Source organism: Mustelus asterias, chromosome 8, assembly GCF_964213995.1.
Source record: "Mustelus asterias chromosome 8, sMusAst1.hap1.1, whole genome shotgun sequence".
In the NCBI taxonomy this organism is placed as follows: domain Eukaryota; kingdom Metazoa; phylum Chordata; class Chondrichthyes; order Carcharhiniformes; family Triakidae; genus Mustelus; species Mustelus asterias.
In genome coordinates, this window is record NC_135808.1 from 34,203,918 (window position 1) to 34,346,209 (window position 142,292).

Sequence of the window (142,292 nt, forward strand, 5' to 3'; positions counted from 1 at the left end):
AAAGGCACTGCTTTGGGCGGCACGGTGACACCGTAGTTAGCACTGTTGCCTCACAGCACCAGGTACCCGGATTTGATTCCTGTCTTAGGTCACTGTCTATGTGGAATCTGCACGTTCTCCCCGTATCTGCATGGGTTTCCTCCGGGTGCTCCAGTTTCCTCCCAGAGTTTGAAAGATGTGCTAGTTAGGTGCATGCTAAGTTCTCCCCCAGTGTACCCAAACAGGTGCCAGATTGTGGCAACTCAGGGATTTTTACAGTAACTTCATTACAGTGTTAATGTAAGCTTACTTGTGATACTAATAAATAAACTTTAAACTTTAAGATCAATTTGGAGGTAAGAAAGAAAACATTAACAGCTTCTTTCTGTAGGTTATTGTTTAAGCATCCGAGTTGTTCCAAAGTAGATCAAGAATTTATTAAAATTACAACATGAGGAGGCTCCTTGATCTAATGGAGAACTGCAATGTGCCCAACGGCCTCCTTCCACCTGTCATAGAATCCCTACGGAACAGAAGGAAGCCACTTGACTCATTGAGCCTGCACCAACTCTCCTACAGGGCATCTTACCAAGTCCTATTCCCACACATTTACCCTGTTCATCTAACCTACACATTTTTGGACACTAAGTGGCAATTTAGGGGCAATTTAGAATGGCTAACCTACGCATCATGGGGCAAATTTAGCATGGCCAATCCACCTAACCTGCACATCTTTAAACAGTAGGAGAAAACCGGGGCACCTGGAGGAAACCCATGCAGACACAGGGAGAATGTGCAAACTCCACACAGACAGTACTTAAGGCTGGAATTGAACCCGGGTCCCTGGCGCTGTGAGGCAGCAGTGCTAACCACTGTGCCACCGTGCTGCCCTTATCATACCTCTCTTCATCTTCAATTGATTTTTCAAAATCTAGCTCTCCCTCCATTCTTTTGGTCACCACCCCTTGATCTTCCAGATTTCCCTCAGTGCCCAGTCCCCTGCACCCCCTGCCCACGCTTGATATGAATTCAATCAGAGCTTTTTCCTGCTTTCCCACTGTAATTTCAGCCAACGTTGGAAAATTTGCTCTGATGATCCAGTGGTGGAATGGGAACACTGGGGAAATTCACCCTCTGGAGAGAATTCATAGAACCTTGACATTACAGAAGGAGGCCATTCGGTCCATCGAATCTCCACCGACTTTCCAACAGAGCATCTCACTCAGTCCACGCCTCCCTTCCCCAGTCACTTAAGCCTACACATTTATCCCACTCATCCCCAACCTACACATCTTGAGACACCAAGGGACAATTTAACATGGTCAACCACTTAACCCGCACATCTTTGGAGTGTGGGAGGAAACTGGAGCACCCGGAAGAAGCCCACACAGACACGGGGAGAACATGCAGACTCCACACAGTCACCCAAGGCTGGAATTGAGCCTGGGTTCCTGGTGCTGTGAGGCAGCAGTGCTAATCACTGTGCCATCTTGCTGCTAGTTCACTGCATTATAGGTTCAGGAGCAGACTTGTGAGTTGCTGTTCCCAAAGGGATTAATGCTCCTGTTCTCTGAACCAATCCAATGCAATGGAGTGAAATGTGCTGACTGTCACAAATACAATCCACTCAGCAACTAGTGACACTTCTGTGCTCCATACCTCATTGGTCAATAATGGAGTTGGGGGAAGGAATTGTTATCGAGTAGATTGAATTTATTTTTCTGTCCACTCCGTTGATAATGTAGTTGGATCAGATCCAGGGACTTTCCAACTCTTACTTCCCTGTTTAAAAAGTCCCTGAGATACATTGCTAGTTGGTCAGGTAAAGCTGGTTTCACAAGTGGTACAGGAAATGTGCCTTTGTTAACCATTTGTAGCCCACTGCCTTTCTTCAGACAAACACCGTGGGAAGGGCTGGAATTTTAACCAAAGCCGGGATTGTGCCGTGTGAGGGAGTGAAAGCTGTAAAATTCAGAATCTCGACCCACCAACTTCCAGCTGTAACTGAGCCTGGAATATGGACACACATTCACTTTTTTCAAGGACATGGGTTTGCAATGTAAAAGTCAAATTGAGGCTGGAGGCTTCATTATTATTCTATCTTTTGAATTAACTGTGTAAGGCTAGAAGTCCCAGTCCAGACCTTTCACCAGCTTACTGGAAAAAGCATGTCTGCCTGGGCAAGCCCCACGATCAAACAACTCCTCTCACTGGCCTAATCAGCCCCTGAAGATCAATGATCATGTCCCCACCCAATCCACTGTCCCAAGGCCTCCATCCTCCACATTCCAGAGGCCTCAAATCTCGCATCTGAGGACTTTGACATCCCCTTCAAGCCTCCCTCCCACCACCCTCATCCTTACCCCCACCCCCGGGTGCAGTCCTCCTGAACTGTGCCTTGTCTGACTGGAAGCCAAACCTGTCAATCAGACTGCTACCAGACAAGGGACCAATTAGAGACTTCACATGGAGGATGTTGAATCATGTGACAGAATCTGACTTCTGTAATCCCCATGATTTACAAACCTCTCCCTTCCCCTCAACCCCTTTCTCCATGCTCCTGGTGGGTAAGTTAAAATCCAGGCCTTTGATTCCCTGTGATGTCCCAGCCTGATCTGTACCCTCAACTGTCTATAATGTAAAGATTGACCACTCATCTCCTAATCTATTCCTCCTTCAACCTGGTTTTGTAACTCAATAGATTATAAATCATTGCAGGCCACTGGTTCCCAGTGCTTCTGTCCATCCCAACAAGCCTGATGAGCAGGCTTCAAACTTGAATAAGATCACCACTGGAATATTTCAAATCCCAATTCCAAATCCTTAGTGTTCATGCCTTCAAACATTAACTGGCATGATATCTAGAGTTGCAGTGTCACAGAGGGAAGTGTGTGACATGGTGGTTCAGTTTGCAATTCTCTCACCTTTGAACTGGATAGTTGTTAGTTTTATCAGAAACACATAGCAAACTTTTGGGGAAAATGTGTTACCTGGGATGTGGTCTATCAGGGATCTGGAAATGAGACAGCTGCCTCTTGTTCCTACCCACTCCTTGTGCCTAACATTCAATCCACACCCTGAGGTTTCTAGACTAATACTGAGGAAGTGCAGCATCATTAGAGAGGACTCTTTTGATATTAAAGTGTGAGGTCTTGTGCCTTTCTAGGTGGGTATTACAGGGTCGCTATTCCATTGGAAGAAAAGCAGGGAAATTCCTTAATGTCTACACCCAACTCCTTCTCACAGCCACCAGCACCAAAAACAAGCATAGCAACTAACTCCAGGGTAGAACTCACTGCTGATGATAATCCATAGAATCCTCACAGTGCAGAAAGACACATTAAGCTCATTGAGTCTGCATCGACTCTGAGAAAGAGCACCTTACCCAGGCCCTCCCCTTTCCCTATCCCTGTAACCTATTGGTAGATGAATACTTTGGTCTGAGTTTTTCACCAAGTTTCTGTCTGGAAATGAGGTGAGATTGACTGATATCAAGACAGTATATGACTGAGTGTGGCATTAAGGAGCCCTAGTAAAGCTGAGGTTAATGGGAATCAGGGGGAAATCTCTCCCCTTTGTCATACACAAAGGCAGACACCATCATTATTTGTAACTATATAATCATCGCTGGGTAAAAATGCTGAAACTGCTGGCTGACACATTCACTGTCCCCTCTGACTTCAAACTTGCTGGTGGACAAACATTAAATCCAGCCCAAATTCTCTGTGAGATAAAGAGATAAGAAGGTAAGAGATTGAGGCTAAGGGAGACTCTGACCTTTGAACCACTCAGGGCTTTTGGGACAAATGTCAGAAAGTGCATAGTTCAGGTGGGCAGGTTACGTGTTTCTGCAAATGATCAGGAGGGTAACCCTTTGAAACGTTAACCCAGAACCATTATGTAAACATAACGGGAGCTTCCCACATCCTCTGTGAGCACCTCACCAACAACACCACTCCCACACATACCTGTCTCAAGATAGAATTATCCTAAAAGATAGAGTGAGGAACAGCAGCCTGGTGACAGCAGAGAGAGGAGGAACAAGAGAGATAATACTCTCAGGCATCCAGTGGGACCTGTTATAGGCCAATTGGTTCATCTTAAATTAAACACCCAAATATATACAACTCCTTCACAGTCTTTAACAACACTGCTTCCGAATTTCCAACAGTCACTTTACTCATCTTTACTTATTTACACTGAAGACAGAAATCACATTTTTACAAGTTCCCTGTATCAGTAACCTTTAAAAACCAGTCGGAGCGAAAGAGCATCGTGAATTTTGCTTTGTTTATGCATAATTTCTTTGCTGTTGAATGAGTTAATCCCTTTGCTGTTGAACAAGAATGATGTGCATCATACTACAGAAACCTGAGGCAGAATTCAGTTCCTTTAATATCCCAGTGGGCCTCTCAGTGATCATCCTGGGAAAGCAATGTTGTTGTGTTCCTTTGTCATTGTTCAGGTCAGATCCTACTGGGAATTTTATCGTCCCATCCACCACGGGAATCGGAGCGGGTGAGGGGCGGACCATGGAAAGGTCCATTGACCTCGGATGGGATTTTCCAGTTTCAGGGCCAGCAAGGCCTGAAAATCCCACCATGAATCTTGTCAGCTCTCCTGTTAACTGGGTGAAACACATGAGGATTCAGGCCCTTACTGAATCTCATCTCATATTACAGAGATCACCCATGATTACCTGAAATAATCAGTGCCACAAATATTGACTGTCGTCATCCATTTATGATCATAAACTGAGCAGTTGTGGACAGGTAACTGTGACTGAAGATCCTCATTACAGTAGGTGGCAGAGTTCCCAATTGTCTCTTTGATGAAATTCATTGTTCTGATAGACTTCCCCCCAGTAAGGTCCTTGTATGGCCTGTGCTGCCTCTGTATTTGGTGGGTGAGTGGAATATCAGATGAGATGCATCTTCCCTAAATGCTGCTTCATCCATCCTCCTTTTGGAACTCCCATGATAAGCAACAACCACTTGTATATATAATATATCACCTTTAACAAAGGGTTACAAGACACTTCATAGGATCATTATAAAAGAAAATATGACATTGCTCGAGCCACATAGGGAGATATTAAGGCAGGTGACCAAAAGATATGGGTTTTCAGAAGTGCATTCAAGGAGAAAATGAAGTGGAGAGGTTCAGGGAGGAAATTCCTGAGCTTATGGAAGAAGAGAAGAGGAAGGAGATCGGAAGAGCAACACCCAACTGATTGCCTGGGTGGGATACCTGATGAGAGACTGGGAGGGGCTGCTGTGGTTTCTGCTCATGAGGACCTATTGTTGAAGTGGTTCAATTGGTCCTCCACAGAATATGAAGAGAGGCATAGAGGGAAACTCTAGCCTCATCCAAGAAGGAGTCAAGCCTGAGCTGAGGGTAGGAGAGCAAGAAGGTCAAGGAGTGGCACAGTGGTTAGCATTGCTACTTCACAGCTCCAGTGACCCGGGTTCAATCTCGGCCTCGGGTAACTGTCTGTGTGGAGTTTGTATGTTCTCCCCGTGTCTGCGTGGGTTTCCTCCGGTTTCCTCACACACTCCGAAAGATGTGCAAGTTAGGTGGATCAGCCATGCTAAATTACCCCTTAGTGTCCCAAAATGTGTAGCGGATGGGCACGGGTAAGATACTCTTTTGGGAGTCGGTACAGACTCAATGGGCCGAATGACCTCCTTCTGCCCAGTAGGGATCTATGGTTTTGTGCTTCTATGGAGTACTTAAAGAGATTTGGGAGGGCGGAGTAGCTGAGAGAAAAGAAGGAAAATTTAATAGCAGCAGAGAAGGGTCTAAGGGAGAGGATAACAATAAAGTGGAAATGGAAGTGATAGGCTCAGGTCTGCAGCAACATGCTCACACAAATAAACACGGGGAAAACAAAAGTTACATAATCCTGGTTAAATAGTATTAATGGGGAATAGAGAGGAGAATAGGAGAGAGTCCAGAAATAAAGCCTTAAGTTTTGTAGTGTGTTAATGTTGATGTAGGTAGTCACCATGGAGCATTGATGAACAATTATACAAGTTTGATATGTTAGCTGAAAGAAATGCAGAAGCTGTTCGAGTATCAGAGGGTGCATTCTGGGAGTGTTCCTGTTGGAATGATGAACATATCAAAGTTATTTTTGAGTGCAAACCGTATTGCACTAAATGCAGCCCCAGGTTCCCTGCTGCTCTGTGGCTTCACTTGCTTTGAGCAAGTGATTTTTGCAGACCCTTTCAGTAAAGTAAAGAGATAAATTAAAACACAAACAAAATTATTCCCAGAGGGGAGAATTTCCATTGCTGCTGTAGAAATGCAGAAGTAGGATTCTGAGAATAATCATTTCAGGAAACTGCTTCCAGCTGCAGCAATAGCTGTTCAAACTCTCCACACTTCAGCTTCAGAAACCTTCACTTGCCCTGCCTCGCTGATCCTGACACTAAGTGTACCTAATTCCTCAGTGTAACGGCTGGAAGTTCAGAGGGCAGCGCCACTGGCTCTCATTGTAATTATGTTTAAATGTGCTGAAAGGGTCTGGCACTAAGAGAATGGATCATAGGAAGGATTGAACCATGTTTGAAAACTCAGGGTGAATTCAGGGGCAGTGTAAACAGCCTCTTACCCATTCTGCTGCACAGGCAGCTGAGTTGCTCCAATTTTAAGATCGGAAACACCAATAATGGCAGCGCCCAAGAACTTAACCTACAAGAGGCCGCTTGGTCTATTGAAGTATAAGTGCAATGGGCCGAGTGGCCTGATTCCACTTCTCCTCAACTTTGAAAGACTTTTCAAAATCTAACTGCTCCACCATTCTTTTGGTCACCTCGCTTTAGGACTAACTTTCTTTCAGTGCCCAGTTCCAGTCTCCACTCCCCCCCCCCGCAAACAATCTTGCAGTGGATTCATTCAAGATTCCTCCTCCACTACCAGAGATTTGGCTAGTATTGGTGAACACAGATGGCACCAATGATTCAATGAACAATGCTGTCTCTAATGGGATTCCCTGAACCAATCCAATGCAGTGGAGTGAAATGTGCTGACAGCACCAAACTATTCCAGACTGTCACAAATACAATCCAGTCAGCAACTAGTGACACTTCTCTGCTCCATATCTCATTGGTCAATAATGGAGCTGGGGGAGGAATTACTGTCAAACACATCATTGTTTTTTCTTCAATTTGTAAAATGGTTGAATCAGATCCAGGGATTTTCCAGCTCTCACTTCCTTTAATTGATTGAAACATTCCCTTTCAGTATAGTGTCTAATTTGGTAGTTGGTCAGGCAAAACAGGTTTTACAATTGTCGCAGGAAAGGTGTTTAATTGTGTATAGCCCAATGTCTTTCATCAGGAGAACTTGCCACCAGGCATGAGAGACTTGTTTCATAGAACATAGAACAGTACAGCACAGAACAGGCCCTTCGGCCCACGATGTTGTGCCGAGCTTTGTCTGAAACCCAGATCAAGCTATTTCCTCCCTATCATCCTGAAGTACTCCATGTGCCTATCCAATAGCTTCTTGAATGTTCCTAAAGTTTCTGACTCCACTATCCCTGCAGGCAGTCCATTCCACACCCCAACCACTCTCTGCGTAAAGAACCTACCTCGGACATCCTTCCTATATCTCCCACCATGAACCCTATAGTTATGCCCCCCAGTTACCGCTCCATTCACCCGAGGAAATAGTCTTTGAACGTTCACTCCATCCATCCCCCCCATCATCCCACAAACCTCCATCAAGTCTCCCCTCAACCTCCTCCGCTCCAAAGAGAAAAGCCCAAGCTCCCTCAACCTTTCCCCACAAGACCCACCCTCCAAACCAGGCAGCACCCCGGCAAATCTCCCCTGCACTCCCCCCAGCGTCCCCACATCCCTCCCGCAGTGAGGCGACCAGAACCGCACACAACACTCCAAATGTGGTCCCACCAAGGCCCTGCACAGCCGCAGCACAACCCCACGTTTCTGGCAATCCTCAATGCGATCTCTATTTTCTCAATATTGTAGAGTGAGCTCCCATTTCCCTGTCTATTCCCCCTTCACACTGTTCTTGTACCTTAATAGATTATATCATTCCCGGTTCTGGTGCCCTATGCTCCTGTCCATCCCAGTGAGTCTGGTGAGAAAGCTTCAAATATCCATCGAGTCTCCACCGGAATACTGTATTTCCAGTTGCCAAATCCCAATTCCAATGCCTTAATGTTAATTCCCTTAAACATTAACTCGCATGATATTTGTTTCTTGGAGTGAAGTGTGCAGCAGGGTGGTCACTTATCTCTCTCATCTTTGAATTGGATAGTTGTTAGTTTAATCAGAAAGCCAAACATAAAAAAAGAACAAAATTGGGCACTGTGATGTGGTGAGGGAAATATAAGCCATGCTAAAACTAACTGTGGGGTTTGGATTGAGATCCCTCCTTATTTCTCCTCACTGATTCGGCAAAATGTTCTGATATTTTTTCAAAGTGTCAGTTTCAGTGAGAAAACCAGAGAGAATTCTGTCAGCAGCATGAAAACTCACCGGATCTTGAGTCACTTTGAAAAAGAAATGTTTCACAAGTTCGATACCGTGCTCATGGTGGCCTGCCTTTGATTTGCTCGCCCCATTACAAATTAATCTCTGCAATCAGTGAGGCACTCTTTTTAAATGTCTACCCAGCACTCATTCTCAGTCCAATGAATCATAGAATCATAGAAACCCTACAGTGCAGAAGGAGGCCATTTGGCCCAATGAGTCTACACCGACCACAATCCCACCCAGGCCCTACCCCCATATCCCTACACATTTACCCACTAATCCCTCTAACCTACGCATCTCAGGACACTAAGGGGCAATTTTTAGCATGGCCAATCAACCTAACCCGCACATCTTTGGATGTCAATGGCTGCCAGGAAGACTGCACCATGTTTCGCAGAGCGAGCCCTCAGCAAATTTCTCAATAGGGTTGAGCGGAGGTCTGACAACCTCTACCCATGACTGGGAAGATATCCAGAAAGCATGGTCACAAACCCTGCCTGGGAGTCTGTGGCTGCGATAGTAGGTACCAGCTTGCTCCATAAGAGGAAGGGCTAGAGTGCTGAAAAAAGTTGAATGAGCTTCTTCGCACAGCCAGGGTAAATCTGCCTCCACATGTCTGCCGCAGCACCCCTTAACACATCCCTCACACCTCCACGGTGTTCTCACTCCCACCCATCTCACGGGGTCCCAACACTTGTCATGGTGCCATCCCCTCCCTATTAGCTCCAGCCCTCATCACATCCCCACTCCCACTCACCTCCCACGCATGCCAGACCTCAATATCATCTGTCCTGGCCTGGTCCCTGCCTACACTCTGTCTTATTGCAGGGCAAACTCGAACACAACCAGTGTGAGCGGGCACAGCCAGCCAGAGTGATGCCTAAGCTCAAGACCCTAACCTCGTTCTAGGAGAGAGCCCCTGAGCTAGTCAGCAAGGAGATGGACTGTGCAGAGGGCAAGGTGGGGGGCAGACAAAAGTAAGGACCCTCAACACATCCAGCCATGGCACAAGTCTCATGTGAGTTAAATATCTTCACTCAGTCTGCCCCTGTCCTTCACTAACATCATCTCACATCCTTTGCAGGTTAATCCATTGATTAGTCCAGACCATCCTCACACCCTCTGGAGACCACAGTCCTGAGCAACTCCAAGGGAGACATCTCAGAGATGAATATAAAGAGGGCACAGCTGTCACCCGCGCCCTCCACCAGCACAGATACTCACACCTCAGTGGGATTAACTGGTCGGCAGCCTTCTGTGTCACTCACTGGTGAGCACCTCACAGCTAACATCCACAGCAGGCAGATGCAGGGACGTCCCAGGGATCCAGCACTCAGAGGGATGCTGGAGCCCAGGACTCTGCTGTGCTCCTGGCCAATGATGTGCCCTTGGGTTTAGTCATCCCAGAGCTGCTGGAACTGCGAAGGCAGAATTGCGAGTATCAGGAAGGGATGACAGCATCCCTCCTTGGAGTGCAAGGTTGCCTAGAGGAGTCCCATCGCCTTATGTCCAAGGAGATGGTGCCATCACTCCCAGCGCAACAAGGTTGCGAGGTTGGTGCCCACAGTGGAGACCTTTTTGTTAATTTGTTCATGGGGTGTGGGCATCGCTGGCTGGGCCAGAATGTATTGCTCATCCCTGAAGGCAGTTAAGAGTCAACCACATTGCTGTGGCTCTGGAGTCACATGCAGCCCAGACCAGGTAAGGATGGCAAATTTCCTTCCCTAAAGAAAATCAGTGAACCAGATGGGTTTTTACAACAATCAACAATGGAGATTTTTTTAATTTCTAGATTTTGATTGAATTGAAATTTCACCAATTGCCATAGTGAGAATCGAACCCAGTTCCCCGGAACATTACCCTGCTACTGTGCAGAGGGACCTGGGGGTCCTTGTGCATGAATCACAAAAACTCAGTTTGCAGGTGCAGCAAACCAAATCAAGAAGGCAAATGGAATGTTGGCCTTTATCGCGAGAGGGATGGAGTATAAAAGCAGGGAGGTCATGCTGCAACTGTACAAGGTACTGGTGAGGCCGCACCTAGAGTACTCTGTACAATTTTGGTCCCCTTATTTAAGAAAGGATATATTAGCTTTGGAGGGGGTACAGAGAAGGTTCACCAGGTTGATTCCGGAGATGAGGGGGTTAGCTGATGAGGAGAGATTGAGTAGACTGGGCCTGTACTCATTGGAGTTTAGAAGATTGAGGGGAAGTCTTATAGAGACATATAAGATAATGAAGGGGCTAGACAGGGTAGAAGCAGCGAGGTTATTTCCACTTACAATGGAAACAAGAACTAGGGGGCATCGCCTCAAAATACGGGGGAGTCAATTTAGAACAGAGTTGAGGAGGAACTTCTTCTCCCAGAGGGTAGTGAATCTTTGGAATTCTCTGCCCAATGAAGCAGTAGAGGCTACCTTGTTAAATGTGTTTAAGTCACAGATAGATAGATTTTTAACCATTAAGGGAATTAAGGGTTATGGGGAGCGGGAGGGGAAGTGGAACTGAACCCACTATCAGATCAGCCATGATCTTATTGAATGGCGGAGCAGGCTTGAGGACTAGATGGCCTACTCCTGCTCCTATTTCTTATGTTCTTATGCCTCTGAATTACTAGTCCAGTGACAATACCAGTATGCCACCACCTCCCCTATTTGCTAGAAGGAAAGGAGTAAGGGGCAAGGAGGTAAGTGCCAGAAACCTAACGAAGAGCCAATTATTTGTTGAACGTCGAGAAATTAAGAGAAGTATCCAGGAAGTCTAAAGTTATAAAGGAATAGAGGAAACTGGAACAGGATACTGCTCATTAAAGTCCCAGACTTTGGCTAGTGGGAAGCCAAAGATATTCAGTGTGATAAGGTGTGATATTCTAAGGTGTGAAGTGATAGTTGAAGTAATTGTGGAAAAATTAGTGACTGGATCTCAGTTTCCATAAAAGATTTCAAGACAAAGGAATACTGAAATGAAAGTTGGAAAACCTAGAGGTGGATCTTTAATGAAAAGAGCTGAGAGAAAGAAGATTTTAAAGCATGTCTTTTTGAGAGGAGAGTTTGGAAATCCAGAGGATCAATTGAGTTGTATCTGCCACCACCTCGGTGAAGGACGTGCAATCCATGTTTCCACTCGTGAGCTCCATATCTGAGGGTGTGAGCTCCATGGTGCAGTGCTTCAACTGCATGGTGCAGGTACTGGTGAGAATCCACACGTGTCAGTGCTAGAGGATGGCGGGCTTCTGGATTTCAATCCAACTGCCCCTCTATTCAATGGAGGAGCCCAGGGGTCCCTGGGACCCCAAAGAGATGAGGATCATTTGGTGCAGAGCCTGGAATTCCATCCAGGACACCCTGGGGATGTCCAGCCCATCTGACACCATGCGCCCCACTCCCCCCAACTTCCTGTGAGAGAGACACCTCCAGCACTGCACACCAAGGAGGGCAGCACTGCAATGCCAATGCTGCCCCAAAGCAGGCCTAAACCCTCAAGGCCCAGACCCTCCAGGTAGGTAATCTCAGACAACAGGGTGTGGACGTCAGCAGGCTGCCTCAACCTGAGCTGTGGATTCTGGGGATACACCGAGACGTAGTGGGAGGGCGAGAAAGGCAAAGGAAAGATAATCAGTGAACAAGGGTGAACTTGGGCACCAGTAGAGATAGGTCACAAGTGTAATAATAATCAAATGTAATAAAAGTGAAGTTGATCACCCATAAAGTGCCTCCCCACTCTCATTTCATAGCGGCATGCTCTGATTGACAACCCTCTCACTACCATGCTGCTTCCTCTATCTGCCCTGAGAGGATTTCAGCTCAGTGGTTCTCCCACCGTGACCATGCAGCAATGCCACCCTGACCCTGGCACTGCCCCCCCTCCCCCCTCCAGGCCTCCCCACCTATCACCACCCAGGGGAGGCTCACGCACCCCCTCACCAACTGCCCCACCCCTCCCAGAGAAATACTGAGACCTCGCACCTCTGCCAGAATTATTTAATCATGAGTTGGCCATTAGGTGAAAATGTGTGTGAGTGTGTCCACTGTGTCAGTGGGTGGAGACACAAACACTGGCACCCCTGACTTTGAAGGAGGCAGATGTGTCATTTAGCCTCTCTGGGCCCCGAGATCACCCCATTCAATGGCAGATTGCGCTCTGCTCTCTGTCAGGCAGGAGTCAGACATTTTGCAGAGGGTAAGAGGGAGCATCGCTCTGACCTCACTGCAAGTCACCATCATTCTCTAGCAGTGTCCAATCATAGTGCTTCCACACGCTGAAAGGAGCAATAAACAAGATGACCTCCCACGGGCAGGACACCACTGAAAGGGTATCAAACTCCAGTGGGGATGGTGGGGGGGGGGGGGGGGGGGGAGGGGGCGATGGATTCTGCCACCCTGGTCCAGGCAGTCCCCAAAACAAGAGACAATAAGGGCGCCCCTAGCCCTGCACCCCATTCGGGCCCTGGCTGTCACCCAAGATACTTCCTCCTCCTCCTTTGAGGGGGTGCTCCTCTCCACTATCCTCAACTTCCTCCTCATCTGAGGAGATGTGACGCTCCTCCATGTCCTCCTCATCCAGCTGCTCTCCCTGTTGCAGTGCCAGGTTGTGCAGAGCACAGCGCACCACAATGAGGCAGGATACTCTCTGGGGGCTGTATTGAAGGGCACCCCCCAAACTGGTCCAGGCACCGGAACTGCACCTTCAGCAGGCCTATCGCCTGCTCAACCAGTGCACATGTAGATGTGTGAGCCCAGTTGTACCGAGTCTCAGCAGGTATTTGGGGCCTCCGCACTGGCGTCATCAGCCACCTCCTGAGTGGATAACCCTTGTTGCTAAGGAGCCATCCCTCCAGCCGCTGGTCTCCCTCAAATCCGGCTGGGATCTGTGAGCTGGCATGGCTGTTCCCCAGGAAACGATCACAGACCTGCATTATGCGCATGGCATGGCTGCAGACAATTTGCACATTGAGGGAGTGGAATCCATTGCTGTTGATATATGGCACCCCATGCCACCATGGGGAATGCAGAGCCACGTGGGTGCAGTCTAGAACACCCTGTACCTGGGGCAGGCCAACTATGTGGGCAAAGTCCATGGCCCTGGTGTTCTGGCTCACCTGATCCCTATCAAAGTTGCTGTACTGATGAGCTCTCGTATCCCCTCTGGTCTGGAATCTCTTACCATGGAAGATCTTGATCTACATAAAGGCAGACGGATAGACTGAGAATTACAGATGAAAGTGAGGATCAGAAGCTTGCATATCTGCTGTATGGGCTGAATGATCCCCAGTGAGGGCTGAAGAACCATATCTACAGGATGTTATAGGAGATGCTGATGTTAAAGTGTCTGTCAGACAATCAGTGATGTTAGCCCTTCTGCTGGTAATGCCTGTGGACTGGAAAATTTAGACTGTCTGATGCCTTATGAGCGTATGAGTTTGGAGTGAGGAAAATGTTCACTTACCCTGGCTGAGTGGATGAGAGCATTCTTCCTCCTCTGGAAAGGGATTCTCTCCTAGGATCCTTCACGGCAACTTCCTGCCAAGCTGGCGTGGAGAGGTTAGTAAACCTCCTGCTGCCATCGCTGGGATAGAGAACATCCCTCCAGTGCTGGACTGCCTGGAATTTCTCCATGGGGGTGGTGCTGAACTTTCAGGCAAATGGAATGGATCTTCTGGCTGCCATTTGCAATAGATTCCTCACACGTTTATCCAGCACTGAGTGACTGTGTGCAGTTGCTGCTTAATTATGGTGCTTAGATTTTAATCCCATAAAGTAACAGCAGTGAGGATGAATCCCAGCCTGGCCCAGTACGAGATTCAATAACTCCTCACTGATGAGCTGAAAATTGGATGATATGACACCACAGCCCTCCCTGCTGCCCTGTGAGAATCGCACCCGCCACCACACTTCAGGTGGAATTTTCCATTTTGGAGACTAAGTGAAGGAGATGGGCAGGGAGATGGGCAGGGAGATGGTTTCCATCTTTGGCTTTTCAGCTCTTCAATTATTCATCCTTGAGGGTCACATTGAATCTCGTGGTGTGATAGGCCCTCATATCCATCCCCTCATAGGCCTCAATGTCCAGCTGCGATAATTAAATGGCACCCGGACAGCCATTCACTCACCTCTGGGTCGCGTTAAATAAAAATGTCCAGGAGAAGACAGTACAGTTCAAACAAAGAAACAAAGAACAGTACAGCACAGGAACAGGCCCTTCGGCCCACCAAGTCTGTGCTGACACAGATGCCTCCCTAGTCTAATATTCCATATCCCTCTATTCCCTGCCTATTCATGTATCCATCCAGATGCCTCTTGAACGCTGTTATAGAATCTGCTTCCACCACCTCCTCCGGCAGCGCGTTCCAGGCATTCACCACCCTCTGTGTGAAAAGCTTGCCCTTACATTGCTTTTAAACTTTTCCTCTCTCACTTTCAACCTACACCTCCTAGGAATTGACCCTTCAACCCTGGGAAAAAGACCCTGACTGTCCACTCTATCCAAGCTGTCTTAATCTTGTAAACCTCTATCAGGTCCCCCTCATCCTCCGACGCTCCAATGAAAACAATCCAAGTTTGTTCAACCAAGTTAATGCGAACTTTCTTCATATTCCATATCCTCGAAACCAGGCAACATCCTGATAAATCTCTTCTGTACCCTTTCCAGTGCATCAACATCCTTCCAGTAGGGTGGCGACCAGAATTGGACACGATACTCCAAATGCGGTCTAATCAAAGTCTTATACAGCTGCAACATGATTTTCCAATTCCTATACTCAACATCCTGACTGATGAAGGCCAGCATGCAATATGCCTTCTTGACCATCTTGTCCACCTGAGTTGCCACTTTCAGGGAACTTTGGATCTGCATGTCTAGATCCCTCTGTATGCTAATATTTCTAAGGGCTCTACCATTTACTGTATACTTTCCTTCTGCAGTAGATCTTCCAAATCGCATCACCTCACATTTGTCTGGGTTAAATTCCACCTGCCAAGTTTCGGCCCAGGTCTCCAGCCGATTTATATCTTGCTGTGTCCTCTTCCAATCTTCCTCACTATCGCCTTCTCCCCCACTTTTTGTATCATCTGCAAATTTACTAATCAGACCACCTACATTTCCCCCCAAATCATTTATATATATTAAAAACAACAGAGGCCCCAGCACTGATCCTTGTGGAACACCGCTTGTCACAGACCTCCAGTTAGAAAAGTTCCACTGCTACTCTCTGCTCTCTATGTCCAATACAGTAAGAAGTTTAACAACACCAGGTTAAAGTCCAACAGGTTTATTTGGTAGCAAAAGCCACACAAGCTTTCGGAGCTCCAAGCCCCTTCTTCAGGTGAGTGGGAATTCTGTTCACAAACAGGGCATATAAAGACACAAACTCAATTTACATGAATAATGGTTGGAATGCGAATACTTACAGCTAATCAAGTCTTTAAGATACAAACAACGTGACTATGTCCAAGCCAGTTTTGTATCCATCTTACCAGCTCACCACGGATCCCATATGAGTTCACCTTCTGTATCAGCCTGCCATGAGAAACCTTATCGAAGGTTTTATTAAGTCCATGTATAAAACATCCACTGCCCTGCCCTGGTCAATTTTTCTTGTCACTTCCTCAAAGAACTCAATCATGTTTATGAGACAGAACCTCCCCTTCACAAAACCATGCTGCCTATCGCTAATAAGCCTCTTCTCTTCCAGATGTGAGTACATCCTGTCCCTCAGAATCTTCTCCAATAATTTCCCCACCACTGATGTAAGGCTCACAGGCCTGTAATTTCCTGGATTGTCTCTTCTGCCCTTCTTAAACAGAGGAACAATATTAACTACTCTCCAATCCTCTGGTACCTCACCCGTGGCTAAAGTAGACACAAAGATTTTGGCCAAGGCCTCAGCAATTTCTTCCCTCGCCTCTCTCAGTATTCTGGGATAGACCCTATCTGGCCCTGGAGACTTGTCCACCTTAACGTTTTTCAAAACCTCCAATATCTCCTCCCTTTTTATCTCAACATGTTCCAGAATGTCAATGCCCTCCTTTCTACACTCACCATCCACCACTATTCAGCGATGCCTCCCTGGAGATTTTCCTCCAGGAGTCAAGGCAAGACAGGAGGTCCTCTTTCTGAGGGATGGGAGCCGGAGTCTGTCCCATGGCAGCCTGGGAGGAGACCGCTAGGTGGTCAGCACCCAGGGGTCCAAAGGAGGTCTGCCTACACTACAGGAAATTAATGAATAATTTCATCCACTCAGCCAGGATATAGCCAATTTATTCTCAATGTAAACTCACACTTTCATAACACCATCAGGCAATGAGTACGAGCCATAGAGTTTTACAGCACAGAAAGAGGCCCTTTGGCCCATCATGTCTATAAAATAATGAGGGGCAGAGATCAGCTAGATAGTCAATATATTTTCCCAAAGGTAGGGGAGTCTAAAACTAGAGGGCATAGGTTTAAGGTGAGAGGGGAGAGATACAAAAGTGTCCAGAGGGGCAATTCTTTCACACACAGGGTGGTGAATGTCTGGAACAAGCTGCCAGAGGTAGTAATAGAGGCAAGTACAATTTTGTCCTTTAAGAAGCATTTAGACAGTTACGTGGGTAAGATAGGTATAGAGGGATATGGGCCAAATGCGGACAATTGGGATTAGCTTAGGGGTTTAAAAAAAAAGGGCAGCATGGACAAGTTGGATCGAAGGGCCTGTTTCTATGCTGTAAACCTCTATGATTCTATGACTCCATGTCTGTGGCAGCCATTAAACACCTATCTATTCTAATCCTATTTTCCAGCACTTGGTGCATAGCCTTGTATGCTAAGGCATTTCAAGTGCTCATCTAAATGCTTCTTAAATGTTGTGATATTCATAGGGGAAACAGGCATTTTGTTATCTTCAAAAGGGACTCCAACCATTAAGTTTAAGTGAGTCAGGTGTCATTTTGTCCACATACACTGGAGGGACACTTCAGACCTTAGGTGCAGCAACAGTAACATTGGCACGTCAGAACGAAACGGCAAAGCTGCTGATCTTGTTAATCAAGGATCACTGACCTTGTTTAATGGGACATGATTGGTTAAAACAGATATGGCTAAACTGGATGGAAATATTAAATCTGAGGGATGGAGGTTTTCACGAGCTACCTTTTAAATACACTGACGTCTTTAGAGTCGAATTAGATGCATACGGTGAACTAAAGCTAAAATCTATCTGGGTCAAGAGACAACACCGATGGTGCCTTATGCACCATAGGCTGGCATAAAGACATTTTGCCTGAATGCACGAAGCATTCGAAACAAAGTAAATGAGTTGATGACACAAATCCATACAAATGAATATGATCTCGTGGCCATCACAGAAACGTGGTTGCAGGGTGACCGAGACTGGGAACTGAATATCCAGGGGTATCAGACATTTAGGAAGGATAGACAGGTCAAAAAAGGAGGTGGGGTAGCTCTGTTAATAAAGGATAATATCAGGACGGTAGTGAGAGACGACATAGGCTCTAAGGAGCAAAACGTGGAATCGTTGTGGGTGGAGATTGTGGTGAACCATTGTTGGTTACCACCAGGAGTGCTGAGCCATGGTTTGGCCAGCACTATGAGTCTGTAGATATGTTACTGTTGGGGTTAGGGTTGGGCTGTTCTACCTGTTAATATAGTCCTATGGTACACCCCAGATGGCTCCGCCTTCCGGGAGAGGTATAAAGGTCACTGCTCTGCCTTGTGACCCTTTAGTCTGGGATTGTATATTGTATATAGTAGCTCCGTTATTGTTGGCAATAAAAGCCTTTATTTCCCGGGTACATCCTGCCTCCCGTGTGATTTATCGCGCATCAATTTTATTGCCAACAAAATTTTTTTTTTGACAAAAAACAAAAGAAAACCATGGAGCAAATGCTGAAACCCGAACGGCTTACGTTGGACGCACGTGCGGCGGGAGCATCAAAAACTTTCGACCATTGGTTGAAGTGTTTCCAAGATTACCTCGACGCCTCCACAGCGGTTCAAAACGACGCCGACAGACTCCGGGTCCTCCACGCGAGGGTAAGCGACGCTGTATACTTAGCGATCCGTGAGGCCCAAGACTACAAAGGGGCCATCGAGCTTCTCAAAAAGCGATACAACAAACCGCTGAATGAGATCCATGCTCGACACCTTCTAGCCACTCGACGGCGGCAGCCCGGCGAAACGACGGAACAGTACCTGTGTGAACTTCAGCAGCTAGCCGGAGCCTGTAACTGCAAGCCAGTGTCGGCAGCCCAGTATATGAGCGACCTAGTTCGAGATGCGTTCGTGGCGGGAATCGGCTCGTCGTACATTCGCCTTTGGCTGCTAGAGCAAGGTAACCTCGACCTCACTAAAACCGTAGAATTAGCTGACGCTCTAGAAACGGCCTCCAAGAGTCTGGAGATGTACCCCGACGACCGCGTGGGGACATTGTGGCAGGGGCAGCCGCAGACTCCACTTTATTCAGCGGTTTCGAAAAACTGTGCGATTGCGTTTCCAGCCTCGGACCTGACGCCGGCAGCAGCTCCAGGTGGCCCGCGGTGTTACTTCTGTGGGGGGGTGAAACACCCTCGGCAGTGATGTCCAGCTAAAGCGGTATTGTGCTCCGCCTGTGGCAAAAAGGGGCACTATTCCAAAGTCTGTCGGACCAAACCACCCTCCAAACACAGCAGTGCGGCGTGTGACTCCCCGGAGCCGGCCTCCTTGTCTTCTGCATCTTCGAGGTCTTCCACCACGTGCGATTCCAGGACGTCGCCATTCCTAACGACGGAGTTGCAAGACACGTGCGACCTGCAGGGGCCGCCGTTTTTGGCGCCATCGACCACGTGCGACCTATGGGGGCAGCCATTTTGGTCGGCACCAACCGCAAATGACCAGCAGGGGCCGTCATCAACCATCTCAGCTGCCTGCAGTTGCACCCACGATCCAACGGTGGCATCAATCATCCTGGACCAGGCCAAGCCTCACAGACTCGACAAGTCCATGATGGACATACAGGTAAACGGACGCCAGATTTATTGTTTGTTTGACAGCGGGAGCACAGAGAGCTTCATTCACCCTGACACCGTGAAGCGGTGTGGCCTCTGGATTCAGCCTGTCAAGCAGACAATTTTGATGGCGTCAAGGTCTCGGTCTGTCACCGTGCTAGGGAGCTGCGTGGTCAACCTGACGGTGCAGGGCACGGTTTACGAGAACTTCAGGCTCCTTGTGTTACCGCACCTTTGCGCGCCGATACTCCTAGGACTAGATTTTATGGTCCACCTGAAGAGTGTAACCCTGCAGTACGATGGGCCACTCCCTCCGATTTCAGTGGGAGCACTGCAGCCTCTAAATTGCCCAAAGCGCTCCACATGTAGTCTCTCGACGCTCAGGATTACCACACCCTCCCTATTCCAGAATCTCGTGCCAGGCTGCAAGCCCATCGCAACAAAGAGCAGGCGTTACAGCGCTGAGGATCGGATCTTCATTCGATCTGAAGTTCAGCGGCTCCTCAAGGAAGGGATCATCCAACCTATCGCTAGTCCATGGAGAGCGCAAGTCGTGGTGGTTAAGAATGGGAACAAACCCCGGATGGTCATAGACTATAGTCAGACCATTAACAGATATACGCAGCTGGATGCGTATCCCCTCCCGCGCATATCTGACATGGTCAATCAGATTGCGCAGTACCAGGTGTTCTCCACCATTGACTTGAAGTCTGCTTACCACCAGCTCCCCATTCGCCCAGAGGACCGAAAATACACGGCCTTTGAGGCGGATGGTCGTCTGTACCACTTTTTAAGGGTTCCCTTTGGTGTCACAAATGGGGTCTCGGTCTTCCAGCGTGCTATGGACGGAATGGTGGACCAGAACGGGCTGCGGGCTACCTTCCCGTACCTGGATAACGTCACCATCTGCGGCCATGACCAACAGGACCACGATGCCAACCTTCTTAGATTCTTACGCACTGCATCTCGCCTGAATCTGACCTACAACAGGGAGAAGTGTGTATTTCGCAAGCGCTGCCTAGCTATCCTCGGATACGTGGTGGAAAACGGGGTCCTTGGCCCTGATCCAGACCGTATGCGTCCCCTCCTCAAACTCCCCCTGCCCACTAGCATCAAAGCACTGAGAAGATGTTTAGGCTTCTTCGCATACTGTGCACAGTGAGTTCCCAATTACGCGGACAAAGCCCGTCCGCTCATCAAGTCTACCTCCTTTCCCCTAACAACAGAGGCTCGCGTAGCCTTTGCAGGAATAAAAGCCAACATTGCGTAAACCACGATGCACGCTATTGATAAGTCCATCCCCTTCCAGGTGGAGAGTGATGCATCTGATTTTGCCCTGGCCGCCACACTTAACCAGCCTTTTTCTCTCGCACCCTCCAAGGCCCTGAAATACGGCATTCTGCGGTGGAAAAAGAGGCCCAGGCCATTGTGGAGGCCGTTCGGCATTGGCGCCATTACTTGGCGGGAAAACGGTTCACTCTGCTCACGGACCAGCGGTCCGTGGCGTTCATGTTCAACAACACGTTACGGGGTAAGATCAAGAATGATAAAATCTTGAGGTGGAGAATCGAACTCTCCACCTACAATTATGATATCATGTACCGTCCAGGGAAGCTCAACGAGCCCTCGGACGCCCTGTCGCGTGGAACATGTGCTAGTGTGCAGGAGAATCGATTACAGGCTCTCCACAATGACCTTTGCCATCCGGGGGTCACTCGGCTCTTCCACTTCATAAAGGCCCAGAATCTACCCTACTCGGTGGAGGATGTCAGGTCCATAACCAGAAGCTGCCAGGTATGCGCGGAATGCAAACCGCACTTCTACCGACCTGACAGGGCACACCTCATTAAGGCCACTCGTCCTTTCGAAAGACTGAGTGTGGACTTCAAGGGCCCCCTTCCCTCGACAGGTCGGAATGTGTACTTCCTCAATGTGATTGACGAGTACTCACGATTCCCTTTTGTCATTCCCTGTTCTGATATGACCACTGCCACGGTTATCAAAGCATTACGGGATCTTTTCACCCTGTTTGGTTACCCCTGTTATATCCACAGCGATAGGGGCTCGTCGTTCATGAGCAACGACTTGAGGCAGTACCTGTTCTCAAATGGGATTGCCTCTAGTAGAACCACGAGCTACAACCCTAGGGGTAACAGACAGGTTGAACGAGAGAATGCTACAGTCTGGAAGGCTGTCTTACTGGCGTTGAGGTCTAAAGGTCTTCCAGTCTCCCGTTGGCAAGAGGTACTCTCTGATGCGCTCCATTCCATCCGCTCACTCCTATGTACGGCAACCAACGCTACTCTTCATGAGAGAATGTTTTCATTCCCTAGGAAGTCTTCCTCTGGGACCTCATTACCGTCTTGGTTGACGTACTCAGGACCTGTCCTCCTGCGGCGGCATGTTAGGACCCGCAAGTCCGACCCTTTGGTTGAACAGGTCCATCTCCTCCACGCCAACCCTCAGTATGCCTATGTGGCATACCCTGACGGGCGAGAGGACACGGTCTCGATTCGAGATCTGGCGCCTGCAGGGGGCTTGGAAACCCCAGTCGCTCCCACACCCCCAGTTAGGGACCCCCCAACCATTATCTCTTCTCCTGACATGGCGCAGGCAGTATCGGGACCACCACTTAACCCCCTTACTCCCGTGTACAGCTTGCCTGAGTCCAGGAGATTGTCGCCACCTCGAGGCGTGCTCGAGTCCAGCGGATTGTCACCACCTTGTGGTCTACCGGCCCGTGAGGAATTGGAGGAGCTACTGGACACCGCCTTGGAGAGAAGGTCACCGCGATTGCCTGAACCGGCGTCATCGCCAGTATTGAGGAGGTCGCAGAGACGGTGCGGTCCCCCAAAACGATTGAACTTATAGACAGATGAACAGTTGTTCTGGTTTTTTTTGTGCCCCGCCGGCCTTTGTTTTCAAAGGAGGGGTGAATGTGGTGAACCATTGTTGGTTACCACCAGGAGTGCTGAGCCATGGTCTGGCCAGTACTATGAGTCTGTAGATATGTTACTGTTGGGGTTAGGGTTGGGCTGTTCTACCTGTTAATATAGTCCTATGGTACACCCCAGTTGGCTCCGCCTTCCGGGAGAGGTATAAAGGTCACTGCTCTGCCTGGTGACCCTTTAGTCTGGGATTGTATATTGTAGAAAGTAGCTCCGTTATTGTTGGCAATAAAAGCCTTTATTTCCCGAGTACATCCAGCCTCCCGTGTGATTTATTGCGCATCAGAGATAAGGAATAGTAGGGGGAAAAAGTCACTGGTAGGCGTGGTCTATAGACCCCCAAATAATAACTTAGAGGTAGGGAGGGCTATAAACAAGCAAATAATGGATGCGTGCAAAAACAGAACGGCAATAATCATGGGGGATTTTAACCTGCATATTGATTGGTCGACTCAAATTGGACATGGAGGGCTTGAGGAAGAGTTCTTAGAATGCTGTCGGGATAGTTTTATTGAACAGTATGTTACAGAACCTACGAGAGAGCAAGTTATCTTAGATCTGGTACTGTGTAATGAGACAGGTAGAATTAAGGATCTTCTTGTGAGGGATCCTCTTGGGTTGAGTGATCATAATATGGTTGAATTTCTGAATCAGATGGAGGGTGAGAAAGTAGAGTCCCAAACCAGTGTCCTCTGCTTGAACAGAGGGGAGTACGATAGGATGAGGGTGGAATTGGCTAATGTAGACTGGGCGAGCAGACTGGTAGGTAGGACAGCTGAGGAACAGTGAAGGATTTTTAAGGAGATTTTTTAAAGTACTCAGCAAAAATATATTCCGGTGATAAAGAAGGACTGTAAGAAAAGGATAACCAGACGCGGATAACGAAGGAAATGAAGGACAGTATTAAAATAAAAACAGATGCGTACAGAGTGGCCAAAAATAGTGGAGAATTAGTGGATTGGGAAAGCTTTAAAAAACAACAAAGAACGACTAAGAAAGCGATTAAGAAAGGAAAGATAGATTATGAAACTAAACTAGCTCAAAATATAAAAAATGATAGTAAAAGTTTTTACAAATATATAAAAAGGAATAGAGTGGCTAGAGTGAATGTTGGACCCTTGGAAGATGAGAGGGGGGATTTAATAGTGGGAAATGAGGAAATGGCTGAGACTTTAAATAAGTTCTTTGTGTCGGTCTTCACGGTGGAAGACACAAATAGTTTACCGAATATTAGAGATCGAGAGTTGGTGGGAGGTGAGGTCCTTAATACAATTACTGTTACTAAAGAGGTAGTGCTTGGTAGACTAACGGGACTGAAGGTGGACAAGTCCCCGGGCCCGGATGGAATGCATCCCAGCGTACTGAAAGAAATGGCTGAGGTAATAGCAGATGCGTTAGTAGTTATTTATCAAAATTCGCTGGACTCTGGGGTAGTGCCGGCTGACTGGAAAACAGCTACTGTTACGCCGCTGTTTAAAAAAGGAAGTAGACAAAAGGCGGGTAACTACAGGCCGGTTAGCTTAACGTCCATAGTTGGGAAGATTCTGGAATCCATCATTAAAGAGGAAATAGCAGAGCACCTGGATAAGAATGGTTCGATCAAGCAGATGCAGCATGGATTTATGAAGGGAAAGTCGTGTTTGATGAATTTGCTGGATTTTTATGAAGATGTAACGAGTGAGGTTGACAGAGGGAAACCGATGGATGTGGTGTTTTTAGATTTCCAGAAGGTATGCGATAAGGTGCCTCACAAAAGGTTGCTGCAGAAGATTGGGGTACACGGAGTTGGGGGTAAGGTGTTGGCATGGATTGGGGATTGGCTATCTAACAGGAAGCAGAGAGTTGGAATAAATGGGTGCTTTTCTGGTTGGCAGTTGGTGACCAGTGGCATGCCGCAGGGATCGGTGCTGGGGCCTCAATTGTTTACCATTTACATAGATGATCTGGAGGAGGGGACTGAGTGTAGGATAACAAAGTTTGCTGATGACACGAAGATGAGTGGGAAAGCGAATTGCGTGAAGGACGCGGAAAGTCTGCAGAGAGATTTGGACAGGCTGAGCGAGTGGGCGAGGATCTGGTAGATGGAATATAACATTGGCAAATGTGAGGTTATCCACTTTGGAAGAAATAATAGTAAATTGGAATATTATTTAAATGGAGAAAAATTACATCATGCTACTGTGCAGAGGGACCTGGGGGTCCTTGTGCACGAATCGCAAAAACTCAGTTTGCAGGTGCAGCAGGTGATCAAGAAGGCAAATGGAATGTTGGCGTTTATCGCGAAGGGGATGGAGTATAAAAGCAGGGAGGTCTTGCTGCAATTGTACAAGGTACTGGTGAGGCCGCAACTGGAGTACTGTGTGCAGTTTTGGTCCCCTTATTTGCGAAAGGATGTATTGGCCTTGGAGGGAGTGCAGAGAAGGTTCACCAGGTTGATACCGGAGATGAGGGGTGTAGCTTATGAGGAGAGATTGAACAGATTGGATCTGTACTCGTTCGAGTTTAGAAGGCTGAGGGGTGATCTTATAGAGACATATAAGATAATGAAGGGGCTGGATAGGGTAGAGGTGGAGAGATTCTTTCCACTTAGAAGGGAAACCAGAACGAGAGGGCACAGCCTCAAAATAAGTGGCAGCCGGTTCAGAACAGAGTTGAGGGGGAACTTCTTCTCTCAGAGGGTAGTGAATCTCTGGAATTCTCTGCCCATTGAAGTGGTGGAGGCTTCCTCGTTGAATATGTTTAAATCACGGGTAGATAGTTTTCTGATCAATAAGGGAATTAGGGGATATGGGAAGCAGGCGGGTAAGTGGAACTGATTCGCTTCAGATCAGCCACGATCTTATTGAATGGCGGGGCAGGCTCGAGGGGCTCGATGGCCTACTCCTGCTCCTATTTCTTATGTTCTTATGCCCTTCATCACAAGGTGGAAATCGAGTTAGAGGCTGGAAGATTTGGGCATTATAAAGCCCGTACAATTCTCTGAATGGCTGCACCCATAGTCCCCATTTTAAAACCAGATCAGACAGTAAGAGTTTTCGGGGATTACAAATTAGCTGTCAATAAAGGAGCTCAGATAAACAGGTGCCCCATACCCAGAATCAAAGATCTCTATGCTAAACTAGCTCGAGGTTTAAAGTGCACTAAATTGGGCCTCAGCCATACCTATCCGCAGCTGAAGTTGGAGGAGGACACGCAAAGGCTGGTGACAATAAACATGATGTGGAAATGCCGGCGTTGGACTGGGGTAAACACAGTAAGAAGTCTCACAGCACCACGTTAAAGTCCAACAGGTTTATTTGGCAGCAAAAGCCACTAGCTTTCACGTTGTCTACCTGATATGCTGCAGGAAAGGATGTCCCGAGGCATGGTACATTGGGGAGACCATGAGACACTACGACAACGGATGAATGAACACCGCTCGACAATCACCAGGCAAGAGTCTTCTCTTTCTGTTAGGGAACACTTCAGCAGTCACAGGCATTCGGCCTCTGATCTTCGGGTAAGCGTTCTCCAAGGCGGCCTTCACGACACACGACAACGCAGAGTCGCTGAGCAGAGACTGATAGCCAAGTTCCGCACACATGAGGACGGCCTCAACCGGGATCTTGGGTTCATGTCACACTATCTGTAACCCACACAACTTGCCTGGGCTTGCAAAATCTCACTAACTGTCCTGGCTGGAGACAATACACATCTCTTTAACCTGTGCTTAATGCTCTCTCCACTCACAATGTCTGTACCTTTGAGGCTTGATTACCTGTAAAGACTCGCATTCCAAGCATTATTTTGTAAATTGAGTTTGTGTCTTTATATGCCCTGTTTGTGAACACATCTCCCACTCACCTGATGAAGGAGCAGCGAGCGCTCCGAAAGCTAGTGGCTTGTGCTACCAAATAAATCTGTTGGACTTCAACCTGGTGTTGTGAGACTTCTTACTGACAATAAACATGCACAAGGGTTTGTACCTGTATATAAGATTACCATTTGGAGTCTCATCAGCCTGTGCCATTTTCCAGCGCACGATGGTAAGCCTCTTGCAAGGCATCCCACTGTAATAATTTATCTGGACGATGTACTGATCACTGGCATTTCACCTAAAAAACACAGACCCAATTTGGAAGAAGCATTGAAATGGTTTAAGGTAACAGGGGTTAGGCTGAAACGGAAGAAATGTGCATTTCAATCAGATGAAGTTAGCTATTTAGGATTCAGGGTCGATTCAAAACCACTATATCCATTGGAAGAAAAGGTTAAAGCCATCAAGGAGGTCCCACAACCAAAAGATGCATCCGAGCTGAAATCATTTCTGGGCATGATCAACTACAATGGCAGGTTTTTAAAAAAATGTTTCTACCACTTTAGCCCCATTTCACCAACTTAAAAAAACCCAAAAGATGGATCTTCCTCTACACCCTGCCTATGACTACAACACTATTTTCTGCACCCTCTCCTTTTCCTTCTCCCCTGTGTACTCTATGAATGGCATGCTTTGTCTGTAAAGCGCATAAGAAACAATACTTTTCACTGCATTCCGGTACATGTGACAATAAATCAAATCAAATCAAATGGGGAGAAGAGCAAAATAAAACTTCCGCAAAAGTTAAACGGTCTGCAGTTATCCACCTTGTTGGTGCATTTTGACCCAAACAAGCCGTTAATAGTTACCTGTGCTCCTCCATGTGGAATGGGAGCTGTTTTGTCCCACCGATGCCTGATGGTGCAGAAAGGCCCATTGCCTTCACTTCAAGAATGTTATTTGACATGGGGAGGAAATACTCTCAAAAACACATTCTCTGGGACTCCCAAATAATTGTTCCATCCCCAAGACGACATCCAATATTAATGGAATTACATAATGTCCACCCAAGAGTATCATAAATGAAGATGCTGGTCAGTAGTTATGTCTGGTGGCCCAGTCTTGATTCCGACATCACAGACTTGGTAAAACTATGTGATCTGTGCCATGAAAATTAAAAACTCACACCCTCAGCCTCCCTACACCCATGAGAGTGGCCTGGCAGGCCATGGGTGTGCGTACATGTGGACTTAACATGTCCCTTTATGGGTTCCATTTTTTAATCATGGTGGACGTACACTCCAAGTGGCTGGAGGTGCATTCCTGGGCTCCACCATGATCGAGAAATTACAGCAAGGCTTCAGCATACACTGAATTCTGGAAGTCCTGGTTTCCGATAACAGCACGGCATTCACCAGTGGTGATTTCCAGAACTTTCTGCTTTCCAATGGTATTCAATGTGTCTGGACTGCATCTTATCACCCGTTGTCAAATGGACTGGCAGAATGGGTGGTTCCACCCTTTAAAAATGGTATGAAGAAACCGGCAGCATCCATTGACACTAAACTGACATGACTGTTGTTTGGTTTCAGCGCCACACCGTACAGGACAAGGTGTTGCTCCAGCAGAGCTATTGGTGGGACGATGGCTTTGAGCCAGATTGAGCCTATCATTCCCATCCTTGGCGGGGAAGGTGAAGTCCCAGCAGGAAAACCAAAAAAAGAAACTTTGATTACATAAAGACAAAAAACTTTTGCAGCAGGTGATTTGGTTCATGTAAGGAACTCCGGGGAAGGTCCCAGATAAGTCCCTGGGATCATTCTGGAGAACACAGTAAGAAGTTTAACAACACCAGGTTAAAGTCCAACAGGTTCCCATTGGGTTAAACCTGTTGGACTTTAACCTGGTGTTGTCAAAACTCTTACTGTGTTTACCCCAGTCCAACGCCGGCATCTCCACATCATCATTCTGGAGAAACAGGACCAGTATCTTAGAAAGTTAAAGTTTGGGGTAAAACCCTAAAGAAGCACTTAGACCACCTCAGGGCCAGAGAGTCCTTGCCCGAGCTGCTCCTGGCACCGGCCAGGGAGATAGCTGCTGCCAGCCCTCAACTTGAAGCTGACTCCATGTAGGCCCCTCTGGATAGTGGGGGCACGGACTTGGAGATGGAGGCTGGAGAAGTGGGCCTCCAAGCTGAAGTGGAACCTGAGGAGAAACCTGCAACGCTCCCTCCAAACGAGAAGGTCCCCTGTTCGGTTTCCAACACCTGATACGGCCATGCCTTCGACGAACCGCTGCCCAAGTGCCAAGTGTCAGAAAGGACCTCCTCGCAGTGGGGTGCTGAGACAGCCTCAGACCTAAAAGGGAAAGGATGTTACAATGTCCACAAAGGCCACGAGGGATCATCAGTAGGTCTACCATAGGTTTTAAGGAGTATGAGTTGTCTTATTGAGTGAGTGGAAGCTTACCCAATGGGAAGCAGCCAGCAGGTGTTTTGAAGCCTGTAGCTTTACCCAGGCCAGAGTTGTGGGTCCCGGGGTGAAGACTACGTGACTGTAAGCCGCAGGAGTGGCCTTTTCCTTTGGTGCACAATGAAGGGTGTTGGTGACAGGAAACTGACGTTTGGCTGAATTACTATCTGTACCAAATGAAAAGGGTGTACCTGCGGCTTACAGTGAGACAGTCTGCACCTCGGGACCTACAACAACCAGCCCAGGTTGATCAGCAGCTTTATAAGCCCCCAATGTCTGCTTCTCATTGGGCTAGCATGCACTCGCTCAGTAAGGAAGCTTGTATTCCATAAAGTCCACAGGGAGATATATTGATGATTCCCCCCTGTTCTTTCAGCCATGCTATCATAACAGAATTCCAAGAGGAAATGAGAGAAATAGTTCACTTGTGGAGCTATGCCTTGACGAGGTCCCGAGCACTGTCCCCTGAGAGGCCAGAGCACTCTAGAGAGGCTGAACAACCCGTACAATTTCAGCAAATTCCTGCCATGTGACAGAAGACTAGAAAAAGTTCAGAGATCCCACCATTGAAAGAATCTTTCAGGAATAAGATGGTACAGAAAAGCTACCCGGATTTAAAAAGGCTGTGATTCAGCCAGAGAGGTTGAAAGGAGCCAAGACCAAGCAGCAGAAATCTGCAGTGGGGCAGAAAGCTGGAGATGATAAAGTAGCCCGAAAGGGAAATGTAGACCCCACAGGCCTCGGCTCAGAGCAGCTCGGAGGTAGCAAGCCTAAAGACAGTCCAGTAAAATCAAACCAGTTCCACAGAAGGCCCCTAGAATCCGAAGTGGATTCTCAAAAACAACCCGAATGAATAGGGAGCAGAGAAGTCCACAAGGAGGTGAGGAATGTACTTCGCCCAGAGTCAAACCAAAAGAAGCTGGAAAGTTCTCAAATTCACCCAGAAGGACTGAGGGTGACGTTTCCTCCAGTTGATAAACCATCTGGAGATTTTTAAAAAGCTGACCATTCCTCAGAGGGCAGTAATGTCCCAAAAGACACAGAAACCCCAACTCACCATCATTGGGATCCCCAACTATTTCAGACCCCATGCCTATCCCACTGGGTTACTGCACTGTAGCCATATCCAGTATGGATGCAGGAGAGGCCCCTGTCAGAAGGCCCTCTTCCTGTCAGCTCAGCACAGACAGATGTTCAGTCAGCTATCACCAGAAGCTAGATCTTTCCAGCTGTGCTAGCCCCCAAAATGGGATCTCTTAAAGCAGCAAAAGGCCCTTCAAAGCCTCCCATTTTCCTGACACTTGGCCTAACCCCTGTCCCTGAGTCTACGTAACCGAACCCCCAGGTCACATAAATAAACAGGCAGTGCTAAGTGGGACAAGAGCTGCTCTTGATTCCAGCGCCTGGCACCCTCAGAGTCCCACATTCCCTGCGCATTAGCCAGAGATGTTTAACCCACACTCGACCCCTAGAAAACCCTCCTAACCATTTGAAGATACAGGAGAGTGGAATGCCTGACCCCCTGCCCCCTGCACCACCCCCCCCCTACCCCGGCCCCCTACAGAGGGGAGTGAAGTCAGACTTTTTGCACTAAATAGGCCTCCCCAGGCAGATGAAATTCAAATTCTCACCAAATTACTTACATTACTGGAAAGGACAATGCGCTTGCAGGCACCCAGAGTTTAAACCTCAAAAGAAGGTGCAACAGGGGACATTTGCTAACTGTGTGTTTGAGATGCCGGTGAGAATGAAAGAAAGTGTGGCCGGAGGACTGACTACAACAACTATTGCTACAATAACAATGGAATATTAGCTGTAAGCACAATTGTGACAATGAGAGTCAGCAAGCTGGGAACTTTGGTCAAGTTATAACTAAACGCAGATGCAGGTTAGAAGGCTACAGTGAGTCGTGACCTGGTCTGTGAACTGTGACATGACACTTCCTGTGTTGAAGAGAATAAGGATAGTTGTTTGCACTATGCCGGACATCCAGAGCCATTGTTACCATATATGGTGAGGTTATGTAATTTACATGCAGTTTGGTATAAATATTTGGGAGTTATTTACGAGTAACTCCATTGGCCTGATCGAACAATGTGATCAAGTTCTGATTACATCATTGGCTGGGTGAATTTTCTGGAAGACTGGGAAAGTTTGGAGATAAAGAGATGTGCTTCAGCCCTTTGTCTCCAGTGATAACTCGAGACCCACCATCCCAAGTGTGCCCTGAAGGAACATCTTCAGAGAAGGCAACCACAAGGAAGAATCTACATTGGGAACGCACTCAGCTACTTCGTTCTGAAGTGGGTAATATCCGTTTTCAATTAAAGAGTTGAAGTTTCAGTTAAAGAGTTAATGTTAAAGACTTAAAGTTAAGAGTTGAAGCGTTGCAACTGTTGTAAGTTTGAGTTTGGCATCTAAAGTGTTGAATAAATGAAGGTTTGTTTAAGTGAATTTGAGTCAACTTCTGTCCTTTGGTTTGTAATAGTAAACTAAGTATCTGGAGTGTAGTTAAGTTTAAAGCCAGATAACAAATGCCTGTATACTTCCAAGTTTCCTTATCCTTCCTTCCTAAGACTGTATTAGGATAGGCAGCATTGACTCAATGGGCCAAAGGGCCTCTTTCGGTGCTGTAAAACTCTTATGGACTGGTGAACCAGATGGGTTTCACGGTCATCGTTAAACTTTTAATTCCAGATTCCTATTGAATTTAAATTCCACTACCTGCTGTGGTAGAGTTCAACCCCGAATCCCCAGAGCATTACCCTGAACCTCTGGATTATGAGTCTAGGGCTATCACCACTATACTACCACCACAAGAGCTAGTTTCAAAGGGGCACCATCTGTGCAGCAGCAAAGAGACTTCCTCAGTGTCAACTGTGATACGGCAAGGTGGGAGGAGGGTCATTTCAGGGGGTTGGAGCTCAAGGTCAGCACAGTTGACCAATTCCACATAAGGACATTGAGGTTGTTGTCTTGCTGCTGCACAGATGGTGCACCTTCCTTGAAACCAGATCCACCATCACCTTTTGCCCTCCCCTGATCACCCACCAACTAACCCCCATCACTATTGACCCAGCCTATATGAGCATTACTCTCCCTATTTTGTTTTATTGATCAGAATCACAAGTAGGCTTACATTAACACTACAATGAAGTTACTGTGAAAATCCCCTAGTTGCCACACTCCAGCACCAGTTTGTGTACACTGAGGAAGAATTTCGCATGGCTAATCCACCTAACTAGCACGTCTTTCGGACTATGGGAGGAAAACGGAGCATCCGGAGGAAACCGATGCAGACACGGGGGGAATGTGCAAACTCCGCACAGACAGTGACCTGAGCCAGAAATTGAATCCTGGCGCTGTGACACAGCAGTGTTAACCATTGTGCCACCATGCTGCTCCTCTGTCTCCCCACAGTTACCAGGGCACCATCATACTCCACTCCCACATGCCTATACCCATGACTGTGCCATACTCTTCCTGACCCAGCCCCCTCCGTTATCTGTACTACCTGTCTTATCTTCATGACCCACCCAATGACACTGACACCTGTAAGAAAGATATCTTGATCCTCCCACACCTCCCCTTCTATGACTCTTCCCTCTTACCACCATGAACCTCAGTTTGCCTCCAAGTCCCCACCACCCTGAAGACATTTCCCAATCCCCCGTGAACACTTTTTGCCCCCTACACAATTCTCCTTCCCTCATGCACATTCCTCCCTACCCTTGGACAAACACATCCTCCCCACTCCCCAATAAACATTTCCCACTCCTCCCTGTACAATCCCCCATATGCATTCCCCCCTCCCCCATAGATTTTCTCCACTCCCTGGAGACATTCCCACGTATACAAACCTGCCTCCCCAAACACATCTCCACTCCCCGTATGCACTACTCCTCCCCGCATACATTCCCCACTCCCTGTTCACAATCCCCCTCTCCCCATATATGCTGCCCCCTCCCTCATATGCACACCTCATCCCCCCGTGCACACTCCCTACAACCTCCTCCGTTATCAATTCTGCCTCCCCTTCATGTACAATCTCCCCGGTACACCACTCCCTCCACCTGTACACACTCCCCACTCCCATATGCACATTTCACCATCCCGCATACACAATCCTGCCTCCCCATACACAATTCCCTCCTTCTCGTAAACAATAACTCTCTCTAGTACACACTCCCCATTCTCCCATACACATTTTCCCCTCGTCCATACATACTCTCTGCTCCCCCCGACACAGTCCCCCTTCTCCTGCAAACAATCCCCCCTCCCCCACAGACCACTCCCCCATACACACCCCCTCTTCCAGTCTTCGCCTGCCTCCCCTGTTCACTCTCCCCTCCACCCCACCCCTTCTACTGCCCCTGTTTCCAGCCTCTGCACAGTTTTGAATACCGGTACCCAAGACCAAGCCCTGAGAGGACAAAATCAGCATCGATTGACCGCAAAGTCCCAGGAATAAGTTGACCTCACGGTCAACTTATTCCTACGGGCGGCACGGTAGCACAGTGGTTAGCACTGCTGCTTCACAGCTCCAGGGTCCCGGGTTCGATTCCCGGCTTGGGTCACTGTCTGTGTGGAGTTTGCACATTCTCCTCGTGTCTGCATGGGTTTCCTACGGGTGCTCCGGTTTCCTCCCACAGTCCAAAGATGTGCGGGTTAGGTTGATTGGCCATGCTAAAATTGCCCTCAGTGTCCTGGGATGCGTAGGTTAGAGGGATTAGTGGGTAAAATATGTTGGGATATGGGGGTAGGGTCTGGGTGGGATTGTGGTCGGTGCAGACTCGATGGGCCAAATGGCCTCTTTCTGTGCTGTAGGGTTTCTAAGATTCTAAGATTCACCTGGTGAACACCACTTAATACAGTGGTGATCAGAGGCCATTGAAGCCCCTGGATGGTTAGGGACATGGCCGGGCAGTGCTCTTTGGGCATTAACAGCCTGGCAGTGCCCACCAGGCACTATAACTGTACCAGGGGCAGTGCCAAGGGGGTGGGGCTATGGCAGGGGGGGATGCTGTGGAGGGTGTTGTGATGGGGGACACATCGGGAGGGTCCTCATGCCCCGATGTTGGTGTGGAGGGGGGGTGGGGTTACACGCCACTGATGATGGTGGGGGGATTCCAATATCCGTGCCAGGGTGGTGGGGGAGGGGAGGGGAGGGGGGTGCAGTGGGGTACAGTTAGCAGTGCACTGGGAGATTGAAGCGCTTTGCACAGTGGTGCCCAAGTGCTCTGAAACCGCTTTCACCGGCGTACATAGACTCCCCCACCCAATCCCCCACCCAATCCCCCCCCACCAGCGCCAAGCTCCCTAGTGTAAAAAAAAAGTGGGAAGATTGCAGTGCCAAACTCACTGAAAAAAAACGGAGTGATTCACTCCTGTTTTCAGACTTTTACAGCACTGATGAGAATTTCTTTAAGAGAGTGATTTAATGGAGCTGAATGAAACCTAGGCAGAGAGGTAATTGGTAGAATGACCAGGGAGACTTTTGAAAGGCTAAAAACATGATTTTGTGATTTGATTTATTATTGTCACATGTATTAACATACAGTGAAAAGTATTGTTTTTTGTGCACTATACAGACAAATCATACTGTTCATAGAGAAGGAAAGGAGAGAGTGCAGAATGTAGTGTCACAATCATAGCTAGGATGTAGAGAAAGATCAACTTACTGCGAGGTAGGTCCATTCAAAAGTCTGATGGCAACAGGGAAGAAGCTGTTCTTGAGTCGGTTGGTACGTGACCTCAGACTTTTGTATCCTTTTCCCGACGGAGGAAGGTGGAAGAGAGTATGTACAGACAGTGTGGGATCCTTGATTATGCTGTCTGCTTTGCCGAGGCAGCGGGAAGTGTAGGTAGAGTCAATGGATGGGAGGCTGGTTTGTGTGATGGATTGGGCTTCATTCACAACCTTTTGTAGTTTCTTGAACTGTTTCAGAAAGTACTAAAACTTTCAGCACAGTGAAGGACATTAGAAGTCAGTGAAAGCAGCTTGTGTGGAATGGGATGTACTTCTTTATTCCACCCCTCCCATCCTCATTGTTTATTTGATTCCAAGGATTGAAATCAGTTCTAATGAAAGCTCATTGACCTGAAACATTGTTTCTCTCTCCCCAGATCCTGCCAGACATGCTGAGTGTTTCCTGCATTTTCTGTTTTATATCACATGCCCAGCATCGGCACTGTTTGACCTTTGATTCATCTGGGGATAGCAGCAACCAGCCAGCAGTGTGTGGAGTGGGGAACAGGTGTAGGGGAGATAGTATGGAGTGGAGCAGGAATGGCTGATTATGCTTATCCCCATGGAGGCGATAGGGGTGGGGATAATTGCCTGCAGCATCACTGAAACCAGAGATATGTTCCTGCATAATGCACTTCTCAAAACTCACTTCACCCTCATCTGAAAGTCACTGTCCTTCCATTTGCAACCACTGAGGTAGGATTGTTTCAGAGCTCCAGTCAGGAAAAGACACATACAAGACAGACACTAATGACAATGAGTTGAGTATTACACAGAATGTTGAATGTGCTATTGGATAAAGTTGAATGGGTTTTTTGTTGGTTCAGTATCTATAATTTCAGGATTGTGCCAAGAGCAATTTGTGATGGTCTATAGCAGAGAGATGCTAAAAGCATGAGTTAACAGTGGTCTGCTGGTTCTTTCTGGGGAAAGATTTAGCAGACTGCTGTCCGAATCATCACGAGCTGGACAGAAAGGTTGACAGGCCAGCAAAATGTCTGTGCACTTATGGTGGAAATTTCCAGTCCCACAGCAGGCGGGACCAGAAAATCCCAGTGTGAATGTCTGCTCTCTGACAACCTGTCTGGACTTCCAATATATGAGCTGTCTTCTCCCACGGTGGTCACTGAAGACCTGGTGTCGATGGCCAGGTTGTAGAACATGTAACAGCCAGTCACATAATAGTCTGATGTATACTGGAAGGCTTCATCTGAGTGGTACAGGCAACAATATCATCATTTCAGAATGTCAATGGTCTGCTCTCTAACATTCCTCATTACCTTATGAATGTCATTGTAGGAGCACTGTTCACATGAGGTTGGCTTGTGGAGGGCACGTATCAGCCATGTGTGCAGTGGATACGCCTAGTTGTCAAGCAGCCACTGATGCTTGGCATCAATGGCTCCAGCTGCTGACTGGTGCAGATGGGAGAAAAAATATTTGCTTTGCAAGGATCAAATGTATTCACCACAAGATATTCAGGATCTGGTCACACGCCAGCTTACTCGCAGTAAGTGGTTCCCTTGTCATTTCAGTACAATTTCCCACTGAGAACCGCTGCCTGCACAGACACCACACTCAATCGATGGTCTCCTGCACCATGAGGAAGCTCAGTGCCTTGGAAAAGTTACCTGCCTGCTTCACTCTGCTTAAAGTAAGAAGTCTCACAACAGGTTAAAGTCCAACAGGTTTATTTGGAATCACGAGCTTGTGCTACCAAATAAACCTGTTGGACTTTAACCTCGTGTTGTGAGACTTCTTACTGTGCCCACCCAGTCCAACGCCGACATCTCCACATCACTCTGCTTAGAGAGGAGGCAATGAAATCTCCTTCGTGTACAGGGTGTCACAGAAAGAATCTACCTGTCCATAAACAGAAAGCTCCTTTTTTAATCCTGATTTCCCCCTTTATAAATGGTAGCGTATTTTCCCAAACCTTAAATTTAGAATGTTCCAGTCCCCTATTAATAATTCATACAACAAACCTGAGGTAAGATGAAAACAAAGGGTTGATTTATTTTTACACACACACATCCAAGGCATTTCCCAATGTCCACCCCTTTACAATAAATGGGTAATAAGGAAAAAGGAAGAGGGTTCCAGGGCACAACCACAATATAAATACAAGTATAAGTTTTATATGTGCCCAGGATCACAAGTCAACTGGGACGTTCCTTTCAAGGGGAGAGTGGCTGATTATAGAATGCTTCAATTTCAGGGGTGAGACTTGTACAATAGGAGAAGGCACCTAGAATGAGTTAGCTTGGAGGCACGAGTTTGGAGGTTCCAGCAGTTGGCAGGTTTGATGAGGATCTGAGGGCTCTCTGCTGCCACCAGCCTGAGGGTAAACAGCACAGGCTGTTGTCTGGAGTTCTGTTCACATTGAGCCAACAGAGAGATCTGTGGTGCAGCAACCGAAGAGGAAAGACTTGAATTGGACTCCTCTGGAAGGCCACTGCCCTCGGCTTGACATGTACGCCCAAGCCGTCAGGAGGTGCATCAATGCTAGGTTCATCAGCCGCACTCACAAGACAGCCCCGAACATCACCCAAGCACAACGCAACGCCATCCGCGCTCTCAAGACCAACCGCAACATTGTCATCAAACCAGCAGACAAAGGAGGGGCCATCATCATACTGAATAGAACGGATTACTGCAAAGAAATGTACCGACAACTGAACAACGAGGAACACTACAGACAGTTACCCGCAGATCCGACCAAAGAACACACCCGTCAACTCACCAGACTGATCAAGACCTTTGATCTGGACTTTCAGAGCACCCTCCGTGCTCTCATCCCACGTACTCCTCGGGTTGGAGATCTCTACTGCCTCCCAAAGATACACAAGGCCAAAACACCCGGCTGTCCCATCGTATCAGGCAATGGGACCCTGTGCGAGAACCTCTGCGGCTATGTTGAGGGCATCTTGAAACCTATTGTACAAAGAACCCTCAGCTTCTGTCGTGACACTACGGACTTCTTACAGAAACTCAGCACCCATGGAGCAGTTGAACCAGGAGCACTCCTCGTCACAATGGATGTCTCAGCACTCTACACCAGCATCCCCCACGACGACGGCATTGCTGCAACTGCCTCAGTACTCAACGCTGCCAACTGCCAATCTCCAGATGCAATTCTACAACTCATCCGCTTCATCCTGGGCTACAACATCTTCACCTTCAACAACCAGTTCTTCATCCAGACACATGGAACAGCCATGGGGACCAAATTCGCACTTCAATATGCCAACATCTTCATGAACAGCTTCGAACAAGACCTCTTCAACCGATGCTATACACTGGATACATCGATGACATTTTCTTCCTTTGGACTCACAGCAAACAATCACTGAAACAACTATATGATGACATCAACAAGTTCCATCCCACCATCAAACTCACCATGGACCACTCTCCAGAATCGGTTGTATTCTTGGACACACACATCTCCATCAAGGACGGTCACCTCAGCACTTCACTGTACCGCAAGCCCACGGATAACCTCACGATGTCCACTTCTCCAGCATCCACCCTAAACACATGAAAGAAGCCATCCCCTACGGACAAGCTCTCCCTATACACAGGATCTGCTCAGGTGAGGAGGATCGCAACAGATGCTGAAAGATGCCCTCATAAGAACAGGATATGGTGCTCGACTCATTGATCGACAGTTCCGACACACCACAGCGAAAATCTGCACCGACCTTCTCAGAAGACAAACACGGGACACAGCGGACAGAGTACCCTTTGTTGTCCAGTACCTCCCCGGAGAGAAGAAGCTACGACATCTTCTCCGGAGCCTTCAACATGTCATCAATGAAGATGAACATCTTGCCAAGACCATCCCCACACCCCCACTACTTGCCTTCAAACAACCGCACAGCAACTTCAGACCATTGTCTGCAGCAAACTACCTTGCCTTCAGGAGAACAGTGACCACAACACCACACAACCCTGCCACAGTAACTTCTGCAAGACGTGCTGGATCATCGACATGGATGCCATCATCTCATGTGAGAACACCATCCACCAGGTACACGGTACATACTCTTGCAATTCAGCCAACCTGATATGCTTCAGGAAAGGATGACCCGAGGCATGGTACATTGGGGAGACCATGCAGACGCTATGACAATGGATGAATGGACAACGCTCGACCATCACCAGGCAAGAGTGTTCCCTTCCTGTTGGGGAACACTTCAGCGGTCACGGGCATTCGGCCTCTGATCTTTGGGTAAGTGTTCTCCAAGGCGGCCTTCAAGACACACGACAACGCAGAATCGCCGAGCCGAAACTAATAGCCAAGTTCCGCACACATGAGGACGGCCTCAACCGGGATCTTGGGTTCATGTCACACTATCTGTAATCCTCATAACTTGCCTGGGCTTGCAAAATCTCACTAATTGGCCTGGCTTGAGACAATTCACTCCTCTTTAACCTGTGCTTAACCCTCTCTCCACTCGCATTGTCTGCACAAGACTTAATTACCTATAAAGACTCGCATTCCAACCATTATCTTGTAAATTGAGTTTGTGTCTATATATGCCCTGTTTGTGAACCAAACTCTTCACTCACCTGATGAAGGAGCGGTGCTCTGAAAGCTTGTGCTACCAAATTAATCTGGTGTTGTGTGCACATTGAGAAGTCAGACAGGAACTGCTGGAGTTCCCACAGATGTTATCACAGTACAGCTGTCGGGGGATGTCATGTGGCCCCCTCCTCAATGTTGGACTCAGTATGTGTATTCCCGAGGTTGGAATCTAGGCATTTAATTGGAATCATGATCCCTTTGCTTTTGGAGACACTGTATCAGGTTAACTAACTGCTGCTCCCTTTGTTGAACTCCTGGTGTTAGGTCTGATAATGCTTTAGCCATTAGCACTATAATGAGCGATTACAACTTGCAAAGGTTTTCCTTTGTGTTGAGTTAGTTGGACCAGACTCCTTGTTCCATGGCCATTGTTACCATGAAACTGCTGCAAGGCATCAGGTGACTGGCTGAACCATTTGTTAGCTCAGCAATCCTCCATTTTTAACAGCACAGAAAAAAATGATTTTATAAAATAAGTTGATGAATAAGTATATATATATAATTTTTTCCCATCATGTCTCAAACATGACAAGAGCCTCTGTGACCCCCCTGGATGTAGCATGGATGGTAAGTCACAAGGTGTTGACAATATCACCTGTATCATTCAAGGATCCGTTGGCCCAGAAACTCAGTCACAGTCATCTTAACAACTACTTGGCAGCCCTGCCCTCAACACATTCTGAATCTGCAAACCTAGTTCCAGTAAGTACCCAGTGAAGTACAGCCACCAAACACACTGTTCCTGGTTAAGGTGTAGCTGGGAGAGTAGCTTCCTGAAGACCCTCAATGGGTTGGGTCTTCTGGTTAAAGCCCCCCACCTCCTCTCTCCGAGAGCAGATGTCTTCTCTCCATCCCCCTCTGATCCTGCAGCTTAATCAGAGCTGAAAACAAAGACTGGGAGCAAACCGTGATTCTCAACGGCTTTTTAGAAGCATGGGACTCACTCCGAACATCCAGTACCATTCCTTCTGGTTTGAACAATATAACGTGATTAACAGAGGGCGATAACAGGAGCACTCAGTCCAAAATGGTAGATTGGGCAATAAATCAGTGTCACACACTGTGACTGATATCATGACCTATCCACTCTGCACACCCGTCCTCCATAATATGGCAATTGATGTGGGCTATACTATAGGTAGTTCAGAACCACTCTCCTGCCCCCTGCCACCTTTACCCCAACCAGATCCTGTATAACAAAGCCACCAGCACAACAGCTGGATTTTGCAGCCATTTCTCTCTCCAATTAAATTAATAGAAGGACATGTGATGTGGTGTAAAACAGCCCACCCTTCACTATTAAGGCATTTACACTCCTTGGTGGACCAATTTCATAAAGCAAAATACTGTGGAGCTGGAATCTGAAACATAAACAGAAAATGTTGGAAAATCTCTCAGGTCTGACAGCATCAGTGGAGACAGAATAAAGCCACCGTTCGATCTGGATGGCCCTTTGTCAGAGCTAAGAGTAAAGAAAAACAGGAGAGATTTATACTATGAATACTATGAAGCTGGCCGGTGCGGAGGGGGGTAGCTGTAATTGGACAAAGGGAATGTAAATGAAGACAGCTGAGAAAGGAGCTAACAGTGTCCATGAAGTGATCAGAATGTGTGAGGAGCAAAACACTTGCCCTGAAGGGGAAGGGGTCGGATAGAGAGCTGGAATGGAGAAATGGAAAAAGGAAGTGAGAAAGAAGGATGATAAAAATGAATGAATGAGATGAAAAGAAAAACAAAATGAAATAAAATAAATGGAAACGGGGTGGAGGTGGAAGAGAGAGTTCATGCTCTGAAGTTGTTGAGACCGAATTTCACCCTCACTGTAACTGGGTGAATGTGAGAATGTAAATCTCTCTCCTGCAGGGGGAGACATTGTAAAGTTTATCACAGGCTGGAATTGAAATATACTCCATGGATTTGGATTAAACACTTGTCCCAGTTAAAGCAGATCCTCAGTCAGGCTACGCTCAGGTTTAGCTGATGGGCTAATCTGAACTCTATATTTATACAGCAATTCAGGGCTAGTTCAGGTGTAACCAAGATGTGGAGCTGCTGGCGTTGGACTGGACACTTTCAAGTGTAACCAGTTACTTAGGCAGATTCCCATTCTGTAACAGAGACACCCAGCTTCCCCAGACACAAGCTGCAGGAAGACACTGCTTTCTACAAATATGTCAAGAGTAAAAGGATGAGATGTGAAGGCATAGGACCCTTAAAAGGTGAAGGGGGAAAAGTTTGTGCGGAACCGTTAGAAATGGCGGAGCTGCTTAATGAATACTTTACCTCGGTATTCACGGTGGAAAGGGATCTGGGTGGTTGTACTGCTGGTTTGCGGTGGACAGAAAGGATCGAGCATGTGGACATAAAGAAAGAGGATGTGTTGGAACTATTGAATGGCATCAAGGTTGGTAAGTCGCCGGGACCGGATGGGATGTACCCCAGGTTACTGTGGGAGGCGAGGGAGGAGATTGCGGAGCCTTTGGCGATGATCTTTGCATCGTCGATGGAGACGGGAGAGGTTCCGGAGGATTGGAGGATTGCAGATGTGGTCCCTATATTCAAGAAAGGGAACAGGGACAGCCCGGGAAATTACCGACCGGTGAGTCTAACCTCAGTGGTTGGTAAGTTGATGGAGAGGATCCTGAGAGACAGGATTTATGATCATCTAGAGAAGTTTAGTATGATCAAAAGTAGTCAGCACGGCTTTGTCAAGGGCAGGTCGTGCCTTACGAGCCTGGTTGAGTTCTTTGAAAATGTGACCAAACACATTGACGAAGGAAGAGCGGTGGATGTGGTCTATATGGACTTCAGCAAGGCGTTCGATAAGGTCCCCCATGCAAGACTTCTTGAGAAAGTGAGAGGGCATGGGATCCAAGGGGCTGTTGCCTTGTGGATCCAGAACTGGCTTGCCTGCAGAAGGCAGAGAGTGGCTGTGGAGGGGTCTTTCTCTGCATGGAGGTCAGTGACCAGTGGAGTGCCCCAGGGATCTGTTCTGGGACCCTTGCTGTTTGTCATTTTCATAAATGACCTGGATGAGGAAGTGGAGGGATGGGTTGGTAAGTTTGCTGACGACACCAAGGTAGGTGGTGTTGTGGATAGTTTGGAGGGATGTCAGAAGTTGCAGCGAGACATAGATAGAATGCAAGACTGGGCGGAGAAGTGGCAGATGGACTTCAACCCGGATAAGTGTGTGGTGATCCATTTTGGCAGATCTAATGGGATGAAGCAGCAGTATAATATGAAGGGTACCATTCTTAGCAGTGTAGAGGATCAGAAGGACCTTGGGGTCCGGGTCCATAGGACTCTTAAATCGGCCTCGCAGGTGGAGGATGCGGTCAAGAAGGCGTACGGCGTACTGGCCTTCATTAATCGAGGGATTGAGTTTAGGAGTCGGGAGATAATGCTGCAGCTTTATAGGACCCTGGTTAGACCCCACTTGGAGTACTGCGCGCAGTTCTGGTCACCTCATTACAGGAAAGATGTTGAAGCCATTGAAAGGGTGCAGAGGAGATTTACAAGGATGTTGCCTGGATTGGGGGGCATGCCTTATGAGGATAGGTTGAGGGAGCTTGGTCTCTTCTCCCTGGAGAGACGAAGGATGAGAGGTGACCTGATAGAGGTTTATAAGATGTTGAGAGGTCTGGATAGGGTAGACTCTCAGAGGCTATTTCCAAGGGCTGAAATGGTTGCTACGAGAGGACACAGGTTTAAGGTGCTGGGGGGTAGGTACAGAGGAGATGTCAGGGGTAAGTTTTTCACTCAGAGGGTGGTGGGTGAGTGGAATCGGCTGACGTCGGTGGTGGTGGAGGCAAACTCGTTGGGGTCTTTTAAGAGACTTCTGGATGAGTACATGGGATTTAATGGGATTGAGGGCTATAGATAGGCCTAGAGGTGGGGATGTGATCGGCGCAACTTGTGGGCCGAAGGGCCTGTTTGTGCTGTGGCTTTCTATGTTCTATGTTCTATGTTCTATATTGAGTTGTAATAGTGTCTGAGTCTCAGTCACTCTCAGCATTCATTGAGATATTAATTAGTCATCAAATGTTGTGCAAAATGGACAATAGTTGGTGCACTTTGGTACTTACTTGACCTCTTGAGCTCAATGAAAAAGGAGATGGGATAGTGTGTAAACAGGCTACTGATTTACTATTGTTCATTTAAATTCCCACCCGCGGCAGATTTCTACATGTTTACTATCCGCAATCTCGCCCAGCTGGTGAGATCAAGCTAGTTTACTGACATCCCTCTGCCAATAATGAGAATCAAAATCATTCTGATTCTTCCAACCCACCACTTGTACAAACACAGTCACATTAAAATAGGTTTTATAATTTCTCAATCCATTGTTGGATGATTAATTGTTGGATGTACAGGGGTTAGAGTGGGTTAGACAGATACCAATCATCTGTATCGTGGATGGGGATTCAGATCCAACCCTGTCCAATAGGCAGAAAGTTTGTTCAGTCTGTTAGTTTTCAGAGTCTATTCCAGATGAACATTCTGAACCCAACTCTCACAACATGAAAAACATTCCCGTTCAGTGTTAGTGACAATCTCAGCTCAATCCAAACAGAGTAAAGACTTTCTGATTAAAGCTCACCTTGATCTGAAATGTTAACTTTGTTTCTCCCCACAGATGCTGCCTGACCTGCCGATTATTTCCAGCATTTTTTTTATTTCAGAATAAAGGAGTTTATCTTATTATCGGAAATGGACACCAATCAGCCATTTTCCTTTTAGGACTTATCAACATTTTGGGCACAAGTTGGGGAGTGCATCCTCATTTCCAGTAGAAACTCCCTTTAGGTGAACAAGAAAAATCTAGCCCATGATTTCTGGTTTGTGAAGAAAGCATCATAAATATATAATCAGGGTAATTTTCCAATTTTAGACAATTTAGTCAATGCAATTTTATTCTGTATCTAACCCAGATGGAGTGGAAATGTGTGACAAAGGAGCAGCGCTCTGAAAGCTTATGGTATTTGCTACCAAATAAACCTGTTGGACTTTAACCTGGTGTTGTGAGACTTCTTACAGTGTATATGAGCACAGTGTAGAGAGAGCTTTACCCTGTATCTAAATCTGTACCTGTCCTGGAGTGTTTGATGGGAACAGTGTAGAGGGAGCTTTACTCTGTATCTAACCCCATGTTGTACCTGTCCTGGGAATGTTTGATGGGGCAGTGTAGAGGGAAATTTACTCTGTAGCTAACCTTGTACTGTACCTGTCCTTTGGGTATTTGATGGGGTCAGTAGAGGGGGAATCTGATTGTTGGTAGATCCAGTGTGTGACAGTAATGGCAAGTTTTGTTGACGAGACAGGGCTAACAATAAACAATCTGCTAAACTTTCATTGCCAAGATCAAGGGGTAAATAAACATGTGTCCTTACCTTTATCTCAAGGTTTGACCTGAGTTGAGAAGGAGGGGGTTTTGGGAAGACCTGAGGACAGAGATAGTGGCTGTCAAACAAAAAAGCAAAATCCCAAAACAGAACTGCATCACTTTAAACACCTTGTGGGTTTGAGATTTTCACTGCCCTTCTCGCCTTAACCTGATTCCTCTATCAGCAGCATCTTCTGGAGAGGGAAAAGAAGAAAATGGGAAAAATAGAGATTTCCAGATACTTGTTGGGATTCCATCCTGATCTTTATCCCAATATCACAGGACGTGTCAATTATTTATTTACTTGTTGTTTAATTGAATTCTGTTATTGGGTATTAACTGGGGATTTACCTGTGCTCATAGAATATACATTGAGCAGGTAGGAGGTATATGTCTGCAATCTATAGCTCTGTATGTAAATAGTTTTATATATAGGAGCAGACTGAATGTGGTTGTTGAGATTGTAGGTAGGTACTCGATGTGTAATATGTTTCTCTGTAAATAAAAGCTTGGAAGTGTATATCTCACATGTCAGTGCAGACTTGATGGGCCGAAAGGCCTCTTCTGCACTTTGTGATTCTGTAATTAGGCTCCTCACCTCCACCTGGCTGTCTGAACCTCCTGAGGAAGGATTCTGATCAATATCGATGACAGGTCATCATGAAAGAAATCATTAACCCCGCTTCTCTCGCCACTGAGGCTGCCTGACCTTTTGAGTATTTCCAACATTTTCTGTTTTATTTCTGATAAATACTGGTACATGAAGCAGAATATATATAAAGAAAGATCACTCCCTCTACTGGCCAGTGATCCAGCACGGTAGCAGAACGGTTAGCACTGCTGCCTCACAGCACCATGGACAAAGGTTCGATTCCGGCCTTGGGTGACTGTCTGTGTGGAGTTTATACATTCTCCCTGTGTCTGTGTGGGTTTCCTCCGGGTGCTCTAGTTTCCTCCAAAGATGTGCAGGTTGTAGGGATTGGCCATGCTAAATTGCCCTTTAGTGTCCAAAGATGTGTGGGTTAGGTGAATTGGCAATGAAAAGTGTGTGAGGTTACCGGGATAGGACAGGGGGATGAGACTAGATAGGATGCTCTTTCGGATAGTTGGTGTAGACTAGATGGGCCGAATGGCCTTCTGTTCTGTAGGAATTCTATTCTAAGGATTAGAATGGAGGTGGGTCTTTCAGCTGAGAGTATGCATGAGACATGGGGGAGAGCAGGAGGCACTGGGAACAGTAAAGCACCAACAAGAGACTGTTTAATTCAATACAAGTAAACAGATACCCCTTCACCTCCAAAAATCTTCCTCCCACTGCTAATCTTTCTCAAATAAAACAACTCAAGGATCATGCAGAGAAATTGAGAGCAGGCTGCTATTTCACCCAGAAACAGCTGATGGAGGAAATCTGAATTTCTGATTGGCTTATTAACGCTAAACCACATGTCAATCACAGAGTGATATTTCAGTGAGTGAGATAGAAACTTGACTGAATTCAGACAGTGACAGCAAACTGAGAGGAGCTGGGATCAGAATTGGGAGAAACAAGAGGATCACAATGGAAGTTGGGACATACTTTACTGTGTTGCTGCTGGTTTTGATTCATGGAGCCTGGGCTGGAGAATGTGAGTTATGAAACAGTAAATAGTTTCTAAATATTAATCTCTGATTTCACTGGACTCCGTGTGGTGTTATTACAGGAAGTGTTAATTGTATATTAATTGGGTGTTTAATTAAATTCTGGTACTGGGGATTTACTTGTGTTTATAATATACATTGAACAGGTAGAGGGTATCTGTCTGTAATCTATAGTTCTGTAAATAAATAGTTTTATATATAGCAGCAAACTGATGTGGTTGTTGGTATTGTAGGTGGATACACAAATGCAATGTGTGTCTCTGTAAATAAAAGCTTGTAATGAATAATAATTCTGCTTCAATTCTATCCTTCACCACCTGGCAATCTGAATTATAATCTGCATAGTGTGTGTTACATTTATTTTGTATTTCAACAAACACAACTTGCATTTATATAGTGCCTCTTACTGCCTGAAGGCATTTTACTTGAGCTAATCAGACAAAACTTGATCCACGAAGGAATTGCTTCAAGGGATGGCTTGCTTGGTGAAATAACTGATTTTAAATAAGTTTCTTAAAGGGGGAGAGTTCAGAGAGAGAATTTGAAAGTTTACGATCGAGATACCTAAAGCCATTTCCACCAATGGTGGTGTGTGAGAGAGCAGAGGAATGCAGAGTGATCGGAGGACTGTAAAACTGAGCCTGGGAAAGTGAGGCCACAAATAAATTTCAACATGATGAGAATTTTAAACTTGAGGCATTGCCAGATTGGGAGCGAATACAGATCATTGAACACAGAAACAGGACTGGGTGTGAGTATGGATGTAGGTAGCAGAGTTTCGGATGATGTCACTGAGGAGCAGAGCTTGGATGTGAAACAGGAGGGAGACAAGAATAAATCACATAGAATTACACAGAATAATACAGCACGGAATCCAGGCATTCCACCAAACCGGAACATTCCAGAGTTTATATTCCACCTCAGATCAACCTCCTCATCCCAATTCCCTTTTCCATCATCTCCATATCTAACTTCCCTGAAATACATCCACACCATTCACTACAGCCACATCTTAGATAACAGTGAGAGCAGAGAGAGAAACCAATGAGGAGCTCTGGCCACAGTTAAATATAGAACCAGGTGAGAGCAGTCGCACCCAGCTGGGTGACAAGGAAGAGCTATTGGAGGAGGATGGTGTGGGTGTTAATCATGGATTGAGAAGGTGAGCTGAGGGGGACAGGAACCCCGCAGAGAGCAGAAGCACCGAGAAGGATGAGGAGGATTTTTGTCACAGTCAAATATGATATTGTTTGCGGACTTTGATAAGAATCATCTCAGTACTGTGAGAGAACCCGACTGGAAAAGGATCAGGGGGTGTTTTTTGAAGGTGATGACATAATTTAAATAGAGAGGGACAACATCTGGAGAGAGTGAACGGTGAACAATATCGGCAAACATGGGGAGCAGGAGGGGAAGTTGGGTGATTCAGTGAGAATAGGGTCGAGGGAACAGGAGGTGGGTCTCATGGACAAGATGAGCTCAGACAGGGCATGAGGGGAGACAGGAGAGAAGATGTGAGTTCAGGGCTCAGCCAGGGGGGAATATTAATGGAAGTTTATCCGGGCAGGTTAGTAAAAGGGAGGGAAGTGGCAGAGGCAGCTGATGGGAAGGTAATAATCTTAGTGACAAAGGAATCCTTGAGCTCCTCTCACTTGTTGGAAGTGAGGGTGGAGGAGACTGGAGCGGGGAGAAGACTGGGGGTGTGGGGTGTGACAGGGTTAAGAAGTTTGCAGCAGAAAAAAAGAAGCCTGAAGATACATTTACAATTAGGCTCAGGCAGAAGTGAAATATTTTAGAGGAGTTAGGGTGGAGAAATTGGAAGTCTGGGCAAATTCAGGAGGTCAGGGAGGATGAGGGTGTTGGGAGATTGGGAGGGGGGAGGGGTATGGGGAGAGGAGTGTTCAGAGTTGTAACATCAGTGGAGTGGTGGGGGGAGGGGACACAGAGGTCAGGACTGCAGGGAACCAGGAGGTCGGGTTTTAGGGGAGTCGGGAGGGTGAGTGGAAAGTTGACAAGTAGGTGGGAATGGGAGTGAGACTGGGAAATCCTGTAGGAATTGGACACCGCAGTTTCCATGGAGATGGGAGCAATAAAAACAACAAATAAATGGTGAGCAGAAAAGGGACAGAGAGAAGCAGCCATTAAAGGTGGTAGTAAGAGAGAGGGGGGAGAGGGGAGAATAGGAGAGTCAGAGAGGAGCAGAGAGTAAAGGGGAGAGTGAGATAGATAGAGATGAGCAAAGAGGAAAAGGGAGAGTGGGGCGGGGTGGGGGGGAGGGGGGGAGAGAGAGAGAGAAAGAAAGACAGATGAGCAGACAATAAAGAGCAGTGGGAGACTTAGAGAGAGGAGCAGAGAGTAAAGGGAGAGAGGGAGAGACAGTGGGAGAGGAGCATATAGTTAAGGGGAAACTGGGAGACACACAAAGGCCTGGATTTTCACAGTAACAAGTCTCACAACACCAGGTTAAAGTTCAACAGGTTAATTTGGTAGCACAAGCTTTCGGAACGCTGCTCCTTCATCAGGTGATGGTAAAATCAGGCATGAGGCGATTAGTGTGGTCTGAGTCCGTTTTCATGCCAGTTCCCACTTTATCAAGGTCAAAAAATCGACATGATCGGGAACCCAGACAAAATCGGCGTGACATCAGTTATAATATTTTTGCATGCATCTCAATCCAATTAGCGAGCTGCACGCACCAATTTATCAGCACGCCTGCCTTTACCACTACATCTGCCCCAGCCAGATTAGTCAGAAACAAACATGCCCTATAAATGTCTGATTCGGGTGCTCCATCAGTGAGGGTTAGTGAGGAGGTAAGTGCCGAGCGTCCGATGGCTCCGTGCTGCTCACTGGTAGCCTTGTTGCGTTTTGGATCAGGAGGGCTCTGCGAGTGTGTGTGTGTGTGTGTGTGTGTGCGGGGGGTGTTGGGGGAGGCTGTTGCTCATCACTGTGTTCAATGTCCGATTTGCAGCACGGACACAGGTCTTAGCACTGACCTCAGGTCTTAGGGATGCTGCTGGGTCCTAGTGCACGCAGCACTCTTCCAGGTGGGGATGTGCTGGAAGCCCTTTGAAATAATAGTACTGCAAGCTCAGGACTTCAAGCAGAAGTGTATTTAGTCACTACTGCATTGGTTCTGGTGTGTGTTACCTGGGGGCGGGGGGGAGGGGGGGTGGAGGATGGGGAGGGGGCTGTGTTGCTGGGCAGCTGTGGGGGGAGGGGTGGGCTGCCACTCTGCCTGTGATCCTGCACTGGCTCTGTGATCTGCTCCATTTCCAGCTTTACCAGCCACAATGAAAGCTCCCATCCATCAGACCTGTCCTATGAATACCTAACATACTGACTGAGTTGTCTACACCAGCTCCAATACTGGCAATTACAGGGTTAACCATGTAAGCTTCACAGCCTACAGTAGATCCCTCGACCATACCTAGTCACTGATTTTGGGACAGGTCCCTGAGCTTCCCCTCAATACAGAGGTGCTGATACCTGGTCTGGTTTTTATCACTTATCCAATCGTCTGGTCCCCAACACAGGCCTTGATCTAATGCAGCCATCTGATCTGATCTTGCAGCCCTCAGCCCAGGGCCCTGATCCTATCTCACTGGGCTTTCACACCTAGCCAACCATCCACCATTTCCCAAAGGTGGCATAGTAGTATTGTTGCTGGACTAGTAATCCACAGACCCAGGGTAATGGTCTGGGGACCTGGGTTCAAATCCCACTATGGCAGTTAATAAATTCAATTCAATAAAAAATGTGGAATTAAAAATGTAATGGTGACCAAAAACCATTGCCAAATGGGCCAGAATCTGGCAGATGCAGTTTAATGTGGATAAATATGAGGGTATCCATTTTGGCCAGAAAAATAAAAGGGCAATTTACTATTTAAATGGGAAACAGATTCAAAAGGTGTCTGTACAGAGGGAACTGGGTGTCCTTGTGCACGAGTCTCAGAAAGTGGGTATGTAGGTGCAGAATTTTATAAGGAAGGCTAATGGAATCTTGGCATTTATTGCAAAGGGTCTAGAGTATTAAGGTAGAGAAGTGTTGTTACAATTGTATAAGGCATTAGTGAGTACTGTGTTCAGTTTTGGTCACCTTCTTTAAGGAAGGATGTGGTGACACTGGAGGTGGTTCAGAAGAGATTCACTAGATTGATTCCAGGTTTGAAGGGCTGTTGTATGAGAAGTGGTTGTGTAGCTTGGGCTTGTACTCGCTGGAGTACAGAAAAATGAGGGGGGAATTGATTGAGGTGTATAAAATACTCAATGGGATTGATAAAGTAAATATTGACCAAATGTTCCCCATGCTAGGACAGTCTAGGACAAGAGGTCATAGCTGTAGACTAAGAGGAGGGAGGTTCAAGACAGAGATAAGGAGAAGCTACTTTTCACAGAGGGTTGTGAATCTATGGACCTCACTGGCCCAGAGTGCAGTAGATGCAGAATCAATCATGGATTCAAGGAAGAGATAGATAAATATTTGATCAAAAGCGGGATAAAGGGCTATGAGGAAAAGGTAGGAAAGTGGAGTTAGGATGAGATGAAGATCAGCCATGATCATATAGAATGTTGAAGTGGGCTCAAAGGGCTGAATTACCTAAGCTTGCTCCTAATTCTTATGTTTCTATGAAGTCACTAATGCTCGAAAACCTGACATTTGGTGACAAGATAAGGCCTGAATTGCGATTGATTCTTAAATGGCCTAGCAAGACATTCAGTTGTATCCAACCACAGAAAGTCGACCAAATGGAATGAAACTGGACCTGGGCACCAGAAATGACAATGACAACAAACACCTGTGGGCTTGTGCCAAAGCTGGGAGAGCTGTCTCACAGAGTAGTCACACACACAGAATCATGCCTGACAGACAATGTCCCAGACACCATGGTATGTTCACCAGCAGCACACACACAGTAGAGCTGGCGACGCAGGGGTATACTGTCAGGAGGAAGTTGCCATGTTTGACTTTATGCCATGGGATCAGAGTGAATGGACCCCATGAGGTGCCATGGCATAAGGTCAAACATGGACGAGGAAAGCTCATGCTGATTGCCACATATACCACCTCCAGCTGATGAATCAGTACTCATTCATGGTGACAAGGGTGCAGATTGTGGCTTGGTATCACTATTATAGTCCTAAAGGATATAGCTGCTAGACAGGGTCTTCAGCAGGTGGTGAGGGAACCAACAAGAAGGAAAAACATTCTTGACTTCATCCTCACAACCTGCCTGCCACAGATGCATCTGTCCCTGACGGTATCAGCAGGAGTGACCGCTGCACAGTCCTTGTGGAGATCAAGTCACATCTTCACATTGAGGATACCCTCCAGCATGTTGTGTGACACTACCACCGTTCTAAACGGGGTAGACTTCAAACAGATCTAGCAATTCAAGACTGGGTAACTGCAGCATCCAGCCATGAATGGTGGTGGACAATTAAACAACTCACTGGAAATGGAGAAAGCTCCACAAAGGAGCCCAGCACACCAGTGCAAAATTTAACGCTGAAGCATTCGCAACAATCTTCAGCCGGAAGTGCAGAGTGGATGATTCATTTCAGCCTCCTCCAGAGGTCCGCGGAATCACAGGTGTCAGTCTTCAACCAATTCGATTCACTCCATGTGATATTAAAAAATGGTTGAAAGCACTGGATACTGCAACGGTTATGGGCCCTGACAATATTCTGGCAAAAGATTTGTGTTCCAGAACTTGCCATGCCCCTAGCTAGAGTGTTTCAGTATAGCTACAACATTGTCATCTGCCCTTGACATCAAGGCAAGATTTAACTGAGTGTGGCATCAAACTGGAGTCAATGGGAATCAGGAGGAAAAACCTCCACTGGTTGGAGTCATTGGCACAAAGGAAGATGGTTGTAGTGGTTGGAGGTTAATCATCTCAGTTACAGGACATCACTGCAGGAGTTCCTCAGGGTAATGCCCGAGGTGCAACCATCTTCAGCGGCTTCATCATTGACCTTCCTTCCATCATAAGGTCAGAAGTGGGAATGTTCGCCAATGATTGCACAGTGTTTCAGCACCATTCATGACTCCTCAGATACTGAAGCAGTCCATGTCCAAATACAACAAGACCTGGACAATATCCGGGCTGTCAAGGGCAAGTGTAGACAGGGTTTTCCTCTCGAGGCTACTTAAGCTCAGAGATTCATGAAACGCAGTGTACTGATTTTTAAGACATAACTTTATTTAAACGAACGATCAAATGGAAGAATGATACAAGGAAGCCCAGCACTCAAGGTACAGAATGCAGGCAGCCCAATATCATTCTGAAGAACAATGCCCCCGTGAAGGCAATTATGCATTCACCAAATCATATTGCCCACCTTTCTGGTGGGCATTATCCAATAATCATTCATACAAATCAGTCAATAATCACCCTGTCATTAACTCCAGCCAATAACAATACACATCATGACCTAATGGGATTTTATTTGTTATTAATTACGGATGTACTCCCCCCTCCTGTTGCCTCATAACATGAGACACTGGACATGAAACGGGAGGATGAATCCTACTGAATTGAACCCATGTGACTCTTATCCGATCCTGAGAAATCCCTTGATGTCTACTTGCCACTTGCATTATCAACTTGAAGTTGTATGACACTATTCGTCAAATTGACATTGGCAGCCATCTTGTTCCCGACCACTGCTCATAACATAACTGCTCTCAGTGGAACTCTCCCACCAGGGCCTGCTGTATTTTGTCATTGACTGAAGCTTCACAAAATGTCACTAAAAGCAAACCACATCCATTTTATAAATTCAAAATAAATGTTTTAAATGAGAAATATTTGTATTCATATAGAGGTGTCTTCTAAACAAACAGCCCTTGTACCACACAAGTGTCAGGCAATGACCATCTCCAACAAAAGAGGATCTAACCATCACCCATTGACATTCAATGGCCTTACCATAACTGAGTACAGCGCTATCAACATCTTGGGGGTTATCATTGACCAGAAACTGAACTATCCATATAAATTCTGGGGCTACAAGAGGTCAGAGGCTAGGAATCCTGTGGCGAGAAACTCGCCTCCTGACTTCCCAAAGCCTGTCCACCATCTACAAGACACAAGTCAAGCATTTGGTGGAAAACTTTCCACTTGCCTGGGTGAGTGCAGCTCTGACAACACTCAAGAAGCTCGACGCCATCCAGGTCAAAGCAGCCCGCTTGATTGCTATCCTATCCACAAACATCTAATCCCTCCACCACCAATGAACAGTGACAGCTGTGTGTACAATCTACAAGATGCACTGCAAGAACTCACCAAGGTTCCTTAGGCAGAACTTTCCAAATCCATGGCTATTACCATCTGGAAGGACAAGGGCATCAGATACCTGGGAACACCACCACCTAGAGATTTCCCTCCAAGCCACTCACCATCCTGACTTGGAATTATGTCGCTGTTCTTCCATTGTCGCTGGGTCAGAATTCTGGAATTCCTTCCTATCCTATGTGGGTGCACCTGCACCTCAGGGATTGTAGCGATTTAAGAAAGCAACTCAGCACCACAGTGCTGTCTCACAGCACCAGGGACCCAGGTTCAATTACGGCTTTGGGTTACTGTGTGTGGAGTTTGCACATTCTCCCTGTGTCTGTGTGGGTTTCCTCCGGGTGCTCCGGTTTCCTCCCACAGAACCAAAGATGTGCAGATTAGGTTGATTGACCATGCTTAATTGCCCTTTAGTATCTCAAAGTGTGTAGGTTAGGGGAATTAGTGGGATATGCGTGGAGTTAGAGGGATAGAACCTGGGTAGGATGCTCTGTTGGAGAGTAGGTGCAGACTCAATGGGCCAAATGGCCTCTTCTGCACTGTAGGTACTCTATGATTCTCAAGGGCAAGTATGGATGGGCAATAGCCAGTGAAACTCTCACCTTTAAGAGTTTTAAAAAATCTACATGTACCACTAGCCTCAGAGCTTGCTTTTTAAAGCTCCACTTCATAGAGACACCTCCTGAAACAGCTATAAGATTTTATACTTCAGGATATATACTAATGTCTTTGGATATAAACCCCAGTGACTGAAAGGTGGTCCATCATTGTGAAGTGTTTGCCTAACTCAACTCCAAACTCCATGGCCTGGGCCTCGGCTCCTCCCTCTGCGACTGGATCCTGAACTTCGTAACTCACAGGCGACAATAAGGATCGGCAACAACACCTCCTCCACGATCATCTCAATTCCAGTGCCCCACAAGGCTGTGTTCTCAGCCCCCTACTATACTCCTTATACACCGATGACTGTGCGGCCAAATTCCCCTCCGACTCGATTTTCAAGTTTGCTGATGACACCACCGTAGTGGGTCGGATCTCAAACAATCACAAGACGGAGTACAGGAAAGAGATAGAAAATCTGGTGAACTGGTGCAGCAACAATAATCTCTCCCTCAATGTCAACAAAAAGGAGATTGTCATCGACTTCGGGAAGCATAGTGGAGAACATGGCCGTCTACATCAACAAGGACGAAGTAGAAATGGTCGAGAGCTTCAAGTTTTTAGGTGCCCAGATCACCAACAACCTGTCCTGGTCCTCCCATGCCAACACTATAGTTAAGAAAATCCACCAACGCCTCTACTTTCTCAGAAGACTGAGGAAATTTGGCATGTCAGCTGCAACTCTCACCAACTTTTACAGATGCAACATAGAAAGCATCACAGCTTGGTATGGCTCCTGCTCTACCCAAGACTGCAAGAAACTACAAAAGATCGTGAATGTAGCCCAATCCATCACGCAAACCAGTCTCCCATCCATTGACTCTGTCTACACTTCCCGCTGCCTCGGCAAAGCAGCAGCATAATTAAGGACCCCATGCACCCCGGACATTCTCTCTTCCACCTTCTTCCGTCGGGAAAAAGACACAAAAGTCTGAGGTCACGTACCAACCTACTCAAGAACAGCTTCTTCCCTGCTGCTGTCAGACTTTTGAATGGACTTACCTTGCATTAAGTTGATCTTTCTCTACACCCTAGCTATGACTGTAACACTACATTCTGCACTCTCTCGTTTCCTTCTTATGAACGATATGTTTTGTCTGTGTAACACGCAAGAAACAATACTATGTATGCTAATACATGTGACAATAAATCAAATCAAACCATATGCAATTCTCATTTTTATACATTTATTATGTTACAATAACATAAATGCTCTCAGTGGAGCTATTGTTTAATACCTCTCCCAGCAGGGCCTGCTGTATTTAATCTTTGACTGAAGCTTCACAGAATGTCATGAAAAATAAACCACATCCATTTTATAAATTCAAAATACATGCTTTAAATGAGAAATATTTGTTATTCATATAGAGGTGTCTTCTATAACAACAGCCCTTGTCAGTGCTCTCCATAACCCTATGTTAGCTTCAGATTTATTTTCATGCCAAAAGATTTCTTCCAATATGATGATGTTGATTTTGGCAGTTACAGAAGGAAAGTTGCGCAGGGCTCCCTCTGGTGTCTGCTAGCCCATTCCCATGTGGGCGAGGCCATGTTGTACCAGAGATTGTACAGCTCCATTTTGTACTTACAGTAAAGCTCAACTTTTTCACCTAAACGCTGTTGATATTGTGATCCAGTCTGTGTGCCTACTGAAGGTAAACAGTCCATTTCCTAGTCATAGAACTAAGCTTAGAGACACTTCAGGAAATACTAACTTAAAACTAGGCCTATATCAAAGGTTAAGTTTGATTCGCTCTGAGGACCTATTCGTCAATTAGTAACTGGAAATTAAGTCAGTTTGTCGTTTTAAAATTGGTCTTGTCGCAATAGAATAATCAGTCAGTCTACACTCAGAAGATGGGACAAAAATCCCACGTGTGGACATGCATGGTCTGACTCATTTGTATCCCCACTGTCAACATCCTTGGGGTTACCATTGACCAGAAACTCAACTGGACTCACCACATAAACACAGTGGCTACAAGAGCAGGTCAGAGGCTAGGAATACTGCGGCGAATAACTCACCTCCTAACTCCCCAAAGCCTATCCACGATCTACAAGGCACAAGTCAGGAGTGTGATGGAATATTCCCCAACTGCCTGGATGGGTCCAGCTCCAACAACACTCAAGAAGCTTGACACCATTCAGGACAAAATAGCCCGCTTGATTGGCACCACATCTACAAATATTCAATCCCTTCACCACTGATGTTCCGTAGCAGCAGTGTGTACTATCTACAAGATGCACTGCAGCAATTCACCAAAGATCCTTAGAAAGCACCTTCCAAACTCACGACCACTTCCATCTCTAAGGACAAGTGCACCAAATACATGGGAACACCAACACCTGCAAGTTCCCTGCCAAGCCACTCACCATCCTGACTTGGAAATACATCCATCCTTCCTTCACTGTCTTGGGTCAAAATCCTGGAATTCCCTCCCTAACAGCATTTTGGGACAACCCACAGCACATGGACCACAGCGATTCAAAAAAGGTAGCGCACCACCACCTTCTCAAGCACAACTAGGGATGGGTAATAATTGCTGGCCAGCCAGCGACGCCCATGTCCCACAAATGATAAGAGATAACAGATAAGAGATTTTAATTATTACAGCCTTGGATCCCATTAATATATGGCTGATTAGACTGATCTTACCAATAATGTTCCCTAATTTGTCTGTATAGTGTGTAAAATGATGTGGAGATGCTGGCGTTGGACTGGCGTAAACACATTAAGAAGTCTCACAACACCAGGTTAAAGTCCAACAGGTTTATTTGGTAGCAAAAGCCACTAGCTTTCGGAGCGCTGCTCCTTCGTCAGGTAAGTGGGAGCTCTGTTCACAAACAGGGTATATAAAGACACAAACTCAATTTACAAAATAATGGTTGGAATGCGAGTCTTTACAGGTAATCAAGTCTTAAAGGTACAGACAATGTGACTGGAGAGAGGGTTAAGCACAGGTTAAAGAGATGTGTATTGTCTCCAGCTAGGACAGTTAGTGAGATTTTGCAAGCCCGGGCAAGTCGTGGGGGTTACAGATAGTGTGGCATGAACCCAAAATCCCGGTTGAGGCCATCCTCATGTGTGCGGAACTTGGCTATCAGTCTCTGCTCTGCGCTGTCGTGTGTCGTGAAGGCCGCCTTGGAGAACGCTTAATCGAAGATCAGAGAGTGAATGCCCGTGACCGCTGAAGTGTTCCCTAACAGGAAGAGAACAGTCTTGCCTGGTGATTGTCGAGCGGTGTTCATTCATCCGTTGTCGTAGCGTCTGCATGGTCTCCCCAATGTACCATGCCTCGGGACATCCTTTCCTGCAGCATATCAGGTCAACAACGTTGGCTGAGTTGCAAGAGTAGGTACCGTGTACCTGGTGGATGGCGTTCTCACGTGAGATGATGGCATCCGTGTTGATGATCCGGCACGTCTTGCAGAGGTTGCTGTGGCAGGGTTGTGTGGTGTCGTGGTGACTGTTCTCCTGAAGGCTGGGTAGTTTGCTGTGGACAATGGTCTGTTTGAGGTTGTGCGGTTGTTTGAAGGCAAGAAGTGGGGGTGTTGGGATGGCCTTGGCGAGATGTTCGTCTTCATCAATGACATGTTGAAGGCTCCAGAGCAGATGTCGTAGCTTCTCCACTCCGGGGAAGGACTGGACGACGAAGGGTACTCTGTCCACCGTGTCCTGTGTTTGTCTTTTGAGGAGGTCGGTGCGGTTTTTCGCTGTGGCGCGTCGGAACTGTCGATCGATGAGTCGAGCGCCATATCCTGTTCTTATGAGGGCATCTTCCAGCGTCTGGAGGTGTCTGTTGCGATCCTCCTCATCCCCAAAACTTGCCATACTTATCCTTCATCCTTACGGGAATGTGCCGGTCCTGAATCCCTATCAATTTACACTTGAAAACCTCCCACATGCCAGATGTTGATTTGCCCTCAAACATCTGCCCCCATTCTACATTCTTCAGTTCCTGCCTAATATTGTTGTAATTATCCTTCCCCCAATTTAGCACCTTAACTTGAGGACAACACTTATCTTTATCCATCAGTACCTTAAAGCTTACTGAATTGTGGTCACTGTTCCTGAACTGCTCCCCTACTGAAACATCAACCACCTGGTCGGGCTCATTCCCCAATACCAGGTCCAGTATGGCCCCTTCCCTAGTTGGACTATCTACATACTGTTTCAAGAAGCCCTCCTGGATGCTCCTTACAAACTCTGCCCCATCCACACCCCTAGCACTAAGTGAGTCCCTGTCAATATTGGCGAAGTTAAAATCTCCCACCACAACCCTGTTACTTTTACACCTTGCCAAAATCTGCCTACATATCTGTTCATCTATCTCCCGCTGGCAGTTGGGTGGCCTATAGTAAACCCCCAACATTGTGACTACACCTTTCCTATTCCTGAGCTCTACCCATATTGCCTCGCTGTATGAGCCCTCCGAGGTGTCCTCTCGCAATACAGCTGTGATATTCTCCTTAACCAATAGTGCAACTCCCCCACCCCTTTTACATCCCTCTCTATCCCGCCTGAAACATCTGTATCCTGGAATATTAAGCTGCCAATCCTGTCCTTCCCTTAACCAAGTCTCTGTAATAGCAACAACATCATAGTTCCTAGTACTAATCCAAGCTCTAAGTTCATCTGCCTTACCTGTTACACTTCACGCATTGAAACAGATGCACTTCAGTCCACCAGACCCTCGCTGATTAGCAACCCCCACCCTGCCTGCTGTTTCTTTGAGTCTTACTGGCCCTACTCTCTGGTTCCCCTTCAGTTAATTCACCTTTGCTTTGGTTCCCACCCCCCTGCCAAACTAGTTTAAATCCTCCAGTGTGACACTAGCAAACCTCCCGGCCAGAATATTTATGTCCTTTTCCAGTTTAGATGCAACCTGTCCTTCTTGTACAGGTCCCATTTGCCCCGGAAGAGACCCCAATGGTCCAGATATCTGAAACCCTCCCTCCTACACCAGCTGTTTAGCCACGTGTTGAGCTACACCATCTTAGCCTCACTATTCCGAGCCTCACTGGCACGTGGCACAGGGAGTAATCCTGAGATTACAACCCTAGAGGTCCTGCTTTTTAACTTTCTACCTAACTCCCTAAACTGCTGCTGCAGGACCTCATCACTCTTCCTGCCTATGTCGTTCGTACCAATATGTACCACGGCCACTGGCTATTCACCCTCTCCCTTCAGAATGCTTTCTGTCTGTTCAGAGACACCCTGGACCCTGGCACCAGGGAGGCAACATACCATCATGGAGTCTCTTTCACATCCACAGAAACGCCTATCTGCACCCCTAACTATAGAGTCCCCTATAACTATTGCTCCAGTCCTCTTTATCCCTCCCTGCTTAACAACAGAGCCAGCCATGGTGCCACTGCTCTGGCTGCTGCTGCTGTTATCCCCTGATAGGCCATCGCCCCCCAACAGTATCCAAAATGGTATACTTGTTAGAGAGGGGGACGACCACAGGGGATTCCTGCACTGACTGCCTGCCCCTTCTGGCGGTCACCCATCTATCTGCCTGCACCTTCGGTGTGACCATGTCTCTAAAGCTCCTATCTATGAGACTTTCCGCCTCCTTCATGCTCCTAAGTGCATCCAACTGCTGCTCCAACCTATCCATACGATCTGTAAGGAGCTGCAATTGGGTGCACTTCCTGCAGACGTAGTCATCCGAGATGCTGGAAGCGTCACGGATCTCCCACATCTCACAAGTGCAGCACTTAACCCCACTGATCGACATTTCGAGCGCCAATTAAATTATCTCAGAAAATTTATAAAACTCTTACCTTCACTTTTATCTTCTCACAGTGGCCTTTTTTTTTGTTTATATATCCAATTCAATCCAATCAAAGTCCAATTCAGAGTCTCAGCAAGTGCGATATTCCCGATCCACTCGGCCTTTTGGCTAAGATCAAGGATAATATCGACATGCTGTACATGGTTGAAGTCATTAGGTTACATTTTTAGCTTCATTTGAAGAAATTTTTAAAAGCGGCATCTCAGCCTTTTGGCTAAGATGCAAATGAGATCAAGCCTTGGAGGAGGTGCAATGCCTACTCCAATCAGCTTGGATCATGTAGATCAGGCCCAAGACAGTGGACTTTTTTTTTCAAAAATATACTTTATTCACAAAAAAAACTCTCAAATAAGCCATTGCAAAACGACATATCTGATAAATACAAACAGTGCAAAAATGACCAGTCATTTTTACAATACTTTACGATGCTTATTTACAAGACATTACGTTCATCACATTTCAGTAATTGAAACTATATACATTCATTAGGTTTTACTGTGTGCTGTTGTTTTTCAGATTAGCACACGGTTACGCAGTCTGAGATTCCACACAGTTACCGGGCCCTTGGTCTGCCTCAGTTGAAAGGCTTTACACGGTGGTCTTTCCCCATTGTGCCTTTGCGGCGGCTGCCCCAAGCTTGAGCGCGTCCCTGAGCACGTAGTCCTGGACCTTGGAATGTGCCAATCTGCAACACTCGGTCGAGGACAATTCTTTCAACTGGAAGATCAGCAAGTTTCGGGCAGACCAAAGCGCGTCCTTCACCGAGTTGATGACCCTCCAGCAGCAGTTGATATTTGTCTCGGTGTGCGTCCCCGGAAACAGCCCGTAGAGCACAGAGTCCTGCGTCACCGAGCTGCCCGGGACGAACCGCGACAAATACCACTGCATCTCATTCCAGACCTTCTTTGCAAAGACACATTCCACAAGCAGGTGTGCAACCGTCTCATCAGCCCCGCAGCCGCTTCGAGGGCAGCGTGCGGTGGTATTGAGACCTCGAGCGTGCATAAAGGATCTGACGGGACGTGCCCTTCTCATCACCAGCCAAGCCAGGTCTTGGTGCTTGTTTGTGAGTTCTGGTGATGAGGCATTCTGCCAGATGATACTGACAGTCTGCTCAGGGAACCATCCGACAGGATCCACCATCTCCTTTTCTCTCAGGGCCTCAAGGATGTTACGTGCTGACCACTGCTTGATTGCCGTGTGGTCAAAGGTGTGTTTCTGGAAAAAGTTCTCCACGAAGGACAGGTGCTGCGGTATGGTCCAACTACTTGGAGCGTTCCGCGGCAGTGTGGCCAGACCCATCCTCCGCAACACTTGGGACAGGTAGAACCTCAAAAAGTAGTGGCACTTGCTGTTAGCGTACCGAGGATCTACACACAGCTTGATGCAGCCGCACACAAAGGTGGCCATCAGGATGAGGGCGGCGTTGGGAACGTTTTTCCCTCCGTTCTCTAGAGATTTGTGCATCGCTTCCCTCCGGACATGATCCATCTTTGATCTCCAGATAAATTTGAAGGTGGCCTGGGTCACTGCTGCTGCGCAGGATTTGGGGATAGGCCAGACCTGCGCCACGTACAACAACACGGACAGTACCTCGCATCGGATGACCAGGTTTTTTCTGGTGATAGAGAGGGAGTGTTGCTCCCACAAGCCCAATTTTTGCCTCGCTTTGGCGATGCGCTCTTCCCAGTTTTTGGCGCATGCCCTGCCGCTCCAAACCATATCCCCAGCACCTTAAGGTAGTTGCCCTGACGGTGAAGGGGACAAAGGATCTGTTAGCCCAGTTCCCAAAGAACATGGCCTCGCTCTTGCCCCGAAGCCAGCTCGAACTGCTCACAGACTTGGAGGAGCCTGCGAACAGTCGAGGGGTCCGAGCAGAAGACAGCCACGTCATCCATGTACAGGGAAGCTCTGACCTGCATGCTTCCGCTGCCTGGGATTGTGACCCCTTTGATGCCTGGGTCGCTTCTGAGGGCCTCGGCAAAGGGTTCAATGCAACACACAAAAAGGATGAAGGAGAGTGGGCAGCCCTGCTGAAACTATCTGATTCCCACCCATTGATTGAAACTGCGCTACTGATGTCTGCGTAGAGCAGTTGGATCCAATTGTGGATTCCCTTCCCAAAGCCCATTTTGGAGAGCACATCCATCATGTAGCTGTGCGATATTCTGTCAAATGCCTTCTCCTGGTCTAGGCTGATGAGGCAGGTGTCCAACTGCCTGTCCTGCACGTAGGCGATCGTATCCCTGAGTAGCACGAGGCTTGATGTGGAGATGCCGGCGTTGGACTGGGGTAAGCACAGTAAGAAGTCTCACAACACCAGGTTAAAGTCCAACAGGTTTATTTGGTAGCAAATACCATAAGCTTTCGGGGCACAGCTCCTTCGTCAGATGGAGTGGATATCCACTCCATCTGACGAAGGAGCTGTGCTCCGAAAGCTTATGGTATTTGCTACCAAATAAACCTGTTGGACTTTAACCTGGTGTTGTGAGACTTCTTACTAGCACGAGGCTATCAGAGATCTTCCTGCCGGGTATAGCACAGGTTTGATCAGGATGGATCACTGACCCCAGAGCAGACTTGACCCAGTTGGCGATGACTCTTGCTAGAATTTTATAATCCACGTTCAATAGTGAAATGGGTCGCCAATTTCTAATTTCTTCCCTTTCCCCCTTCTGCTTGTAGATGAGGGTAATGATGCCTTTCCTCATGGATTCTGACATGCTGCGTTCCAGAAGCATACTCTCGTATACTTCCAGCAGGTCCGGGTCCACCAAGTCCCACAACGCCGAGTAAAACTCAGCCGTTAAGCCGTCACTTCCGAGAGTTTTACCATTCTGAAAGGTCTCAACGGCCTTTGTCAGCTCATCCAGAGCTACCGGTCTGTCCAGGCTCTCCCGCTCGCCGTCATCTAAGACCTCTGTGATAGACGACAGGAAAGACTGGGAGGCCGTGCTGTCTGTTGGCTTCAGGTCACACAGTCCGGAATAGAAGGATTTGCAAATCCTCAGAATGTCAGACTGCGATGACCTTACAGAGCCATCTTCTTCCTTCAGGCTGCTGATCACAGAGGTTTCTCTGTGCACCTTTTGGAAGAAGAAATGCGAACACGTTTCGTCCTGTTCCACGGAGCGGACCCTGGACCGGAAGATAACCTTTGGAGGCCTCCGAGGCAAAGAGCGAGGCTTGCTGGCTCTTCACCTCCCGGAGATCCTCCTTGAAATCAATCCCCATCGACTGCAGTTGGAGTAGCTCCTGCATGCTTTTCTGGAGTCGGGACATTTTCCCCCCATCTCTCCCTGGCCTTCTGAACCCCTTTGCAGATGAAGAACCTCTTGATGTTGTCCTTGATGTTTCCCACCAGAGCAATGGAGACTCAAAGAAGGGTTTCACGGTTCTCTAACCGTGGTAAACCCTTTTGAGTTCCTCGAGGTTCTCTGGGGTCAACAGTTCTACATTTAGCTTCCAGGACCCCCTGCCCACTTTCTGGATTTCCTCCAGCTGACAGTCGGCCAGCAGGAGGCAGTGGTCAGAAAAGAACACCGACTTGACGTCGGTGGACCTGACCGTGAGCGCGTGGGATACAAACATGAAGTCAATCCTGGAGCGGACAAACACGTCTGGCCGCAACCACGTGTAACTACGCTGCACTCCGTCTGCTGGGTTGCTGAAGACGTCGTGCAGCTTGGCATCTTTGACTATGTCCAGCAGGAGTCTGGATGTAGCGTCCAGTTTGTTTTCAGCCCTGCTGAATCGGCCGGCCTTGTCGATAATGCAGTTAAAATCCCCACCCAGAATGATTGGCCTGGAGGTGGTGAGCAGCAGTGGCAACTGTTCAAAAACTGCCAGCCGCTCACTCTTGACGGCAGGGGCATACACATTAATCAGCCTGTATGTGACATCTGCTACGTGGAGGCATCCTCCCACCACCTCCTTAGCTTTGGAGATGGTGAAGTTGCTTCCTCGCAGCAGAATGCCTAGGCTGGAAGAACGGCAGTTGTTCCCACCTGACCAGGTGGACAATCCGTGGGACCACACACTTGACCAATGCCTGTCACTGCTGAAGTGAGATATCCCACACTCCTGCAGGAACAGCAGGTCGGCCTTGAGTGGTTAGAGAAGGAGCGAGGGAGGGAAATGCTAACGTGGTGTTTCGGGTTTACCACTCCTTGACACCAGATCTTCTGCTTCCCACTTCTTGGTAAATGTTGCTGGTCCGACTTCTCCCAGAATGCACCAGTGAAGTCCCTCAGCCGCTTCTACCTGAATCTCACCCCTGACTGGTACATAACCGATTGGCGGTGGAAGCTGTGAAGAGTTGGTGACCTGAGTCAGGATCATTTATTAATGAGAGGAGGGACTGTGGTCATTGTGTGAGTTTAATCTGGTTGGTGCTCCAGCTCTGGGATGATTGTTTCAGTCGGTTTATTCCGGTTGGTTTGTTGTGTTTGATGATGTTTAAGTTTCTCTGGGTGAGGTGTTGTTAGTTTTAACCCTGTCTCTCTCTCTCACACACAGATGTACACCGGAATCTCATGGTCCTGTTTGTTCAGGACGGTATTCCCGATAAACACTGGGATCTGGAGGTGGACGGGGATGAGGTTTTCTACATGGATTTCAAACTGAAGAAGGAGGTGGCGCGGATTCCCGAGTTTAACCGCTACAGAATACGGGGAGGAGAGGCGGGAATCTCAGCTCAAATCGCCATCGTGAAACAGAATTTAAATGTTTGGAAGATACTGTCGAACGGAACCGCGGAACCGAGAGGTGAGTGACCGGGTTCACCCCCCTCAGCCCCGGGCTGTGGAGCGGAGCGGGCTGAGAGTGAGAGCAGCCCGGGGCCGGGGGCTCACAGCCGGGGCTGGATTCATACCCGCGGCTCCTCCCGATGGATTCACCTCCCGACAGAAAATAACACCCTGGCCGGGAGACAACCCAGTCTCCCAGGTGCTGAGACAATATGGACAGCAGCATTTCAGTACCATTACCGGACCCACCCCAGTGTTTCACTCCCAGTGTTCCACAGCAGTTCCCCACTAAAGGCTGGACCATTGAGGCTCTCTGTTCCTCCTTCCGGGAGGTCAGGGGTAAGGGAGTGCTCCCTGGGCAGTGCCATCCTGCCACTGGGCATTGGCAAGGATGTTGGGCCAGAGCTTACTGAGGTCAGGGCCGACTGGAAGGGGCAGTCCAGCAGGCCAGCGATTAGTGGTGGGTGGGTGGTTGGCAATAAGGGGGGTTGTGGGAAAGGCCAGCGATTTTGGGGGGTGGGGGGGAGAATGTTGGGGGTGGTGGAAGGAAAGAGGTCAGTACACATACGCCACTCTCCGCACTGAGATCGGTGTATGCACAGTGGCCCGCTCAGTGCTATGCTGCCAGCCTCATGTTACAGAGAAGGAAATGCTGGGAATCTTAAAGTGCCCCAAGGTAGATAAATCCCCAGGATCTGATGAAATGTATCCCAGGATTTTGTGTGAGGTTAGGAAGGAAATTGTGGATCCCCAAGCAGAGATATTTGAAACATCGACAGCCACAGGTGAGGTGCCTGAAGATTGGAAGCTGGCAAATGCTGTGCCTTTGTTTAAGAAGGGCTGCTGGACACTACAGGCCGGTGAGCCTCACATTTTAATGGGTAAGTTGTTAGAAGGTATGCTGAGAGGATCTACAGGTGTTTAGAGAGGCAAGGACTGATTAGGGACTGTAGTGGGGATTTATCTTTTAAAATGGTGGCAGATTTCTAAAAACTTAGATTCTATTTGAAAAACTCGTAAAAGGCAAAGTCTCTGTTCAAGAGACATAACCAAACTTTATTTAAGCACAAAAAAACTAACAAAATAGACACTACATTATCCTGTGGCTGTGGGAGGCCTTCAGGGTCAGATAGCCCAGGTTCAGCATTATGAGACCTCTCCAAAGATCTGATACACTCAGCCAAATTACAGAACAATTATACTCTGTTATCTAAGATACACCTCTTCATTAGCTTAGATTCAATTTCATTTAGTGTTAACATGTCAGTCCAATACAATACAGATTTATCTCAGCAATATGTAGCTCGATACAATGATATTTGATTTGTCCGTTTAATTCCGGACATCTTCCCACTTGGCTAAGCCAATTTTCTGGTTGCCATGTTGTTAACTCGTTAGATAGAATCATTGGCTTGATGACATAAGATGCTTGTAAAGGGTTTTTTTCAAACTTGAGGCCTGTGACCAGCAGTGTGCCTCAGGGATCAGTGCTGAGTACACTGTGATTTGTCATTTATATTAATGATTTGGATGAGAATATAGGAGGCATGGTTAGTCAGTTTGCAGATGACACCAACATTGGTGGTATAGTGGACAGTGAAGAAGGTTATCTAGGATTGCAACGGGATCTTGATCAATTGTGCCGGTGGGCAGATGAATGCCAGATGGAGTTTAATTTAGATAAATGCGAGGTGGTGATGTATTTTGGTAGACCAAACCAGGGCGGGACTTACTCAATTAATAGTAAGGCGTTGGGGAGAGTTATAGAACAAAGAGATTTATGGGTACAGGTTCATAGCTCCTTGAAAATGGAGTCACAGGTGAACAGGGTGGTGAAGAAGGCATTTGGCATGCTTGGTTTCAATGGTCAGAACATTGAATACAGGAGTTGGGACATCTTGAAGTTGTACAAGAAATCGGTACGGTCACACTTGGAATATTGTGTACAGTTCTGGTCACCCTATTATAGAAAGGATATTAAACTAGAAAGAGTGCAGGAAAGATTTACTAGGATGCTACTGGGACTTGATGGTTTGAGTTATAAGGAGAGGCTGGATAGACTGGGACAATTTTCCCTGGAGCGAGGAGGCTTAGGGGTGATCTTATAGAGGTCCATAAAATAATGAGGTAGATAGTCAATATCTTTTCCCAAAGATAGGCAAGTCTAAAACTAGAGGGCATAGGTTTAAGGTGAGAGGAGAGAGATACAAAAGAATCCAGAGGGGCAATTTTTTCAGTGTCTGGAACGAGCTGCCAGAGGCAGTAGTAGAGACAGGTATAATTTTGTCTTTTAACCATGTAACTGTCTAAATGCTTTTTAAGATGGGTACAGAGGGATTATGGGCCAAACGTGGGCAGTTGGTACTAGTTTAGTGGTTAAAAACTGGGCGGCATGGACAATTTGGGCCGAAGGACCTGTTTCCATGCTGTGAACCTCTATGATCCTCCAGTGGGATGAGGGCCCACCCCACCAATTACTGGCATGAGACACTTGAGACACTCTGCTTGGAATTTTGCAAGAAAAGTTCTAAGTGTCCAGCTACCATGAACATGGGAGAGTGGCTGTTGTGTTTTTTTGGGCGAGTTTTTACTCTCAACCTTATGCAGATAGTGCTTGAAAAAAAAATGGGCCGGACTGTTTCTAGCTACTGGAGAGAGTGGGCGGGCGGGTCTTAAATTGCCAGCCAGCCTGATCAGGCAGCAGTGGGAGCTATTGCGCATGTGCAGACCTCTGTGACTGCACATGCACAATTGCAACAGCAGAGGCCTGACAGAGAGAGGGAGAGCTGTCAGCCCTCTGTTGCTGCAGCCGGCACCAAAGAACCCCCCTACCCAATCGTGAGCCCCACACCACCTGAAAATATAGCCTTCGCTGCCCCATCTTACCCCCCCCTCCCCACTGTACCCCCTCCCCACTGTACCCCCCCCTCCCCACTGATCACAGGCAGAGCAGTAGTGAGTGTCCCCCCCCCCCCCGCCCCGCCCCAACTGATTACCTGCAGAGCAGCAGCAGATCCCCGCTTCCTCCCTTCACAGATCAATGGCCTCTGGTTCCACCGCTGAGGGCAACACAACTGATCCCCATTCATAGGGGGCAGGTGTTTTCCTTGGAGAGAACCATAAGACCATAAGACATAGGAGCGGAAGTAAGGCCATTCGGCCCATCGAGTCCACTCCACCATTCAATCATGGTTGATTTCAACTCCATTTACCCGCTCTCTCCCCATAGCCCTTAATTCCTCGAGAAATCAAGAATTTATCAATTTCTGTCTTGAAGACGCTCAACGTCTCGGCCTCCACAGCCCTCTGTGGCAATGAATTCCACAGACCCACCACTCTGGCTGAAGAAATTTCTCCTCATCTCTGTTCTAAAGTGACTCCCTTTTATTCTAAGGCTGTGCCCCCGCATCCTAGTCTCCCCTGTTAATGGAAACAACTTCCCTACGTCCATCCTATCTAAGCCGTTCATTATCTTGTAAGTTTCTATCAGATCTCCCCTCAACCTCCTAAACTCCAACGAATACAATCCCACAATCCTCAGACGTTCATCGTATGTCAGGCCTACCATTCCTGGGATCATCCGTGTGAATCTCCGCTGGACCCGCTCCAGTGCCAGTATGTCCTTCCTGAGGTGTGGGGCCCAAAATTGCTCACAGTACTCCAAATGGGGCCTAACCAGTGCTTTATAAAGCCTCAGAAGTACATCCCTGCTTTTGTATTCCAAGCCTCTTGAGATAAATGACAACATTACATTTGCCTTCTTAATTACGGACTCAACCTGCAAGTTTACCTTTAGAGAATCCTGGACTAGGACTCCCAAGTCCCTTTGCACTTTAGCATTATGAATTTTGTCACCGTTTAGAAAATAGTCCATGCCTCTATTCTTTTTTCCAAAGTGTACGACCTCGCACTTGCCCACGTTGAATTTCATCAGCCACTTCTTGGACCACTCTCCTAAACTGTCTAAATCTTTCTGCAGCCTCCCCACCTCCTCAATACTACCTGCCCCTCCACCTATCTTTGTATCATCGGCAAACTTGGCCAGAATGCTCCCAGTCCCGTCATCTAGATCGTTAATATATAAAGAGAACAGCTGTGGCCCCAACACTGAACCCTGCGGGACACCACTTGTCACTGGTTGCCATTCTGAGAAAGAACCTTTTATCCCAACTCTCTGCCTTCTGTCTGACAGCCAATCGTCAATCCATGTTAGTACCTTGCCTCGAATACCATGGGCCCTTATTTTACTCAGCAGTCTCCCGTGAGGCACCTTGTCAAAGGCCTTTTGGAAGTCAAGATAGATAACATCCATTGGCTCTCCTTGGTCTAACCTATTTGTTATCTCTTCAAAGAACTCTAACAGGTTTGTCAGGCACGACCTCCCCTTACTAAATCCATGCTGACTTGTCCTAATCCGACCCTGCACTTGCAAGAATTTAGAAATCTCATCCTTAACGATGGATTCTAGAATTTTGCCAACAACTGAGGTTAGGCTAATTGGCCTATAATTTTCCATCTTTTTTCTTGTTCCCTCCTTGAACAGTGGGGTTACAACAGCGATTTTCCAATCCTCTGGGACTTTCCCTGACTCCAGTGACTTTTGAAAGATCATAACTAACGCCTCCACTATTTCTTCAGCTATCTCCTTTAGAACTCTAGGATGTAGCCCATCTGGGCCCGGAGATTTATCAATTTTCAGACCTTTTAGTTTCTCTAGCACTTTCTCCTTTGTGATGGCAACCATATTCAACTCTGCCCCCTGACTTTCCTGAATTGTTGGGATATTACTCATGTCTTCTACTGTGAAGACTGACGCAAAGTACTTATTAAGTTCCTCAGCTATTTCCTTGTCTCCCATCACTAGATTACCAGCGTCATTTTGGAGCGGCCCAATGTCTACTTTTGCCTCCCGTTTGTTTTTAATGTATTTAAAGAAACTTTTACTATCATTCCTAATGTTACTGGCTAGCCTACCTTCATATTTGATCCTCTCCTTCCTTATTTCTCTCTTTGTTATCCTCTGTTTGTTTTTATAGCCTTCCCAATCTTCTGACTTCCCACTACTCTTTGCCACATTATAGGCTCTCTCTTTTGCCTTGATGCATTCCCTGACTTCCTTTGTCAGCCATGGCTGCCTAATCCCCCCTCTGATAACCTTTCTTTTGTTTGGGGTGAACCTCTGCACTGTGTCCTCAATTACTCCCAGAAACTCCTGCCATTGCTGTTCTACTGTCTTTCCCACTAGGCTCTGCTTCCAGTCGATTTTTGTCAGTTCCTCCCTCATGCGCCTGTAATTACCTTTATTTAACTGTAGAACCTTCACATCTGATTCTGCCTTCCTTCTTTCAAATTGCAGACTGAATTCTACCATATTATGATCACTGCTTCCTAAGTGTTCCCTTACTTTAAGATCTTTTATCACGTCTGGCTCATTACATAACACTAAGTCCAGAATAGCCTGTTCCCTCGTGGGCTCCATCACAAGCTGTTCCAAAAAGCCATCCTGTAAACATTCAATGAATTCCCTTTCTTTGGGTCCACTGGCAACATTATTTACCCAGTCCACCTGCATATTGAAATCCCCCATGATCACTGTGACCTTGCCTTTCTGACATGCCCTTTCTATTTCGTGGTGCATTTTGTGTCCCTGGTCCTGACCACTGTCAGGAGGCCTGTACATAACTCCCATTATGGTTTTTTTGCCTTTGTGGTTCCTCAACTCTACCCACACAGACTCCACATCGTCTGACCCTATGTCGTTTAGTGCTATTGATTTAATTTCATTTCTAATTAACAAGGCAACCCCGCCCCCTCTACCCACCTCTCTGTCTTTTCGATAGGTTGTGAATCCCTGGATGTTTAACTGCCAGTCCTGAACCCCCTGCAACCACGTCTCTGTGATGCCTACCACATCATACCTGCCAGTCACAATCTGGGCCACAAGCTCATCTACCTTGTTCCGGACACTGCGGGCATTTAAATATAGCACCTTTAATTCCCTATTGACCGTCCCTTTTTGTTTTCGTAGTGTGGTGGACCTTGGTTTACTGAGCCTTTCCAGACACTGTCATATTTTGTGAGATGGGGACTATCGTAACCTCCCCTGAGTGCTGTCTTTTCGTGATTTTTTGTAATCCTAAGCAGCTACGCTTCCCACTGATTCCTTCACCTCTTGGTTCCCTGACTTTCCCTTCCCCCCCAATCTCTAGTTTAAAGTCCTATTGACCACCCCATTTACTCTCTTCGCCAGAACACTGATCCCAGCTCGGTCCAGGTGGAGACCATCCCAACGGTATAGGTCCCCCCTGCCCCAAAACTGATGCCAGTGTCCCATGAAAAAGAACCCCTCTTTCCCACACCACTCTTTCAGCCACGTGTTAACTTCCCTTATTCTTGCCTCCCTATGCCAATTTGCACGTGGCTCGGGCAGTAATCCGGAGATTATGACCCTTGAGGACCTGTTTTTTAATTTGAATCCTAGCTCTTTATAATCTCTAAACAGGTCCTCTTTCCTAGACTTGCCTATGTTGTTGGTACCAACATGGACCACAACAACTGGATCCTCCCCCTCCCTCTCCAGTATCCTTTCAAGCCGGTCAGAGATGTCCCGCACCCTAGCACCGGGCAGGCAACATACCATGCGGGACACTCTATCCTGCTCACAAAGGATACTATCTATCCCCCTGATAATAGAATCCCCTACAACTACAACTTGCCTATTTACTTCCTCCCCTTGAATGGCCTGCTGAACCATGGTGCCTTGGTCAGCTGACTCATCCTTCCTGCAGCCCTGTTTGCCATCCACACAGGGAGCAAGTGCCTCGTACCTGTTGGACAGGGTCAAGGGCTGAGGCTCCTGAGTTCCTGACTGCTGGTTCCCTTTACCTGCCTGACTTGCAGTCACACCCTGCTGTCCCTGGCCACTGGCAGGATTTAAACTATTTACTCTGACAGGTGTGGCTGCCTCCTGAAACACAGTGTCCAGGTAAGTCTCCCCCTCCCGGATGTGCCTCAGTGTTTGAAGCTCAGACTCCAGCTCATCAACTCTGAGCCGGAGTTTTTCAAGCAGCCAACACTTACTGCAGATGTGGTCGCTGTAGCTCGCAATGGGATCTGCCAGCTCCCACATCAAGCAGCTCAAGCACATCACCTGACCAGCCATCTCTAATTAATTAATTAGTTTAATTTAAGTTTACGAGTTTAGCTGTGTTTTTTTTAAATTTGGGGCAGATTTGCTATCAACCAATCAGATCACAGCTTCCCTCTGACGTCACTTTTGAAGAAAGAAAAAGTGGAAAACAGGAAGTTACCGTTAGGTTTTTATACTCACCCAGAGACTGCTCCTCCTCCTCCGAACTGCTCCCGAAACTAGGACCTCCCCTTGCAAGGCCATAAAGTGATCCTGGAGAATTGAGCGCCAGGCTTACTAAACAGATGCAAAACAATACTTAAATACATTTAAATAATTATTCAACCTCTTTCTGGAAATGGGCGAGAGGCTGACCCCGCCGGAAATCTGGTGCCGGTAAGATTGCAGGAGCTGAGAAAATCAGGTGTGATCCTGATTTCTCGGCTCTTGCGTGATTTTACTGGTTCACGCTATCTGTTGATGGGTGGGGTGATCCGGTAAAACTGCAGCCTCTGCATCACAGTGTTGGAGATTTGTTCTGGCAAGTATGTGCCAAAAAACAGGTGGGAAATACTCTTGTTTCCCGCTCTTTGGGCACTTAGTTGTGTTTTGGAGAATCCTGGCCTTGATCCCATGGGGGTTTATAACTGGGAACAGGTTTCAGGGGAATATTGAAAATATTGATTATTTTTAGTGGGATGTCTTTATCACAGTGACCCCAGAGATCAAACCCTATTTCCGTATGTATATAAACCATTTAACAACCGTATTTATCCAAAATCCACTTTTCAAAAAGAAAAATTGGATGCAAAAATGACAAGAATTTCAATTCATGAAGTACTCTGGTCATGTTATGCTTCAGTTGTACAGGCCACACACAAGACCACATCTGAAATACGGTGGACAGTATTGTGGACAGTATCTTTTCTAATTTAAGGAAAGATATACATGTATTGGAAACTGTTCAGAAAAGTTTTACAAGATTAATAGCAGGAAAGGTTCAAAAGGCCATGCTGGAGTTTAGAAAAGTTTAGGTGACTTGATCAAAGTCCTTAAGTTCCTGAAGGGAAGGATGTCTTGTCGAAGAATCAAGGATCACTGTTTAAAAATAAAGGGTCACTCATTTAAGACAGGTGAGGATAACTTTTTTCCTGAGGGCTGTGTGTGTCTGGAATTCTTCCTCCAGGCAGTGGAAGCAGAATTAGATTCTTGATTAACAAGAGATTGAGAGGTTAGTGCGATAGGCAGGAATTGAAGTTGCAATCAGGGGGATGATTGTCCCAGTCTGCTGCACTGCTCAAGCAGCGCAGTGGGCTGGGAGACATCAGTGGAGCCAGTTTTGCTGGCTTCCCTCTGGGCGTCACAGCTTCCGTGCATCTCCCAGCCTAAGATTTCCAGCTTGTGTGGAGCTGATTACAATATGGAAATCGGGATTTCCATTTCAGTAGCGGCCCAGGACTGAAATTTCACTTGCACTTCACCAAAGAGAAGGACTTGGTGGATGATGAGTCTGGGAAAGGGTGTGTGGATAGTTTGAGCCATGTTGAGATCAAAAAGGAGGAGATATTGATGTTCTTGAGAAACATTAAGTAGACAAGTCCCCAGGGCCTGATGGAATATACCCCAGAATACTGAGAGAGGCAAGGGAGGAAATTGCTGGGGCCTTGAGAGAAATCTTTGTATCCTCACTGGCTTCAGGGGAGGTCCCAGAGAATTGGGGAATAGCCAATGTTGTTCCTTTGTTTAAGAAGGGTAGCAAGGATAAGCCAGGTAATTACAGGCCGGTGAGCCTTACATCAGTGGTAGGGAAATTATTGGAGAGGATTCTTCGAGACAGGATTTATTCCCACTTGGAAGTAAGTGGACGTATTAGCAAGAAGCAACATGGTTTTGTGAAGGGGAGGTTGTGTCTCACTAACTTGATCGAGTTTTTCGAGGAAGTGATGAAGATGATTGATGAGGATAGGGCAGTGGGTGTTGCCTACATGGACTTCAGTAAGGCCTTTGACAAGGTCTCATGGCAGACTGGTGCAGAAGGTGAAGTTGTATGGGATCACAGGTGAGCTGGCAAGGTGGATACAAAGCTGGCTCGGTGATAGAAGACAGAGGTTGGAGTGGAAGGGTGCATTTCTGAATGGAGGGCTGTGACAAGTGGCGTTCCTCAGGGGTCAGTGCTGGGACCTTTGCTGTTTGTACTATATATAAATGATTTGGAGGAAAATGTAACTGGTTTGATTCGTAAGTTTGCGGATGACAAAGGTTGGTGAATTTGCGGATAGCGATGAGGACCATCAGAGGATACAGCAGGATATAGATCGGTTGGAGACGTGGGTGGAGAGATGGCAGATGGAGATTAATCCGGACAAATATGAGGTAATGCATTCTGGAAGGTCTAATACAGATAAGAAATATACAGTAAATGGCAGAACCCTTAAGAGTATTGATAGGCAAAGGGATCTGGGTGTACAGGTACACAGGTCACTGAAAGTGGCAATGCAGGTGGAGGAGGTAGTGAAGAAGGCATACGGCATGCTTGACTTCATCAGCCGGGGTATTGAGTTTAAAAATTGGCAAGTCATGTTGCAGCTTTATAGAACCTTAGTTAGACTGCACTTTGAATATAGTGTTCCATTCTGGTCGCCACACTACCAGAAGGATGTGGAGGCTTTGGCGAGGGTACAGAAAAGATTTACCAGGATGTTGCATGGTATGGAGGGCAGTAGCTATGAAGAGAGGTTGGAGAAACTTGGTTTGTTCTCACTGGAACGACGGAGATTGAGGGGAGACCTGATAGAAGTCTACAAGATTATGAGGGGCATGGACAGAGTGGATAGTCAGAAGCTTTTTCCCAGGGTGGAAGTGTCACTTACTAGGGGGGCACAGGTTTAAGGTGTGAGGGACAAGGTTTAAAGGAGATGTACGAGGCAAGTTTTTTTACACAGGGTGATGGATACCTGGAACTCACTGCTGGGGGATATAGTGGACGCAGATATGATAGTGACATTTATGGGGCGTCTTGACAAATACATGAATAGGATGGGAATGGAGGGATATGGTCCTTGGAAGGGTAGGAGGGTCTTAGTTCAGTCGGGCAGCATGGTCGGTGCAGGCTTGGAGGGCTGAAGGGCCTGTTCCTGTGCTATAATTTTCTTTGTTCTTTTTACAACAGGTGGAAATCATCGTTTGTAAGGAATGTGAGGATGAGACAAGAGGCTTTAAAAATCTAAACTCTTTTGTTATTTCTCCCCTGTATGTTGAAGTAGTCTAATTTCTGATCTGAACTGATAGTCTTCTGCCGATCAGGAATTGATTATAGTCGCTCATTGTATATTTTCCACACTGCACAGTCTACCCGTTATATTTTATTTATCCTGCTACATCACATTGGTTAATTGTGTCCTTTCTCTGTTCACAGTTGCCCCTCAGATTGCCATGTACCCTGAAGTCTCAGTAGAATGGGGACAGCCCAACACATTGATCTGTCTGACTGATGGATTCTTCCCTCCACGTATCACCATGAAGTTTAGGAAAAACAATGAAGAACTGACTAATGGCATCAACATCACAGAGTATTATATAAAGAAGGATTATTCCCACCAGAGATTCGCATACCTGCAATTCATCCCAAGTCCTGGAGACATGTATTCCTGTCATGTGGAACATGAGGGTCTGGAGGAGCCAGCGACTGTATTTTGGGGTGAGTTTGGATTTGATTATCTGGGAGCTGATTTCAGAATTGGTTTATAGTCAGATGCTGTGTAAGAGTCAGGCTTCAGGGCCGGAATGTTACTGCCCTGCCCGCCACAGGAATTGGAGCGGGTGAGGTCCGTTGACCTTGGGTGGGATTTTACAGTTTTGGGATGAGCAAGGCCGTAAAATCCTGCCCCACGTCTCATTCTTGAAAGGCCTCAATTGATGCTTTTCCACCACAAAAGTGGGTAATTAGTTTAACTGGCTGTTGAGTGAGTATGGTTATTGGGGATATTAGATTGGGTTTACAATTAGAATCCAATAAATGTCTCCAACATCTGTAACTAAATCAAACCTTGGTCTACAGAGAATGAGAATAAGTGGTTGATTGTGTAATTGTCAGCAATGAATCTCTGTTCAGTGTTGAACTTCCCTTGTGTTCTGCAGAAAATGTATGTAGCACAACAGAGTAAAAGCCAGTATCAGGCCAGGTGCAATATGTGTCTATTACATTTTGGGAATTTTTTCTGTGTTGTATGTTCTATATACTTTGAAGTATTTGGTTTGGATTATTGTCCTGGGTGAACATCAAAGGTAATAATCTCTGTATTGGGTGCGGGGAGGCGGTGGCACAGTGTTTGTCACTGGACTAGTAATCCAGAGACCCAGGTTAATGCTCTGGGGACCCAGGTTTGAACCCACCACAACAGATGGTGAAGTTTGAATTAAGTAATAATCTGGAATTAAAAGTCTAATGATGACAATGAGACCATTGTTGATTGTCATAAAAACCCATTTGGTTCACGAACGTCCTTGGAGAAGGAAATCTGCCACCCTTACCTAGATGTGACTTCAGACCCACAGCAGTGTGGTTGACCCTGAAATGGCCCAGCGAGCCACTTAGTTGTATCACATAACTGAAGAAAATTGGATAAAAAAATGAAACCAGACACACCACCCAGCATTGACCTAGGCATCCGGAATGACAATGGGAAACCCAGCTCTATTGACCCTGCAAAGTCCTCCTTACTAACATCTGGGGACTTGTGCCAAAATTGGGAGAGCTGCCTCAGAATAGTCAAGTAACGGCCTGACAGTCATTCTTGCAGAATCATACCTTACAGATAACACCCCAGACACCACCATTACCATCCCTGGATATGCCCTGTCCCAATGGCAGCGACACAATGGGATACAGAGGGATCCGTCTCCTTTCCTCTCCTTCCTCCTACTACTACTACTACTCTCCGTGCGCCGCCGTGTAGACATCTGACGACATATGATGATTTCCCAGAATAGGATTGATCCTAGGCCCTCACATCCATCAGATTCACATTTAATAGGTCCTTGGTACCCAAGTGCTAAATTCAAAAGCCTGTTGCCTTGGTAACACTGCTGCTTTGCCTTTCAATACAAATATTTCAGTTTCGGTATCTCTATATACTTGCATTTTTTTAACTCTCTAAGCACAGAAAAACACCACCTTTTTAAGGGACCATGCAATGCTCTCTCCCTAGCATTTTACAAACGCCTATCTACAATTACTCTACCCAACTTCGCAACACTATTTACCTGCTCTGCTGTCTTTAGGGATCTGTGAATAAGTACTCCAAGATCCATCTGTTCCTCTGAGCTACCCAGTGTCCTCCAGTCTTTAAATACTCCCTTGTGTTATGGTTGAGGTCAGAAACTCCAAAGTGCTTTCTGGAGCCAGCCTGGATCATAAGTTTTGCATCTTGAATTTGGCTCGGATAAGTATGATATGTTTCACTTCAGGTATGATTCAAATTACTCACTAGGGAACTTTTATCAAACAACGTTTATTTAAGAATATAGTTAACATGTATGGAAATAAAATTAGCACTAACTTTTATCAATTACAAACAAAATAGGTACGATAATGTATAACCCTTAACAAATATATCTAAAATGTTCCAGTCAAACCAAAACCTTCAAAGACAAAACCCTTTATACAGGTAAACACAGCACAGATTAATGCTCATGTGATACTGGAACTGAGCCCTTTGGTTGGAGAATTGAAAACGCTCAGTCTTGTAAGTTCTAGCAGTCCTCTTGGTATATCCTGAACAGCTTCCCAGAACACCAGGGAGACTCTAGGCAAAACCACCAATAGCAGATTCTTTCCTTCAGCAGAATTTCCAAAACCAGGCAGGGACATTTATTTCCAGCTTCATGTCCCTTCTAAAACTAAAACTCCAACTACAGCCAAACAAAAAGTGAAACCTTAAAATCACTAGGAACACTTATCGGTTAAATACCATCTGCCACTGCTCTGCCCATCTGCCCAATCCATCGATATCTTACTGTAACTTATGACTTCACTATTAACCATCCTACCAATCTTGGTGTCGTCAGCAAACTTGCTCATCATTCCCCCCACTTGATCATCTATATTATTTGTGTATATAATAAACAGTAAGAGTCCCAGCACTGAACCTTGTAGTATGCCACTGAACACTGGCCTCCAGTCACTAAAACAGCCTTCTACCACCTATCCCTAAGCCAGTTTCTGATCCATCTCACCAAATTTCCCTGAATTCCATGTGTTTCAAACTTCTCAATCAGTCTCCCATGTGAGATCGTGTGGAAAGCTTTGCTAAAATTCATATAAACTATATCAGTTGCACTTCCCTTATTCACACGCTCCATCAAATCTTTGAAAAATTCTATCAGATTTGTTAGGCATGACCTCCCTCTGACAAAGCCATGCTCACTATCCTTAGTTAACCTGTGCCTTCCCAAGTGGAGATTAATTCTCACCTTCAGAAGTTTTTCCAATAGTTTCCCTATCACTGACGTGAGACTCACTGGCCTGTAATTTCATGGTTCATCTCTAATACCCTTGTTAAAACGTGGAACCACGTTGCCCACCCTCTAGTCCCCTGGCACTTCCCCAGAGAGGAATAAAAAATTTGTGTCAGAGCCTCATGCAATTTCCTGTCTTGCCTCCCACAATTGATATAGCCTGGGTTGCAATTCATCCAGACCTGGGGATTTGTCCACTTTTAAGCCCATCAGAGCCTCAAATACCTCCTCATTTCTGATGTCAAACTGTGCAAGTTCCTCACAGTCCCTTTACCTGAACTCTGTACCTACGTTCTCATTTTCCTGAGTGGAGATTGATAGGAAATATTCAGTTAACGCCCTTCCATTGTCCTGTGGCATCACGTAAAAAAGGCAATATTAATAATCATGGGGGACTTCAATATGCAGGTGGACTGGGAAAATCGGGTAGGTAGTGGATCCCAAGAAAAGGAATTTGTGGAATGTCTAAGAGATGGTTTTTTTGGAGCGGCTTGTGACAGAGCCTACTGGGGAACAGGCAATTCTGGATTTGGCGATGTGTCATAAGAACATAAGAAATAGGAGCAGGAGTAGGCCATCTAGCCCCTCGAGCCTGCCCCACCATTCAATAAGATCATGGCTGATCTGAAGTGGATCAGTTCCACTTACCCGCCTGATCCCTATAACCCCTAATTCCCTTATCGATCAGGAATGCATCTATCTGTGATTTAAACATATTCAACGAGGTAGCCTCCACCACTTGAGTGGGCAGAGAATTCCAGAGATTCACCACCCTCTGAGAGAAGAAGTTCCTCCTCAACTCTGTCCTAAACTGACCCCCCTTTATTTTGAGGCTGTGCCCTCTGGTTCTAGTTTCCTTTCTAAGTGGAAAGAATCTCTCCACCTCTACCCTATCCAGCCCCTTCATTATCTTATAGGTCTGTATATGATCCCCCCTCAGCCTTCTAAATTCCAACGAGTACAAACCCAATCTGCTCAGTCTCTCCTCATAATCAACACCCCTCATCTCTGGTATCAACCTGGTGAACCTTCTCTGCACTCCCTCCAAGGCCAATATATCCTTCCGCAAATAAGGGGACCAATACTGCACACAGTATTCCAGCTGCGGCCTCACCAATGCCCAGTACAGATGCAGCAAGACATCTCTGCTTTTATATTCTATTCTATATTATATTCTATCTATTCTAATGAGGCAAATTTGATTAGGGAACTTAAGGTGAGGGAACCCTTAGGGAGCAGTGACCACAATATGATAGAATTTACCCTGCAGTTTGAGGGAGAAGCTAGAATCAGATGTAACGGTATTACAATTAAATAAAGGTAACAACAAAGACATGAGGGAGGAGCTGGCCAGAGTTGATTGGAAGGGGAGCCTAGCAGGGAAGACAGAGGAACAGCAATGGCAGGTGTTTTTGAGATTTATTCATGAGGCATAACAGAGATTCATGCTCGGGGGAGGCCAGGCATCCATGGCTGACGAGGGAAATCAAGGACAGCATAAAAGCAAAAGAAAAAGCATACAAAGTGGCAAGGATTAGTGGGATGCCAGAGGATTGGGAAGCCTTTAAAAGTGAGCAGAGGACAATTAAAAAAACAATAAGGGGGGAGAAGATGAAATAGGAATGTAAGCTAGCTAGTAATATAAAAGAAGATAGGAAGAGTTTTTTCAATATATAAAAGGTAAGAGAGAGGCAAAAATAGCCATTGGACCACTGGAAAATGAGGCTGGAGAAGTAATAATAGGAAACAAAGCAATGGCAGAGGAACTGAATAGTTACTTTGCATCAGTCTTCATGATGGAAGACACCAGTGGGATGCAAAAGCTCCAGGAGAGTCGGGGCACAAGTAAGTGTAGTGGCCATCACTAAGGAGAAGGTTCTGGGGAAACTGAAAGGTCTGAAGGATAAATCACCTGGACCAGATGGACTACACCCCACGGTTCTAAAAAAGATAGCAAAGGAAATTGTGGGGGCATTGGTGGTGATCTTTCAGGAATCACTGGAGGCAGGGAGGATACCAGAGGACTGGAAAGTAGCGAATGTAACACCATTGTTTAAAAAGGGAGGGAGGCAGCAGATGGAAAATTATAGGCTGGTTAGTCTGACTTCAGTCATTGGCAAGATTTTAGAGTCCATTGTTTCAGATGAGATCGCAGAGTACTTGGAAGTGGATGATAAAGTAGGACTGAGTCAGCGCGGCTTTGTCAAGGGGAGGTCATGTCTGACAAATCTGTTAGAGTTCTTTGAGGAGGTAACAAGGAAGTTAGATAAAGGAGAGCCAGTGGACGTGATTTATTTAGATTTCCAGAAGGCCTTTGACAAGGTGACGCATAGGAGACTGTGTTAAATAAGTTAAGTGCCCATGGTGTTAAGGGTAAGATCCTGGCATGGTTAGAGGATTGGTTGACTGGCAGAAGGCAGAGAGTGGGGATAAAAGGGTCTTTCTCAGGATGGCAGCCGGTGACTAGTGGTGTGCCTCAGGGGTCAGTGCTGGGACCACAACTTTTCACAATATACATTAACGATTTGCAAGAAGGAACTGAAGGCACCGTTGCTAAGTTTGCAGATGATGCAAAGATAGGTAGAGAGGCAGGTAGTATTGAGGAAGGGGGGGGGGTGGCTGCAGAAGGACTTGGACAGGTTAGGAGAGTGGCCAAAGAAGTAGCAGATGGAATACAATGTGGAAAAGTGTGAGGTTATGCACTTTGGAAGGAGGAATGGAGGCATAGACTATTTTCTAAATGGAAAAATGCTTAGGAAATCAGAAGCACTAAGGGACTTGGGAGTCATTGTTCAAGATTCTCTGAAGGTTAACATGCAGGTTCAGTCGGCAGTTAGGAAGGCAATGCAATGTTAGCATTCATGTCGAGAGGGCTAGAATACAAGAGCAGGGATGTACTTCCGAGGCTGTATAAGGCTCTGGTCAGACCCCATTTGGAGTATTGAGAGCAGCACCAGGCATACCTAAAAATGAGGTGTCAACCAAACAGGACTAAATGATTAATGGCAAAAACAGCAGACAAGGCTAAATGATTCCACAACCCACAGATCAGATCTAAGCTCTGCAGTCCTTCCACATACTGTCGTGAATGGTGGTGGACAGTCAAACAACTCGGAGGAGGAGGAGGCTCCACAAATATCCCCATCCTAAATGCATTTTACCAAGTGTAGCATCAAGGAGCCCTAGCAAAACTGAAATCAATGTGTATCAGGGGGCAAACACTCTGCTGGTTGGAGGAAGATGGTTGTGCTTGTAGGGAGTCAGTCATCTCAGCCCCAGGACATCTCTGCAGGAGTCCCTCAGGGTAGTGTCCTCAGCCCAACAATCTTCAGCTGCTTCATCAATGACCTTCCCTCCGTCATAAGGCCGATTGCACAATGTTCAGCACCATTCACGACTCCGATACTGAAGCAGTCCATGTTCAAATGCAGCAAGATCTGGACAATATCCAGGCCTGGGTTGACAAGTGGTGGGTAACATTCGCACCACACAAATGCCAGGCAATGACTATCTTCAACAAGAGAGGATTTAATCATCGCCCCCTAGACATTTACCGACACTGGATCCCCCACTGTCAACATTCACCATTGACCAGAAACTCAACTGGACTTACCACATAAACACAGTAGCTACAAGAGCCGATCACAGACTGGGGAATCCTGCGGCGAGTAACTCCCCTCCTGACTCCCCAAGGCACAAGTCAGGAGTGTGATGAAATAGTCCCCACTTGCCTCGATGGGTGCAGCTCCGACTTAAGAAACTTGATGCCATCTGGAACAAAGTAGCCTGCTTGATTGGAGCCCATCCACAAACATCAATCCCTCCACCACTGGACTGCAGCAGTTCAAGAAGGCAGCTCACCATCACCACCTCCAGGGCAATTTGGGATGGGTAATAAATGCTGGCCTCGCTAGCAATGCTCACATCCCGTGAACGAATAAAAAAATTAAATATTGTTCAAAGATTGGTTCAATTCATAATGTATTGGTGCTGGGGAAAGTGGAAGCTGTACACTCTTCACCTGAACCCTGCTGGTATAATGTTTCAATAAACCATATAACTGGCTGTAGCAGGAAAAGGGATTATGTTAGAGGAGATATAGTGAATAGAACACACATTACACGGTAATAGAGCAGGCTGGCTATTTGGATAGACTGTGGCAAGATGGGACAGGGCATATAAATGAATGCCGAAGCAGATAAGGGCAGAGATTGGAAAAATTGTAAGAGGACAGAGTTAAAGGCTCTGTATTTGAATGCAGACAGCATTTGTAATAAAATGGATGAATTATTTGATCAGATAGAAATAAAAATGTATGACCTGATAGCCAACACAGAGACATAGTTGAAAATTGGCCAAGCTTGGACCTGAATGCTGAAGCATGTTTCACACTTCAGAAGGATATGAAACAGGGACAGGTGCTGGGGTAGTCTGTTACTTGGGCAGCACAGTGGTTCACTCTGCTGCCTGTCAGTGCCAGGGACCTGGGTTCAATTCCGGTCTTAGGTGACTATATAGAGTTTGCAGTGTCTGCGTGGGTTTCCTCCGGTTTCTTCCCACAGTCCAAAGATGTGCGGGTTAGGTGGATTGGCCATGCTAAATTGACCCTTAATGTCCAAAGGGAATTAATGGGGTAAATATATGGGGTTACAGGGGAGGGCCTGGGTAAGATGCCCTGTCGAAGAGTCAGTGCAGCTCGATGGGCCAAATGGCCACCACCTACACTGTAGGAATTCTATGCTTCTATGAAGAGCTGATCTTAACTTGAAAAAGCAAGTTATAGGGTGGAATCTTACCAGAAATGGCAAAGTGTCACGGTCTGACTGAAAATCCATGTTTCTTTCCAGAGAACACAGACTACGTCGCACCTCTCTCACACTCCTCACACTCGGGTCTTTTCAGAGAAACAGGCAGGTTTTCTTGCCAGATCTTATGGCACCTTGTCAACAAAAGGAGGGAGGGTGTGTTTCATGCTGCCATGTTGAGGAGTGGGGCCTAAACATGGTGGCAAAGCTGGTTGCATGGGGATTGGGGTGACATCTTTAAAGGGCACCCAGATCAGGCCTAGAAATAGCCACCCACTCCACCCACCACAGAGATCTCAGGGGCTGTCCTTCCTCTTTCCCACTCCCACCTCCATGATCAACGTAGCATTCTCTTTGCCGCCGCCGCCATATCTAATATTCATCACTGGCATCCCTGCAGCTCCAATGTTTGCTCCCCCTCCCACCACAAATAAATGAGTCCCTCCTCATGAGGCTCTCACTAGGGTCCGCCCCAGCATGAGTGCCAACCTGGGTCAGGGTCACTGCCCGGCCATTTCCCTCTCCCCCAGGGACTATACCCACCTTTATGTCCCTGGGGAGATCCCCACAACAGGTTCATGTCTGGGTGAACCTATTGTAAACCTCACAGACATGATGTCACATTGGCAAGGTTTGAAAATACAGCTGGGGGGCATATCGTGCAAGGGTGTTTAATTATATTGCAGTTAATTTAAATATATTGTAATCAGATTCATGCCCATTATGGGCATGAATCTGATTACCTCACGGGGCAATGAAAATCTGGGTTTTGCCAGATATTAAGCCCCTGCCGCTGATCCTTCGGATGGAGGGTGTGGGCTCAAATTTCCACTTGTAGAATCCGTTTGTGTAGAGATAAGAAGTAGGAACGATAACAGATCACTTGTCGGAGTAGATTATAGGCCCCTAATGGCAGTTACATTGTAGTAAGAAGTTTAACAACACCAGGTTAAAGTCCAACAGGTTTATTTGGTAGCAAAAGCCACACAAGTTTTCGAGGCTCTAAGCCCCTTCTTCAGGTGAGTGGGAATTCTGTTCATAAACAGAACTTATAAAGACACAGACTCAATTTACATGAATAATGGTTGGAATGCGAATACTTACAACTAATCAAGTCTTTAAGAAATGAAACAATGTGAGTGGAGAAGTAGTAAATTACTTGAGGGAGTGGTTCATGGGTGTCCTAACAGTAACCACGCTGTAGGATGGGATAGAGGAAATAATAGAGGTTTGTGATAAAGCTATAGCAATAATTATGGGTGATTTTAATCTAGATATAAATTGAATAAATCAGATTGGCAAAATGAGTTAATGTTTCTGGGAATTCTCCAATCCTCCCCCTCCCCCGTGATGGCTTTTCCCATGGCGGAGGTGGCTCACTGTTGGCCACCAGTGGAATCTTCCAGTCCTGCTGAAATCAGTAACAGTTTCAATGGCTTGTCCATCCTGCTGCTGAGAAACCCGCAATATATTGACTTCGGCAGGATCGGAAGATCCCATTGGTGGGAAGAACTGGTGAATTTGGCCTTCTATAGCAACATGTTCCATAGCTGGCCGGAGAGCAAGGTGTTACAGATCTGATAATATGCAATGACAAAGGATTGATTAATCGCCTCTTGGTAAAGGAGCTCCTAGGTAGCAGTAATCATGGCATGGATTTCACACTCAGTTTGGGGGAGAGAAGATTGGGTTTATGCCTAGTTTTAAAACTTAAATAAAGCTAATTATGATGGTATGAAGACCCAGCTGGCTGCAGTGAACCGGGAAATTGGGTAAAAGGATAGATCAGTAGACCTCATTGCGTCTTGGAAGTGCAGCAGAGAGGGAGAGATTCGCGAGAGGAGTGCTGCGGGTAAGCGCTGTTATTTTTAACTTACTTTTTCGCGGGTTTTTTCTTTAAAAATATCTAAACCCGGAAGTGGTCGCGCAGGGAGGTCTGGGAGAGAGAGATTTTTTTTTCCCCAATAAATTGGAACAGAGAGGAATCCCGATACTCTACACTTGTAGAGTATCCCACCCTCCCTCCTCCTCTAACCTAAAAAAAGACCCAGTGAGAGCAGGGCTTTGGAGAAAACAGGAGGAGGAAAGGTAAGTTTAAAATTTTCATTCACTTTTTTTTCCCTGTGTGTTTAAAGGGGCAATTATGAGTGTGAGGCCAGTATGTTGTTCCCAATGTAGGATGTGGGAGGTCCTGGAGGCTCCTAGCCTCCCGGACGACCATATCTGTGCTGGGTGTGTTGAGCTGCGGTTCCTAAGGGACCATGTTAGGGAACTGGAATTGCAGCTCGAGGACCTTCGCCGGGTTAGGGATAGTGAGGAGGTCATTGACAGGAGCTATCGGCAGGTGGTCACACCGGGACCACGGGAGGAGGGTAACTGGGTAACAGTGAGGAAGGAGAAAGCTCAGTTGATGGTGAGCACCCCGGTGGATGTGCCCCTTAATAATAAGTACTCCTGTCTGAGTACTACTGGGGTGGACAACCCACTTGGGGGAAGCAGCGGTGGCAGTGTCTCTGGAGCTGAGCCTGGCCCAGTAGTGCAAAAGGGTAAGGAAAGGAGGGTAGTGCTAATTGGGGACTCTACGGTGAGGGGGTCAGATAGGCGTTTTTGCGGACACAGACGGGACTCTCGGATGGTGGTTTGCCTCCCTGGTGCAGGGGTCCGGGATGTCTCTGGTCGAGTCCCAGAAATCCTGAAGGGGGAGGGAGAGGAGCCGAAGGTCGTGATGCATATAGGTACTGCTGACATAGGTAGGAAGAGGGAAGGGGTCATGAAAAGAGAATATAGGGAGTTAGGTAGACAGCTGAGAAAAAGGAATGCAAAGGTAGTAATCTCGGGATTGCTGCCTGTGCCGCGGGAGGGTGAGAACAGGAATCGGTGGAGAATGAATGCGTGGCTGAGGGACTGGAGCAAGGGACAAGGATTTGGGTACTTGGATCATTGGGACCTCTTTAGGGGCAGGTGTGACCTGTTTAAAAAAGACGGGTGGCACTTGAATCCCAGGGGGACCAATATCCTGGCGGGAAGGTTGGCTAAGGCTACTGGAGAGACTTTAAACTAGAAAGGTTGGGGGGAGGGAATCGGAATGAGGGGACTGAGAGTGAGGAGGTTAGCTCGCAAATAGATAAGGAATGTAAACAGGGTAAGAGGGAGGTTAGACGAGTGATGGAGAAGGGAAGTGCTCAGGCTGAAGGTCTGAGATGTGTCTATTTTAATGCCAGGAGTGTAGTGAATAAAGTGGATGAGCTTAGAGCGTGGATTGCTGCTTCGAATTGTGATGTGGTGGCCATTACGGAGACTTGGATGTCTCAGGGACAGGACTGGGTGCTTCAGGTGCCGGGTTTTAGATGTTTCAGGAAGGACAGGGAGGGAGGCAAGAGAGGGGGGGGAGTGGCACTGTTGATCAGGGATAGTGTCACGGCTGTAGAGAAGGTGGACGCCGTGGAGGGATTGACTACGGAGTCTCTGTGGGTGGAGGTTAGGAACAGGAAGGGGTCGGTAACGTTGCTGGGTGTTTTCTATAGGCCGCCCAATAGTAACAGAGATGTTGAGGAGCAGATGGGGAAACAGATCCTGGAGAGATGTAGGAATAACAGAGTTGTCGTGATGGGAGATTTTAATTTCCCAAACATAGATTGGAATATCCCTAGGGCTAGGGGTTTGGATGGAGAGGAGTTTGTTAGGTGTGTTCAGGAGAGTTTCCTGACACAGTATGTGGATAAGCCTACTAGAGGAGAGGCTGTACTTGATCTGGTGCTGGCTAATGAACCTGGACAGGTGGAGGATCTCTCGGTGGGTGAGCATCTTGGGGATAGCGATCATAATTCTATCTCCTTCACGATAGCATTGGAAAGAGATAGGATCAGGCAGGCTAGGAAAGTGTTTCTCTGGAGTAAAGGGAAATACAGTGTCATCAGGGAGGAAATTAGACGGGTAAATTGGAAGGAGGCATTCTTGGGGAAAAGTACCGAAGGAAAGTGGAGGATTTTCAAGGAATGTTTGTCTGGAGCTCTGCATGACAACGTTCCGATGAGACAGGGGGGTGTTGGTAGGGTACGGGAACCGTGGTGCACGAAGGTTGTGATGAACCTGGTGAATAAGAAAAGAGAGGCGTACAGAAGGTTCAGAGAGCTAGGAGGTGTTAAGGATTTAGAGGAGTATACGGGATGTAGGAAGGAGCTTAAGAAGGAAATTAGGAGAGCGAGAAGGGGTCATGAGAAGGCCTTGGCGGGTAAGATTAAGGAGAATCCCAAGGCTTTCTACAAATATGTCAAGAGTAAAAGGATGAGATGTGAAGGCATAGGACCCTTAAAAGGTGAAGGGGGAAAAGTTTGTGTGGAACCGTTAGAAATGGCGGAGCTGCTTAATGAATACTTTACCTCGGTATTCACGGTGGAAAGGGATCTGGGTGGTTGTACTGCTGGTTTGCGGTGGACAGAAAGGATCGAGCATGTCGACATAAAGAAAGAGGATGTGTTGGAACTATTGAATGGCATCAAGGTTGGTAAGTCGCCGGGACCGGATGGGATGTACCCCAGGTTACTGTGGGAGACGAGGGAGGAGATTGCGGAGCCTTTGGCGATGATCTTTGCATCGTCGATGGAGACGGGAGAGGTTCCGGAGGATTGGAGGATTGCAGATGTGGTCCCTATATTCAAGAAAGGGAACAGGGACAGCCCGGGAAATTACCGACCGGTGAGTCTAACCTCAGTGGTTGGTAAGTTGATGGAGAGGATCCTGAGAGACAGGATTTATGATCATCTAGAGAAGTTTAGTATGATCAAAAGTAGTCAGCACGGCTTTGTCAAGGGCAGGTCGTGCCTTACGAGCCTGGTTGAGTTCTTTGAAAATGTGACCAAACACATTGACGAAGGAAGAGCGGTGGATGTGGTCTATATGGACTTCAGCAAGGCGTTCGATAAGGTCCCCCATGCAAGACTTCTTGAGAAAGTGAGAGGGCATGGGATCCAAGGGGCTGTTGCCTTGTGGATCCAGAACTGGCTTGCCTGCAGAAGGCAGAGAGTGGCTGTGGAGGGGTCTTTCTCTGCATGGAGGTCAGTGACCAGTGGAGTGCCCCAGGGATCTGTTCTGGGACCCTTGCTGTTTGTCATTTTCATAAATGACCTGGATGAGGAAGTGGAGGGATGGGTTGGTAAGTTTGCTGACGACACCAAGGTAGGTGGTGTTGTGGATAGTTTGGAGGGATGTCAGAAGTTGCAGCGAGACATAGATAGAATGCAAGACTGGGCGGAGAAGTGGCAGATGGACTTCAACCCGGATAAGTGTGTGGTGATCCATTTTGGCAGATCCAATGGGATGAAGCAGCAGTATAATATGAAGGGTACCATTCTTAGCAGTGTAGAGGATCAGAAGGACCTTGGGGTCCGGGTCCATAGGACTCTTAAATCGGCCTCGCAGGTGGAGGATGCGGTCAAGAAGGCGTACGGCGTACTGGCCTTCATTAATCGAGGGATTGAGTTTAGGAGTCGGGAGATAATGCTGCAGCTTTATAGGACCCTGGTTAGACCCCACTTGGAGTACTGCGCGCAGTTCTGGTCACCTCATTACAGGAAAGATGTTGAAGCCATTGAAAGGGTGCAGAGGAGATTTACAAGGATGTTGCCTGGATTGGGGGGCATGCCTTATGAGGATAGGTTGAGGGAGCTTGGTCTCTTCTCCCTGGAGAGACGAAGGATGAGAGGTGACCTGATAGAGGTTTATAAGATGTTGAGAGGTCTGGATAGGGTAGACTCTCAGAGGCTATTTCCAAGGGCTGAAATGGTTGTTACGAGAGGACACAGGTTTAAGGTGCTGGGGGGTAGATACAGAGGAGATGTCAGGGGTAAGTTTTTCACTCAGAGGGTGGTGGGTGAGTGGAATCGGCTGACGTCGGTGGTGGTGGAGGCAAACTCGTTGGGGTCTTTTAAGAGACTTCTGGATGAGTACATGGGATTTAATGGGATTGAGGGCTATAGATAGGCCTAGAGGTGGGGATGTGATCGGCGCAACTTGTGGGCCGAAGGGCCTGTTTGTGCTGTGGCTTTCTATGTTCAATGTTCTATGTACCTGCATTAGCAGACATTTAATGAAATATTTCATAACACTCAGCAAACATACATTCCAGAAAGAAAGACTCTGGGAAAGGCACACCAGCCGTGGCTAACTAAGGAAGTTGAAGATGGTATCAAATTGAAGGAATTCCATAAAGATTAATCACAGGCCAGAAAATTGGACAGAATATAAAAACAACAAAGAATGACTAAATAATAAGGGAAAAATACTGGAATCAAGCCCTTTGGACGGAGAATTGAAAACTCTGTCTTGTAAGCTCTAGCAGTCCTCCTGATGCACCCAGAACAACTTCCCAGAACACCAGGGAGACTCTAGGCAAAACCACCAATAGCAGATTCTTTCCTTCAGGAAGGCAAGAAGCCTTGCTTTCAGCTAACCAGCAGAATTTCCAAAGCCAGAGAGAGAGGCATTTATTTCCAGCTTGATGTCCCTTCTAAAACTCAAACTGCAACCAAACAAAAAGTGAAACCTTAAAATCACTAGGAAGATTTTTTTTAAAAGTCCAGAACCTATGACCTTCTTCCTAACCATGCAGAGTTAGAAAAGATCCCAAAGTAAAAATAAATAAACCCCATTCAAGTAGCAATAAAAGGACTCCTAGAGACATCACGGCAGCAATTGAGAGCTGAGAGCTACAGAGAACATGATTTTTTTTAAAATCTCTTAATGGTACACTAACATTACATTTGTCGAGTATGAAAGAAAACTAGCTACAAATATAAAACATAAGAATTTATATGGGGTATTTACACAGGTAAAAAATAAGTAAATGGAAGATGCCTCACAAAAGGTTGCTGCAGAAGATTAGGGTACACGGAGTTGGGGGTAAAGTGTTAGCATGGATTGAGGATTGGCTATCTAACAGGAAGCAGAGAGTTGGAATAAATAAGTGCTTTTCTGGTTGGCAGTTGGTGACTAGTGGCGTGCCGCAGGGATCTATGCTAGGGCCTCAACTGTTTACCATATACATAGACGATCTGGAGGAGGGGACCGAGTGTAGGGTAACAAAGTTTGCGGATGACACAAAGATGAGTGGGAAAGCGAATGGAGGATGCGGAAAGTCTGCAGAGAGATTTGGATAGGCTAAGTGAGTGGGCGAGGATCTGGCAGATGGAGTATAACGTTGACAAGTGTGAGGTTATCCACTTTGGAAGGAATAATCGTAAAATGAACTGTTACTTAAATGGTGAAAAATTACAACATGCTACTGTGCAGAGGGATCTGGGGGTCCTTGTGCATGAATCGCAAAAACTCAGTTTGCAGGTGCAGCAGGTAATCAAGAAGGCAAATGGAATGTTGGCCTTCATCGCGAGGGGGATGGAGTATAAAAGCAGGGAGGTCTTGCTGCAACTGTACAGGGTACTGGTGAGGCCGCACCGAGAGTACTGTGTGCAATTTTGGTCCCCTTATTTGCGGAAGGATGTATTGACCTTGGAGGGGGTACAGAGAAGGTTCACCAGGTTGATAGCGGAGATGAGGGGGTTAGCTTATGAGGAGAGATTGAGTAGACTGGGCCTGTACTCGTTGGAGTTTAAAAGGCTATGGGGAGATCTTATAGAGACATATAAGATAATGAAGGGGCTAGACAGGGTAGAGGCAGAGAGATTCTTTCCACTTAGAAAGGAAACAAGAGCTAGAGGACACAGCCTCAAAATAAGGGGGGTCAGTTTAGGACAGAGTTGAGGAGGAACTTCTTCTCTCAGAGGGTAGTGAATCTCTGGAATTCTCTGCCCATTGAAGCAGTGGAGGCTACCTCGTTAAATATGTTTAAGTCACAGGTAGCTAGATTTCTGATCAATAAGGAAATTAAGGGTTATGGGGAGCGGGTGGGTAAGTGGAACTAAACCACTATCAGATCAGCCATGATCTTATTGAATGGCGGGGCAGGCTCGAGGGGCTAGATGGCCTACTCCTGCTCCTATTTCTTATGTTCTTATGAATGGCGGATGGTGAAAGAATTCAATAGATAATTTGCCTCCCTCTCTACTCTATAGGGTGCAAATAATATTGGCAGCACGGTGCCACAGTGGTTAGCACTGCTGCTTCACAGCGCCAGGGACCCAGGTTCAATTCCCAGCTTGTGGTTACTCTCTGTGGAGTTTGCAAGTTCTCTCCGTGTCTGCGTGGGTTTCCTCCGGGTGCTCCAGTTTCCTCCCACAGTCCAAAGATGTGCAGGTTAGGTTGATTGGCCATGCTAAATTGACTCTTAATGTCAGGGGGACTAGCAGGGTAAATACATGGGGTTACAGGGATGGGGCCTAGGCGGAATTTTTGTTGGTGCAGGTTCGATGGGCCGAATGGCCTCCTTCTGCACTGTAGACATTCTGTGATCTATAATGATGAATATCTCAGAAATTATCATGAATCAAGAGGTGATAGGGAGTGAAGAACTTAAAATAATTATAATCAGCTGGTAAAGAATACTGATAAAATTATTAGAATTAAAAGCTGAAGTTATATTTTCTGATGGCGAAGATAGGTAGGAAAGTAAGTTCTGAAGGGGACATATGGAGTCTGCAAAGGAACATCATTTGGTCAAATGAGTGGACAAAAATTTGGCAGATAGAGAATAATGAGGAAAATGTGAATACGTCCACTTTGGCAGGAGGAATAGTAAACAGCATGGATGAGATTCTCCAACCTCCCAGCCACGTGTTTCCCGCAGGTGGGAGGTGGCGCATTGTTTGCTGGTGGTGGGATTCTCTAGTGCCGCCGTTGTCAATGGGAGCCCATTGATGTCACCCCACACTGGCAGGAAACCCGCGGGTGGGAGTACCCTACCAGCAGGACCAAAGAATTCCACCGGTGTGAATGGCCAGAGAATTCCGACCCATATTAACTAAATGGAGAAAGAGTGCAGAGGAATCTGGGTGTCCTTGTACATGGATTATATAATGATGTGGTAGGTAGTAATTGCTGTGCTGACTAATTCCAAAGGGAAACTTGATCAAGTTATCACAACAGTTTGCAATTCGTATTTTATTAGGGAAGGTATGCACTCTTGATTTCAGGAATAATAAATGTAATGTTGCTTTTAAATATTAAATTAAAGAAAATTTAAACATATGAGATTATACTTACACAGTTACATTTAGTCTAACAACTCCCAAAAGATTTCTACTTCGCTAGAGTTTCAGATAAACACACTTTTTTCCAGGCAACAATCCCTATAGATTCTTAATCAATAAAAACTCCAGCAAAGTACCCACTATTACTATAGCGGAAGTATTTCACAGGACTTCTCTCTCTCACTCAACAATAGAAACCCAAGGTTTGTAACACAACCTTACTTTCTGAAAGAAACACTTGAGGGGTGGCTAGAAACTGTTTACTTCACAGATCTGTTCTCAGCACAGCATCTCAAAGTAATACAGCACCTTACACTAATTTAGCACCTTACACTAATACACTTCCTTAAACCAATACAGCCCCTTCAACTGATACAGTCACCCCAAATGATTCAGTCCTGCCAACAATACAACTCCTCAAAATATACAAATACAGAGTCCAACTGATGCAGACTCTCCAACCAATATAACCTCTCAAATTGAAACAGACCCTCCAACAGGCCCAGGCCTTCAATTTGACACAACCCCTCAAACTGAAACAGACTCTTGGGGGTAATATAAAATAAGACAGAAGACAATATAAAATAAGGGGTAAAATTGTTAAGGGGTGCAGAAGCAGAGGGCCCTGAGTGTATCTGTGCATGGATCATTGAAGGTGGCAGATCACATGTGGAGAGCTGTTAATAAGGCAAATAGTGTAATGGACTTTATTAATAGGGGCACAGAGTACAAGAGCAAGGAGATTCTGCTTAACTTATGCCAAGACACTAATTAACCTCCATTGGAGTAATGTGTACAGTTTTGGATGTCAACTAGGAAGATGTGAACGTATTGGAGAGAGTGCATAAGACATTTACAATAATGGTTGCAAGAATGAGAATCTTCCATTATGAGGATAGATTGGAGAGTTTGGGACTGTTTTGCCTGGAGAGAAGGCAGCTAAGAGGAGATTTAACTTTCAAAATCACGAGAGGGCTGGACAGAGAATAATAGGGAGGAACTGCTCCCACTCATAAAAGGATCAAGAACCAGAGGGCACAGATTTAAACTGATTTGCAAAAGAAGTAAATGTGATGTGGAGAAAATCTTTTCACCTGTATCAATCCCAAACTAATCACGCTGCCCCAATCTCCCCCCCCCCCCCCCGATACCTCTGTATCAATTCCAAACTAATCCTACTGCCCCAAACTCCTCTGATATGCCTGTTCCCTAATATTCCACTGCTCCACTCTCTCCCCATACTCCTGTGTCAGTCCCAAACTAATCACACTGTTCCATGCTCTCCCCATACTGCTGTATAAATCCCCAAACTAATCCCGCTGTCTCCTCATAGCTTGAATCAATCTCAAAATAATCACACTGCGCCACTCTCTCCCTATACCTATGAATCACAATCTAACCGCACTATCCCACTCACTCCCCATACATCTGTATCAGGCTAGTTAGGGCACCAACTCTGGTCTCCAAGATTACTTGGGTCAGTTGACTATCACCGCAACAGGTCCAGAGCCGATGCCACCTCCCTGGCCCTGCACTCAACCCTGGAACACCTGGATAACAAAGACACTTGTGTCAGACTCCCATTTATTGACTACAGCTCAGCCCTCAACATCATTATTCCAACCAAACTCCATAGCCTAGGCCTCAGCTACTCCCTTTGAGACAGGATCCTAAACTTCTTAACCCACAGACCACAATCAGTCAGGATAGGCAACAACACCACCTCCACGATCATCCTCAACATCGGTGCCCCACAAGGCTGTGTCCTCAGCCCCTTCCTATACTCCTCATACAGCCATGACTGTGTGGCCAAATTCCCCTCTAATTCAATTTTCAAGTTTGCTGATGACACCATGTAGTGGGTCGGATGTCAAACAATGACGAGACAGTGTACAGGAATGAGAGAACCTGGTGAATGGTGCAACGACAATAATCTCTCCCTCAATGTCCACAAAATGAAGGAGATAGTCATCGACTTAAGGAAGCGTAGTGGAGAACATGTCCCTGTCTGCATTAACAGTGATTAAGTGGAAATGGTCAAGAGATTCAAGTTCCACGGTGTCCTGGTTCCTCCATGCTGACACTATAGTTAAGAATGTGATTGTGATTTGATTTGATTTATTATTGTCATGTATTAACATACAGTGAAAAGTATTGTTTCTTGCGTGCTGTACAGACAAAACATACCGTTCATAGAGAAGGAAAAGAGAGAGTGCAGAATGCAGTGTTACAGTCATAGCTAGGGTGTAGAGAAAGATCAACTTAATGCAAGGTAAGTCCATTCAAAAGTCTGACAGCAGCAGGGAAGAAGCTGTTCTGGAGTCGGTTGGTACGTGAAACACCATGAACGCCTCTACTTTCTCAGAAGGCTAAGGAAATTTGCCACGACACTCTCCAACTTTTACAGATGCACCATAGAAAGCATCCTTTCCGGATATATCGCAGCTTGGTACGGCTCCTGCGCCGCCCAAGACCGCAAGAAACTACATAGTCCAATCCATCACGCAAACCAGCCTCCCATCCATTGATTCCGTCTACACTTCCTGCTGCCTTGGAAAAGCGGCCAGCATAATTAAGGATCCCATGCACCCCGGACATTCTCTCTTCCACCACCTTCCATCAGAAAAAAGAGACAAGTCTGAAATCACATACCGACTGACTCAAGAACAGCTTCTTCCCTGCTGCCATCAGACTTTTGAATGGAGCTACCATGTATTAAACTGATTTTTCTCTATACCCTAGCTATGACTGTAACACTGCATTCTGCAAACTCGTCTTTCCTTCTCCGCTATATACTCTATGAATGGTATGCTTTGTATAGTGCACAAGAAATAATGTTTTTACTGAATCTCAGTACATGACAATAATCAAATTAATCCTAATCTAATCCCATTGCCACACATTCCCCCGATACCCGTGTCAATCCCAAACTAATCCCACTATCCCAATCTCCCATACCCTGTGTCAATCCTAACCTAATTGCATTTCCCCATTATCTCCCCATTTCTCTTTGTCAATCTCAAACTAATCCCACTGTCCCAATCTCCCTCATATGCCTGTGTCAATCCCAATCTAATCACACCACTTTGCACTCTCCCCATAGTGCACTTTTAATCCCAGTGCCCCAAACTCTGCCCTTAATCCTTTCTCATTTCTAAACAAAACCTATTGACAACCATTCTTTTCACATTGCTCAGCATCACCATCAAAATAATTTCCCCATTCTCATTCCCCCCCCCATAGCTCTGTATAAATCGATTGCGTGGATTCCCACTCACCTGAAGAAGGGGCTTGGAGCTCCAAAAGCTTGTGTGGCTTTTGCTACCAAATAAACCTGTTGGACTTTAACCTGGTGTTGTTAAACTTCTTACTGTGTAAGTCCATTACCCCATCTCTCCCCATAGTCCTGAATCCCACTCTCTCCTCAAAATCCTGCTTCTTTTCCTGTTTTAATATTTGATCAAATATAATTTCAATCTTGTGATGTGCTGTGCTTCAGTCATTGTATGTGGTGCAATTCTCCATTCTACAACTACCTTTATGTATTGTTACATGTATTGGTATACAGTGAAAAGTATACTTTCTTGCGTGTTATACAGACAAAGCATACCATTCATAGAGTACATGGAGGAGAAGGAAAGGAGTGGGTGCAGAATGTAGCGCTACAGTCATAGCTGGAATAGATCAATTTAATGCGAGTTGGTCCATTCAAAAGTCTGATGGCAGCAGGGAAGAAGCTGTTCTTGAGTCGGTTGACATGTTTCTTGAGTGTTTCAAAGAATACAGAAGTTTTTTTAACAAGTTGTTATGGAAACGAGTGCAGAAAGCAGATAGAACCATGACTTTCAAAGAAAGTTGTATAAATAGTTGGAGGAAATATTGCAGGGCTAGGGGGCAAAGAGCACTGGAATGAGGTTAATTGGATCGCTCATTCAAAGAGCCTGCAATGATATGGTGCCAAATGGCTGCCTTCATGGAATCATAGAATCCCTACAGTGCAGAAGGAGGCCATTCGGCATCAAGTCTGCACTGACCACAATCCCACCCACAATAGCCCCAAATATTTACTCCACTAATCTCTTTAACCTACACATTCCAGGAACTAAGTGGCAATTTAGCATAGCCAATCCACCTAATTTACACATCTTTGGATTGTGGGAGGAAACTGGAGCACCCAGAGGAAACCCACGCAGACACAGGGAGAATGTGCAAAGTCCACACAGACAGTGACCCAAGCCGCGAATTGAACCCGGGTCCCTGGAGCTGTGAGGCAGCAATGTTAACCACTGTGCCACTGTGCTTTTCTGCCTTGTTTCTGAATATCTCACATTCCTGCTAGTAACTAGTTTCTAGTTTCCCAACCCTGACAGCATCCTGGTGACCTTACACTACTCTTTCTGTACGTTAATATCCTTTCTCTATAGATGGTGCTCTAACTGGACATATTAATATTGTGTTTAATTTTATCACCAGCAATAATACCTAGCGTGTGGATCTTTGAGTATGTGAATATAACTGCATCACAGGTTATTGTGGACATTTGTGACCAGTATCCAGATTGTTGATATGCATGTCTGGTCAGTGAAACTCTCCACCAGTTTGTAGATTAGTTCAATGGTCTCTCCACTCTGTCGTGTTCACCGTGTGTTTCACTGTGAGACACTCATTGCTTTCTTGCCTCTCTCTTTCTTTCTCTATACAGAAGCTGAAGTTCCTGAGGAGAAGTCTGGTGCAGGGACAGTGATCTGTGCTCTGGGACTCGCCCTGGGAATCATCAGTGCTGTTGTAGGGATCATCCTACTGATCAAAGAGAGACAGAGGCTGCAAGCGCAGCAACACGGTATCTAGGGGTAAGTACATCTGGAGCATAAGCTGTGTGTATCATTAACATTCCTGGAAGTGACTGTCAACCAAAGTCCCTTTTCCTGATTGTTGGTCACTGGACCCCTGCAGCAATATACACAAATATGGGTATGAGTGTGAATGGCTGTTATACCCCTTATTAACTCTTATACAGAAAGAACTGTTACTTCCATAACATGCAGGATAGTTTCCCTCGAGAGGCTTCAGGAGAGGAGAACACTTTCCCTTTCTGATATTACTTTGCATAGAGTCATAGAGGTTTACAGCATGGAAACAGGCCCAACTGTCCATGCCGTCCAGTTTTTAACCATTAAGCTAGTCCTATTCGCCCACATCCCTCTAAACTCATCTTACCCATTACCCTTTGCAGGGGACATGGACTGCGTGGAATCTGCTGTCACTGGGCACAATCTGGTGCTGATTTGCAGTCTGTCCCGGCCCTGTGACACGGACCAGTAACACATGCCTGTAACAGATGCTGCAGTTGCACACATAGCAATGGCTCAAGGGGATGCATTGCCCATGTCTGCACACTGACCTGCATAACCTGTGCCAACATTTGTCATGATGGGAATCTCACACAACCCGAATCGGGCCACATGTGGCACCGTGGATTGAGTGGGGTTACCAGCTCTCACAAAGTTTATTTGTTAGTCACAAGTAAGCTTACATTAACACTGCAATAAAGCTACTGTGAAAATTCCCTAGCCACCACACTCCGGCGCCTGTTCAGATACACCTGAGGGAGAATTTAGCAAGTGGGGGATTGGGGTGGCGCTGGGTCTATGCAGCCAATGATAATCCGTCATTCTATGCTCTTTCCAAACTCCACTGTGCAGATGTATCTTGGACTAATAGATTTGGAGCTGGACATTATGGAGGCGGCTTAGGAGGTGGAGGGCGTGGAGAGACCACCGCAGAAGCAGCCAATATCAGACCCTCAGGAATGAGGGCGGGGGGCTGCCGCTGAGAGCCAGGAGGTGGGTGGGCAGACTCCCGAGAGGGTGCACAGAAGGCGGAGGGTGCCAAGGTCAAGGAGGTACAGGCCCCGGAATTAATTTGAGGCCCTCTCGGTGGCAATGTGCCATCTCTGCTGCGGCTCTCCAAGGGCATGGTGCAGCACCTATGTGAGGTGCTCGCACACATGGCACCTCGGGAGGGGCGGCCACCCGCTCCCTGTGAAAGTTAAGGTGACGGCTGCCCTGAACGTTTTTGCATCGGAGTTATTTCAAGAGCCCAGTGGCGACCTCTTTTGGGGTCTCCCAGGCCTCCGTGTGCGGCAGGTCACAGATGTCCTGTCTGCCTGGGCAGAACAGTGCATAAACTTTGAGGACCACGCACAGCGGGCTGTAGGCTTCGCTGCCATTGCTGGGATTCCCAATGTCCAGAGAGCAGTGGACGGGCCCCACATCGCCTTGTGGGCCCCACATGCAGGACCGCAGCAATTTGTGAATGTTCAAATTGCCTGTGACCATCTAATGAGGATCACGCAGGTCGATGCACGCCATCCAGGGAGTGTCCATGACAGCTTTGTGATCTGGCAGTCGGACTCTGGGCTCTTTGAAGACCAGCCCAGACTCCCGGGATGGCTACTGGGTGATGGCTGATGACGCCATGACCTTAGTGGGCATGGAAACTGTTTCCATGCCCACTAAGGTCATGGCTGATGACGCCTGTGCGGAGGCCCCAGACCGAGGCGGAGTCGCGCTACAACGAGGCCCATGCAGTCACCCGGTCTGTTGTTGAGCGGTGTATCGGCCTGCTGACGATGCGGTTCTGCTGCTTGGAGCGCTCTGGGGAGGCCCTCCAGTATCAATCTGTGCGTGCTTCACACGTCGTGATCGTTTGCTGCACACTTCACAACATCGCCCAGCAGTGGGGAGACCAGCTGGAGGAGGAGGCGGAGTGGCAATGGCGCGAGGTGGACGTCCTGCCGTATGAGGAGCCGGAGGAAAGATGGCGGGCGGCGATGGCAGGTGTCCGGCAAGGAAGGGCAGCGGGAGACGCCTTGATTGCAGCCTGCTTCACCCAGCTGGTGCTGTGCAGTGAGGGGGGTGAAACCACCACACATCCACCACACCCCAGGAGCAAGTGCGGCCGCTATTCCCCCTCCAAACCGACCTGGGCCCTCAAACCACCACATCACCCTTTTCCCTACTCCTGTCATCCCACCACCCTTTTTCCCAGTCCCTATTAATGTGCCTGGGCTGGCAATGGTTGCGAGTCTTGTTTGAAGGCTGGAGGATGATGACCACTTGCTGTTGTGCTCACTGGGATCCTGCCCCTGGTGCAATTCAAGTCTGACCCCTACCTGTACTCTGAATGCACCCTGGCCCCCGTAGCTGTAAGGGTTGGGGACACATGTTTGTGGGGCACTCGAAGGGAGAGAGGGAGGTCATTTGCATTAAGGGTCTGGTGGATGTTGGGGAAGGTAGGGCAGGCACTCTGAAACATGTGGCTGAGTCTTGCAAGACACAACAGACAGCACCTCTATGCATGGGAATGGGGACCACTCAGCTCTGTGGCGGGTTGGGGAGAGTCAGAGGCACATTAGTCACAGCTGTGAGGTGCAAATACAATTTATTGTGCTCTTAACATTAGTGATGGAGAAACCCTGACTACTGGTGACCTTCACCCTTGCCCTCTTTTAGTGAACTACAACTTCCTAACTTTGTGCGACCTACTGCTTCTAGGTTCTACCCCAGAATGCACATCAGAGGTGGAGGTGTCCAGCTGTGATGCACACCCCGTTGCCTGTGATGCCCTTGGCGGACGTCCCATGGGTGGCCGGGACCTGGAGGGCCCCGACTAACTTGCGGATGGCACTGTTTCAGTGCCACTCTGTTCATCTCGCTGGCCCTGAGATGCCCTGGTGTGAGGAAAGGGGGAAATCGGAAGGTCTCGGGACGTCCAGGATAGGAACATAAGAACTAGGAGCAGGAGTAGGCCATCTGGCCCCTCGAGCCTGCTCCGCCATTCAATAAGATCATGGTTGATCTTTTTGTGGACTCAGCTCCACTTACCTGCCCGCTCACCATAACCCTTAATTCCTTTACTACTCAAAAATTTTTCTATCCTTGCCTTAAAAACATTCAATGAAGTAGCCTCAACTGTTTCACTGGGCAGGGAATTCCACAGATTCACAACCCTTTGTGTGAAGAATTTTCTCCTCAATTCGATCCTAAATCTGCTTCCCCTTATTTTGAGGCCATGCCCCCTAGTTCTAGTTTCACCCTCCAGTGGAAACAACTTCCCTGCTTCTATCTTATCTATTTCCATCATAATCTTATATATTTCTATAAGATCACTCCTCATTTTTCTGAATTCCAATGAGTAAAGCCCCAGTCTACTCAGTCTCTCCTCCATAAGCCAACCTTCTCAACTCCAGAATCAACCTAGTGTATCTCCTCTGCACCCCCTCCAGTGCCAGTATATCCTTAAGTAAGGAGACCAAAACTGTACTCCAGGTGTGGCCTCACCAGCACCTTATACAGCTACAACATAACCTCGCTGTTTTTAAATTCCATCCCTCAAGCAATGAAGAACAAAATTCCATTTGCCGCCTTAATTACCTGCAAACCAACTCCTTGAGATTCTTGCACAAGGACACCCAGGTCCCTCTGCACAGCAGCATGCTGCAATTTTTTACCATTTAAATAATAGTCCATTTTGTTGTTATTCGTACCAAAATGGATGACCTCACATTTGCCAACATTGTACTCCATCTACCAGACCCTCGCCCACTCACTTAGACTATCTGTATCCCTTTGCAGACTTTCAGCGTCCTCTGCACACTTTGCTCTGCCACTCTTCTTGGTGTCCTCTGCGAATTTTGACACTCTGCACTTGGTGCCCAACTCCAAATCTTCTATGTAAATCGTAAACAATTGCGGTCCTAACATTGATCCCTGAGGCACACCACTAGTCACTGATCGCCAACCAGAAAAACACCCATTTACCCCCAATCTTTGCTCTGTTAGTTAACCAATCCTCCGTGCTTGCTAATACATTTGCCCATAACACCGTGCACCTTTATCTTATGCAGCAGTCTTTGGTGCGGCACCTTGTCAAATGCCTTCTGGAAATCCAGATACACCATATCCACAGGTTCCCCATTGTTCACTGCACATGTAATGTTCTCAAAGAATTCCACCAAATTAGTCAAACATGACCTTCCCTTCATGAACCCATGCTTCCCAGTGGGACAATTTATATCCAGATGTCTTGCTATTTCTTCCTTGATGATAGATTCAAGCATTTTCCCTACTACAGAAGTTAAGCTAACCGGCCTATAGTTATCCGCCTTTTGTCTACTTTTTTTAAACAGTGGCGTCACATTTGCTGTTTTCCAATCTGTGGGAACCATCCCAGAGTCCAGCGAATTGTAAGTTACGACTAGTGCATTTGCTATTTCCCACGCCATCTCTTTTAGTACTCTGGGATGCATTCCATCAGGGCCAGGAGACTTGTCTATCTTTAGCCCCATTAATTTACCCAACACTATCTCTTTCATGATAATAGTTTCTAGGTCCTCACCTGCCAGAGCCTTCCTGTCATCAATTTTTGGCATGTTATTTGTGTTTTCCACTGTGAAGACCGACACAAAATACCTGTTCAATGTCTCAGCAATTTCCTCATTTCCAGTTATTACACCCCCCCCCCCCCCTTCCCAGCCTCTAAAGGACCAATGTTTACTTTAGCCACTCTTTTTCGTTTTATATCTTTGTAGAAACTTTTGGTATATTTTTATATTCTGAGCTAGTTCACTCTCATAATCCATCTTACTTTACTTTATAGCTTTTTTCGTGGCTTTCTGGTGACCTTTAAAGATTTCCCAATCCTCTAGGTTCCCACTAATCTTTGCCACTTTATATGCATTTTCTTTCAATTTGATACCCTCCTTTATTTCCTTAGATACCCATGACTGATTATCTCTTTTTCTACAGCCCTTCCTCATCACTGGTGTATACTTTTACTGAGCACTGTGAAAGATCGCTTTGAAAGTCCTCCACTGTTCCTCAATTGTCCCACCATAAAGTTTTTGCTCCCAGTTACCTTAGCCAACGCCTCCCTCATGCCTTTATAGTCTCCTTTGTTTAAGCACAAGACACTTGTATTGTATTTTAAAGTTAACCATACTGTGATCACTTCTTCCGAGAGGATCCCTAACTGTGAGATCATTAATTATTCCTGTCTAATTACCCAGGACCAGATCTGGGATAGCTTGCTCCCTCATAGGTTCCATTACATACTGTTCAAGGAAGCTATCACGGATACATTCTATGAACTCCCCCTCAAGGCTGCCTTGACCGACCTGGTTTGCCCAATTGATATGTAGATTAAAATCCCCCATGATAATTGCTGTATCATTTTTACATGCATCAGTTATTTCTTTGTTTATTTCTCGCCCCACCATGATATCATTTGGTGGCCTATAGGCTACGCCTATCAGTGACTTTTTCTCCTGACTATTTCTAATTTCCACCCAAATGGATTCAACCTTTTTTTCCATAGAATCTATATTAGCTCTCACTACCGCCCTGATGTCCTCCTTAAATATCAGAGCTACACCACCTCCCTTACCTTCCTGTCGATCCCTTCCAACAGTCTGATACCCCTCGACATTCAACTCCCAGTCATAACCATCGTGCAACTATGTCTCTAATGGCCACCAAATTATACTCGTTCGCAATGATTTGTGCTGTCAACTCATTTACCTTGTTTTGAATCTACGAGCATTCAGATGAAGGGATCACCTGGGTGGAAGACACCGGCATGGGCTCAAGCCCTTTCTTCTCCCTTGGGGTGCCCAGAGGCCCCAGGGACACTCCATGGGACGCCAGGGTAGCTGGACTGAGCTCCAGAAGCTCCGGCGTCATCTGGCTCTGCCAGTCCTCGAGGCCCAGATGCGTCTGTCCCATGATGTGTGATCCCTCAGCCCTGGCCCTCAGACTGGGCCAAGCTCTGGAGCCCTTCCGCAACAGCATTCAGTGAGCGAGCCAGGCTCTGGAGCCCCTCAGCAGCAGCCCCCTGAGCCTGGGCTAAGTTGTCGAGGTTCACAGCCACTGCCTGCTGTGTCTCCAGAATGCCAGTGAGAGTCCCAGCCATGGCCAGCAGTGTCTCCCACATGCCCCCGACACCCATGGCCATCGAACGCTGTGCCTCCTGGATGCCAGAAACACACTCGCCCGTAGTGTCTCCAGGATGACCTGGACCCTGTCACCCATGAGGGCAGACCCCTGAGCCAGACTTTCCACTGCGGTCACCACCCTTGCAGTGTTGGCCTGGATCTCACGCTGTGTTGAAATCACCTCCTGCACCAGCACTCTGTTTGACTCCCCTAAACAGCCTTGCAGTCGCAGCATGGTTGCTGACAGCCCTTCCACAACTCCCCGGGTTTCCTGATGTATCTCCACCAGCCTTGGGAGGAACAAACCCAGAGGCCCAGCAGCTGGCTTGAGGACAGCTGAATCCTGGCCTCCAGCAGACCTCCGGGTGCCCGAGCCCTCGGATGTGCCGCCTCCACCCAATGTGCATCAGCGCCTGTGATGTGCTCACCAGATCGTGACCCAGAAGCCTCAACACTAAAGATACCCACCGTGGTGATCGTCTCTGTGTTGGTGGGTTGTGTGGTACATATTGCTGCCGCTTCAGTGGTGCTGCCCTCACAGGATTCTTCAGTGCCTCCCTCCGAGGTGTCATCCAGGGGGTCCTGGGCAGTTCGCTCCAGTGTAGTGGGGGTGGCGGCAACAGCCGAAAGGCCGGGTTCCTCTGGGTCCAGAGCTGCAATAATAAACACACATTAGGGGAAGGGAGGTATAACATTCTACGCAGCATCGCACTTAGTTTGAGGAGGACCTAGGTTGAGGGTTATGCTGATGCTCACTTGCATGCTGGATGCCGACCTTTCCATCACCATTCTGGATGTTCATTACCCCCTGCCTGCTCCATGGCACGCTTTTGAACGCTGGTTAGCTGCCGCAGGTCAGGCACACCACTGCACACCAGTCTGTGCAGTTTCGCACAGGTTCTACATGCTTTTCTCCTGTGGGAACATAAGGTGGATAGCAAGTATTAACATATCGCAGTGCATGGTGCGCTATGCGTGCCTGTGTCTCGGGCGTTATGCTGACAGTTTTGGGGAAAGCGGTCACCACTGAAGGGTGCACATTGAGGGGTGAGGGGATGGGGTTAGATTCTGTTACTGGGGGAAGGGGGTCTTGTTGCATGGCCTTCAGGTGTCTATGGAGATCCGTACCGACCATTCATGGGGTTCCAAGTAGGATGCTCACTCACCTTTGCTGTCCGAAGAAGGTCGTACAGTTTCTTCTTGCACTGGTCAAACCGAGGAGTCATGCGCCTGACTGCTGGGGGTCTGTTGGGGGGAGCGCGTGTTGCTGGGGGGGGGGGGGGAGCGCGTGCTGGCTGGGGGTGGGGGGGGGGGGGGAGAGAGCGGGTGCTGGCGGGGGGTGGGGGGGGGGGGGGGGGAGGGAGTGTGGGGTTTGCATAGTGTGTGTTGCTGGATGTCTGTTGGGTGGCACGGTAGCACAGTGGTTAGCATTGCTGCCTCACAGTGCCAGGGACCCGGGTTTGATTCCCGGCTTGGGTCACTGTCTGTGTGGAGTCTGCACGTTCTCCGTGTGTCTGCGTGGGTTTCCTCCGGGTGCTCCGGTTTCCTCCCACAGTCTGAAAGGTGCGCTGTTAAGGTGCATTGACCAGAACAGACACCGGACTGTGGCAACTCAGAGAATTTCACAGTAACTTCATTGCAGTGTTAACATAAGCGTTACTTGTGACGAATAAATAAACTTAACTTTAAGGTATGGGGAATGTGTGTTGCTGGGGGGGGGACATGAGTGTGTTACTGGGAGTGTGTGGGAGTGGGTATGGGGAGTGTGTGTTGCTGGGCTGGGGGCGAACAGAGTTGGGAGGGGGGGTAGGAAAAGAAGGGAGCGGAGACCCGTTCCGCACATGTGTCCTTCGAGCAACCGTCGGACATTGCGTGGCCGCCGACTGCTCCAGCTCCGATAGGAGGCAGTGCAACACCTCTGCCATTTGTTGCAAGACCTGGTACCTTGGGCCTGGCGACTGTGTGGCTGTGGAAGTGACGGACGCCTTAAATGTTTACTCCACCAGGTCCTTCCAGATCCCCAGTGGAGACCTTTGTGGCATCTTACAATCATCCATCTACAAGCGTGTGAAGGAGGTCACGGATGTCCTGTATGCCCGGGCTGGCCAGTATATTAACCTTGACCTGGACCAGGCCCAGCAGGAAGCACAGGCAGCAGGATTCGCAGCCATCGCGTGAATGCCTAATGTACAGGGGGCTATAAACTGCACCCACGGCTTCCATTCCATCAATGTGCAGTTGGTGTGTGACCATCAGCTGAATGTAATGCACGTCTGCACCCGGGAGACACCCCGGCAGCGTGCGTGATAGTTTTATATTGAGGAGTTCCGATGTCCCAGATGTCTTTGAGGGGGAGCCCAGAGTGCAGGGATGGCTCGTGGGGGACCTGGGGATCCGCTTCGGACTTGGCTGATGACACCTGTGCGAAGGCCTGAGACAGGATGTTGGGGAGGAGGATGATGATGACCAACACCGCCCAGATGCTGGAGGGCTGGCGGCAGCAAGAGTCAGGCATGCGAGGGTGGCTCGGGAGGCCCTGATCACTGCGCAGTTTGCCTGCCAGGGGCCAGTGTTGCCACACGTGGATTCCAACCACCCCCTCCCTTCCATGTGCGCCCCTACAATCTCCTGAAACATTGTAGCACTGGAGTGGTGGGCCTGTGTTAGCGAGTTTCTGTGGCAAGCAGGAGGGTGAAGATGACTTGCTAAGCACCTTTATGATGATGCCCTGTTACAAACTTGTCTAACTCCTACCTGAGCTCCGCGTGCACGCTGGCAACTGGGCCCACGTCTGGGTGGGAGGAAGGGAGCACTAAACACCAATGCGGGTTTAAGGGATGCCATTGCAGATGTTGTAAGTTGGTGCCCCTGCATGTCTCCAGTAAATGATTTGAGTGCCTTGATTTTCACAAGTGCATGTAAGACTTTACAGTGCCTGATTATTAAATCTAACTGGTGGTCTCCTTCACCCGTGCCATCTTAGTGCTGCTACAACTTCTTAACTTTACGTGGCCTACCACCACGCCTCGCTGTCTCCCCATCGGAGGTGGAGGGAGCCAGCTGCCTACCTCGCCCCATGGCCTGTGATGCCCTTGGCAATCGTCCTTTGAAGGCCCTGGACCTTGAGGACCCTGGCTGGCTTCCAGGTGTCAGGGACGTATCCTCTTTATCGCGCTGCCCCTGAGATGCCCTGGTGTCAGGAAAGGGGAGTCAGAAGGTGTAGCCCCACACTCCTTGCTGGAAGACCCCGGCGTGGGCTCGAGCCCTTGGGGTTCCTGTGGGCCCCTGGGTCACTCCATGGGACGGCGGTGCTTCTGCAGTGCGCTCCAGAAGCTCTGGGGGCCCTGCCAGCCCTGGAGGACCAACTGCATCCTACCCATGGTGGTTGAGCCCTCTGCGATGGCCACCTGAGTCAGGGACCACCTGTCAATGGCCGCAGCAAGTGCCCTCTGAGACTGGGCCATGCTCTGCAGCACCTCAGCCATGACGCTCTGTGACTAGCCCATGTTTTCAAAGGCTGCTGCCATAGCCCGCTGTGTCTCAGCACTGTCCCCTCTGCAGCCCCTCCGCCATGGACCGCAAAACCTCGAGAATCTGTTCAGTTCTTCACCTGTGACCCACTGTGACTAAGCCGTGACCCTTTGGGACTCTGCTGTGACCTGCGGTGACTCAGCCATCGCTTGAAGCCTGACACTCATGGTTTCCACCCTTGCAGTGTTGGCCTGGGAACCACACAAGATGGGCAATAGCTGGTCTGTCTGAAAGCTTTGGGACTCCTACCACCAGCCTTGCAGTCAGTCCAGTGTGGTCATCAGCCCCTCCTGTATTCCTTGGCTCTGTTGCTGCATCTCCAGCAGCTGAGGGAGAAGTGATCACAGAGGCCCTGTGTAGCCTGAGGCCAGCTGAGTCCTCGCCTCCGGCGTGCCAGAGGACTCGGACATTCCTGCACCTGATGTACATTATGTGTCTGCGTGGGTTTCCTCCGGGTGCTCCGGTTTCCTCCCACAGTCCAAAGATGTGCGGGTTAGGTTGATCGGCCATGCTAAAATTGCCCCTTAGTGTCCTGAGATGCGTAGGTTAGAGGGATTAGCGGGTAAATATGTAGTGATATGGGGGTAGGGCCTGAGTGGGATTGTGGTCGGCGCAGACTCGATGGACCGAATGGCCTCTTTCTGTGCTGTAGGGTTTCTATGATTCTATGATTATCAGTGTCATGCGTACCAGAGTGTGACCCAAATGCCTCAATACTAACTTGATCCATCGATGTGAGAGCCTCTGGGATGGTGAACTGCGAGGTAGAAGCTGACGCAAAACTGGTGCCAGCCTTGGAGATCCCATCATCGCCTTGCTCTGAGGAGTCTTCTGAGCTGTCTTGCGGAGGGTGGGTGGGAGCTGTACTCTAGCAGGACACACCTCTCTCAGGCAGGTAGACAGTAGTCTAACTTGTCAGACATGGTGATCTGAGGGGAGGTATTTGAGATAGAGGATCCGGATCGTAACACTATCCTTTGGGATATTATAATCAGGTAGTGGTTTTGCCAATTGAATATGGATAGCAAGCATTCCTACTGGAATCTTGTGGATGACACAAAAGTGGCCGGGTGGTTAACAGTGAGGTGGAGTGTCTTGGGCTACAAGAAAATATAGACGGAATGGTCAAATGGGCAGATAATTGGAAGATAGAATTTAACCCTGAAAAGTGTGAAGTGATACACTTTGGAAGGAGTAATTTGACAAAGAAGTACTCAATGAATGGTAGGACACTAGGAAGTTCTGTGGAAAAAGGGAAGTTGGTATGTTTGTCCATGTACCTCTGAAGGCGAAAGGATATTTTGGTAGGTTGGTGAAAAAGACATATGGGACACTTGCCTTTATCAATCAAGGCATAGATTACAAAAGCAGGGAAGTCATGTTAGAGTTGTATAGAACTTTGGTGAGGCCACAGCTAGAATACTGTGCAGTTCTGGTGTGCTAGTCTACTGTTTACCTGTCTGGGAGAGGTGTGGCCTGCTCGAGTACAGTGAACCACACCAATAAAGAGATTATTCTAAATACTCTGCTTGAGCACTTCTGATGCATGCTGGGAGTTGTGTGTCAGTTAGGAAAAGCCACGATTCACTATCCACTACGTCACAGATTGAAGATCTGAGTCAGAAGGTTCACAATACGTGCTCCCATTGTTTGTGTGGAAATTATAGGAAGGATGTGATTGCACTGGAGAGGGCAGAGAAGATTCACCAGGATGCTGCCTGGGTGCAACATTGAAGTTACGAAGAGAGGTTGGATAGACTTGGGTTGTTTTTGTTGGAGCAGAGAAGACTGAGGGGTGACTTGATTGAGGGGCATGGACAGGGTCATAGAAGTTAACAGCGTGGAAACGGGCCCTTTGGCAACCCTTTTGTTTTTAACCACCAAGCTAGTCCCAATTGCCTGCGTTTGGCCCATATCCCTCTACACCCATCTTACCCATGTAACTGTCTAAACGCTTTTTAAAAGACAAAATTGTACCCGCCTTTACTACCTCTGGCAGCTTGTTCCAGACACTCACCAGCCCACAGTGTGGAAAAATTGCCCCTCAGGATCCTTTTGCATATCTCCCCTCTCACCATAAACCTATGCCCTCTAATTTTAAACTCCCCTAACTTTGGGAAAAGATGTTGACTATCTACGGTATCTATTACCTTCGTTTTTTTTTATAGACCCCCATAAGATCACCACTAAACCTCCTAGCTCCAGGGAAAAAAGTCCCAGTCTATCCAGCCTCTCCTTAGAACTCAAATCATCAAATCCCGGTAGCATCCTGGTAAATCTTTTATGCACTCTTTCTAGTTTAATACCCTTTCTCTAATAGGGTGACCAGAACTGTACACACTATTCCAAGTGTGGCCATACCAATGTCTTGTACAACTTCAACAAGACATCCCAACTCCTGTATTCAATGTTCTGACCAATGAAACCAAGCATGCCGAATGCCTTCTTCATCACTCTGTTCACCTGTGACTCCACTTTCAAGGAGCTATGAACCTGTACCCCTAGATTTCTTTGTTCTGTAACTCTCCCCAACGCCCTACCATTAACTGAGTAAGTCCTGCCCTGGTTCGATCTACTAAAATGCATCACCTCGTGTTTATCTAAATTAAACTCCATCTGCCATACATCAACCCACTGGCCCAACTGATCAAGATCCCTTTGCAATCCTAGATAACCTTCTTCACTTATGTCACCAATCTTGGTGTCATCTGCAAACTTACTAACCATGCCTCCTAAATTCTCATCCAAATCATTAATATAAACGACAAATAACAGTGGACCTAGCACTGATTCCTGAGGCATACCGCTGGTCACAGGCTTCCAGTTTGAATAACAACCCTCTGCCTTCTGTCATCAAGCCAATTTTGTATCCATTTGGCTACCTCACCCTGGATCCTGTGAGATTTAACCTTATGCAACAACCTACCATGCGGTACCTTATCAAAGGCCTTGCTGAAGTCCATGTAGACAATGTCGACTGCATTGCCCTCATCTTCTGGGTTATGGGCCAAGTGCTGGTAAATGGGATTAGGTGGGAGGTTAGGTGTTCCCAATGTGTCAGTGTGACTCATAAACGTTGAAGAAAGGAGCAGGAGGAGGCCATTTACCATTCACCATGATCGTGGCTGATTGTCCAACTCAATAGCCTAATCCTGCTTTCTTCCCATAACCTTTGATCCCATTCACCCCGAGTGCTATATCCAGCCGCTTCTTGAATACATTCAATGTTTTGGCATCAACTGCTTTCCGTGGTAATGAATTCCACAGGCTCACCACTCTTTGGGTGAAGAAATGTCTTCTCACCTCCATCCTAAATGGTCTACCCTGAATCCTCAGACTATGACCCTGGTTCTGGATTCCCCCATCATCGGGAAAATCCTCCCTGCATCTACACTGTCTAGTCCTGTTAGAATTTTATAAGTCTCTATGAGATCCCCCTCATTCGTCTGAACTCCAGCGAAAACAACCCTAATCTATTCAAACTCTCCTCATACATCAGTCCCGCCATCCCCGGAATCAGCCTGGTAAACCTTCGCTGCACTCCCTCGAGAGCAAGAACATCCTTCCTCAGAAAAGGAGACCAAAACTGCACACAATACCCTAGGTGTGGCCTCACCAAGGTCCTGTATAATTGCAACAACACATCCCTGCTCCTATACTCAAAACCTCTCACAATGAAGGTCAACATGCCATTTGCCTTCTTTACCGCCTGCTGCACTTCAGCGACCGGTGCACAAGGACACCCAGGCCCCGCTGCACACTCCCCACTCCCAATTTACAACCATTCAGGTAGTAATCTGCCCTCTTGTTTTTGCTTGATGGGCCGAAGGGCCTCTTCTGCGCTGCATGATTCTATGATTCTATGACTTAAAGAGGAAAAGGGCAAGTAAAGTGAGTGTCAGTCCTAGCGAGTGACCATGGAGAGTTAATAGTAGATAATGAGGAAAAGACTGCTAAAATAAACAAATATTTTGCTCTGTCTTCATTATAGAGGATACAAAAAATATTTCTGTACATAAATATAGCTGTGAAAGGTGGAAGGAAGAGGGGGATTTAGTGAAATTAAAATCACTGGGAGGCAGTACTGAGCAAAGAGATGAAGCTGTCGGCTGACAAGTCTCTGGGTCCTGATAGACTTATTCCTGGAGTCCTAAATAGGTGGTTAATGAGGTACTGGATGTGCTGGTGTTAAGTCAAGGTATATTCCCTCAAAAGAGAAAGGTCAGGCAAACAAATACAAATTAGATGATGATGTCACTGGAAACAATATGCAGGGGTATGGGGGAAAGGGAGGGAAATGTTATTAAGTCATGATGCTCATTTGGAGAGCTGGTGCAGACATGATGGCTGGAATTTTACCCTCCCGCCCACCACAGGAATCGGAGGTCTGTTGAAAAAGGAGATAGAAATTGAGATAAAGAAGAAGTGTGCTTCTGACAGGTGTAGGGTCAAAAATACAATTGAGAACCAAGAGGAATACGGAGCATTCAGAGAGGAGGTGAAAAAGCACATTGGAGAAGTGAAGGGGGAATATGAGAGAAAACTGGAAAACAACATTAAGGGAAATCCCAAAATGTTCCACAGACATATAAATAGTAAAAACGTGGCAAAAGAAGGAGTAGGGCCAATTAGGGATCTAAAAGGAAATTTTAACATGGAGGCAGGAGGCATGGTTTTGGTATTAAATGAATACACTGCATCCTTACCAAGGAGGTAGATGCCACCCAGACCACAGTGACAGACGAGGAAATCCTGTCCCTAGAGTGGTTCAAAATTGCTAAGTGTTGAATAGGGTGTAGGTACTGCAAGTTGACAAGGCACCCGGACAGGGTGAGATTTACCAAGGATATCAAAGGAAGTGAAAATGGAAATTGCAGGCGTGCTGGTCATAATTTTCTTCTTTAGACTCGGGGGGGGGGGGGGGGGGGGGTCTGCTGCCAGAGGACTGGAGAATTGCAAATGTTGTGTCCCTTGTTCAAAAATGTTTTAAGGATGGCCCCAGCGATCACAGGCCAATCAGTTTAATGTCAGTCGCAGGGAAGCTTCTAGAAACTATTTGGGATTGAATTAGTAGTTGCATCGAAAAAGGTGGGTTGGTTATGAAGAGCCAGCTTGCATTCCTAAAGGGGTGTAATTGTGTTTCACAAATTAATACAGAGAAGTGTGTGGTGATGCATTTTGCTAGGAAGAACATGGAGACACCATGGCCGGATTCTCCCAGCCCACTGCACTGCTCAAGTATCGCAGCGGACCAGAAGCCAACAGCAGGAGGCCTTTAGCAAGGCCCTTTTTTTTTTAGCATAATCAACTCCAGGCCAAATTGGTGCAGAGCTGATTACTATATGGAAATCTCAATCTCCATATGATTAGCGGGCCTGGGATGCGAGTGTCGGGGTTTACAACTGCTCCCCACTAACGGGGAAGAAGCGTGCTCACCCCGCTGGTGGGAACAGAGGCCATTGAGGCCCCTCCAGGAGGTCGAGAGCAAGGGGGAGGATGCCCCTTGAGTGCCAGCCTGGCACTGCCCACTGGGCACCGCCAAGTGGGTGGTGCCAGAGGGGGGGCAGGCCCTACCTTAGGAGGGGCAGAGCAATTGGTGATGGTGGGCAGGGAAACCTACTGCCTCTCCAAGTGGATTAATAGGGGGAATGACTGAGGGGGTGATCAGGGCTGCACATGGGGAGGAAGGGAGGGTCGGGGCTGGCCATCAGGCTGAGATGAAGGGGAGATTGGAGCTGGGGGTGGCTCGGGCTGGCCATGAAGTGGGGGGGTGAGTGGGGGAGATTGCAGCTAGCCCGGGGGTGGGGGGGGGGTTCGGTAGGCCAATGATCAGGAGAGAGAGGAGTCAAGAAGCCGGCGATGGAGGTGTGGGTGGGTGGGGGGGCATGTCGGGAGGCCAGCAATCAGGAGGGGGAGGCCAGAGATTGGGGGTGAAAGTTCAGGAGGCCTGCAATGGGGGCAGGCAGTGCGCATGTGCTGATCTCCTTACTGATTGGTGCATGCGCAGTGGCCCGCTCAGCATGTCCCACCCCCACTTGCCGGTGTGAATTCCCCTGAGACACTCTGTGGAACGCAGAGTATTAGAGATTTGTTCAGGTAAGTATGCCCAAAAAACGGTGGGGAATTCTCCCATTTTCCCATCTGTTGGGCACTTAGTTTTTTTTTGGAAGAATCCCAGTCCATATAAAATAAGGGTTACAATTCTTAAAGGGGTTCAGGAGCAGAGGGAGCTGGGTCTGTGTGTGTATAGATCATTAAAGGCTGCAGGACAGGTGGAGAGAGCAGTGAATAAAGCATATAGTAAAACCGGCATCGAGTAGAAGGGCAAAGAGATTATGCTGAACTTGTACAAGGCACGAGTTAGACCTCAGCTGTAGTATTATGTACAGTTCTGCGTGCCGCACTATGAGAATGCATTAGAGAGAGTACTTGAGAGGTTTACAAGAATGTTTCCAGGGATGATACACTTCAGTTAAAAGAACATAAGAACTAGGAGCAGGAGTAGGCAATTCAGCCCTTTGAACCTGCTCTGCCATTCAATACAATCATAGCTGATCTCATCTCGGCTTTAACTCCACTCTCCTGCTCGTTCGCCAAAGCCCTTCAATCCCTTACTCATTAAAAATCTGTCCACCTCTTCCTTAAATTTACTCAATGTCCCAGCATCCACCGCTCTCTGGGGTAGTGAATTCCACAGATTCATGACCCTTTGAGAGAAGTAATTTCTCCTCATCTCTGTTTTAAATCTGCTGCCCCTCAATCATAAAACTATGACCTCTTGTTCTACAAGAAGAAACATCCCTCTCATCCGTCCTGTCAATCCCCTTTAGCATCTTGTACACCTCAGTTTACCCCCTCTCATTATGAGGATGGGTTGGAGAGGTTGGGACTGTTCTCGCAGAGAGGAAGCTGAAGAGGAGATGTGATAGCGATATTCAAAATCATGAGGGAGCTGGACAGAGGAGATATGGAGAAACTGTTCCTACTCGTAAAAGAATCACAAACGAGAGGGCACAGATTTTTAAAGTGATTTGCAAAAGAAACAAATTGATGTGGAAAAAAAACCTTTTCACAAGTGGTTGGGGTCTGGAATGCACTGCCTGGAAGTGTGGTGGAGGCAGGTTCAGTCGAGGCATCCCAGAGGACATTAGATGATGATTTCGCTGGAAACAATATGCAGGGGTATGGGGAAAAGGGAGGGAAATGTTATTAAGTCATGATGCTCATTTGGCGAGCTGGTGCAGACATGATGGCTGGAATTTTACCCTCCCGCCCACCACAGGAATCGGAGGTCTGTTGACCTCGGGTGGGATTTTACAGTTTTGGGGTCAAATGGTCTCCTTTGGCTCTGTAACAATTCTGTGATTCTGTGAATTTTACAAAATTTCCTAAATTCTGGAAAGTTTCCATCAGATGATTAGGGAGGTTATAGCTGGACAGTTTAAAAACGCAAAGGTAATTGGGAAGAGTAAGCATGGTTTTATTTAGCCAATTTATTGGACTTATTTGAAAGAGCGACTTGTGTTGTGGATAAAGGGGAGCCTGTAGGGGTGGCACGGTAGCACAATGGTTAGCACTGCTGCTTCACAGCTCCAGGGACCTGGGTTCGATTCTTGGCTTGGGTCACTGTCTGTGTGGATTTGCACATTCTCCTCGTGTCTGCGTGGGTTTCCTCCGGGTGCTCCGGTTTCCTCCCACAGTCCAAAGATGTGCGGGTTAGGTTGATTGGCCATGCTAAGATTGCCCTTAGTGTCCTGAGATGCGTAGGTTAGAGGGATTAGTGGGTAAATATGTAGGGATACGGAGGTAGGGCCTGGGTGGGATTGTGGTCGGTGCAGACTCGATGGGCCGAATGGTTTCTTTCTGTACTGTAGGGATTCTATGAGCTGCACTTGGATTTTCAGAAGGTATTTAATAAGATACCACATCAGAACTTAATGGAAAATAAAAGCTCTTTGTGTAAGGGTAACATATCAGCCTGGATTGAAGATTGGTTGGCTGGCAGAAAACACAGAGTATACATAACTGGGCCATTTTCTAATTGACAGGAGGTGATGAATAGAGCCCTGCAAGGGTCTATGTTGGGGCCTCAGCATTTTGCAATTTATATTAATGACTTTGAGTGGAGTGAAGGCATGGTGGCTAAATTTGCAGATGACACATAGAGTCATAGGGGTTTACAGCATAGAAACAGGCCCTTTGCCCAACTTGTCCATGCCGCCCAGTTTTTACCACTAAGCTAGTCCCAATTGCCCAGGTTTGGCCCATAACCCTCTATACCCATGTAACTGTCCAAATGATTTTTAAAAGACAAAATTGTACCCGCCTCTACTACTACCTCTGGCAGCTTATTCCAGACACTCACCCACTCTAAGTGAAAACATTGCCTCTCTGGATCCTTTTGTATCTCTCCCTCTCACCTTAAACCTATGCCCACTAGTTTTAAACACGCCTACCTTTAGGAAAAGATGTTGACTATCTCACTGATCTATGCCCCTCATTATTTTATAGACCTCTATAAGGTCACCCCTAAGCCTCCTACACTCCAGAGAAAAAAGTCCCAGTCTGTCCAGCCTCTTCTTATAACTCAAACAATCAAGTCCCGGTAGCATCCTAGTAACTCTTTTCTGCACTCTTTCGAGTTTAATAATATCCTTTCTATAATAGGGTGGCCAGAACTGTACACAGTGTTCCAAGTGTGGCCTTACCAATGCCTTGTACAACTTCAACAAGACATCCCAACTCCTGTATTCAATGTTCTGACCAATGAAACCAAGCATGCTGCATGCCTTCTTCACCACTCTCCACTTTCAAGGAGCTATGAACCTGTACTCCTAGATCTCTTTGTTCTATAACTCTCCCCAATGCCCTACCACTAACTGAGTAAGTCCTGCCCCGATTCGGTCTACAAAATGCATCACCTTGCGTTTATCTAAATTAAACTTCATCTGCCATTCATCAGCCCAGTGGCCCAAATCATCACAATATCAAGATACAAAGATAGGTAGAAAAGTATGTGGTGAAGGGGACGTAAGGACAGATATAAATAGGTTAAGTGGCCAATAATCTGGCAGATGGAGTATAATGTAGGAAAATGTTAAGTTGTTCACTTTGGCCAGAAGAATAAAAAAAGCAAAGAATTACTTTAATGGAGAACAACTGCAAAATTACGAGGTACAGAAGGATTTGATGTTCTTTTGCATGAGTCACACAATGTTAATATGCAGGTGCAGCAATGATTAAGAAGGTTAATGGAATGCTATCCTTCATTATAACATAACAGTGAGGATGTTATGCTTCAATTATACAGGGAGTTGGTGAGACCACATCTCGAATACTGTGTGCAGTTTAGGTCTCTTTATTTAAGGAAGGATCTAAATGCACTGGAGGCGGTTCAGAGGAGTTTTACTAGATTAATACCTGGAATGATGATAGGTTGGACAGGCTGGGCTTTTTCCACTGGAGTTTAGAAGACTGGGGGTGACTTGATTGAAATGTATAAGATCCAGAACAGTCTCAAAAAGGTGGATGTGGAAAGGATGTTTCCTCTACAGTGCTGGAAGAGGCCATTTGACCCATTGAAGCTGCACTGACTCTTACCTAGGCCCTATCCCCATAGCCCTATCCCCGTAACCACACACATTTTACCCCACTAATCCCCCTAACCTAAATTTATTCTTGGAACACTCGGGGACAATTTAGCAGGGCCAATCCACCTAACCTTCAAATCTTTGGGCTGTGGGAGGAAACCGAAGCACCTGGAGCATGCACCGGGGGCAGCATGGTGGCACAGTGGTTAGCACTGTTGCCTCACAACACCAGGGACCCGGGTTCGATTCCCGGCTCAGGTTTCCTCCCACAGTCCAAAGACGTGTGGGTTAGATAGATTGGCTATGCTAAATCGCCCCTTAGTCACAGGGACTAGCTAGGGTAAATGCATGGGGTTATGGGGATGGGGCCTGGGTGGGATTGTGGTTGGTGCAGACTCGATGGGCCGAATGGCCTCCTTCTGCACTGTATGTATGTTTGATTTTATGAAACCCACACAGACACGGGGAGAATGTGCAAACTCCACACAGTCACCTGAGGCCGGAATCGAACCCGGGTCCCTGGCGCTGAGAGGCAGCAGTACTAATCACTGTGCCCAAATTCTGGGTGAATCCTGAACTAGGGGGCACTGTTTTAAAATTAGGGGTCACCCCTTTAGGACGGAAATGAGGAGAAATCTTTTCTCTTCGACTTTTGTGCTACTGTGAACTCTGCCTCAGAAGACAGTGGAGACAGGGTTATTAAATAATTTTAAGGCAGAGGTAGATAAATTCTTGTTAGGCAAGGGATTAATTGTGGTACATTGGAATGTTGAACTTGAAACACAAATAGATCAGCCATAATCTTATGAAATGGCACAGCAGACTCGAGGGGCTGAATGGCCTATCTCTGCTCCTATTTTGTATGTTAATATGTACTGATCGAGGGATTGTGCAGGTAATGAGATTTTAATAAATCAGTGTGCCTTCTTTTCAGTGTCTTTGTGATGATTTTCTTTTCAATTTAGGTGGGAGGTAGAAGATGCTCAGCCCCAGGGGTGAAGCCATCACTGTCGCACTGTGTCCTCTCGTTGCTCCGTGAATCTGTCATCGTTGTATTGTGTGCTCCCATCACTCCTTGTGAAGCTGCCGGAAACTGAAACCAATTTCTAATTCATGGAACATTGATTTATTCTTGATACAATTATGTCTTAGAATTCATGATCATTTTTCAAATCATGATCATTTTTCAAATCATTTATTAAGATAAACTAATTTGTTAACCCTGTTCTTGTGCTACATGAACAATGTTAGTACATTAAGATGTTTCTCATGTCACAGATTTCATTAAAACTTGTACAAAGTTGTAAAAAAACTTGTTATTTTTTATAGCTGTACTTTCGGTTAGGTTAGGTGCATTGGCCATGTTAAATTCTCCCTCAGTGTACCCAAACAGGTGTCGGAGTGTAGCAACTAGGGGATTTTCACAGTAACTTCATTGCAGTGTTAATGTAAGCCTACTTGTGATCCTAAAAAATAAACTTTCAACTTTCATAATCAATAATCTGTCCATTGAATGTTCTGTACAATTCTGTTTCATGGGCTCAGCAGGATAGCAAAACGCTGATAGATAATAATGGGCCCCAGGTTGTTGTGTTAACCCAGAGTGGGAATCTAGCTGGTGGGGAATGAGGTAAGCACCAAATCCTCTACTCCAGCTCCTGTCGACTAACCTCAGCACCAAGAGATTTTAACTCTCCGGTCTCGTTTGCATGTCCCCCAAAATCAGAGGGAAATGGAACGACAGCCATCCCAAGGTCTTCAGGTTCACACAAGTCACAGGAAAGGGGTTTTTGGAGGGACCTGTAGTCTGTGCTGTCATCGCTTCATGTGAAGCTGTGGGAAACAAATTATGGAGTTCATGGAGTATTGATTTATTCTGGATATAATTATGTCTTAAAATTCATGATCATTTTTCAAATCATTTATTAAGACTAATTTGTTAGCAATATAACATCTGTTGTTTTCCAAATGAACAATATTCGTACATTAAAATGTTTCATTCAAGATTTCATTAAAACTTGCACAATGTTGTAAAAAACAGATCAGTCATAACCTTATCAAATGGTGCAGCAGGCTTGAGGGGCCGAATGGCTTCTGCCCCTATTTTGTATGTTCATATGTACTGATTGATTGTGCAAGTAACGAGATTTTTAAAAATCAAGGTGCCTAGTTTTCCATGGGTGTATAAGAATCTGGTATAAGGGGTTAATATGGGACTGATTACAGTACCACCCACAGAGTGATGTAAGAGAACACAGGACCCACACATTGGGGTCATAAATAATCGATCCGGGGAATCGGGTATTTGTCCAGCTGTGAATAACAGTTTGTTTGTTTAAAGACCCTGCAAAGGCAAACTGAACTATCTGGCTTCAAAATAGGTACCACCAGTGTAGCTCATTCCACAAACTGGACAGCTTTTATGATACCTTCTTGTTCCAGTCTTCAAATTTCTGTTTCCACTTTTTCCTTTAAAGCAAACGCTACCGGGTGGACTTGCTTCCTGGTCTACACACAAGGTCATCGTGGCTCCTTTTATGGTTCTAAGCCCTTTTCAAAAAAACCTGGATATTTGAGCAGGACTTCACTCAAGTGACCATTTCCTAACTGAAAGATGTTTACCCAATCCAGGTGGATTTCTCTCAACCAGTTTCATCCCATTAGGCTTGGGCCTGAGCCCTCCACTACTCTTAATAGTAACCTAACCAGTTGCTTTTCATAAGAAACAGGAACAAAGGTTGTGCCCACAACTCAGATTCCCCTCTTTGAGTCCTCAATCTCGCCAAAGTCTTGATTAAAGTTAAGAGTTGGAGTCCACTGCGAACATTGATTCTCTGATCACTGATACAACCGTGCCTGTATCAACCTCCATTAATAGTAAATGTCCAGTTAAACTTGCAGTTATCTTAATTAGGTCCAGTTTGGACATTGGTAGACCTTTCAGGGTATGCACTCTCCTGGACACTGGCCTGCATGTTTTCCTAAATCTAGGTCCTGAAATCTTGCTTTATTGTTCCAACTCCACATACCAGGAACAGTTACAATGCCTTGCTGGGTGGGATTCTTGACTGTCTGGTCAAAGCTTGGCTTTGTTTTATGGCTGTCCTGCAGGTACACCTGGATTTACTCGTATCCTGATACTCTGTAATCAGTCAAACTGGCGTGGGTGTCCACTTCCATCTGGATACCATGCAACTCAATTGCCACATTTTCAAACAATAAGGCCAGCTGTAATGCCTGTTTGCAATCCAGTTGAGCTTCTGCCAACAGCCATTTCTGGATATTTATATTATTTGTCCCACGTACTAAACAGTCTCTGAGTATCTCATTAAGCATCAACGTGAATTAACATGTCAGCCATCTCAACCTTGTTAGGAAATCCATAGCAGACTCCTGGGGTGCTGAGTGAAACTGGTACCTTCACAGGATCAGTGGTGGCTTAGGGTCATGATATTCCCTCACTAGTCCGCCAATTCTTGGCATGTTTTGGTATCTGGTGCTTTCAGGAAAGTTAATCTCTGAATGCTGAAGGGATCATCGACACGGATGCCATCATCTCACATGAGAACACCATCTACCTACTCTTGCAACTCGGACAACGTTGTCTACCTGATACGCTGCAGGAAAGGATGTCCCGAGGCATGGTACATTGGGGAAACCATGCAGACGCTGCGACAACGGATGAATGAACACCGCTCGACAATCACCAGGCAAGACTCTTCTCTTCCTGTGGGGGAGCACTTCAGCAGTCAAGGGCATTCAGCCTCTGATCTTCAGGTAAGCGTTCTCCAAGGTGGCCTTCACGACACACGACAGCGCAGAGTCGCTGAGCAGAAACTGATAGCCAAGTTCCGCACACATGAGGACGGCCTAAACCGGGATGTTGGATTTATGTCACACTATCAGTAACCCCCACAGCTTGCCTCCTGGACTTGCGGGCTATCCTGTCTGGAGACGATACACATCTCTTTAACCTGTGCTTAATGCACCCTCCACCCACATTGTCTGTATCTTTAAGACCTGGCTGGCTGTAGGCATTCGCATTCTAATCAGTATTCTGTAACTTGATTTTGTCTCTGTGCCCCGTTTGAGAGCAGATTTCCACTCCATCTGATGAAGGAGCAGCGCTCCGAAAGCTAATGGTGTTTGCTACCAAATAAACCTGTTGGACTTTAACCTGTTGTTGTTAAAACCCTTACTGTATCCACAAATGGTCAGAAGAATGACCTGTTGCTTTTCATCTGCCACAATGTCATTAACACTAAAAAAGTAACACATGCGTTCCACATGTTGGCCCAGTCCTCCACAGCCGGATCAAAAGAATCCAGTTTCTCAAACAGAGGCATGATGCCTGAAAATGGCTTACCCCCAGCAAAGCCGGCTGTTAGTGAGCAAGTTCCTTAGGGTCATTATTTTTCCTCACGGTAGCACAGTGGTTAGCACTGCTGCTTCACAGCTCCAGGGTCCCGGGTTCGATTCCCGGCTTGGGTCACTGTGTGGAGTTTGCACATTCTCCTCGTGTCTGCGTGGGTTTCCTCCGGGTGCTCTGGTTTCCTCCCATAGTCCAAAGATGTGCAGGTTAGGTTGATTGGCCAGGTTAAAAATTGCCCCTTAGTGTCCTGAGATGTGTAGGTTAGCGGGATTAGCGGGTAAATATATGGGGGTGGGGCCTGGGTGGGATTGTGGTCGGTGCAGACTCGATGGGCCGAATGGCCTCCTTCTGCACCGTAGGGTTTCTATGATTCATTGCCACTGATATAACTACTCAGAGGCCAGTGTCCCTTCACCAGATTCTTTTTACTTACAAATGTATCTCCACTCCAAAGAGTACTTCAGGTACAAAGTCAAAATCCAGAGCCTCAGTAGGTCTGATACTCTTCAATATATATACAAGTGAGACTCCTTGATTGGGTAGATAATCCTTACCTCAATCAGGGAGCTCATACTCCAAGAGGTCAATCTCATGGGCCTCATTGAGGTCATTAGACCCTCCCTCCTGCACAATCTCTTCAGTCACACATTCATCTAATCTATCTTCCTCTTCCTGTTGCTAAGGCCCAGGCCCGAATCTCCCAGGTGATTTGTGAAGTTAGCTTAGACACTAAATTTTACATTTGATTTTGGCAATGGTGAGCATAAGGTTTCACTCCAGATATGATTCAAGTGACCTACTGGGAAACTTTTATCAAACAAAGTTTATTTAACAACACAGTTAGAATATAACAAATAGAATGACCATAACCTTTACCAATTACTAGACTTAAACAGGACATGGTATATTTCTTATCAGTTAGCTATCTCTGTGTTCCAATTTAAAGCAATACCCCATAGACATACACCCTTCTTCAGAATTACCACAACAAGTATAGAACATAGAACAGTACAGCACAGAACAGGCCCTTTGGCCCACGATGTTGTGCCGAGCCTTATCTGAAACCAAGATCAAGCTATCCCACTCCCTATCATCCTGGTGTGCTCCATGTGCCTATCCAATAACCGCTTAAATGTTCCTAAAGTGTCTGACTCCACTATCACTGCAGGCAGTCCATTCCACACCCCAACCACTCTCTGCGTAAAGAACCTACCTCTGATATCCTTCCTATCTCCCACCACGAACCCTATAGTTATGCCCCCTTGTAATAGCTCCATCCACCCGAGGAAATAGTCTTTGAATGTTCACTCTATCTATCCCCTTCATCATTTTATAAACCTCTATTAAGTCTCCCCTCAGCCTCCTCCGCTCCAGAGAGAACAGCCCTAGCTCCCTCAACCTTTGCTCATAAGACCTACCCTCCAAACCAGGCAGCATCCTGGTAAATCTCCTCTGCACTCTTTCCAGCACTTCCACATCCTTCTTATAGTGAGGTGACCAGAACTGCACACAATATTCCAAATGTGGTCTCACCAAGGTCCTGTACAGTTGCAGCATAACCCCACGGCTCTTAAACTCCAACCCCCTGTTAATAAAAGCTAACACATTATAGGCCTTCTTCACAGCTCTATCCACTTGAGTGCCAAACTTTAGAGATCTGTGGATATGGACCCCAAGATCTCTCTGTTCCTCCACAGTCTTCAGAACCCTACCTTTGACCCTGTAATCCACATTTAAATTAGTCCTACCAAAATGAATCACCTCACATTTATCAGGGTTAAACTCCATTTGCCATTTTTCAGCCCAGCTTTGCATCCTATCTATGTCTCTTTGCAGCGTACAACAGCCCTCCACCTCATCCACTACTCTACCAATCTTGGTGTCATCAGCAAATTTACTGATCCACCCTTCAGCCCCCTCCTCTAAGTCATTAATAAAAATCACAAAGAGCAGAGGACCAAGCACTGATCCCTGTGGCACTCCGCTAGCAACCTGCCTCCAGTCCGAAAATTTTCCATCCACCACCACCCTCTGTCTTCGATCAGATAGCCAGTTACCTATCCAATCGGCCAACTTTCCCTCTATCCCACACCTCCTTACTTTCATCATAAGCCGACCATGGGGGACCTTATCAAACACCTTACTAAAATCCATGCATATGACATCACTGCCCTACCTTCATCAACACACTTAGTTACCTCCTCAAAAAATTCTATCAAATTTGTGAGGCACGACTTGCCCTTCACGAATCCGTGCTGACTATCCCGGATTAATCCGCATCTTTCTAAATGGTCGTAAATCCCATCCCTCAGGACCTTTTCCATCAATTTACCAACCACCGAAGTGAGACTAACCGGTCTATAATTACCAGGCTCATTTCTATTCCCTTTCTTAAACAGAGGAAAAACATTCGCCACTCTCCAGTTCTCTGGCGCCATCCCCGTGTAAGAAGTCTCACAACACCAGGTTAATGTCCAACAGGTTTATTTGGTAGCAAATACCATAAGCTTTCGGAGCCTGGTCTTGCATAATCTCACCAGCTGTTCTGTCTGGAGACAATACACATCTCTTTAACCCGTGTTTAATGTTCCCTCCAACCATATTATCTGTACCTTTTAAGACCTGGCTGGCTGTAGAGATTTGCATTCTAATTAGTATTCTGTAACTTGATTTCTGTGTCTGTGCACTGTTGGAGAACAGAGACCACTCCATCTGACGAAGGAGCAGCAAGCTCCGAAAGCTTATGGTATTTGCTACCAAATAAACCTGTTGGACTTTAACCTGGTGTTGTGAGACTTCTTACTGTGCTTACCCCAGTCCAACGCCGGCATCTCCACATCATGACTACCATCCCCGTGGACAGTGAGGACCCAAAGATCAAAGCCAAAGGCTCTGCAATCTCATCCCTTGCCTCCCAAAGAATCCTAGGATATATTTCATCAGGCCCAGGGGACTTATCGACCTTCAGTTTATTGAAAACTGCCAGTACATCCTCCCTCTGAACATCTATTTCCTCCAGCCTATTAGCCTGTAACACCTTCTCTTCCTCAAAAATATGGCCCCTCTCCTTGGTGAACACTGAAGAAAAGTATTCATTCATCACCTCGCCTATCTCTACTGACTCCATACACAAGTTCCCACTACTGTCCTTGACCGGCCTTAACCTCATCCTGGTCATTCTTTTATTCCTCACATAAGAGTAAAAAGCCTTGGGGTTTTCCTTGATCCGTCCCGCCAAGGACTTCTCATGTCCCCTCCTAGCTCTCCTGAGCCCCTTTTTCAGCTCATTCCTTGCTAACTTGTAACCCTCAATCGAGCCATCTGAACCTTGTTTCCTCATCCCTACATCAGCTTCCCTCTTCCTTTTCACAAGACATTCCACCTCTTTCATGAACCATGGTTCCCTCACTCGGCCATTTCCTCCCCGCCTGACAGGGACATACCTATCAAGGACACCCAGTATTTGTTCCTTGAAAAAGTTCCACTTTTCATTAGTGCCTTTCCCTGACAGTTTCTGTTCCCATCTTATGCCCCCTAATTCTTGCCTAATCGCATCATAATTACCTCTCCCCCAATTGTAAACCTTGCCCTGCCGTACGGCCCTATCCCTCTCCATTGCAATAACAAAAGACACCGAGTTGTTGTCACTATCTCCAAAGTGCTCTCCCACAACCAAATCTAACACTTGGCCCGGTTCATTTCCCAGTACCAAATCCAATGTGGCCTCACCTCTTGTCGGCCTATCCACATATTGTGTCAGGAAACCCTCCTGCACACACTGCACATAAACTGCCCCATCCGAACTATTCGACCTACAAAGGTTCCAATCAATATTTGGAAAGTTAAAGTCCCCCATGACAACTACCCTGTGACCCCCACACCTATCCATAATCTGCTTAGCAATTTCTTCCTCCACATCTCTATTACTATTTGGGGGCCTATAGTAAACTCCTAACAACGTGACTGCTCCTTTCCTATTTCTAACTTCAGCCCATATTACCTCAGTGTGCAGATCCCCCTCGAAGTGCCTTTCCGCAGCCGTTAGACTATCCTTGATTAACACCTCTTTTACCAGCTTCCCTATACTTACTGAAACATCTATACCCTGGAACGTCCAACAACCATTCCTGTCCTTGTTCTACCCACATCTCCGTAATGGCCACAACATCGTAGTCCCAAGTACCAATCCATGCCCCAGGTTCATCTACCTTGTTCCGGATGCTCTTTGCATTGAAGCAGACACACTTCAACCCACCTTCCTGTCTACCGGTGCCCACCCTTGACCCTGATACCTTTCCCAGTACCTCACCACCCTCAACACTGACTTCTGGACTACAACTCCTTTTCCCACTCCCCTGACAAATTAGTTTAAACCCCCCTGAAGAGCCGTAGCAAATTTCCCTCCCAGGATATTGGTGCCCCTCTGGTTCAGGTGCACCCCGTCCTGTTTGTACAGGTCCCACCTTCCCCAGAATGTGTTCCAATTATCCACGTATCTGAAACCCTCCCTTCTACACCATCCCTGCAACCACATGTTTAACTGCACTCTCTCCCTGTTCCTCAACTCGCTATCACGTGGCACCGGCAATGTACCAGAGATGACCACATGTTTTGTCTTGGCTCTCAGCTTCCAGCCCAGCTCCCGAAATTCCTGTTTTAAATCCCTGTCCCTTCTCTTACCTATGTCGTTGGCACCAATGTGTACCACGACTTGTGACTGTTTCCCCTCCCCCTTAAGAATCCGGAAAACACGGTCCGAGACGTCACGGACCCTGGCATCCGGTAGGCAACATACCATCCTCGAGTCTCTTTTGCTGCCACAGAACCTCCTATCTATCCCTCTAACTAACGAGTCCCCAATAACTATTGCCCTCCCGCTCTGCCCCTTACCCTCCCGAGCCACAGAGACGGACACAGTGCTGGAGATCCTCTCACTGCGGCTCACCACTGGTATGTCGTCCCCCTCAACCGTATCCAAAGCGGAATACTTGTTGCTCAGGGGAATGACCACCGGGGATCCCTGCACGGACTGCTTCCTCCCAGCCCCTCTCACCGTCACCCATCTATTTTCATTCCTCGGAGTAACTGTATCCCTAAAGCTTCTGTCTATGGCCACCTCTGCGTCCCTAATGATCCTAAGTTCATCCAACTCCAGCTCCAGTTCCCTAACACGGTTTTGGAGGAGCTGCAGATGGGTGCACTTCCCACAGGTGTAATCAGCAGGGACACTGACGTCGTCCCTCACCTCAAACATAGTGCAAGAGGAACATAGCACTGCCTGCACACCCATCCCCTCCAGATACCTTGCCAGTACCAGGTAGAAACAGCAAAAATGAATTAAACTCACCCCTGCTCGCCCTTTCTGCCTAAGCCCTGTGAGCCAAAGCCCATGCAGCTTTCACTCAGCTTCCCACTCACTCCACACGGGGCGGTATGGTAGCACAGTGGTTAGCACTACTGCTTCACAGCTCCAGGGACCTGGGTTCGATTCCGGGCTTGGGTCACTGTCTGTGTGGAGGTTGCACATTCTCCTCGTGTCTGCGTGGGTTTCCTCCAGGTGCTCCGGTTTCCTCCCACAGTCCAAAGATGTGTGGGTTAGGTTGATTGGCCGTGCTAAAAAAAAAAATTGCCCCTTAGTGTCCTGAAATGCGTAGGTTTGAGAGATTAGTGGGTAAATATGTAGGGATATGGGGATAGGGCCTGGGTGGGATTGTGGTCGGTGCAGACTCGATGGGCCGAATGGCCTCTTTCTGTACTGTAGGGTTTCTATGTTTCACAGCCCACTCCCGACGCTGCCCGCTGTATAGAATGACTTTTATACTAAAAAACGCAATCTCCCAGAATCCCCTGCAGCCTACTCCCACTTCCTCAGAGTTTAAACCCTTGAAAAAAAGTATGCTCGTGTGATGCTGGATTTTCAGCTTTTTAACACTTTTGGACAGAATTCCATCCAGCAGTTTTCAGAGAAGTATGTTTATCCTCAAAACAGCAAAACCTCGGAGAAGCAAACCCAGCCTCTGGCAGCTCCCAGTCTCCAGACCCCAGAGACAAAGAACAAAGAACAAATAACAGTACAGCACAGGAAACAGGCCCTTCGGCCCTCCAAGCCTGTGCCGCTCCTTGGTCCAACTAGACCAATCGTTTGTATCCCTCCATTCCCAGGCTGCTCATGTGACTATCCAGGTAAGTCTTAAACGATGTCAGCGTGCCTGCCTCCACCACCCTACTTGGCAGCGCATTCCAGGCCCCCACCACCCTCTGTGTAAAAAACGTCCCTCTGATGTCTGAGTTATACTTCGCCCCTCTCAGACAGCAAAGGATACCTCTTTCTGAAATTTCCAATGCAGCAACTCTCAAAGATCCACTCTCATACAGCACAACACAGTCCAATTCTTAACAGCTAGCTATCTCTGTTGTTCCAATTTTAAAGCAATACCCCTTAGACATAAACGCTTCTTCCGAATTGGCACAAAAACAAGTATGCTCACGTGATGCTAGATTTCCAGCTTTAACACCTATGGACAGAGATCCAAGCAGCAGTTTTCAGAAAAGGATATATCCTCAAAACAGCAAAACAGATAAGTGCATCCAGCAGCTTCCAGTCTTCAGAGACAGGAAATAATTTATCCTCTGCAGCTTCCAAAACAGCAACACTCAGACAGCAGAAACTCCAACTCGAGAGAGGGGAAAATGCTGCTCTCTCTGTCAGCTCCAAGCAGCATCTCAGCTTGAATATTCTGTATAAATCCAGCTCCCCCATAATGTGACCATACCTGCCAATCATCTCAATCAAGCCCCACTCTGCAAAATCCCAGTGAAAAACAGCCGAACAGCATTAATTCAGATTAAAACCAACATTCTGGCATTCGAAACAATGGGCCCGATTCTCCCATCACGACCCGCAACTTTCCTGGCAGGTTGGGCCGGGAGATGCGCGTGTCGGCCGTTTCACGGGTTCCCCGCGAGCCTTTAAGACCCACACGCATCTCCCGGAGAAAAATGGCACCGCCGGGAACCTACAGAAAATCAACAGGCCGCTGATTAGCATGAGTTTACATACTTTTACAAGCCATTATCGGAATCCACATGGCAATCTCCGCCCACGTCTGTGTCTCCCACCTCTTTAGTGTGAAGTACCTTTGGCGTGAATCAGAGTAGGTATTTAAAAATCTCAACCTAGCGTGGCAGTCTTGAACTGGTGTGAGGCGGTAAGTGCTGCTCTTGGAGCGCGGGGGATGTTGCAGGCAGGCCCTGGAGATGTCTGATGGCCTTCCTCCTGCTGTCTTCAGGTGTTGGCCCATGGACCAGTGATACCTGGGATGGGGGGGGTGGGGGGCTTCTATTTCCGCACAGCTCTCTGGGTGAGGTTCCATCAGGGAGTCCCACTCACCCTCAATCCCACCACCCCCCCCCACCACCACCCCCCCCCCCCCCCCCCCCCCCCACCGGCAGCACTGTCGCGCAGTGTGGAAGGCAGCCTCGAGGGCTCCCGCTCCCGTTCCCCCTCCCCCTCCAGGGCACTTTGCAGTGGCATTGTCTTTCTGCGGGGTGTGGTCAGGGACTCTGGTGTTCCGGGGTAGGGGAGGGGTGGGGGAGGGGTGGGGGAGGGGTGGGGGAGGGGTAGGGGAGGGGTGGGGGAGGGGTGGACCATGTACTGACTGAGGCCCAACCAGATGAAGCAGCTGCTGCTCCAGGCCGAGAATCTGCTGTCACTGGGCACACATCTGGTGCTGCTTTGCAGTCTGTCCCTGCCATGTGACATGGACCAGCAACACATGCCTGTAACAGATGCTGCAGTTGCACACATTGCAATAGCTCAACGGTGCGCATTGCCCACATCTGCACACTGACCTGCATAATCTGTGCCAGCATTTGTCATGATGGGAAGCTCACACAACTCGAATCGGGCCACGCATGGCACCATGGATTGTGTGGGGTTGCCAGCTCCCACAAGTGGGGATGCTGGCCCAAGTGGGGGATTGGGGTGCTGCTGAGTCTATGCAGCCAATGATAATAATCCATCTTTCTATGCTTTTTCCAAACCCCACTGTGCCGATGGATCTCGGTTTGCTCGATCTGGAGCTGGCCATGTTGGCGGCAGCAGGGGCGGAGGAGGAGGTGACTGAGGAGGTGGCCAGTGTGGAGTGACCACCACAAGAGGAGCTACCACCAGACCCTCAGGAAGGAGGGCAGGGGACTGCCACTGAGAACCAGGAGGTGGGTGAGCAGGCTCCCGAGAGGGTGCACAGAAGGCGGAGGGTGCTGAGGACAAGGAGGTACAGGCCCCCCAATTCCTTTGAGGCCCTCTCAGAGGAGATGTGCTGTCGCTGGCTGCGCTTGTCCAAGACCACGGTGCGTCACATTTGTGAGGTACTCTCACAGCTGGCACCTCGGGAGAGTGGCAGCCACCCTCTCCCTGTGGACATGAAGGTGACGGCAGCCCTCAATCTCTATGCCTCCGGGTCATTCCAGGCTCCCAGTGGTGGGATCTCCCAGCCTCCATGCACAGATATGTGCGGCAGGTCACAGATGCCCTGTATGCCCGGGCAGGGCAGTTCATTCATTTCGATGTGGGCTGTGCACAGCAGGAGGCCCCGGGCTCTTGGCTTCACATCCACTGCCGGGATCCCGAATGTGCAGGGCGCAGTGGATGGCACACACATCGCCTTGCGGGCCCCCCATGCAGGGCCGCAGCAATTTGTGAACCGGAAGGGGTCCCTGAACGTTCAAATCGTCTGCGACCCTCGGCTCAAGATCATGCAGGTCGACGCACACCACCCAGGGAGTGTCCATGACAGTTTAGTGATCCAGCAGTCGGACATCCCTGGGCTCTTTGAAGACCAGCCCAGGCTCCCGGGCTGGCGACTGGGTGACAAGGGTTACCCGCTAAGGTCATGGCTGATGACGCCTGTGCGGAGGCCCCAGACCGAGGTCGAGACCCGCTACAACGAGGCCCATGCAGCCACCCGGTCCGTTGTTGAGCGGTGCATCGGCCTGCTGGAGATGCGGTTCCACTGCTTGGAGCGCTCTGGGGGGCCCTCCAGTCTGACTCTGTGCGTGCTTCACGCATCGAGATTGTTTGCTGCGCTCTGCACGAGATCGCCCAGCAATGGGGAGACCAGCTGGAGCAAGAGGAGGAGGAGGAGGAGGAGGAGGAGCGAGGGGGCGAGGTGGGCGCCCCACCACATGAAGAGCCGGAGGAAAGACGGCGGGTGGCGATGGCAGGTGTCCGGCAAGGAAGGGCAGCGGGAGATGCCTTGATTGCAGCCTGCTTCACCCAGCTGGTGCTGTGCAGTGAGGGGGGGTGCAACCACCACACATCCACCACACCCCAGGAGCAAGTGCGGCCGCTATTCCCCCTCCAAACCCACCTGGGCCCTCAAACCACCACATTACCCTTCCCCTGCTCCTGTCATCCCACCACCCTTTCCCCCAGAAACATCCGACCTTATTAATGTGCCTGGGCCGGCAATGGTTGCGAGTCTTGTTTGAAGGCTGGAGGATGATGGCGACTCGCTGTTGTGCTCACTGGGATCCTGCTCCTGGTGCCACTCGAGTCTGACTCCTACCTGTACTCTGAATGCACACTGCCACCCTGGCCCACATAATTGTAAGGGTTGGGGACACATGTTTTTCGGCCAAGAGCCGGGGTGGGCGGGGGGTGGGGTGGTTGGGGGCGGGGGGGGGGGGGGGGGGGTAGGACAGGCACTCTGAAACATGGGCTGAGTCTGCAAGGCTCTATGTTTGGGAGTCAGGATCACAGCCAGATGTGCAATTCACAGTTTATTGTGCTCTTAACATAAATGATTACCAAACCCTGACTAATGCTGACCTTCATCCGTGCCCTCTAGTGAACTAAAACTTTCTAACTTTGTGCTGCCTACTGCGTCTTCTCGGTGCTACCCCAGGAGGCACATCGGAGGTGGAGGTGTCCAGCTGTGATGCACTCCCCATTGCCTGTGATGCCCTTGGTGGAGGTCCCCTGGGTGGCTGGGACCTGGAGGGCCCTAGCTGAGTTGCAGATGGCACTGTTTTGGGGTGCCACCCTATTCATTTAGCTGGCCCCGGTGTGAGGAAGGGGGGAATCGGAAGGTCTCTGGACGTCCAGGATCTCCTGGGTGGAAGACCCCGGCATGCTCAAGCCCTTCCTCCTCCCTTGGGTGCCCAGAGGCCCCGGGGACACTCCATGGGATGCCAGGGTAGCTGGACTGAGCTCCAGAAGCTCCGGCGTCACCTGGCTCTGCCAGTCCTGGAGCCCTAGATGCATCTGCCCCATGATGTGTGATCCCTCAGCCCTGACCCTCTGAGACTTGGCCAAGCTCCAGAGCCCCTCTGCTACAGCATTCTAGGAGCAAGCCAGGCACTGGAGCCCCTCAGCAGCAGCCCCCTGAACCTGGGCTAAGTTGTTGAGGCTCACAGCCTCTGCCTGCCGTGTCTCCAGAATGCCAGTGAGAGTCCCAGCCATGGCCAGCAGTGTCTCCCACATGCCCCTGACACCCTTGGCCATCGAACGCTGTGCCTCCTGGATGCCAGAAACACACTCGCCCGTGGCCCGTAGTGTCTCCAGGATGGCCTGGACCCTGTCACCCATGAGGACAGACCCCTGAGCCAGACTTTCCACTGCGGTCACCACCCTTGCAGTGTTGGCCTGGATCTCACGCTGTGTCGGCACCACCTCCTGCACCAGCACTCTGTTTGACTCCCCTAAACAGCCTTGCAGTCGCAGCATGGTTGCTGACAGCCCTTCCACAACTCCCGGGTTTCCTGATGCATCTCCACCAGCCTTGGGAGGAACAAACCCAGAGGCCCAGCAGCTGGTTTGGGGACAGCTGAATCCTGGCCTCCGGCAGACCTTCGTTGTCCGAGCCCTCGGATGTGCCGCCTCCACCCGATGTGTATCAGCGGCTGTGATGTGCTCACCGGACGTGACAGAAGCCTCAACACTAAAGATACCCACCGTGGTGATCGTCTCTGTGTTGGTGGGTTGTTTGGTACATGCCGGTGACGCTTCAGTGGTGCTGCCCTCAGAGCATTCCTCAGTGCCTCCCTCCGAGGTGTCATCCAGGGGGTTGTGGGCAGTTTGCTCCAGAGCAGCAGGGGCAGTGGCAGCACCCGAAGGGCCGGGTTCCTCTGGGTCCAGAGCTGGAAACAAATAACACACATAATGGGGAGGAAGGCAAAACATTCCATGCAGCATCGCACTTACTTAGAGGAGGACCTAGGTTGAGGGTGCACTTCTTGCATGCTGTACACCGACCTGGCTGTCAGTGATCATTCGGGATGGCACGCTCGTCCATGCTGGTCAGCTAGCGCAGGTCAGGCACACCACCACCAGTCTGTGTCATCTCCCGTGCGTTGTGGATGTTCTTTTCCTGTGGGAACATAAGGTGGATAGCAAGCTGTGGTGAACCATTGTTGGTTACCACCAGGAGTGCTGAGCCATGGTCTGGCCAGTACTATGAGTCTGTAGACATGTTACTGTTGGGGTTAGGGTTGGGCTGTTCTACCTGTTAATATAGTCCTATGGTACACCCCAGATGGCTCCGCCTCCTGGGAGAGGTATAAAGGTCACTGCTCTGCCTGGTGACCCTTTAGTCTGGGATTGTATACTGTATATAGTAGCTCCGTTATTGTTGGCAATAAAAGCCTTTATTTCCCGGGTACATCCTGCCTCCCGTGTGATTTATCGCGCATCAATTTTATTGCCAACAAGTAAATTTTTTTGAAAAAAACCCAAAAGAAAACCATGGAGCAAATGCTGAAACCCGAACGGCTTACGTTGGACCCACGTGCGGCGGGAGCATCGAACACTTTCAACCACTGGTTGAAGTGTTTCCAAGATTACCTCGACGCCTCCACAGCGGTCCACAACGACGCCGACAGACTCCGGGTCCTCCACGCGAGGGTAAGCGACGCTGTATACTTAGCGATCCGTGAGCCCCAAGACTACAAAGGGGCCCTCGAGCTTCTCAAAAAGCGATACAACAAACCGCTGAATGAGATCCATGCTCGACACCTTCTAGCCACTCGACGGCGGCAGCCTGGCGAAACGACGGAACAGTACGTGTGTGACCTTCAGCAGCTAGCCAGAGCCTGCAACTGCAAGCCAGTGTCGGCAGCCCAGTATATGAGCGACCTCGTTCGAGATGCGTTCGTGGCGGGAATCGGCTCGTCGTACATCCGCCTTCGGCTGCTGGAGCAAGGTAACCTCGATCTCACTAAAACCGTAGAATTAGCTGACGCTCTAGAAACGGCCTCCAAAAGTCTGGAGATGTACCCCGACGACCGCGTGGGGACATTGTGGCAGGGGCAGCCGCAGACTCCACTTTATTCAGTGGGATCGAAAAACTGCGCGATTGCGTTTCCAGCCTCGGACCTGACGACGGCAGCAGCTCCGGGTGGCCCGCGGTGTTACGTCTGTGGGGGGGTGAAACACCCTCGGCAGTGATGTCCAGCTAAAGCGGTGTTGTGCTCCGGCTGTGGCAAGAAGGGACATTATTCCAAAGTATGCCGGACCAAACCACTCTCCAAACACAGCAGTGCGGCGTGTGACTCCCCGGAGCCGGCCTCCTTGTCTTCTGCGTCTTCGAGGTCTTCCACCACGTGCAATTCCAGGACGTCGCCATTCCTAACGACGGAGTCGCAAGACACGTGCGACCTGCAGGGGCCGCCAGTTTTGGCGCCATCGACCACATGCGACCTATAGGGGCAGCCATTTTGGTCGGCACCGACCACAAATGACCAGCAGGGGCCGTCATCAACCAACTCAGCTGCCTGCAGTTGCACTCACGATCCAACGGTGGCGTCAATCATCCTGGACCAGGCCAAGCCTCACAGACTCGACAAGTCCATGATGGACATACAGGTAAACGGACGCTAGATTTATTGTTTGTTTGACAGCGGGAGCACGGAGAGCTTCATTCATCCTGACACCGTGAAGCGGTGCGGTCTCCAGATTCGGACTGTCAAACAGACAATTTCGATGGCGTCAAGGTCCCGGTCTGTCACCGTGCTAGGGAGCTGCGTGGTCAACCTGACGGTGCAGGGCACGGTTTACAAGAACTTCAGGCTCCTTGTGTTACCGCACCTTTGCGCGCCGATACTCCTAGGACGAGATTTTATGGTCCACCTGAAGAGTGTAACCCTGCAGTACGATGGGCCACTCCCTCCGCTTTCAGTGGGAGATCTGCAGCCTCTAAATTGCCCAACATGCTCCACATGTAGTCTCTCGACGCTCAGGATTACCACACCCTCCCTATTCCAGAATCTCGTGCCAGGCTGCAAGCCCATCGCAACAAAGAGCAGGCGTCACAGCACTGAGGATCAGATCTTCATTCGATCTGAAGTTTAGCGGCTCCTCAAGGAAGGGATCATCCAACCTAGCGCTAGTCCTTGGAGAGCGCAAGTCGTGGTGGTTAAGAATGGGAACAAACCCCGGATGGTCATAGACTATAGTCAGACCATTAACAGATACACGCAGCTGGATGCGTATCCCCTCCCGCGCATATCTGACATGGTCAACCAGATTGCGCAGTACCGGGTGTTCTCCACCATCGACTTAAAATCTGCTTACCACCAGCTCCCCATTCGCCCAGAGGACCGACAATACACGGCCTTTGAGGCGGATGGTCGCCTGTACCACTTTTTAAGGGTTCCCTTTAGTGTCACGAATGGGGTCTCGGTCTTCCAGCGTGCTATGGACCGAATGGTGGACCAGAACGGGCTGCGGGCTACCTTCCCGTACCTGGATAACGTCACCATCTGCGGCCATGACCAGCAGGACCACGATGCCAACCTTCTTAGATTCTTACGCACTGCATCTCGCCTGAATCTGACCTACAACAGGGAGAAGTGTGTATTTCGCACGCGCCGCCTAGCTATCCTCGGATACGTGGTGGAAAACGGGGTCCTTGGCCCTGATCCAGACCGTATGCGTCCCCTCCTCGAACTCCCCCTGCCCACTAGCATCAAAGCACTGAGAAGATGTTTAGGCTTCTCCTCATACTATGCACAGTGGGTTCCCAATTACGCGGACAAAGCCCGTCCGCTCATCAAGTCTACATCCTTTCCCCTAACAACAGAGGCTCGCTTAGCCTTTGCAGGAATAAAAGCCGACATCGCGAAAGCCACGATGCACGCTATTGATGAGTCCATCCCCTTCCAGGTGGAGAGTGATGCATCTGATTTCGCCCTGGCCACCACACTTAACCAGGCGGGCAGGCCCGTCGCCTTTTTCTCTCGCACCCTCCAAGGCCCTGAAATTCGGCATTCTGCGGTGGAAAAAGAGGCTCAGGCCATTGTGGAGGCCGTTCGGCATTGGCGCCATTACTTGGCGGGAAAACGGTTCACTCTGCTCACGGACCAGCGGTCCGTGGCGTTCATGTTCAACAACACGTTATGGGGTAAGATCAAGAATGATAAAATCTTGAGGTGGAGAATCGAACTCCCCACCTACAATTATGATATCATGTACCGTCCAGGGAAGCTCAACGAGCCCTCGGACGCCCTGTCGCGTGGAACATGCGCTCGTGTGCAGGAGAATCGATTACAGGCTCTCCACAATGACCTCTGCCATCCGGGGGTCACTCGGCTCTTCCACTTCATAAAGGCCCGGAATCTACCCTACTCGGTGGAGGATGTCAGGTCCATAACCAGAAGCTGCCAGGTACGCGCGGAATGCAAACCGCACTTCTACCGACCTGACAGGGCACACCTCATTAAGGCCACTCGTCCTTTCGAAAGACTGAGTGTGGACTTCAAGGGCCCCCTTCCCTCAACAGATCGGAACGTGTACTTCCTCAATGTGATTGATGAGTACTCACGATTTCCTTTTGTCATTCCCTGTTCTGATATGACCGCTGCCACGGTTATCAAGGCATTACGGGATCTTTTCACCCTGTTCGGTTACCCCTGTTATATCCACAGCGATAGGGGCTCGTCGTTCATGAGCGACGACTTGAGGCAATTCCTGCTCTCATACGGGATTGCCTCTAGTAGAACCACGAGCTACAACCCAAGGGGTAACGGACAGGTTGAACGAGAGAATGCTACAGTCTGGAAGGCTGTCTTACTGGCGTTGAGGTCTAAAGGTCTTCCAGTCTCCCGTTGGCAAGAGGTACTCCCTGATGCGCTCCACTCCATCCGCTCACTCCTGTGTACGGCAACCAACGCTACTCCTCATGAGAGAATGTTTTCATTCCCTAGGAAGTCTTCCTCTGGGACCTCATTACCGTCTTGGTTGACGTACTCAGGACCTGTCCTCCTGCGGCGGCATGTTAGGGCCCGTAAGTCCGACCCTTTGGTTGAACAGGTCCATCTCCTCCACGCCAACCCTCAATATGCCTATGTGGCATATCCTGACGGGCGAGAGGACACGATCTCGATTCGAGATCTGGCGCCAGCAGGGGGCTTGGAAACCCCAGTCGCTCCCACACCCCCAGTTAGGGACCCCCCGACCATTATCTCTCCTCCTGACACGGTGCGGGCAGTATCGGGACCACCACTTAACCCTCTTACTCCCGTGTACAGCTTGCCTGAGTCCAGGAGATTGTCGCCACCTCGAGGCGTGCTCAAGTCCAGCGGATTGTCACCACCTCGTAGTCTACCGGCCCGTGAGGAACTGGAGGAGTCACTGGACACCGCCTTGGAGAGAAGGTCACCGCGATTGCCTGAACCGGCGTCATCGCCGGTGTTGAGGAGGTCGCAGCGACGGTGCGGTCCCCCAAACCGTTTGAACTTATAGACAGATGAACAGTTGTTCTGTTTTTTTGTGCCCCGCCGGCCTTTGTTTTCAAAGGAGGGGTGAATGTGGTGAACCATTGTTGGTTACCACCAGGAGTGCTGAGCCATGGTTTGGCCAGTACTATGAGTCTGTAGATATGTTACTGTTGGGGTTAGGGTTGGGCTGTTCTACCTGTTAATATAGTCCTATGGTACACCCCAGTTGGCTCCGCCTCCTGGGAGAGGTATAAAGGTCACTGCTCTGCCTGGTGACCCTTTAGTCTGGGATTGTATATTGTATATAGTAGCTCCGTTATTGTTGGCAATAAAAGCTTTTATTTCCCGGGTACATCCAGCCTCCCTTGTGATTTATCGCGCATCACAAGCATTAACATATGCATGGTGCATGGTGCGCTATGCGTGCTTGTGTCTCGGGCGTTGTGCTGACAGTTTCGGGGAAAGCAGTCACCACTGAAGGGTGCTTGTTGAGGGGTAAGGAGAAGGGGTTAGATTCTGTTCCTGGGGGAAGGGGCACTTGTTGCATGGCCTTCAGGTGTCTAAGCAGGGTTGGAGATGCGTACCAAGCACGTGCGCGGTTCCAAGAGGGATGCTCACTCACCCTTGCTGCTCGCAGAAGGTCGTACATTTTTTTGCGGCACTGCCAGAGCGCGGTGTCAGACTCCTGGCATTCACCACTTCTGCCACCTCCTTCAACAATGCCGTGGCAGATGCACACCTTGGATTGGGACCCTGGCCAGGGAACAGACGATGGTGCCTCTCCTCCACGGTATCCAGCAGGTGTTCCTGGTCTACCTCCGAAAATCTGGGAGCAGGTTTCCGCGCAGCCATCTTTGTGGCGTGACTGGCTGTGTGTCCATTCCTGCAGCTTATATACAGCTCTGGCTTATTAGGGGAGTGCAGGTGCAGTGAGTGCAGCCAGTCAAGGGCCCGTCGGCAACAAATACTTGTGAGAGATTTTGAAGGCTGCATTCAGTTGAGTGTCATTCATCCCTCGGGGTGCTGATTGGCTGCCATTCAATAGGCTGCTGTATCCAAGGCGGGGTGGTGGGTGGTGGGGGGCGGGGGGGGGGGGGGGGGGGGGGGGCGGGGGGGGGGGGGGGGGGGCGGGGGGGGGGGGGGGGGGCGGGGGCGGTCGGGGGGGGAGGGTGCAATACTCAGGGCTCCCATTCAAGAGAGGGAATGATCACAAGGTGGTGTTGTGCATGTCAGCACAATGCTAGTTCTCTGCAGGGCAGCAGTGAGGACAGTATGTTCAAGGGATGGAGGGATTGGGTACCCGCATTATCCGGATCCATGGGGCATGAGGTGAGTGGGCATCCATATCCGTGTGTGGGAGGAGACAGGGGGGCCAGCAATGAGGCAAGCGATGTCTGTGGGGGTTGAAGGTCAGTGATCTGGATGCTGGGAGGTCTTTTCCGCGATCTCCCAGTGATGTGCGCATGTGCGGGTTCCCGCTCATCCTGCCGATTGCAGGCTCTTTGGCACGAATAGGCCCCGTGCCCTGGGTTTTTAATGAGATTCATGATTGTGACCTCTGCAGTGCACAGAATGCAAAGATTCGGGTCTGAAGTTGCACTGATAAAAACGGTCGTGATCTAGAGCAGTTTTCCCACTAATTCAGCACGTTTGGGACAATTGCCCCCAATTATGTTGCTGCAGCAACAATACAGGATGCTGGTAAACATGACAGCTCTGAGTGCATACAACTGTTACAACAGATCCTGCACAAGAACATAGCCAGAGTACATTTCTTAAAAGCACAATATCAACACACCTGCCCCCTTAAGAAAAAGAACCATTAATTTTCTAAAATGGCTTCATTTTCAAAACTTTCTAGTTTCACAATACCAGCACTCTACAATAGATAGACATTTTATAATCAAAACATGTAAACGTAACATTAATATAGTCCATTTCAGTCCTTGTCCTGCACCATCGATCATTCCTTCTTCTTTCATCAAATTCATGACAAAACATCAGCAAACATATTCGCTCTTCCTGCCACATGTATAATTTTTAAATTAAATGGCTGCAACAATAAACTCCACCTAAACTGTCTTGCATTTTCATTCTTAAATTTCTCCCAAAACTCCAATGGATTGTGATCAGTGTACAGAATCGCCTCAGATGAATTACTGGCAACATAAATGTTAAAATCTTTCTTAATGGTTGACTATTTCTTCTGGTGATCATTTAAGTTTTTGGAAAAATATTCAGTGGGCCACTCTCTTATTTCATCATCTGTTTGTAACAGTACAGCACCGACACCTGCATGACTCGATCAATGGCCAGCTTGAATGGTTTTGTGTAATTTGGTGTGGCCAATATGGGAAATGGTTAACACAGCTTTCAGACTGTCAACAGCTTGTAGACACTCCACTGTCCATTGAAATTTGCTTCACTTCTTCAGCAGGTCAGTCAGTGGAGTGACCGCAATGCTAAAACGCACATATACAGGCACGCACACAGGCTAATAGGCTGGAGGAAGTAGATGTTCGGAGGGAGGATGTCCTGGCAGTTTTGAATAAACTGAAGGTCGATAAGTCCCCTGGGCCTGATGAAATATATCCCAGGATTCTTTGGGAGGCAAGGGATGCAATTGCAGAGCCTTTGACTTTGATCTTTGGGTCCTCGCTGTCCACGGGGATGGTGCCAGAGGACTGGAGAATGGCGAATGTTGTTCCTCTGTTTAAGAAAGGGAATAGAAATGACCCTGGTAATTATAGACCGGTTAGTCTTACTTCGGTGGTTGGTAAATTGATGGAAAAGGTCCTTAGAGATGGGATTTACGACCATTTAGAAAGATGCGGATTAATCCGGGATAGTCAGCACGGATTCGTGAAGGGCAAGTCATGCCTCACAAATTTGATTGAATTTTTTGAGGAGGTAACTAAGTGTGTTGATGAAGGTAGGGCAGTTGATGTCATATACATAGATTTTAGTAAGGCGTTTGATAAGGTCCCCCATGGTCGGCTTATGATGAAAGTGAGGAGGTGTGGGATAGAGGGAAAGTTGGCCGATTGGATAGGTAACTGGCTATCTGATCGAAGACAGAGGGTGGTAGTGGTGGATGGAAAGTTTTCGGACTGGAGGCAGGTTGGTAGCGGAGTGCCACAGGGATCAGTGCTTGGTCCTCTGCTCTTTGTGATTTTTATTAATGACTTAGAGGAGGGGGCTGAAGGGTGGATCAGTAAATTTGCTGATGACACCAAGATTGGTGGAGTAGTGGATGAGGTGGAGGGCTGTTGTAGGCTGCAAAGAGACATAGATAGGATGCAAAGCTGGGCTGAAAAATGGCAAATGGGGTTTAACCCCGATAAATGTGAGGTGATTCATTTTGGTAGGACTAATTTAAATGTGGATTACAGGATCAAAGGTAGGGTTCTGAAGACTGTGGAGGAACAGAGAGATCTTGGGGTCCATATCCACAGATCTCTAAAGGTTGCCACTCAAGTGGATAGAGCTGTGAAGAAGGCCTATAGTGTGTTAGCTTTTATTAACAGGGGGTTGGAGTTTAAGAGCCGTGGGGTTCTGCTGCAACTGTACAGGACCTTGGTGAGACCACATTTGGAATATTGTGTGCAGTTCTGGTCACCTCACTATAAGAAGGATGTGGAAGCGCTGGAAAGAGTGCAGAGGAGATTTACCAGGATACTGCCTGGTTTGGAGGGTAGGTCTTATGAGGAAAGGTTGAGGGAGCTAGGGCTGTTCTCTCTGGAGCGGAGGAGGCTGAGGGGAGACTTAATAGAGGTTTATAAAATGATAAAGGGGATAGATAGAGTGAACGTTCAAAGACTATTTCCTCGGGTGGATGGAGCTATTACAATGGGGCATAACTATAGGGCTCGTGGTGGGAGATACAGGAAGGATATCAGAGGTAGGTTCTTTACGCAGAGAGTGGTTGGGGTGTGGAATGGACTGCCTGCAGTGATAGTGGAGTCAGACACTTTAGGAACATTTAAGCGGTTATTGGAGCACACCAGGATGATAGGGAGTGGGATAGCTTGATCTTGGTTTCAGATAAAGCTCGGCACAACATCGAGGGCCGAAGGGCCTGTTCTGTGCTGTACTGTTCTATGTTGTTCTACACCAGGAAACCCACGTGCACAGACACACACGCACCCACACACTCACACACACAAGGAAACCGACACACACACATACACACACCGGAAAACCCACAGACACACACACAGACAAGGAAACCGACACACGCCCATGCATTCACACACACACACACACACACACACACATGGAAACCTACACACACACACGGAAACCGACCCACACATACACAGGCACGCATACACCAGGAAACCCACACACACAGACAAGCGGGAAACCCTCCCATGCACACTGGGAAACCCACCCGCACACACACACCCGCGCACACACACACACACGGAATCCCACATACACAGACACAAACACACACTGGGAAACGTACCCACACACAGACAAACAGACCGGAATACCTATTCCTGCACGTGCGCGCGCACACACACACACACACACACACACACACACATTCATGCACACCGGGAAACTCACCCACATAAGCAGACACACACCGGGAAACCCACACACACATAAATACCAGGAAACACACACACACATGCGCACACACACACACACACACGGAAACCGACCCACACATACCCACACACTGGGAAATCCACCCTAAAACACGCACACCAGGGAATCCACACACACACAGACCATGAAATGCACATTCACACATACGCACAGGGAAACCCACCCACACACGCACTCACACACAAACACCAGGAAACCCTTCCATACGCACAGACATTTGATTTGATTTGATTTATTATTGTCACATGTATTAGCACACAGTGAAAAGTATTATTTCTTGCGCGCTATACAGACAAAACATACCGTTCATAGAGAGGGAAACGAGAGAGTGCAGAATGTAGTGTTACAGTCGTAGCTAGGGTGCAGAGAAAGATCAACTTAATGCAAGGTAAGTCCATTCAAAAGCCTGACAGCAGCAGGGAAGAAGCTGTTCTGGAGTCGCTTGGTATGTGATCTCAGACTTTTGTATCTTTTTCAAGACGGAAGAAGGTGGAAGAGCGAATGTCCGGGGTATCCGGGAAACACACACACACACACACACACACACACACACCGGGAAACCAATCCACACACACACACACCATGAAACACACACACACACACACACACCAGGAAAAACACACACACACAGGGAAACCCATCCACACACACACTAACACACACACACACCAGGAAACACACGCACGCACGCACGCACACACACACATACACGCACACACATACACCAGGAACCCCATCCACAAACACACACACACTTCCACACACACAAACTGTAGGAAAACCACCCACACATAAACACACAGACACGGGAAGTCCACCCGCACATGCACACACACATACGCGCACACATACAAACACCAGGTGTTCCACCCACACACAGACACACACCGGGAAACCAGCCACTATACACATCGGCAAACACACACACACACGCACACAGGGAAACCCATGCACACTAACACAGAAACATCGCAAAACACACCCACAAACACACACACCCACACACCAAACACACACAGACACACACCTGCACACACACAACTGCACACACACACACCAACCGGGAAACACACATACAGACACACACACAAAAACCAGGAAACACTCACACAAACACACACACACACACACGCACACACATGCACACACACACACACAAACACTGGGAAACCCACAGACACACACATGCACACACACAGGGAAACCCGCACACACACAAGAACACACACAGACATTCACAAGGAAACACACAGATGCTCACGCACACACAGACACACACACACACACCGGGAAACCCACCCACATGCACAAAACACACACACACATGCAC

At 47.7% G+C, this 142,292-nt stretch overlaps 1 protein-coding gene across 1 annotated transcript; it reads left to right on the forward strand.

The window, feature by feature from the left end:
* The first annotated feature begins 45,569 nt into the window (after positions 1–45,569).
* Positions 45,570–117,565, forward strand: LOC144497007 (H-2 class II histocompatibility antigen, A-U alpha chain-like). The gene is made up of 5 exons (XM_078217687.1): positions 45,570–46,027; positions 64,320–64,568; positions 75,094–75,375; positions 96,842–96,989; positions 117,219–117,565. Exons 1-4 carry the CDS (start codon positions 45,961–45,963, stop codon positions 96,985–96,987), a joined length of 744 nt encoding a protein of 247 aa, XP_078073813.1. The 5' UTR covers positions 45,570–45,960; the 3' UTR covers positions 96,988–96,989; positions 117,219–117,565.
* The last annotated feature ends 24,727 nt before the right edge of the window (positions 117,566–142,292 follow it).

Coding starts and splice junctions, on each gene's coding strand:
- LOC144497007 (XM_078217687.1), top strand. CDS start 45,961: ATGGAAGTTGGGACATACTTTACTGTGTTGCTGCTGGTTTTGATTCAT. Junction 64,569..75,093: donor CGGAACCGCGGAACCGAGAG/GTGAGTGACCGG, acceptor CTCTGTTCACAG/TTGCCCCTCAGATTGCCATG. Junction 75,376..96,841: donor GCCAGCGACTGTATTTTGGG/GTGAGTTTGGAT, acceptor TTCTCTATACAG/AAGCTGAAGTTCCTGAGGAG.